At 61.1% G+C, this 118,129-nt stretch overlaps 6 protein-coding genes across 15 annotated transcripts in view; 3 read left to right on the plus strand and 3 right to left on the minus strand.

Annotated features, from left to right (window-relative positions):
• The first annotated feature begins 21,352 nt into the window (after positions 1-21,352).
• VENTX (VENT homeobox) lies at positions 21,353-35,494 on the plus strand. Its single transcript, XM_033842097.2, has 2 exons — positions 21,353-21,927; positions 22,558-35,494. The coding sequence occupies exons 1-2, from the start codon at positions 21,714-21,716 to the stop codon at positions 22,968-22,970; spliced, it is 627 nt and encodes a 208-aa protein (XP_033697988.1). The 5' UTR covers positions 21,353-21,713; the 3' UTR covers positions 22,971-35,494.
• Positions 35,495-36,109: 615 nt separating this feature from the next.
• Positions 36,110-39,729, minus strand: ZNF511 (zinc finger protein 511). 4 transcript variants are annotated; one of them, XM_033842525.2, is made up of 7 exons: positions 39,577-39,729; positions 39,268-39,341; positions 38,780-38,981; positions 38,504-38,628; positions 37,235-37,384; positions 36,786-36,844; positions 36,110-36,415 (listed from the first exon to the last, which is right to left on the minus strand). In XM_033842525.2, exons 1-7 carry the CDS (start codon positions 39,727-39,729, stop codon positions 36,366-36,368), a joined length of 813 nt encoding a protein of 270 aa, XP_033698416.1. In that variant the 3' UTR covers positions 36,110-36,365. The 4 variants fall into 4 exon arrangements, with proteins under 4 accessions (XP_033698416.1, XP_033698415.1, XP_033698417.1 ...); XM_033842524.2 differs by having other exon boundaries at positions 36,110-36,444; XM_033842526.2 differs by lacking the exon at positions 36,786-36,844 and having other exon boundaries at positions 36,110-36,444.
• A 24-nt stretch (positions 39,730-39,753) lies between these two features.
• TUBGCP2 (tubulin gamma complex component 2) lies at positions 39,754-59,350 on the plus strand. 3 transcript variants are annotated; one of them, XM_033842521.2, is made up of 19 exons: positions 39,757-39,885; positions 40,077-40,296; positions 42,471-42,640; positions 43,547-43,675; positions 44,366-44,512; positions 45,388-45,547; positions 48,887-49,094; positions 49,276-49,475; positions 49,726-49,915; positions 50,493-50,638; positions 52,083-52,263; positions 52,649-52,829; positions 55,054-55,226; positions 55,376-55,504; positions 55,777-55,897; positions 56,409-56,552; positions 56,673-56,801; positions 57,463-57,626; positions 59,089-59,350. In XM_033842521.2, the coding sequence occupies exons 3-19, from the start codon at positions 42,491-42,493 to the stop codon at positions 59,222-59,224; spliced, it is 2,688 nt and encodes an 895-aa protein (XP_033698412.1). In that variant the 5' UTR covers positions 39,757-39,885; positions 40,077-40,296; positions 42,471-42,490; the 3' UTR covers positions 59,225-59,350. The 3 variants fall into 3 exon arrangements, with proteins under 3 accessions (XP_033698410.1, XP_033698414.1, XP_033698412.1); XM_033842519.2 differs by lacking the exon at positions 40,077-40,296 and having other exon boundaries at positions 39,754-39,885; XM_033842523.2 differs by lacking the exon at positions 40,077-40,296 and having other exon boundaries at positions 39,754-39,885; positions 43,580-43,675.
• A 598-nt stretch (positions 59,351-59,948) lies between these two features.
• On the plus strand, positions 59,949-74,360 carry ADAM8 (ADAM metallopeptidase domain 8). Of its 5 annotated transcripts, none has more exons than XM_033842517.2 (26): positions 59,949-60,253; positions 61,589-61,654; positions 62,354-62,448; positions 63,604-63,707; positions 64,569-64,645; positions 64,804-64,882; positions 64,978-65,054; positions 65,219-65,402; positions 65,711-65,773; positions 65,851-65,919; positions 66,218-66,387; positions 66,485-66,566; positions 66,874-67,022; positions 67,135-67,312; positions 67,570-67,659; positions 67,747-67,936; positions 68,032-68,113; positions 68,420-68,579; positions 69,016-69,093; positions 69,718-69,802; positions 70,381-70,597; positions 71,122-71,308; positions 71,769-71,834; positions 72,014-72,067; positions 73,342-73,419; positions 73,566-74,360. In XM_033842517.2, exons 1-26 carry the CDS (start codon positions 59,964-59,966, stop codon positions 73,569-73,571), a joined length of 2,976 nt encoding a protein of 991 aa, XP_033698408.1. In that variant the 5' UTR covers positions 59,949-59,963; the 3' UTR covers positions 73,572-74,360. The 5 variants fall into 5 exon arrangements, with proteins under 5 accessions (XP_033698408.1, XP_033698405.1, XP_033698406.1 ...); XM_033842514.1 differs by having other exon boundaries at positions 73,768-74,360; XM_033842515.1 differs by having other exon boundaries at positions 72,017-72,067; positions 73,768-74,360.
• A 31,715-nt stretch (positions 74,361-106,075) lies between these two features.
• Positions 106,076-107,271, minus strand: UTF1 (undifferentiated embryonic cell transcription factor 1). The gene is made up of 2 exons (XM_019939629.2): positions 106,716-107,271; positions 106,076-106,603 (listed from the first exon to the last, which is right to left on the minus strand). The coding sequence occupies exons 1-2, from the start codon at positions 107,269-107,271 to the stop codon at positions 106,116-106,118; spliced, it is 1,044 nt and encodes a 347-aa protein (XP_019795188.1). The 3' UTR covers positions 106,076-106,115.
• Positions 107,272-107,934: 663 nt separating this feature from the next.
• The window catches only part of KNDC1 (kinase non-catalytic C-lobe domain containing 1), a 61,713-nt gene continuing 51,518 nt past the window's right edge, over positions 107,935-118,129 (minus strand). Inside the window, exons 25-30 of the mRNA XM_033842334.2 lie at positions 118,005-118,087; positions 117,640-117,790; positions 114,704-114,826; positions 114,560-114,619; positions 113,714-113,871; positions 107,935-112,694 (exon numbers count right to left, since the gene is read on the minus strand). Of these exons, the coding sequence (XP_033698225.1) occupies positions 112,463-112,694; positions 113,714-113,871; positions 114,560-114,619; positions 114,704-114,826; positions 117,640-117,790; positions 118,005-118,087 (807 nt within the window). The 3' untranslated portion in view covers positions 107,935-112,462. The remainder of the gene's footprint in view (positions 112,695-113,713; positions 113,872-114,559; positions 114,620-114,703; positions 114,827-117,639; positions 117,791-118,004; positions 118,088-118,129) is intronic.

Raw genomic sequence — 118,129 nt, forward strand, 5'->3', positions numbered from 1 at the left:
CACTCAGAACACAGGAACGGGGCCTGCGAGCTCTGGACTCCCTTGGACGGCCCCAGCGGCAGTTCCACGTGACCACGGCTGTGACAAAAAGATGCTGACCACGCAGGGAGGAACTGCTTCCTGCCGGAGCCCAGTGCGCTGGTGCCTGTGGGGCTTGGCGTGTTTCCTTAGAGCAGAGCCCAGAGGGCTTCCGCCTCAACTGGGCTGGGTTCGTTTTCTGCTGTTACCCCAAGCCCTTGATGTGGAAAAACAGAGAGTGAGCTGACACCCCCATCCCCACTCCTGCTCTATCCTGTCCTCGCGCCCTGCTTGACCACACCCCCTGAGGCTGGTCTTTGCTCTCCTGGGACGCGGGAGGGCTGCCCGCCTCTTCCCTCGCATCAAGGCTGGACTGGATGACCTCGGCCCACTGCTGTCTGAGCCTCTGAACAGTGTCTGGACAGCCACGGGTGCTGCCTCGGGGGAGTGGGGCCTGCTGGCCTACGGGGTCCCCAGATCTGCTGTCCCCGAGCTCCCTTGGCCCCTTACCCTCCAAGCCCCTCAGTCCTAGCGCTCCGGCCACACCAAGCCTCCGTCCCCTCTGCCAGTCACGCCTTCCCTCTTTGCTTCCAGACCTCAGGTGGCACCTCTGAGTCAGGCCCCCATGGACTCGCACCCCTCCCCAGCAGCCCCCAGCACAGGCGCTGCGTCTGGACTCACTGGTCCCACCTGGGAGGGCTCCATGAGGTGGACACGGCAGGCATCTCTGTGTCCGGGCTGCCAGGCAGCAGACATATTGGGGAAGGGAGGGAGGGAGGGAGGGAGAACCAAGCTCCACCCATGTCACTCCACACATGACGGGCCCCTCTGCCACGGGTCAGCTGTGTCCACACCTGGACCCCGCCCAGCCCCAGGTGCAGCTCCAGGATCAGGAATCGCCCCCGGCCAGGGCCTGCCCCACGACCCCAGAAGGGGTTCTGGGCTTCAAAGGCCTCGAGGTGGGATGGCAGGAGAGCCCTGGGCCCTGCGAAGCCCACGCCAGGCGAGGGCAGGTGGAGAGGGGCCCCTGACCAGGGTCGGAGATGGTGCTGGGGGCCCGGCTTCCTGCTGAGCTGTGCCTGGAGCGCAGGCCGGGCCCCTCCCAGACCCCAGAGGCAGGGAAGGCCCCCAACTGCGCACAGCAGGCTGCAGGGGGGCACGCGCCCCCACAGGAGGAGCCCTACTCCCACGTTCCAGACCCTGAGAGCCCTCGCTGCGGGCAGGCAGGCAGCCAGGGACTCACTTCTTCTCTGTTTTCAAGGCCACAGCAGGACGCTGGCCTAACCCCTCACCCATCTAGCATTTCCTATTGGGCAGCCAGTGGCCACTTCTCATGGTGTCAGCTTTCTACCAAGTCGGTGTGCTGAGGTCCTTTGGCACCTCGGGCGGGTGACAGGGCAGGAACACCACAGGTCAAGGTGGAGTCTGAATGCGATTTTAGAAAAGCCAAAGACAAAGGGCTAAGGACCCGGTAGCCCTGTCTGGACCGAGCTGCTGGGGGCCGCAGCTCCTCTTGGGCAGAGCAGTTACATGGAGGTGTCCACTGCAGACAGACTGTGAGGCCCAGTGTCCACTGCCCTGTGGTGGACCTGCCCTTCCCCAACGCCACCCACAGGGGACATATCCACTTTCTACGCAGCTGAACTCAGCCTGAGGCAGCACCGCCTTCCCCGGGACAGAACCCCTCAGGGACAGCACCCCCCCAGGGACAGTCCCCTCCAGGGACAGCCCCCCCACAGGGACAGCCCCCCTCAGGGACAGCCCCCTCCAGGGACAGCACTCCCCAGGGACATCCCCCCTCAGGGACAGCAACCCCAGGGACAGCACCCCCCCAGGGACAACACTCCCCCCAGGGACAACAGCCCCCAGAGACAGCCCCCCCCCAGGGACAGCACCCCCCCAGGGACAACACTCCCCCCAGGGACAGCACCCCCTCAGGGACAGCCCCCCCCCAGGGACAGCCACCCCCTCAGGGACAGCACTTCCCAGGGACAGCCCTCCCCAGGGACAGCACTCTCCAGGGACAGCCCCCCCCAGGGACAGCACTCCCCAGGGACAGCACCCCCTCAGGGACAGCACCCCCAGGGACAGCACCCCCAGGGACAGCCTCCTCAACTCCTCAGCCACCCTGCAGAGTTCCACCACACCAGGCCACTGCCTGGCACCCCAGCCCATGTCTGGTCTGACCCCCACCATGTACCTCACTGTAAAGGTTGGGGCAACTCTGAAGTCTGGGGAAGTTGGGCCCTATCCCCACTCTGACTCAGCTGGCCGGCCATGTCCCCACAGGTCAGTGTCTCCGGAAGGGGGCGAGACCCCCGACTCCTGACCTGCAGCAAGACTGAGACCCCCCAGCTGCGTGCCCGCCGTCCCGGCAAGAAAGGGACTGAGCGCGGAGGCCCCTGGACAGCCCAGAGCCGGAGGACCTGCCCCCGGCAGCAGGGTGTGTGGCCTTCCGACGGGGGCAGGATTTGCAGGGGCGCGTCTGCGCACAGACAGGGCTGACCCCAAGCCTGGGGTGGACTCCGAGAGTCCAGCCACGCTGTGCTGTAGGCACTCAGCATTGTAAGCCTCGCGGCCTTTGTAACATTATTAATGTAACAGGCTATTGCCACAGATATTTTAAATAGATGTGCAGTAAATTGACTCTCACTTGAGCGAACGTGGACATTACAGGGTTGTCCACGTGGGCCGGTTGAGGCTGCGTCTACGGGGACATCTGGTAGCACTGGAGTGACCACCAGGCGTTGGGTGATGCCCCCACCCCCAGGCAGGCTCTGCTAGACAGGCATCACTGCACCTTCAGCCCCTCCCAGCAGGCTCTGGAGCCTGGGAGGCTCCCCTAAAATAGCATGTCCAGTCTCTGAGCAGGGAAGGTCTCAGGGCCTGGGCAAGGCACCACAGAGCCCCCAGACCAGCCCTTCCAGGGGCCACTGCCAGCAGAGCCCCCAGTGGGGGAGCGACCCGACCCAGGACCCCAGGAGCCCCTGAGCCCTCCCCGTCTGAGGTCAGGAGGCCTCAGTGATGGTCTGCTGCACTCCAGACCCTGGGCCTGGTGGGAGCAGGCCAGGCCTGGTCACAAAGCCCCCCTCACCCCACTGCTGCCCGGCCCTAACCTGGGGGAGGGGAGACTCCATGGAAGGAAGGGCCTCATGGGGTGGGTCCGGCGGCCGTCAGCGTCAGGAGCATATGGTGAGAAGCAGCCGGGGTGGCCAGGCAGCTGCCACGTGGCCCCCGAGGGAGGACAGAAGAGGGGTGGCGGGGTTGGCCCCCCACCGTACCCCTGAGCACCCACGGAGACAGCTGTCAACCGCCCACCAGCCCAGTGACCACCACAGCGGGCTGGGAGGGGCACGGGGTGTGAAGGGGCTCGGAGCAGGCCACCCCAAAATACGCCAAGGTGGCATATTGACTATTTTGAATTAAAGTTACTTGAGAAACAGTCAGTACGCAAAGGACATTCTGACTCTCCTTTGTCTCCCTGAAAGCAGGAAACAAACTCCCACGAGAAGCATCCCCACAGGCAGGGGGATGGAGGGCATCCTCTGGGCCGGAGACAGGGAACTCAAGGCCAAGTTGCTGCATAATCAAGCTTTGTTACTTCTTCATTCATTTGCCACCCCAGCAAAAATCCCTTTGTTGTGTCAAATCTTCACAAAGAATTGATTCTTTGTCTAAAAAGATATATAAACAGTCTGTTTTGATCACAGACTTAGGTCCACATGGAGCCTCGCACGTACAAAATCAGATTTGTTTGTTTTTCTCCTGTTTATCTGCCTTATGCCTATTTGATTATTAGACCAGCCAGAAGAACCGAGAAGGGTAGAGGAACGTTTCTCTCCCCCAACAGGAGGCAGTGCCCGGGCAACCACCACCTCCAAGAGAGGCTGGGGTGGGGGTGTCCCTGGGGACGGGCGCCTGCATCCTCTACCCCGTGGCTTCCCAGGGGTCTGGACGGAGAGCCCGCACCCCAAGCCCAGCCTGCTCTGGGCGCCCTCGGCCTACAACAAATTCAACAAATTCGTTCACCAACAGATGTTCACGGAGCACTTTCCAGATCCATGTACAGGACTCCCGCTGAGCACAGGAACGTCCCCTGTGGTAGGGCGGTGGGGAAAAGGAGAGGCATCAAACTACTAGTGGTCTTACGGGCTGGGAAGGATGGGTGTGGCCACCAGGGCTGGTGGTCCGGGGAGGCCTCGCTGGGAAGGGGACATGGGGCAGGCCGTGCCCATGACAGGGCCCAGGAGGTATTGTGAGGGCTGTAGGGGACAGGAGAGCCCCTGGTTCTGGGTGTGGGCCTGGCATGTGAGGCAGGGGTGGTCCTGCTTCCCAGGGGTGCTGCCACGGAGGTGGGGGAGCCGGGAACCTGAGAACCACGTCCCAGCTGAGGGGGGCAAGCACCCGTGGGGGGCAAGGGGGACGGTCGGCACTCGGTCTGGCCACGGCTGTCCCGCGCCTTCATCTGGTCAGCCTGAGGTTCAGCCACGGAGGCCTGTGGCCAGATAATGTCTCTGCATTCATGGTCCCAGATTTAGAAGAAGCCCCTCCTGGTCCGGTGCCTGGGACCCCTCACAAGGTAGAGGCTGCCACGCGACCCAAGGGCCACATCCTGAGAGGCACCTCCTGGGAGTCCCGTATGGGGGCCATCAGGCTGAGAGCTCCTACCCTGCACTGCAGGGTCCTCGGGCTCTGGGAGCTGCAGGTGTGCGGGGGGCTCTATGTGTACCTGTGCGTGTGTGTCTCTGTGTGCAAGAGGCTGTGTGGTGTGTGGAGGGGAAGCCATGCCCAAGAGGCCTCCCAGTGACCTGAAACGGTGTCCTGTGACGCTCGGCTGAAGGAGAGGGAGAGGAAGTAGCAAGGCCCGGGGCAGACGGGAGGTGGGAGATGGCGCTCCTGCAGGAGGGGACCGAGGCTTGTGTGTGGGCACCATGGCAGGCGCCAGGCCCAGGGAGAGGGTTCCACCCTGCAGGGCACCTCAGAAGCCCCCCGCCCCCTGCCCAGCTCTGGGAGGAAGGAGCAGGGGTAGCTTGGCCCGGGGCTCAGAGGCTGCAGGGAGGAGAGCAGGAAAGTGGGCAGGGGCGAGGCAGGCAGGGATTCTGGCTGGCCTGGGGGGCACCCTCATTCTCTGAGCTGACAACAGGTGGCCATCCCCTGGGCCGGGAGCAGAGGTGATCCCTGCGGAATTCTGGTGGGCTATAGGTCTGGGGCCCGGACCCCACCCAGTACTGCGTGCACAGCTGGTCCCGGGTGCCGCCCCCCGCAGGGCCACACAGCCTGGATGTGCTCCTGGGCAAGGGACCTGGCCAGCAAGGACAGCATCCCCTGTGCCTGTCTGTGGTCGCCCTGCCCAGGGGAAGGGGAGCAAGGTGGCAGGTGAGGATGGGGCCTCACTAGGCTGAGGCCTGAGTCTGACCCTACCATCCTCTTCTCGCAGCCACACCTGTTAAGTCCTGCCCCACACCTGGGAGCCTCCAGGGACAGCCAGACCAGGCCTGCAGCCATCTCTGCCGGCGGCAGTTCCCACCCCTCCCCTACCCTGAGCCACCAGCCGGCTCCTGTGACAAGCAGGACCCTTGCTCCCTGAGGCCTCAGGGCAGCGGGACCCCTCAGGGTCACCTCCCATCTTGACCCATCTCCTCCCTGCAGGGAAGCCAAACTTCCAGAGTATGAACAAATACATTTATCTTTACATGCAACCTTCGCAGGTGTGGGGTGTAGGGGAATCCAGGGAACCCTCTAAAACACCTTTGCAGTATCCTGTGTATCTAAAACTACCCCCCAAATAAACGGTTTGTAGAAACATCACACTTTGCAGTTTACCAACAAACCAGTGCCATGTTTTGTCTGATACGGGAAGCTCAGGGGATGCACTTCAGACAAGTGGCCGCTGGGCTTCACCTGCCTTCTGAACCGCCCACTCAGGCCTCGACCCGGGCCCGGAGGTGTCCAGTCCCGGGACAGTGGCGCCCGACCTCCAAGAGCCCCCGGGAACTAACTCCCAACCCCACACCCCAAGGCCTGAAAACCCCGTATGCAGTCTGGGGCTGGGGGGAGGCGGGGCGCGACCTGGGGGCGTGGCCTGGGGCTGGGGGCGTGGCCTACGCTGGGGTCAGGGCCCCAAAGGGGTCTTCTCCAGAGTCACTTCCTGCTTCCCAAGGGCCAAGGACGAGTCGGTCCCTCCCAGGGCTGCATTCCAGGGCCCGGCCACACCCGGCAGAAGCCCCGCTGGTGTTTGTTCAGTGAACAGATGAGTGAATAAATGCAGTGATATTACACCACACGTTCTGCGCCCCTGCATGAAGAGCTGATCTGTTCCAGGCGGAGCACAGACTTCCCAGGAACGCGCACAAACAACAGGCGCCCCCCTCCAAGTCCCCACCCCCCATGTCTGCTGGCCAGGCCCTCACCCCTGAGGGCAGAGCTGGGGCTGGGGGGAACAGGGGCTGAACCCCAAGGACACTGCCTCCCAGCTCGAGCTCCCAGGGGCAGGATCGATGGGGGTCCTTCGCACCCACCCGCTCCAGGTAGGCCCAGCACAGTCTCTGAGGCCTGAGGTCCCATGCAGGACGATTGGGGTGGGGGGCTTGGCGGCACTGTGCCCAAAATTCTCCGAATTTTCTCTCCTTCCCCGTCTCACTCTTTCAAAAAACACTAAAAGCAAAACAACCAGGAGGACCAAAGTCCTGGGAGAGTCCCTGGTCACCTTGGGGCCCCAGGACGGCTGGCCACGCAAGGCCCGGCAGAAGCAAGCTGGGCCCCGCCCCCACGCGCTAGCCCCCGAGAGGCGGGGCGGGGTTCCCCCACCCCACCCCCGAGAGCGTAGGCCCCGCCCCCCGCGGCCACGGCCCCGCCCCCACGCGCCGGCCGCCCCGCTGGTTTTAATAAAGTTGAAAAGGAAAGGATGAAAAGAAGCTGAAACCTAGCGGCCGGACGGCAGCTCCGCGCGCGGGGTGGGAGCGCTCAGGGCGCCGCGACGCCGGCGGGGGCTTCAAAGGAGCAATTACCCCGGGCTGGCGGCGGGAGGCCGGGTAGGGGGAGGCGGGGAGGGGGGAAGAGAGGCCGGAGGCGGGGAGGATGGAGCCCCGAGAGGCTGGGCGGCGAGATGGGGAGGGGGCACAGAGCGTGGAGGGGAGGCCAGCGGGAAAACGGGGAGTCTGGGAAGGGGGCGGGGAAGGGGGAGAGCGCCGGAGGACTGGGGGCCCGGCGCCCTCCACCCGGGACTGCCCGGCCTCCCCACGGAAGCGCACGGGCGGGGCGCGCTGAGTGGCGCGGCCTTTGTGCGGGCGCTGCGAGCGCGACCCGCCCCGAGCCCGCTCCGCGGTGACGTCTCAAAGAGCCTTTGACGGGAGCCCCTGGCAGGAGGGCTCACCTGCAGAGACGCTCTATAGCGCCTTTGAAAGCGCAGCAGCTGCCGGGGGCTGTCGGCCGGGCACCTAGGGGGACAAAGAATGGCGGACCGGGCCCTTTGAATGGGAGGCCACTGGGAAACAGCAGGCATGTGCCAAGCCCGCAGACTGGGAAACAAAGTGCTCTTCATCGGTGACTCCGTGTTGATGGGGACCCTTACTCAGCCTCGGCACCCTCATGTGCATGACAAAGGGGCCGCGAGGCCGACTGTCCCTGAGGGCGGCGCGCACTCGAGTGTGGCTGGTCCGACCCGGCCCCTCCGGCGCTTCTCCGGCCCCGACTCCTGGGCGCTTCTGCCGGGAAGCCAGGGGTCGTGGTTCCAGCCCTCCCTTGGGAAACCTGCCACCGACCAGTCCCCTGCCCGGTGCCTGCCCTGGGCTCACCACCCCGATGTTTGCCGAAGCCAGAACTGCCTGTTCCGGAGTCAGGAAGCAGAATTTGAGGCGGGGGTGCCCTCGTGGCCACAGCATCCCTGAGTCAGGGAGCCTGGTTTTCCTTGGCCACTGCAGGAACCAGGGACGAGCAGCCAACCCCAGAGGCCAAAGGGAAGAATTCCCGCTGGTCTGCAACCTGGGGATCCGAGAGGGGCCCCGGGTCACTGCCTCCTCCTCCGGCAAGCTGACAGACTCAGGCGCAGGACCTTCGAGGACCTCCTCCGTCTGACGACAGCTCAGCGCTGGGTCCCTCCAGCCCCCATCTGGTGGAGGAGAAGCAGGACTGCTGTGGGGGGCCCTCTGGGGAGAGGCAGGACGGTGAAAATGCTCCTCGCCACAGCGCCCTCACTGGGGATACTGGAGAGCGCCTCGGGCAGGAGCACGAGCTCCACACCCAGGGACCTGGGAGCCAGCCTCGGCGGGCTGCCTGAGCCTGGCTCTGCCCCTCCTGGTCTGGTGGGCGCTCTTCAGGGTCCTGCGGACATGGTGGTGCAGAAGGCGTGGCTGCCTGCCTACTGGGGCTCAGCCCACCTCACCGCCAAGAACCTGGGAAGCATTATCCTTCCTTGGGTCGTGGGTGCGCACAGGCTGCCCAGCCCTGACCTGGCAGGGTGAGGAGGGCATGCTCGTCTTGGGTGACTGAGGGTCACATGGCAGCAAGGGCCTGGGCCCTACGAGCCTTCAGGCCTGGGACATCCCGCAGCTTTGCCTCAGCCCCTTCTGAGCCCCGGCTGAGGGTCCTGCTGCTGCTCCAGACCCCCAGCAAGTCTCCCCACCCCTCAGAGCACAGGGAGCCCTCAGCCCTACACGGCTCCCCGGCGACCTGGGCTCCTTGCTGCCGGCTCTGGGCTGGGCGAGCGCCTCCAGGATTTCACACGTGCCCCAGAGAAGGTCCAGTGCAGGGCTGAGGGGTGACAGCTTAATAGGCGCACACAGGATGGGAACCGCGCTCGGGCTTCGCAACCAAGGGAGTAAAGAACCATCCAGGTGCTAGTTCCGGTTAAGGCCCCGTCCTCGGCTGGCCCGACACACAGGCCCCGTGACAGCCAGGCACAAGTTGCGTGCAGGTCACACGTGTGAGTCGGGGTCTGAGACCAGGATGGCGGCCTGGGGCCTGGGGCCTGCGCCATCCCAGGGAAGGTGCTGCCCTTCATGCCAGCCTGGCAGTAGAGTGAGCTTCCCCCGCAGTGAGCCTGTCATCTGTCCCATCTGGAGTCTGGGAACACCACGGTGTGCCCGACCCCCATTCCCCCCGACTGAAGCCCAGGGCCTAGACAGCCGCAGTCCTCCAGAGCCCGGCAGCCAGACCCACTGCCGAAGGGTTCGCTCAGCTGCTCAGTCTTAAATGAGCTTTCAGAGCAGGATTAAATTAGATACTCGATTGTTATTTAGCCTCTATAGGCTGTTTTCAAACATAACAAGCCTCGGGCCATGAATCCTCCGCAAATGCACACAGTTCACACTGCCAGCCCTCTCTGATCAAGAGGAGGAATTCCACTGGCTCCCGTCAGGCCCTCATTGCCTGCCCACCCACCCTGCTGGAGGAATCTGTTAGGCGGGAATAGAGAGCTGCTGTGGCCCCTCTGATCTGAGCCTCTGAAGCTTCATGCCTGCCCCTGCCCCCTATGTTGAGAACAAAACCCAGAGTCTCCACACAGGTTTGATGACCCAAGGTCCTCGTTCCCTCTCCCGCAGTGCAGGCTCTCGGCCTCGCCTCTGTCCCCACGGCGCTCCTGGCCTTAGAGTCTCCTCTCAGATCTCACTCTGGGTTTCCTTGACCAGGCCACCTAATCGTCCCTCTCCTGTGTCATGTGGCATCGTGGCTGTAGGGCTGTAGGAGGACGCATTAAGAGTGCCCTGTGTGACCTCCCGGCCCTTCGCTGCCCCTTATTCCCTCCGTCTCCCTGGAGAGGTCCAGGCGCTGCCCAGTGGCCACTGGAGGGTGGACAGGGCCCAAGTGGTCTGAGGCCCCCCTTCCCCTTGAGCGGGCACAGCTGGGGCAGTGGGGGGCGTGCTGGGGGGGATGCCCTTTCTGGGGCTGGCCCCTTTGGTCCTCACCACAAGTTGGCCTCCAACTTGGCCATTTTCAGGAATGGAGGCCATCAGCTCAGAGAAGACTTCCCAAGGCATGTACTTCCCGAGCCAGGGTCCACGTTCAGTGCGAACAAAAACGCCAGAGCACCCTTGAAGGTCCCCAGTAGCTCCCATCCAAGGTGCTGGGGAGGCCCCGGCTCTGGTTTACTTTGGCCCTGGACCTGGACCGGGCTAGTTGCCTCTGCCTTCTGTGCGTGGCCTCGCCCAGGCCGAGGGGAGGCCACAGAGAGGCAGGCGAGGCCGGCACCTCCGCCTTTCAGCTTCTCACCTGTGCACGCAGGTCCTGGACCCAGAACCCGAGGGGAGGGTCTCAGGGCCGGAGGGGGCCACTCCCCCGGCCTGTCCCCAGGACCAGGATCTGCCGAGGCCACTGTGTGTGGCCTTCCTTCTGCCCGCAGGGATCTGAAGCAGGATTAGGTGGGATTACAACCCCAGAAGCCTCCCGCGGAGGCTCAGAGGATGAGCGGCCCACCCGTCCTGGTTGGGAGTGGTCCCTCCTGCACAGGGGTTGGGGAGGGCGGAGGGCATTTTGTCAGGACCCCCACTTCAGTGGACAGCCAGGGGCACCCTCCCACCTCAAGGCCCCGGGCATCTGGAGCGGGCCCCATCAGCCCTGAGGGCCCAGGACAGGACGGCCCCCCTTCCCTCCCCTGAGCAGCAGAACTCAGTAGCCCCTGCTTCTTCCGAAGGACCTGCTGCCCTCTGTTGCTGGCGACCTGCCCTTCCCCAGTGCCTCTGTGCCTGGCTGACCAGAGGGGCTGTAAGGGCAGTGGGTAGGGGCTTTGATGACCATGACTGAGGGAATTCTTTGTAAGTTTGCTTCAGCTTATGTGGGGGAGACTGAACAGGAAACTGAGGCCCAGAGAGCTTAAGACACCAGGTCAGTGGCACGGTCCTTCAGCAGAGCCAAGACTAGAACCGGGCACGCGACTCCCAGCGCCCCTTCACCTCCCCGACCCCCCTTCCCACCCCCTGCAAGGCCCACCTGTAACTGGCACTCAGTACACGCCCCTTGTCCTCTGCCATGGGTCAGCTCCAAGTGCCAGGAGCGTGGGGTGACCGGTGACGGCGCAGCACGGGGCCTGCAGGGTGGAGCTCAGGGTGGGTAGGGGTCTGAGATGTGGGCACCGTCTCCAACTCACGCCCACAGGCCTTGGCAGCTAGAACATTCCACCTAGCCCAAGTGCAAGGGGCTCGGCGGGCAGGTGGGTGGGTGGGCAGCTCTGAGCAGGGCCCCCAGGCCCCACCCCCAACTCCAGGCTTCTTGCCGCATGTGACAACACTGCTATCGCTCATTACTGGGGACAAAGGAGAACTTCCCTTGCTATGGAGGGAGAAGGAAACAGAAACCCTCTAAGGAAAGGAAACGTGCCCAAGTTAGGGCTGCTCTTGTCTTGGAACCACCTGGTTTTGGAAGCCCACGTACGAGCAGGAGACGTCTCAGTCCCGGGCTGAGGGGTTTCTTTTCTCCCCATTTTGAGGGGTTGCACTCTGGTCCGCGTGTCTCACTACACAGGCCCACCCTGCTGACACCGGCGCCCCTCAACACCCCTCACTGTCCTGAGACAGCCCCTGAGACAGGATTTGCAGGCCTTCCTCAAACCACTTCCAGCTTCTCTGGGCTTCTGGAAACCACAGAATCAGGGTCTCGGCTCTGAATTCCAGGCCCAAGTAGAAAATGACCCACAGGTCCTCGACCCGCGTGAAGATCCGAGTCGACTGCTCTTGGTGGCCCGTCTGTGGCGTGGCCCAGCGTCCGGTCGCCCTGAGCATAGCCCGCCACCCACCAGGGCTCAGCCCGGCCCCCTGAGGCCTGCAGCCCCACCCGCGTCATGAGGATAGACTGCGTTCCAGAACATGGTCTTTCAAGGCGTCCACAGAAGCTGGCCTTCAACAACTTCATAAAGATCTAAAGCCGAACACTGGGTCAGCCTGAAAGACGGGAGAAAACGTCATAAAACGTCGGGCGCTCTCGGCAGAGGCTCAGAAATCGGTTACACGTTCGTGACCCTGCATCTCAGAGATGATTCAGATCTTCCCTGCAGTCCCCCCCCCGACATGCCCGCTGTGCCTGGATGTTCAGCCGTGAACGCAGAGCTGGCCAAGAGACAGGCAAGGTCTAGAGTGATCACTGGGGGCCTCTCGGGCAGGGCTGGCCCTGCTGACCTCCTCTGGAAGGAGTGGGGGTGGGGTGGTGTCCGGAGCCCAGTCCCAAGCCCCCAGCATCGTCCTCCTAGCGTGGCGTCTGCTGTGGGGAGGGGTCTGGTACTCAGTCCAAAAGCAGGGGAGAGCTCTGGAAATTGGGGGAGGCAGGAGAAAGGCGTCTGCTGTTTTGTTTTTCAAGCCTTCTCATTCCTGGGGTCCCCAGCTGTATTCAGAGCCCCTCTGAGGCCTGGGCTGCTTGGGGTCTTCTCGGGAGGAGGCCCAGACCCGGCCCGTGGCCTCTGCCGGGATGCACTGGGGCCCTCCTGACAAAGGAAATCAGTTCTGGGTTCTCCCAGCAGTAAGTTGACTCCGCCGCCCCTGAAGCGATTTTCACAGCCGGGGAGGCGCAACTGTGTTTTCCAGCTCATTAACCCACGGTGGCTACAGCACAAAGCACGCCGGCTGCACAGAGCAGAGCGCGGCAGCCGGAGGATTCCACAGGTCCCTGCCGCCTGGAGACTGGAGACCAAGCGCCCGTTGTCCCCCAAATGCCCCACCTGTTCACTCAGGCCCTTTGAGCACTCTTCCGCCTGAGGAGAGCCCAGCCTGGCTGGACAGTGCCAGGCCGTGATTAAAGGGGCCTGGCCAGGCGTTCAGGGCCGGGCAGGGAGAAGGCCTTTGGGAGGGGAGCACGTGGCCCAGCTGAACAGGACCCTCTCTAACTTCCCGGGGGTGGGGCCGGGCCCAGGAGGATCCCTCTGTCTCTCCCTAGGATGGCGTTCGGGTTGGCGGCCTTCCCCACCCATGCTACGAGCTGGCGCCCCTCACCAGCACTTCTGTCCACAGTGCCCACGGCTCGTGAGAGGCCCCTTCCACAGTGGGATGGCTCATGGGGGGAAGAGCAAAAGGCTGCCTAGGGTGGGCCTGGGCAGCCCCCCACCCACCCGCATCACTCCATCCCCACCCAGACCCGGGACCACCTGTCACCCAGGAGAGCAGGGTACGGAGGGGAGGGGCCCCGAGCCAGTTCTTCCTGCAGCACCAAGAAAAGTAGTGAGGCCTTGAACCGGCAGGGCTCGCCATTTGCTTCCCTCCCCTTCCCAGGGGTGGGGGCTGCCTTGGGGGTTCCAGGCTGTCACCATCCCTCGGCCCAGGTGCCACATGAACTTTTCCGTGGACTTCCCAGAGTCCTCGCAGTAGGCGGGCAGGTGACACAGAGACGACATGGGCCCCAGGGTGCCCGCCCCTCCATGCTTCCCGAGTAGGGCCCTGACCCCAGCCACACCCCAGCCCCAGAACCTGCCCTCTCGTCCCAGCGCCCACCTTCCCCTTACTCCCTGCACTCGAGCCACACAGGGCCTCCAGCTGCTCAGGGGCCTTTGCCTTTCCACCAGCCCCTCCTCGGTCAGAGGGTCCTGACAAAGGGTTCTCCCCCCAGAGACTCTGGGTGGGCCGTTTAACTCCCAGGAGAAGCAGTTGCAGACCCACTGCGGTTTCACTGCTCTGAACCCTGGGGCCCCTCCCCCATGAGTCCCATGGCCTCTCAGGCCCCATGGGTCCTGGAGCCCCTCCTCTGAGCGCTGTGGCCCTGGCCTCTGCCCCCAATGTCTCTCTCTGTTCCAGCTTCCCCTTCCCTCCTCCCAAGTCAAGGCCTGTACAAGGCTGCCCACGATGCTTGACCCCCCAGGATGGACCCTCCGCCTGCGCACAGGTGGGAGGGAGCATGTGCCTGGCTGGCCTCTGAGTGGTGCAGGTGAGAGCCAGATGCGGTCCCACCCAAGGAACTCAGCGCACGCACCCCAGGGTGGGGTTTCCCATGACCTCCAGTGACTCTGCGAAGCGGAGATGCTTGTAATAAATCCTTGTGCCAAAAACAAGACACACCAATCAAAGCAAACATAAAATTACATCAAGGCCCGTTATAGCCAAATTGCTCAAAACCAAGGGTAAAGGCAATATCTCCTTTCAGAGAGAGAAGACGTCTTGTGTGCACAGGAGCAAAGATGAGGACGATAGCAGAGCTCTCGTTGGAAACAGTGCACATGAGAAGACAGCGGAGCAATGTCTTCAAATACTAAAACCTGCTAACTTATAGTTGCACTGTAAGAAATATTTTTAAAAGTCCTTCCACAGTAGGAAAGTGATACCAGATGGAAATATGAATGTACCAAAAAAATGAAGAGCACCAATAACAGTAACTACATGGAGGAATAGAAAAGGCTTTTTCTTATTATTTAAATCTCCTTAAAAGGTAACTGACCATTTAATCAGAATGTGGTGTGAGGCTTATAACACGTAGTGGTAAAACGTGTGACAACCATAGCACAAGAGTCAGAAGGGAGAAATGGAGATACCAGACACTACTGTGAAGTTCTTATACTGTACACACAGCAGGATGATTCACTAGAGGTACGTTGCGGTAAACTGAAGATGTATACTGTCAACCCTAGAGTAGCAAAAAAAAATAATAATAATAATAAAAGTTATAGCTAGGGCTTCCCTGGTGGCACAGTGGTTGAGAGTCCACCTGCCGATGCAGGGGACACGGGCTCGTGCCCCGGTCCGGGAAGATCCCACATGCCGCGGAGCGGCTGGGCCCGTGAGCCGTGGTCGCTGGGCCTGTGCATCCGGAGCCTGTGCTCCGCAACAGGAGAGGCCACAACAGTGAGAGGCCCGTGTACCGGAAAAAAAAAAAAAAGTTATAGCTAATAAGCCAACAAAGGAGATATGCTGGAATACTTTTTAAAATATTCAATTGATCAAAAAAAGAAACAGAACAAAGAACAGATGGGAAGTTATAAAATAATTAGTAAGATAATAGATTTAAACCTAACCTACCAGGACTTCCCTGGTGGTGCAGTGGTTAAGAATACGCCTGACAATGCAGGGGACAATGAGTTCAATCCTTGGTCTGGGAAGATCCCACATGCCGTGGACCAACTAACCCTGCGTGCCACAGCTACTGAGCCTGCGCTCTAGAGCCCGCGAGCCACAACTACTGAGCCTATGTGCTGCAGCTACTGAAGCCCATGTGCCTAGAACCCATGCTCCGCAACAGGAGAAGCTACCGTGATGAGAAGCCCACGCACCACAACAAAGAGTATCCCGTGCTCGCCACAACTAGAGAAAAGCCCGCATGCAGCAATGAAGACCCAAAACAGCCCCCCCACAAAAATGTAATTAAGCTATAAAAAAAATTAAAAATAAACCTAACCTATCAATAAGTACACCAAATGTAATTGGTCTAAATATCAAATTAAGAGTCAGAGGCTGTCAGTGTGGATAAAAGAGCGAGACCCACATGCACAGAGCCTACACAAAGTACTCTTTAAAGATAAATACACAACTATGTTGAAAGTAAAAGCATGGAAAAGTGAAAAACATGCTAACACTAGTCAAAAAAAACCTGGAGTCTCTATGCTAACATTAGGCAAAGTTGACTTTAGAGCCAAGAAATTACAGAAATGAAGATCATTTCAAATTGATAAAAGCATCAATTTGTCAAAGGCATGTAACAATCTTAAACATTTGTGGACCTAACAAGACAGCTTCAAAATAGGTGAAAACTGATAGAATCACAAAGAGAAATAGACAAACTCACAATTACCATTGAAGTTTTTGATATCCCTTTCTCTATAATTGACCAAACAAGTAGGCAGAAAATGAGCCTATAACCCTACAGTACCAAACAATAAGTACAGTCGGTAGGTGCTTATCAACCAATTGACTCAATTGATATTTACTGACCACCCCATCCAGCAACAGAAGAATTCATATACTTTTCAGGGACAGCAGAAAATATTGACCAAGATAGACCATATTTGGGGCTGTAACACAAGTCTCAATAAATATAAAAGGACACATGTCAAAGTGTGTTCTACCAAACGAATGTAAAATGAAAACCAATACAGAAACATCCCTAAAAAATCCTGAAATACTTGGAAACTCAGTAACCCGCTGAGTGACCCTGGGTCAAAGAAGAAATCAAAAGGGAATTATTATTTTGAACTAAGATTGAAAACATATCAAAATTGCAGGATGCACCAAAGCAGTACTTAGAGGAAAATTCATAGCACTGAGGGCTATATTAGAAAAGAAGAAAGGTTTAAAAAAATCAATGACAGCTTCTACATTAAGAAACCTGAAAAAGTAGACCAAAGACAACCCAAACTAAGTAGAAGAAAGAAAACAATGAAGATCACAGTAGAAATCAATGAAATAGAAACCAGGAAACAATAAAGGCAATGAATCTGAGAGCTGGTTGCTAGATATCAGGGGCATTGGTAAGCCTCAGGCTGCCCAAAGAGCTGGCACCAGGGGACTCTTGTGGGCTTCTTAGTTCACTTCCGAGCCATGGTCCTACCCTGTCCAGCCTGCCCTAGAGCACAGGCCAGAAGCCCTGGGTCTAATTACTGTCCCGTCTGGGGCCTTGGAGCCGAGGGGCGTCAAGCTTGGAGTGGCTGCTTTGTTCCTCCTGTTTCTAAAACCATCCTACACTCATTCCCGTCTTCTCCTGCATGGTGTCGTTTCTCCCCCCATCCCCCGCCTGTTTTTCAAGCATCTCCAAAGAAAAGTTGTTAACCCTCAAAATAAAACAAATATTTACAACTCAATAATTCCAAAATAGCATCATCTCTGCTTCATGGATTCTTCCAGCTGTCCTACACTCGGGCCCGCACCTGGGGCTGCACGGCGAGCCCTTCCTTAGGGCCCCACTGTTTCTGCACACAGTGGCTTCACTGGCCCACTGCTGTCCTGTGCCCACCGAGGCCCCCAGCTCTGCCTGTTCTCTGCAGTCAGATGCCCAACGGCCAGTTCCCCCAGGAGAGAGCGACACCCCCACCGCACACAGGCAGTCTGACTCTCAGCTCTGCCAGCAGAGGCGACTTGAGCACATCCCACCTGGGGGCTTGGAGATGGGCTGGGCAGGCAGAGCGAGGGAGGCAGCAAGGAGGCTTTAGGATGCTCCGGGGGGCCTGGGCTCTGGGAGAGCTGGTGCCAGAGCAAAGGTCCCAGGTGCCATGGAGCCCTGGCTCCCTGCTGCCTCTGACCCATGGAGAGCGCTAGGCCCACCACCCTAGGCAGAGCACGGACTTGAGAGTCACTCAGGGCTGGGTCCACCCTGCCTGACCCCCACTGCCAAGTCGTCTGTCTCTCTGAGCCTATTTTCTCTCCCACAAAAGCTGGGGTGATAAGAGGTGCCTCAGAGGGGAGACCAGCTCCCTACTGTTGCCGTAACAACTGACTGTACACAGCCCAGATTTACTGCTGCACAGTTCTGGGGCCAGAAGCCCAAGTGGGTCTCCCTGGGCCAAATCAAGTGTCAGCGGCCTGGGCTGGTCCTGCTGGAGGCTCTGGGGGACCCCAGGCCTTAGAGGCCGCCCACCAAAGCCAGCTATGGCTAGCTCATTCCTTCCCACGCTGCCATGTCTCTGGGCCCTCGAGGACCCTGGTGATTAGATTGGGTCTACCTGGATGCGCCAGGATGGTCCATCCCAAGGGCAGTTGATGAACAATCTCGATCCTGCCTTTGCCACGTACACATTGCCAGGTCCCAGGGACTAGGCTGCAGACATCCTGGGGGGGTGGGTCATTCTGTCCCGGACAAAACTATATGCACCTATTGCTCTGGACAGAGAGGTCACTCAGTAAAGATGGGCTTCTCCTCTGATTTCCCCCATCAGGAGGTTTGGCAAAGTTTCAAAGCCCTGGATGTAAAGAGTAAATGTGAAAGTAAATTGGCAGAGAAGATAGAGGTGAACAGGAGAAAAGAAGTGATGTGGGGAGGGACTTCCCTGGCTGTCCAGTGGTTAAGACTCCACGCTTCCACTTCAGGGGGCACGGGTTCAATCCCTTGTCAGGGAAATAAGATCCCACATGCTGCGAGGTGTGGCCAAAAAAAAGACGTGGGGAGACACTATGAAGTGATGGGGTCGCAGGATGAGTCCCAGGGCCTTCTTTCCTCAGCTCCCACTTTCATCTGAGCCTTCCCCATCTCATGGGCCTCATCTGACTGGGAGCAGTTCCTCTCCTGAGCGACTCCAAAGCATCCACCTGGGGAGGTAGATCTCACGTCCCACCTGGGGGACCTCACGTCCCACCTGGAGCACCTCACGTCCCACCTGGGGGACCTCACGTCCCACCTGCCTCTCTTTTAGCACACCCACTAGCTGCTGGAGCTCATGTCACCTAGTTCCCCTCTGGCCAGAGTCATGGGTAAAGTACCACTTGTGTTTGGAGCAATTTTCCAATAAGTTGAGAAGGAAAAATTCAAAGGCTCCAACACAGATGCCTTTGAGGAGGGGAGTGGCCCCAGCCTTTCAGGATGAATAGGAGGCTCTCTGGGGCCTCAGCAATGACAGCAATGACATAGAGGATGAGGCATAAATCGATGGTTTCTAACATGGTTCCCCTGGAGATTACACTGTCTGGGAAGTGTGGCCCTTTGGAAGGGGCCCTGAGGAGTGGGTGGTCCCGCCCTGGAGCAAGACCCAGGAGATGGGCCCGTCATGGTCCTTTGTGTGCAAACTGTGCTACCACCCTGTAGACGGCATCCAGGACGGGATGCCCACCATCCCCATACAAAGGGGACCGTCGCTTTCTTCAGTCACTAACGTGGTATCACCTTCAACCCTGCGGCACCGTCTGGCGTGAGCTCTACGTGACCTCTCCTCCGCAGCATCAAACCCTCCCCTCCACCAGGTTTTAAGAGGAGGGAGAGCACTTGTTTGAGTCCTGCCCAGTACCAAACTTGCCCGGATAAATCCCACAAAACAAAATCCATTCTCAAGAATCATCTCGCTACACTGACTCCACTGAGGAGGCCCCTCAGGGCTTCCAATCCCCCCGTGTCTGTACTCGTCACTCATTTCTGGAAGCTAAGGATGTGTTCATTCCCCATGAATTCAGCACCAAAAGGAGGAAGAGAAACACAGGAAATAAAAGTGTCTGGGCCTTCGCTTGACCTCCTGTCCCCACACAGCTCAGAGCAAACTGCAGGGACAATGCCACTCGAACTGGGGGGACAGTGTCTGCCCCAGGGTGGATTGAGTGGGGCATTCTTTGGGGCTTTGCTGTCATTTCAGGGGCTCACCTGGGATGGGAAGGGTGCTCCTGTCCACACAGCATGCCTGGCTGGCCTGCTCCTGGGCCGCTGGGAAGCCGGGTCCCTGCAGGTGTCTTCATCCCTCCTGGTGGCCAGAGACGGTGCCCAGGCTCCCCTACACACGGGGTCCAGGGTTCTGCACCCAAAGCCCCCACGTTGACAGAAGTGGGATCCCTTCCTTCTCACCGCCACCATCCCCTGCCCCATCTCCCATCCCAGGGCCCAGCGGGGCTGGAGATGACACTGTGCTGGAGGCCTGGTTGTGCTCAGTGTTGGGGTCTGGGTTTTGATATCCAAGCCCAGGGGCTCTCCCCCAGCCCCACATCCTCCCTCCCTCCTTCCTCTATGCCCCTGCTGGAGCCAGTGCCAGTCAGGGGCCTGGTCAGCACTGGCCCAGCCTTGCTGGGAACTAGAGACACCAGTCCAACACCCTCAGGGAGCCGGTCCTGAAGGTCGGCCCCTGCGCCTGGCCCCATGGCCCCATCCCACCCCCAGGCTAGCCAGGCCGCAGCCAGGCCCCCACGTCATCCACCCAGAGGCTACCTCCGGAGTGTCCTGAGTGGACATGGGGCAGGCGGAGGCAGCTGGCTGTCATCCTCATTAAAATTCTTTTTCAAACGCTCCTGTGAGTGGCCTGCTAAAGATAAGCTATCAGGAGAGAGGCCTTCAAAGAAAGTGCTCTAATGGTACAATTATCTTCAATCAACTCAGAACATCTTTATTACATTAGAAAGGGGCAATCCATCTTGGAATGCAGAAAGAACTGATCTAGCCACAGATGCAGGCCTGGCCTGGAGGGGTCTGAGGGCCCCTTTCAGTCATGCTTCTAAGTTTGCACGGAGAGAAACTTTCTAATTGAATTTTTCTAGCTGAACTGGATAAAGTGTCACCCAAAGCTAGATTTCATTAAACAACTTTGAGGGTTTCCCTGGTGGCGCAGTGGTTGAGAGTCCGCCTGCCGATGTAGGGGACGCGGGTTCGTGTCCCGGTCCAAGAAGATCCCACATGCCGCGGAGCGGCTGGGCCCGTGAGCCATGGCCGCTGAGCCTGCGCGTCCGGAGCCTGTGCTCCGCAACGGGAGAGGCCACAGCAGTGAGAGGCCTGAGTACCGCAAAAAAAAAACAAAAAAACAAAAAAAAAAACACTTTGGTTTTTCAAAAATAAACATGTACGGATTTAGGTTGCTGTTTCCGTGTTCTGGGATATTAATCGGACATAAAGGTGTTACCTGCAAAATAATCTCATGATTTATTCTAAAACACAGTCGGGGTTTCTTTCGTTCCGCGAGAGGCTGCAGAGCGGTGCCTCGTCTGCAGCACCCCAGAAGGTTTTAAACCAAAGATTGGTTCAGTTTTGGAAAAATAATCCGAGTGAAGCGTAAATCTCTGTCGGGCCTTGGCTCCACCTTCTACGAGCCGTGTCGGGGATCCCTCTCCGCCTGATCCGCGGGGGCCCCGTTGACAGCCCGGCCCCGTCTGGCCGGGTCAGTCGGAAGCCCGCGCCGCGGGGCTTTTCCCAGGTCCCAGGTCCCGCGACTCCGGACGATTCGGCCAAGCAAGTGAGGAGCGGGAGAGGCTGACGGTGAATCCAACACCCAGCGACTGACCTCGTGGCCCGAGGCGCCCTGCGGCCCAGCGGCCCGAGGCGCCCTGCCTGTGCCCCAAGCCCTGCGTCGCAGGCGGGTGAGAGGTCGGCCCCTCGGCCTTCTCCGCGGCTCCGGGCCCTGCCCGGGGACCTTCGACGTGCCCCGCCGGCCGTTCCTGGAGCCAGGCCGTGGGACGCCACGGAGAGCGTTCGGCAGCTACGGGTGCCCAAAAAGCCATTCAGGGTCAGGGCACCTGAGGCCCGACTACAAGGCGACAGAAGCAGGGTCCTCGGTCCGGGCGCAGGTTCAGTCAAAAGCAGCCCCCAGGGTTCGGAGGGAACGCCTGGGCCACAGCAGGCACGCGCCGAAGGCTCAGGCTCCGGACTGGGCGCAGCGGGAAGAGCAGCCGGCGAGCGACAGAGGGACAACACTACGGGAGGCGCCGGCGCCGCCTCTCTGACGGCGCCGAGCTCTCCGCGTCTCAGGATCCGCGCGCGGTCCCGACCTGTGCCCGGACCGCGGCTCAATCAGGTCGCGTCCACTGTGGGCTCCTGCGCGTGGGGAGGCTGGGGCCAGCGCCTCGTGCTCCCCGGGTGTACCAGCCACCTCCCAGCCGGGCCGCAGCGCTCCGGGAGAGGACAGCCGGGCTCTGGGAAGTCCACAGGGGTGCGCCAGGCAGGCCGGGGCTGGGGCGCTAGAGTCCCAGTCGGCCGTCCCGCCCTCCCGGGTCAGCGAAACCAATGGACGCCTGGGCCCACGCGGCAGCGACAGCGGCGATTGGAGAGCTGGGCATGAAAGGGGCGCCGCCTTTTTATAGGGCTCTGAGGGCGGGGGCGCAGTGGAGCCCCCGGCAGTGTCGCGGCGCGCTGGCCCCACGTCGCGCCTGCTGAGCCCCGCCAGCCCCGCGCCCGCCGGCCAGCGCATGGCCCCGGCGTCGCTCGGCATGAACCCTGTTGGGCTCAGGACGTGCAGCAGGGACCGTGCGGGGTCCGGCCCGTTGCCCTTCAGCGTCAAGTCGCTGCCGCAGGCAGAGCACTGGCTGGGCGCGGAGCCCGCGGAGCCCCGGGAGGAGAGGCCGCGGGGCGCCGCGGAACCCCGGGCCTGGGTCCCGGCGGCCGCCCCCTTGTCCTCCCCACGTAAGTGCCCTGTCGCACGGTTCTGGGCTGCGAGAGGAGCCCGCCCGGCCCGGGCTCGGAGGACTAGGGCGGGAAGGACGCTGTCTCTCGTAACTTTGGAAAGTAACCAGCCACTAACGCGCCGGCCCGGGCGCAGAGAAAGAAACCAGCCCACGCGAGCCCACCCGACCCCTCCCGCGCGCGCGCGCGAACCCCACGGCGGCTCCCCGGCCCCACGCCAAACAGGCTTCTGCTCCACCCTGGGGCGGAGCCCGCAACCCAAGACCCGGGGCTTCTTGTCTCGGAGTCTCTCTGGCCGAGCACCCCTTTTGCTGCCGTCACTCCCCGCGATGGTTGACTTCTGCTTGGCCTCTGCGCTTCCCGCCCAAGTTTTTCGCTTTTCCAAGTGGGCAGAGTTCCTCTCCTCCCGAGGGACGCAAGGCCACCGATCTGGGGAGCAGAACCCGAGTCCACAACGGCCCCCCTCTCCGCGCGCCGTCTCCCCGGTGCCTCGCTTCTATTACCCCGGAGGTTTGGGGGTATCTTGTCTCAACTGAGGTCCGCGGTCTCGGCCGGGACACGCATCCGGAACCGTCCTTGGCGCGCACTGCTGGCGTTTGAGCGTCCGCTTTGTGCTCTCTTTCCCCCTAGGCGCCCCCAGCCCTCCACCCTGCACCCTCAGGAAACACAAGAACAACCGCAAGCCGCGGACGCCCTTCACCACCGCGCAGCTGCTGGCGCTGGAGGGCAAGTTCCGCCAGAAGCAGTACCTGTCCATCGCGGAGCGCGCCGAGTTCTCCAGCAGCCTGAGCCTCTCCGAGACGCAGGTCAAGATCTGGTTTCAGAACCGCCGGGCCAAGGCCAAGCGACTGCAGGAGGCCGAGCTGGAGAAGCTGAAGCTGGCGGCCAAGCCGCTGCTGCCCTCGTTCGCCCTGCCCTTCCCGCTGGGCGTCCACCTTCACGGCTCCCCGGCCGTGTACGGCAGCGCGGCGGGCTCCCTGCCGCAGGTGCCGGGACTCCTCGCCGCGCCCGTGGCCGCCTACGGCATGTATTACCTGTCCTAGGGCTGCAAGGCCGTGGGCCCTGGGGGCCCGCTGGGGAGGAAGGGCACGCACGCAGGGGGTGTAGGGGGCGGGGTGTTGTCTTCCGCCACCGGGGCTACCCCTTCCCAGGGCCGGAGACGGGTCCCCGCGGGCGAGCGGCGCCCCGGCCGGTTCCTTGCTCCTGGTGCGCAGCGGGCGTCTCGGGGTTCTCTTCTTGTCTCGTTTTTCAGGTTTTTGTTTTTGTTGTTGTTAATACTGTGTTAAACTGGATGCCGCAAGACTATCTGTGGGTATCTTACGGTTATTTTAAAAAAATGTTTTTATAAAGTTATGTTAGTGCAAACTTTCCTGAAAGACAGTGAACATAGTTTTATATTGTCCTCGAAATGGACAAAATAGGACTTTCCAATGTATACAAAGCAGCCAATAAAGTATTCTGAGGTTTCCTCTGTGGACCTGTCTCGGTAACCGCGGCGGCTCGGAAGAACTTAGTAGATTGTTTCTGGCTGCAGCGGCAGGAAACTGATTCGGAACAAAGAAACGACAGGAACAGTTTGGTGCCGGAATTGCTAAAGAGAAACTTACCAACTACTTTCGCTAACTAGGTTTCTCAGCGTTGTGTGCGAGTGGAGACTTTCACGCTTATTTTAGGGAATTTTTCCCGCGTTCATTTATGTATTTTACTAGAGAACGTTCGGGAGCCTGAGGCGAAGTGCTGTCTCTGTGGGATCATGTGCGTGAGGGTGCGTGCGGTGAGTGTGCGCGGGGCATCCACGCGTGGGCCCGGCGGCCTCGGAACCTCGGACTCGTGGAGCGCGGACCGCACCGCGGGCTGGCGCGGTCGCTTGGCTTCCGCGGGGACGGAGCTGGAGCGGGACAGCGGTCGGCGTTGTCCGGCGGAAAGAGAAGGAATGGCCGCGCGCCCGCAGCGGGACCGGCGGCGCCAGCGGCCAGCTGCGTCCTGCCGACTCGCCAGGGTGGCCGGTGGCCGGGGACCTGCTGCGCATCCTTCTGCTGCCTCTTGACAACGTGCTGACATAACTTAGGAACCGAGCGCCCAGGCGCCAAGCAAGAGGACGGTCCAACCCTCTCCCCTGTCCGAGCGTCTGCCCTGCCGCCCCCAATGCTCCGACTCAGGGCTGGGGCCGTGGCGGGCGATCTTGGGGTTAGCTCACCTCCCCTCCCTCACCCGCCGGGCCGGAGGGGGCACCTGGGCGGCAGACCGCCTCTGCCGCGTGGGCGTAGGGACACGCAGTGACCACGCGAGAGGCCAATTCCAGGCCCGTCTCTCCCTGTAATGACTGCAGGGCTGGGGTCCTGCCGCCTGCGAAGGCGAAGCACTGACTTTTACTGGGCAGGCAGCGGAGGTGCCGCTCCACGGGAAGCAAGGATAATACTGCATTAATTTACATGTCGTAGCCATCATTCTCTCTCGGTTTCCTGGAAAAATGCAAACTCAGGATGAATTTGAAAGAGAAACTAACGCAGTTCTTGAAGTGCAGCTGCTAAGAATGAAGGCCTGCTGATGGGAAGGGGGAGGAGGCCAGATGCGTCCAGTCCCTCCTGGGGTGTGGGCCAGCGAGTCCTGAACCTGTGCCGCTTAAGCTCAGAACCCAGCTCCAGTCACGATTTGCGAGGGGCCAGACCTGTCCGTGGTCTGGAAAGTGCCAGAGAAGGCAGGTGGGGGCCGCTGCACCAAGGGAGCTGGACGAGGGGCCCAGGGGCCCTGAGAGCGACCACCCGCCTTCTGTGTGCCCAGGCACCTGCAGGACCACATCTGCGGCTTTTTAAGGCCCGTCAATACTTTGATCCTCTTCTCCACACCCCAGAGCGCTGGGCAGCCCGGGGCTGGCAGAGGGATCGGCTGCATCAATTTGCACGGGTCTGCATGACCGGTTCTGACCAAGACACCTCCCCAGGGAGCCTCTCCTCTCAGGACCCCACGGAGCAGCTCGACCATCCTTTGTCTGACTCAGGGCTTGGCACCCAGACCACTGGAGGGTAAGCGAGGCTCTGTGGAGGCCCAGAGCCCACCAGCTGGGTGCCCTTGCTGGGAAAGGCTGAAGCAAACTTATCAAGACCAAGACTTTCCCATTGTTTTAGACCAGGCTCCCGCCCCCGGCAGAGCACTGTGGACTTCTACTGCCTGTCCACCGTCTCATGGACAACTCGGGCCCCTGAATGCCCTGGGCCAGGTCCTGGGGCCAGGGGACACTGCCGGCCGTCTCCTCAGCCACTGTGTCTCCAAGGCCTTGAGGCTGCCCAGCTGGCCGGAGCCAACGCGGGAGGACTCACCCATCAGGACCCTGCACGGAGGGGTCCGAGCTCCAGAGTCCGGCTTCCCCCCCAGCCCCGCTGGTTCCCAGTCACCTGCCTCATGCCCGGCTGCTGGATTTGGAGACAGCAGCCCTGCCCTTGGGAGACCACCTGGACAGGGGGACAGGAGAGCAGTTCAGGGCAGAGCACGCCTCTCTGGAGGTGCAGGGGCCACCTGATCTGGGGACAAGGAGTGGGCCAAGTTATGCAAAGGTGTGGACTGCGGTGACCCCAGTAGTGCCAGAGTGGGGAAGATGGGACTAGGGAGGACGCTAAACAGTGACCCACCCAGCATGCCTGGGTCTCAGGGTCTCAGGAAGACTGCCCTGAGGCTCCCACGTCAGGGTCGCCTCTGGTTCCTGGGTGGGGACCAGGGTCCCTTCCTGGCATCCAGTCAGCTCTATGGTCCCTGCTGGCCCCCGAGCCAACCTGGCCTACTCTGTGCCAGGCGTGGACCCCAGGCCGCAGGTCTTGCGCCTGTGGACCACTCAGAGGGTTGGGCCAGGTCAGTTCTGCTTCAGTACTTCTGGGGGAGGGACTCCCGCAATCTGACCATAGGTCTTGAACGATCTTAAAGAAGCAGTGCCGGGAGGGTAGAGGCCCTCTCATGGGACTCCTAAAAGTAAACACTGGGTACTTCTTAAGCTGGGTTGTGGGGCTGTGGTATCTACTGTCCTTGCCAGGACGTGTGATTTTATTTTTTATTTTTATAAATGTATGTATTTATTTATTTATTATTTTTGGCTGCATTGGGTCCTCGTTGCTGCGCGTGGCTTTCTCTAGTTGTGGCGAGCAGGGGCTACTCTTCGTTGCAGTGCGCAGGCTTCTTATTGCGGTGGCTTCTCTTGTTGTGGAGCACGGGCTCTAGGCGCGCAGGCTTCAGTAGTTGTGGCTCGCGGGCTCAGTAGTTGTGGCTTGCGGGCTCTAGAGCACAGGCTCTGTAGTTGTGGCGCACGGGCTTAGTTGCTCCGCGGCATGTGGGATCTTCCCGGACCAGGGCTCGAACCCGTGTCCCCTGCATTGGCAGGCGGATTCTTAACCACTGCGCCACCAGGGAAGCCCAGACGTGTGATTTTACATTTGCTTTTGTGCGTTTAAAACATTTCATAACAAGAAAACACTACTTAGGCAGTACTTCCTCCCAACAGACTGTAAAGACCTTGCCATGATTGGCATGTTAAGAAAAATGCCATTTCTGCATCGCCAGAGATGCCATGCTTCATGGACACAGCCAGGGGCAGGCAAAGGGCAGGGTTCTCTGCTGGCCTCGCTGGTCCCAAATCTGTGCACGCCCTCAGGAAGTATTTCTGAATCACTGTACTTCACCGTGTTTCCCTGGTGTGATAACGCATAATGCTATCCAGATGGCCTAAAGCTCTGGTACTTTCATTTGACTTTTAAAAAAGTGTTGCCTCATTAGCTAAACATACACAGTTCTTGCTGTTTCTGATATTCCATACATTATGCTGTGTTTCCATTGATTAGACCATTAAGAAAAATACCCATATAGCAAATTAACCAACATGGCCATGATGATAAGATGCTAAATTTCAGAGGCAGTAAAATGTGGGCAGGAAATGTCTCAGCATGTTAAGAAGCACGTGTTTTTAAAAACCACACCAAACAGCTGCATTGTCCTGTGCGCATCCAAGGGGTGTTACCGTTCTTCCAGGTTGACTTTGAAAATCTGCAGAACGAGGAACCATGTGCTCACCCCTACCCTCGGCGAGCCCGTTTCCACAACTTGGGGTGGTGAATGCTGCACTCAGAGGCCCAGAGGCAGCGCCCCTGGACCCTGCAGGAGGCTGGGGAGGCCTCAGGGGCCAGAGAGGATTGCGTTCCTACCCGTGTAAGCAATTGTTTGGGTTTTCTGTTAAATGGAACTGAAACAAAGCACAGTGGTACCCATCTCTTACCTCTTTCTCCTGTCTTACTGGGCCGGCTAGAGCCTGCAGTGTGAGTGTGGCTAGAAGTTTCCAGAAGGGGCATTTTGTCTTATTCTTGCTTTTTAAAGGAAATACTTTTAACATTTCACCATAAGCATGATATGTGCAGGGGGGGGTTTCAAAATACCTTTTCCAGGTGACCTACATTTCCTTCTGCAACTAGTTAATAGGACGTTTTATCATCAGTGAGTGTTGTACTTTATCAAATGCTTTTGCTGCATATATTGAGATGATCAGTTGATTCCCCCATTCAATCTGTTAATGTGGTAAATTATAGTGGAAAGTTCGATTTCTCCATGTTCTTTCCAACACTTGCTATTATCTGGTATTTTGATTCCAGCCAGCCTAGTGGGTGTGAAGTCTCAGGCTTTAATCTGTGTTTCCCCGATGGCTAGAGATACTGACTGTCTTCTCATGTGCTCATTGGCTATTTATGTATCTTCTTCAGAGAAACATCTATTTAAGTCCTTTGCCCATTTTTTAGCTGGGTTGTCTTTTGTGTTGAGTTGTAGGAGTTCTTTATACATTCAGGATATTAAATCCTCATCAGATACAGGATTTGCAAATATTTTCTTCCATTATGTGGGTTGTCTTTCCACTTTCTTGATTGTGTCATTTGAAGCACAAACTATTTTAATTTTGATGAAATACAATTTATCTATTTTCAATTTTGTCGCTCATGCTTTTGGTGTCATACCTAAGAACCCTTTGCCAAATCCAAGATCATTAAGATTCACTCTGTGCTTTTTTCCGAAGTGTTTTATAGTTTCGTCTCGTACATTTAGGTCTTTGATGCATTTTGAGATAATTTTTGAATATTTTGTGAGGTAAGGGTCCAACTTGATTCTTCCCCGCGTGGTTATCCAGTTATCCCACACCACTTGTTGAAAAGACTGCTCTTTCCCCATTGGATGGTCTTCGTATGCTGTCAAATATCACTCGACCATAGGGGTTTGGGTTTATTTCTGGGCCCTCAGTTCTATTCCATTGGTCAATATATCTATCCTCCTGGCAGACACTCCTCCACAGTGTCTTGACTACTGTTGCTTTGTAGTAAGTTTTGAAACCTTCTTTTGTTCTTCTTTCAAGAATGTTTTGGCTCTTCTGGGTTCCTTGCAGTTCCATATTAGAATTAGGTTGTCAGTTTCCACAAAGACGTCCACTGGGATTCTGACAGAGATTTTGCATCGAATCTGTAGATTAGGGACTGTTTCGGGAAATATTGACATTTTAACAATGTTAAGTCTTCCAGTCACGAGCGTGAGATGTTTTTCCAATTATTTAGATCCTCTTTAATTTCTTTGAACAATGTTCTGTAGCTTTCAGGGTATAAGTTTTGCATTTTTTTGGTTAAATTTATTCCTAAGCATTTTATTCTTTTTGATACTATTGCAGTTGGAATTGTTTTCTTAAGTGCATTTTTGGATTGTTCATTGCAAGGGTATAGAGAGATAACTGATTTTGTACACTGATCTTCTATCCTGCCACCCTGCTGAGTTCTTTTATCCGTTCTCATCATTTTTCAGTGAGCTCCTTAGGATTGTCTACATACAACATCATGTCATCTGTGAATAGAACTAGTTTTACTTCTTCCTTTACAATCTGGATGCTCTTCCTTCCTTTCTTTCTTTCTTTCCTTTCTTTCATTCTTTTCTTTTTCTTTTTTGCCTAATTGCTCTGGCCAGAACCTCCAGTACAATGTTGGATAGAAGTGACCAGACAGGTATCCTTGCCTTGTTCCTGAAAGCATCCAGTCTTTCACCATTGAGTATGATGTGAGCTGTGGGGTTACCGTAGATGCCATTATCAGATTAAAGAAGTTCCCTTTTATCCTTAGTTGGATTTTGTCAAATGACTTTTCTGCATCAATTGAGATGATCGTGTGGTTTTTGTTTTTGCGGTACGCGGGCCTCTCACTGCCGTGGCCTCTCCCGCCGCGGAGCACAGGCTCCGGACGCGTAGGCTCAGCGGCCACGGCTAACGGACGCAGCCGCTCCACGGCACGTGGGATCCTCCCGGACCGGGGCACGAACCCGTGCCCCCTGCATCGGCAGGCAGACCCCCAACCACTGTGCCACCAGGGAAGCCCTGTTTTTTATTCTATTGATATGATGTATTACACTAAATGTTTTTCTGATGTTAAACCAACCTAGCATTCCTGGGATAAATCCCACTTAGTCATGGTGTATAATTCTTTTCTTTTTTTAATATTTATTTGGTTGCACCGGGTCTTAGTTGCAGCAGGTGGGCTCCTCTTAGTTGCGGCTCACAGGCTCCTTAGTTTCGGCAAGTGGGCTCCTTAGTTGTGGCATGTGAACTCTTAGTTGCAGCATGTGGGATCTAGTTCCCTGACCAGGGATCGAACCTGGGCCCCCTGCATTGGGAGCATGGAGTCTTAACCACTGCACCACCAGGGAAGTCCCATGGTGTATAATTCTTTTTATATGTTGCTGGATTTGGTTTGTTAAAGTTTGTTGAGGATTTTTGCATCATAGTCACAAGAGATATTGGACTATGCCCTCCTTGTGATGTCTTTGGTTCTGGTAACATACTAATCCTGGACTATAAAAGGAGTTGGAAAGTGTTCCCTCCTCTTCTGTTTTTAGGAAGTTTTTGAAAAATTTGTATTAATTCTTCTTTAACTATTTGGTAGAACTCGTGAACCTATCTGGTCCTAAACTTTTCTTTAGGGGTAGTTTTGTGTGTGTGTGTGTATGTGTGTGTGTGTGTGTGTGTGTGTGTGTGTGTGTGTGTGTGTGTGTGTGTGTGTGTGTGTGTGTGTGTGTTTTAACTAATTTAATGTTTTCAGCTGTTATAGGTCTATTCAGATTGTCTGTTTCTTCTCGAGTCAGTTTTATGACTCTGTGTCTTTCTAGAAATGTGCCCATTTGTTGGGATACAATTGTTTCATAGTGTTGCTTCATAGTCTTTTTTATATCTGTATGGTACGTGGTGATGCCTCCACTTTCATTCTGATTACTGGATGTAGGATTCTTGACAATTTTTTTTTTTTGGCTGCGCCTCAAGGCACGTGGGACCTTAGTTCCCCCACCAGGGGTGACCCATGCTCCCTGCATTGGAAGTGTGGAGTCTTAAGCACAGAACTGCCAGGGAAGTCCCCTTGACAGTTTTTTAATAGCATAAGAGCACTTTGAATATGTTATCTCACTTCTTTCTGGCGCTTGTTATTTCTGAGGAGAAGTCAGCTGCTACTTTTATTGTCTCTGGACTCCCTTTGCATTTATCCTACTTGGAATTCATTGAGATTCCTGGATGTATAGGTTATTTGTTTTTCAATAAATTTGGGAAGCTTTCAGCCATTATTTCTTCAAGTTTTTTTGCTCTTTTCTCTGTCTTCTCCCCCTGGTACTCCCATCACATGCATGTTGGTGTTCTTAATGGTATCTCAAGTTTCACTGAGGCTCTCTTCATTATTTTTTCTCGATGTTTTTTGGCTTACATAATCTCAATCAATCTTCAAGCTCATTATTCTTTCTTCTGCTAGTTCAGCTCTACTGTTGGGTCCCTCTAGTGAGTTTTTAGAATTTTTCAGTGTTTGTACTTTTCAACTCCAGAATTTCCATTTTGTTCTCTTTAAAAAAATAATTTCTCTTTATCGATAGTCTCTATTAGATGAGACATTGTCATCGACCCTTCTTTTCATTCTTTAATCATAGTTTCCTTTAGTCCTGTGAACATGTTTATAACATGCTTATAATGGCTACCTTGGAGTCTTTTCTGATAGATCTGACATCCTGTAATGCTCACAGGCAGTCTCTGTTGCTTTGCTTTTGCAGATATAAGGGTTATACATTCCTGTTTCTTTGCATGCCTCATAATTTTTTGTTGGAGATTGGACATTATAGATAGTATGTTGTAGCAACTCTGGGTACTGGTCCCTCTCCTCTGGGGCTTATTATTATTTGCTTGTGCATTGTTTTTGTGACCGGCTGGGTTATTTGGGTATTTCCGTGAAGAGTATCTGCCGCCCCACGCCCACACCGAGTGTTAAGCCTCTGATGTCCTGAGGGAGATGCGCCTCTGGGTACATGCACAGTCACCTGGGACCACACCCAGCTGTTAAACTCCAGTAATTGCCTGATGATTGCTCTACAGTTTTCAACAAGCCCCTGGGCATAAATTCCTCTACAGAGTAACCCAGTCAAGGTCTCTGACACAGTCTTTTCCAAGTCGGGCCTTTCCTGTTTGTTTCCACCCCACGAGGGCTGCCCCTCCCCACCCCAGTTTTCTTATCACTTGTTTCCCTCCTGTGAACCACCCTCCAACTTAGCCTGTACTCGACACCCCTCCTGAGTGCCCCCCACCACCTCACTGTTCCTGAGAACTTGGGCTTCAACTTCTCCACAGTCTGTTGCAAACAGTCAGCTCCTTTGGGAAGAAATTAGGAGAGATGTTTTTCCGACTTGCTCATCACACCCCCCCATCCCCCCAATCTCTGAGCCATGGCTCTGGAACTGGGGTGAGGACAAGGGCAGACTTCTCTCTGTGTGACGCCCCTGCTCCAGGAGCTCCACGGGAGGGGCACTAGCCTGGTGTCCTCTCAGCCGCCTCTCCTGGTGAGAACCACTGCCCCACAGCCAGGGAAGGTGCCCAGGGCCTCAGCACCCTCAGTGGTGCCAAGGTAGAGCCTCCACTCCAAGAGCTGGGCTGGGCAGGAGGGAGGCCCTGCTCTCAACCGGCCTCACCCACACTTAGCCTCAGCAGCAGGCACTGGGCAGGTACAAACACCTAGGCCTGCAGCTCAGGGAAGGAAGCCCTTCCACGCGGAGCCGGGGGACAGGAAGCCTTCTGTTCTCAGCTGCAGCCTCTGGCGCAGGGTCCCTGCATCCCCGAGCTGAGTGGGGAGGAGGGAGTGGTCTTGGGTCAGATACCCCACTCTCCTTTCTTAGCAAATTTTCATAGATTTTCTTGGATGGATGCTTCTCTATTTGCTGCTTGCCTGCAGGACCATTCCCAGAGGTTGTAGGTATTGTTGTCTTTTTGTTTTTGCTGTTATAGTTCTCACCAGTTTCACTGGGAATGGGTTGTGGAGCGCCTCACACTGCCTTCATGTAAGTTACCCCGCAGGTAGTCTTGGTTTGGTTTTTTCAGTTTGTTTATTTGAACCTGGATCTCACTAAGGTCCACACACTGCCGTTGACTGGTGTGTGTCTTAGGGATTTGGTGTCTGGGTCTTGCTCCCTGCGTCCTGGGTGGGGTTCACGTGTTCTGTGTCTGGAAGCTTGACCAGGGCCCCGGTGCCTCTGTGCCCGCCTCACATCTCTCAGGCCACCTGAGAAATGAGCAACAACTCCTCCCAAGATGCCTGGGCCTGCCGACAGCATCTCCCACCGGCCGCTCCGAGGCTCCCCGCCCTGCGGCTTCTCTGACCACACTGACCCTTCACACCGCAGACTTGGAAGCGTGAGGGAGTGAGTTCATGCCCGTGGGGACGCCGGTGGACAAATCCTCTGCTCTCGGGTCTCCAGTGGGACGGAGCCTCAATTGCCCACAGTGGGGACCACTCCAATAACGCCCCCCTAGGGTGGGCTTTCCCTCTTCCCTTGTTTCACCCTCCCAGCCCCCCACTCTTGTCCCTTAGGATCATCTCTCAAAATAAACCACCTCCATGCAACCCCTTACCTCAGGCTCTGCCTTGATGTTTTGGCAAGACTATGTAATAGGTTGTGTGGTGAACGTCTATCAGGAAACAGCCAGTGTCTGGTTCACCCTTTTTGTCATGTCTGCAGACGCTGACATCAACACCTCGTTACCCAGAGGTGTAGTCCTTTCAGGAAAGGTAGGAGAAGTCCTTGACTTCCCCTTGATTTACCAGTTCTCAGAAGATGTCAATTCCTGACATCCTCCCAACGGTAGTCAGTGAGGTTTTGTTTTTAAAGATGCTGTGAGCTCATGGATTTAAGTGTATTTCATGCGCTCATTCATTGTAGTTCTTGTTCTCGGTGCCACTCAGGCGGTCCTGTTCTTGGCCAGCAGGACCTTCCTGAGGTGGCTCGTGACTCCCAGCTTGGCATTCCTCAGTAACTTCCTTGATTTCAAAAACTAGTCCGGGCTTTCAGTAAAGTTATTGATTTAATAAATATGGTATGTACATTATGGGTTTATAGCAATACTTCTAATTCAAATTCAGGACTATGGGGTTTTAATTAACTTCAGTGATCCTAAACCTGTATCTTCTTTTTCCCAAGCCAAAAATTTTCAGTTCTCAACACTACTCAGATCATTTGGTACTTGGGACATTTGAGCTGTTCTCAGTAATTGGCTATTAAAAATTTCACTGAATAGTGAAATACCTTTAGGGTATTTTGAATTTTTGCCAATGTGAGTTCAGGATATATCCCCAGAAGTAGGACTGCTAGGTCAAAGGGTAACTGCAGAAGTGATCTTGTTAGGCATTGGTAAACTCCACTTCGTAGGTGGCTGCAGCGTTCAGCACCCCACTTACAACGTGTGAGAGCGTAAGCTGCGTGTCCCCCACCCCCTGCAACAGGCTGTGCCGTCAAACCTTTGGGCTTTTGTCAACTGCACGTGTAAGAAAGGGTCTGTGCATTTTTTCTTTTTTTTTTTTTTTTTGCGGTACGCAGGCGTCTCACTGTTGTGGCCTCTCCTGTTGCGGAGCACAGGCTCCGGATGCACAGGCTCAGCGGCCATGGCTCACGGGCCCAGCCGCTCCGCGGCATGTGGGATCTTCCCGGACCGGGACACGAACCTGTGTCCCCTGCATCGGCAGACGGACTCTCAACCACTGCGCCACCAGGGAAGCCGGGTCTGTGTATATTTATTTCTACTTCTCTTGCTATAAGTGAAATGAGGGGTCTGTTTCTGTTACTCAGATGTTCTGCTTTGGCTAAGGTTGTGTCAAGGCAACACAGAAAAGGCATTTGCGGAAAAGTGAACTGGGGGTGAAAACTCATACCTAATAATTTTTTATTTTTATAAATTTATTTTATTTACTTATTTTTGGCTGCATTGGGTCTTCATTGTTGTACGTGGGTTTCCTCTAGTTGCAGCGACTGGGGGCTACTGTGTGTTGCGGTGCGTGGGCTTCTCATTGCGGTGGCTTCTCTTGTTGCGGAGCATGGGCTCTAGGCATGTGGGCTTCAGTAGTTGTGGCACACAGGCTCAGTAGCTGTGGCTCCCGGGCTCTAGAGCGCAGGCTCAGTAGTTGTGGCACATGGGCTTAGCTGCACTGTGGCATGTGGGATCTTCCCAGGCCAGGGCTTGAACCCGTGTCCCCTGCATTGGCAGGCAGATTCTTAACCACTGTGCCACCAGGGAAGCCCATTTTTTGATTTTAAATTTTATTTTATTTTTTGGCTGTGTCGGGTCTTAGCTGCGGCATTTGGGGTCTTCACTGAGGCACGTGGGACCTTTCCGTTGAGGTGCGGAGGCTCTTTGTTGTGATGCGCAGGCTTTTCTCTGGTTGTAGTGTGGGGTTTTTTTTCCTCTCTACTTAAGGCACATGGGCTCCAGGGCGTGTGGGCTCCGTAGTTTGTGGTGCACAAGCTCAGTAGTTGTGGCATGTGGGCTTAGTTGCCCCGCAGCATGTGGGATCTTAGTTCCCCGACCAGGGATTGAACCCACATCCCCTGCATTGGAAGGCGGATTCTTTACCACTGGACCACTAGGGAAGTCCCTCTTTTTTTCCTAATAATTTATTTTAAAGTTAAAGTGGTCCTAGATCATAGCTCCCCAGTCACATGACAGAAGCAAATACTAATTTTTTCAGGGAGAACCCAGACATGTTAGAGAAACTCCAGAGGTAAAATTCCAAGAAATACAAACTCACAGCCAAAAATCACAGAATTCATCAGGAAACAAGGCACCATGAGTGAGTCAACAGAAAAAATTGACAGAAAAATCAGACCCACAGAGTCTTCAAACATTGATATTAGCAATCAGAGAACGTACAATAAGTTTAACATGTTAAAAAAGAAAAGAATGAGTTGAAAACGTGATGAACAAAAGTTATAAAGTCCAGCAAATTAGAAAAACAACATAGAACTTAAAGAATTGAAAATTGTAACTATGGAAATTAAACACTGAATGAGTTCAACAGCACATTTGATACAGCTGATCAGAAAATTAGTGAACTGAAAAGTGGATCTTAAGAAATTATCCAGAATGTAGCAAAGACAGATAAGGAACGGGAAATACGGAAGGGCTGTTAGAAGACGGAGGGCGTCTGACATACATTTGGTTGGGGTTTTAGAAGGAGAAGGAACAGAGATTGGAGTAAAGACAATATTTGAAAAGATAAAATCCAGATTCAAAACATTCAACAATGAGCAGGTAGGGCGATGAGTACCTTCCCCTGACATCTTAGTGGAACCACAACAGACAAAGAGGAGACAAGTAATCTTCCAAAGAACAACTTCAAACTGACACCCACCAGCCCCGACCCGTGTCTGCAGAGCTGTGCGCAGGGCTTGGCGGGGGCGGTCGCAGGCCGGCAACCGCTGCTGCCACCAGACTGGAGCCCAGAGTGGGAGCAGCCAGGTGAGATGGGCCGAGCGGGGCCTCGGGCGGGCACGGCAGCACCGGGCACCGCAGGGGGACAGCTGGCTGGTGCGTCCCCACTCCCCAGGTCCAGCCCGGGGGGCCCTGATGTCATCAAATCGGAGCTAAGCCAGCTGCCGGCCTAGGTCTGCGCTCCGCCCTCCCCGGCCCGGGTCCCTCCCAGCTCCCCAGCCCCACCCGAGGCTTCTGCTCACCTTGCCAAGCGCGGGAGCGAGGACCACAGGCATCTCCCTTGAAGCCCTGATGAGCTGCGCAAGCCAGTCACCCCCTCTGAGAAGCGGCCGCTGGAAACAAAAGTCCTCACCAGTAACTGCTGCTATCTCCCTCCCCCCAACACAGAACGTCGACCAGAGACCGTTAATGATAACCATTTACTCCACGTGTTTCACAAGGACGTTGGGGGGCGGGGGCTGCTCCCCACACCCCAGTCACCGCACGAGGGGGCCCTTCCCGGAATCCGCGGCTCCCCCACAGCTTCCCACATAGCCACCGGCCTCGTTCAGTCGGTCACAGGCCCGCGACATGGAGGGTGGCACGGGCCAGGGTCCTGGGGCCCCCGTGGCGGGGAGGAGAAGCCCGGCAACACCGCCACAGGGCCGCAGAGGAACCGCCGTTACTGGTGCTTATTTCTCTTCTTGGCCCTTTTAAATCCTCGCGAGGCACCTTGACCAAAACAGATGGTAGATGGTATCCTGAAATGAAAGACACCTTCACGCTAAACTGCTACGCTTTTGTTCACAAACAACCCAATTCATGCTGGCAGTCTCGTGGGCTCGTGGGGGTCTGATTCTTGCTCTGGACACTCCCTCTTCCCCCGCGAACCGTGCAGGGTGTCCGCTGGCTCTCACCCGGACTCTCCCCTCCCCGGCTGCAGCAGGCCAGCTGCTCCAAACCTGCTTCCGGTGGGAGACGCTCCCCGCCACTGACTACCTGCCGCCGACCACCTACTGCCAACCACCCACCCCGGAGAATGTGTCCGGGCTCCAGCTCAGGCTCCCTGTGACCCGCCCTCCAGGTGGCACCTGGGACTCACTCTCAGGCCAAATTCTGGGCAACTGTGCGAGGGCAGCTGAAGGACACGAGTTCATCTCCCTGTCGGTTTGAATTTATGGGCGATTTCTTCCATTTCTCCAACATTTACCCCCAAATTAGATTTGAAACCAACTTTATCCCCTATAAAAGCACAGTTAACACTAGAAACACAGCCTCGTAGGTTGTAACTCGAGCAATCACACCCTGGGTCTCTCCATCCCGGCTTAGGCCGTGGTCAAAGGGGCCAGTGCTTTGCAGTCCTGTGCTGCTGGGGCCCCAGGTCGTCCGAGGGCAGCAGGATGGTTAGCTTCCACCTCCCGCTGAAGCCAACGCTCCAACCCAGGGGCGGTTTCTCTCAGCGGGAACTGGGCCGGCCCAGAGTCAAACCCAGAATTCTCCAGGAGAAGCACAGATTCAGAACCTGCTTCAGAAAGGTGCCCGGGTACTGACCTGTGGCTGTAGGCCCGCCTCTCTCCCGCGGGTACTGGTGGGGGCTCCACGTGTTCAGAGCAGACTTCCATGGCGTCGCCTTCCGACGGCACCCCGTCATCCCCCAGGGCTTCTGCCAACACCTGCTCAGCGGCACCGGGCATGACTGGGCTGGGGAAGACAGGTGGTGAGGATGCTCCCGGGTGTCAGTGCCTGCAGCCCCCGCTTCCCCCAGGACTGAATTCGCAAAGCTATTTTATGACTGTTTTATCAGAGAGTAATTTTCAGGCTACCAGAATGTGGAGAAGTGAATGTTCATATGACGTAAGCCATATTCTATGAATTTAGATATGATGGTCACACTCCGTCTTTTAAAAATAGTATTTTTATGGTGTCACACGGTAAATGACTACCAACGGTACCGAACGTCTCTCCATTACAATTACTGAGAAATTTACTAAAAGCAACCATACAATACTGAGCGTCTCCTTCTTAACACCAGTGTCTCAATCCAGCATCGTAGGGTTTTTCTCCTTCAAACGATTCCTTGGAAAGGAAGGAGCTACCTTATACTCAAGGCCTTATAAAAATCTCCCATATTGAAGTCAGTTCTCCAGATTATTCTACTGTCAACAGTAAAGTTCTGTCTGGGGACAACAATTTAGTCTGAAACGACTTCAATCAATGCAACTTTTAGATGGTGATGAAGCTTCACCTGAGGAAATCGGTTAATGAAAAGGCAAAGTAACGTAACACGCACTTACGGGCTACTCCCAGAGGTACTTCCCACAGTGCGTTCTGAACAGTCACATGTAACACGTGGCTGTGCCGTCAAGTTTGTAAACACATACTGACGGGAAAAGGGAAAAACTGACGGCCCCACGTGAGGTGAGGGGCTCACGGCCTGGGACAAATTCCCCAAGGCCCACATGAGGATGGGAGGTGATGAGCGAGGTGGAGATGAAACGTGAATGTAGAGGGGCGCGGTGGTGTTCCTGCACGCCCGGCAGACCCCAAGATGGTACCCCAGCCACTCCCAGCACAGGCCCGGGGAAGGCAGGCTCTCCCCTTCCCGTCCTCCCTGCAGCCGGCGGGGCCACACACAGAACCACCCCATCTGCTTAACCCCTCTCGGTTAAGGACTCCCGATTTGTCAGGGCTTCTGTAACCTGCAGCTAAATGTAACGTTAGCGGCAGGGATGCTGAACGAGGGCATCTGCACCCTCAAAGTCTATGCACGCAAAGGCTTTCTAGGCTCGGGAGGCGGCTCCGCGGTGCACCGCCACGCACCCTCTGCTTTTCCTTGGTTTATCGAAGCGGAAGTCCGCAGGGTAGAGATGACGCATCACCAGGTGCTCCTTCCGGTCTCTGCTGGTTCTGAACTTCTCTGTGCAGCCCTCCACCAGGCACTGATACTGAAATGGAAACAGCATCACCCCACCCTGACCCCAGGGCTGCCCATCTCACCGCGCTCTGACCCCAGGCTCTGGCACCACGAGGCACACGGCTCAGGGACGAGCCCCCGTGATGCCTGCCCTTGGCCTCAGCGGGCGAGCCGTCACCCACCATGTCCTGCCGCTCGGCCAGAATCTGGAAGAGGGAGTCGTGCCACTCCAGGATGTGGGTGTCCAGCAGGTGTCCAGAAGGGAAGGCCCGCTTGCAGAAGGAGCAGACGTTTCTGTGCAGAGTGTGGTAGTGGTGCTCGTAATCCTCCAGGGCGTCGAACACCTGGCAGCAGCCGGCCACCTGACACGTGAACTCGGGTACCCTGGCAGAGGAACGCCTGGTGGGGATGCCATTCCACAGCGGACAGAACGTCGGGCTCCCTGTCACCACTCCCCCTTAAGTGGACTGATAAAGCTTCGGATTTTCTCTTGCAAGCCCAAATCCTACTTTCACAACAATTACATTTTTACAGACAAGCTAGGCGGTGGTGAGGCCAGACACGCAGGCTTCCGTGGTGGTACAGGCAGAGTAGCGGGGCGGGCACCAGGGGCGGGGCGGGCAGAGGGAGGGGCCCGGAGAGGGCAAAAAGGGCCCCTTGCAGCACTAACCTGGGCCTCTCAGGCGCCCCGCCCACCTGCATGAGCACATCCTGGAGGTAGAGGTGCCGCTGCACGTCCCCTTCCTGCGGGAGACAGCGTCCTGGGTTCTGACCCGGCTCCACCCCGGGCCCCGCCCCTAGGACCCCGGCCCCACCCAGAGCCTCAGCCCCGCCCACCGGGAGTCTGCCCCCGCCCCACCCAGGCCCGGCCCACCCAGGCCCCGCCCCAAGCATTTCCCCCGCCCCATCCAAGCCCTGCCCCCAGGGCGCCGGCTCCGCCCCCACCCACAACCGCTCTCTCCTTCCTCGGGTCACGCACCTCAAAGAAGTCGTGCTCCCGTGGGAAGCGCACCGGGCGCGGCGCGAAGCGGAAGGGCGCGGTCCTGGCCGCGGGGTCCCGCTCCACGGGCAGAGGCTCGGCCGACCCGGGTGCCCCCGCCAGGCGTGCGTGCAGCGCGGGTGGCAGCTGCATCGCCCTGAGCGCCAGCGGCGCCACGGCCTGTCGGCCACCGTCCGCCAGCCGGCCGGGGCGGGGCCGGACGTGACGTAGAGCGCCACTTCCGCCGCCGGCGGGGCTGCCCTGCGGGCTTGACGGGCTTGGCGGGCTCGGGCCGGGCGCGCCCCTGCGGTGAGTCCCGGGGCGGCTTCTATGCGGAGCTGGCCTCGCGCGTCCAGCCGATGGTTCGGGTCCCTTTCCCGGCCCCGAGCAGCACAGGCTCCTGGCTGTAGAGGCTCCCTCCCTCCCTCCTCCCTCCCGTCCTCGTTGCGATCACCCTCGGCCCCCCTCCCACACCCCCCCGCCTTGTCTCCCACCTGAAGGGCTACCGCGGCCTCTGGACCATCCTTGTCTCCAGACCAGTTCGCAGACTGGAGCCCGAGTGGTCTTTGGGAAATTCGCGATTTGTTGTGCCGGTCCCGCGGCCCCACGGCAGCTCACCCTCAATCACTGGGGTCTGTGGGCCCGTTGGTGGCGACCAGTAGGGTGAAGCCCAAGGGAGCATTAAAAAGATCAGCTGAGCTGGGGAGGTGCTACCTGCAGGTGAGAGCCACAGATCTTGCAGGAATGGTTCCCCACATCCGCGTGGAACAGCAGGCTCCTTGTAGTATTAATACTTGTGATGTGGAATGTCTGCGCTTGTTTCTACCACAGATGTCAAGGTTCACGAAGATAGTTTCTAAATAAGCATTTACTTAAATGATCTTTCTTCTGAAGAGCCCTGTCCACCCACTTGTGACTGGTGGAGAGATGGCAAATGCAGTGTCCATGCCGCCTAGGTGGCCAAAGTGGTCCTCAGTCCAGCTGTTAGAGAACACCCCGCGGTCCTTGGAAACCTCGTAGAATGTGGGTAAAAGCAGTTGCCCTTGGAATGGAAGAGGCCATCAGTGGGAGAGCTCCGTGCTGTCTTTTCTGTTTGTAGTTCGCAGTGCCTCATTCAGCCGCTCTGTGACTAATTAGAAGGTGATAGTTGAGGATGCTGGCAGTGGTTCAGTTCCAGTTTTCCATTTCTCGGGTAACAGCGGGTGTTTCCAGGTGGTTGGCCACGTGTAGCAATAGCAAAGTTTCTTTCTGCTTTTCTGATAACAACAGTGCAGGCCCTTAGGTGCTATATTTAATCTCCACAACAGCTTCGTGGGCAGGGTCTAGTACTCGCCCCTTTTCAGAGAAAGCTTACAGAGGACAGGCTCCTTGTCCAGGGCCCTACAGCCTGGAAGCACCAAGTCAGGGCTCAGGCTGCCTGGGATCCCGCAGCCCAGGCCCCGTGCCCATGACTGTGGTCACCGTGAGCGCCTCCTGGTGTAAAATGTGTGCATGCTGGCGAGTTCCACACCAGCTCACACTTAACTGTTCTGCTTTCGTGTTTGGAGACACCCTGCCTCTGGCCGGTATTTGACGTTTACGTAGGTGACTGTGATATTTGTATGTGGGGAACTTGTTTTCCATCACTCAGGATTAGAGTCTCTGGATGTAGAGGTACAAATTAATATCCACGTTGTGGGCGTGTGTGCCGAGCCTTCCCCACCTGCTGTTAACTCATGGCTTGTCTTCACTGGAGCTGTTGACACAGCCGTTCTAACCTTTTTAGGGTCACAGCCTTTGAGAATCTGTTGAAAGACCCTTTCCTCAGAAAAATCACATACAGAAATGACTTTGCCTGTAATTTCCAAGTCTTTTGTTGTTCATGATCCCAAATTATGAACCCTGCGTAGCCGTGTTGAAACGTTTATGTGAAGCGTGTAAAGCTTGCTCGTGTTTATTTGTTGAATCTATGACTAATTGCCCGTGTTTGTCTGTCTTACTCTTAATAATAATGGCTAATTGGACCAGTCATCAGTGGGAGAACAGAAGTCTCCCTGCAGGCCACTACTGTCCCTTTGGGGACATCTGCATAGAGGTCCCCTTGCAGGCTACCACTGTCTTCTTGATGGGATCTCATTTATGGTTTTGACCATAAATGAGATCCAGTGGGGAGACCCTAGAACATCTGATGGACAGGGCAGATTGAGCTGAAGGGGAAGCCCACCCAGCTCAAGTACATAGGAGATGTGTAGCAGTCTTAGCAAAGCCCAGCCTGGGCGAGAAAAGGCAGCATCCTGGTTACCAGAGTGCACAGAGAACACACAGCTGGAGGCAACTGGAGCTGTAGGTGTGGGCCTCACAGGGGGAGCCGCGAGGGGCGGTGGCTTAGGCCTGTGCAGAGCTCCCTGTATAGATCAGGGTCCCTGGAGGGCTGGGATCACTGTATCTGCACAGCTGGGACTAGAAAGTGCTGTCTGCCACCTGAGGGGAGCAGCTCCCTGCTGGCCCAGGGCCACGTGTGGTTGGGGTCACCCAGGAGGAATGGGGGCCCGGGCCTTAGGGCCACGTCCACTCTGTATGCACGTGCCAGCCCCCCCGAGCTGAGGAGTGAGCCTGGAACCTGGCTGGAGCTGCTGGGGCTCAGCACTGATTCCCATGGGAGCTGCCCACTGAGACAGCGCCCAGTGAGAATGACAGACCCCAGCAGCGGGTGAGGAGGGCGAGTCTCCCCAGGAAGGGGCCCCACATGCCGGTCGGAGCAGGCTGTGGTGGTGTCTTCATGGGGAACCTTCAGGCCAGGATGGGCTCTGTGACAATTTGGCTTCTCAAAGACCTGACGTTGGCCAATTCAATTGCTTTAAAACTTTTTAATTTATAGCCTCTTGATTTATAAAGGGCTCTCCTCTTACCTTTAGGAGAACACAGAGCCAAAATCATGAGTGAATTTCGAATTCACCACGACGTCAATGAGCTGCTCAGCCTGCTGCGAGTGCACGGAGGGGACGGGGCCGAGGTCTACATCGACCTGCTGCAGAAGAATAGGACCCCGTACGTCACAACCACTGTGTCTGCACACAGCGCCAAAGTGAGTGCCTGTCCCCGGTGCTGCACTGGGCACAAAGTCCACCTTCTGACGAGCAGCCACAGCGGTGCCGGTACGCTGGCAGACAACACTGTCAGATGCTTTTCATGGGCCACGTTCTCTGCTCCGCTCTGCTTCCGTTGGTTTCTCCCCATCACCCGTTGCACAGATGAGTAAATGAAGGCTCGGGGAGAGTGTTGGACTGGCAGCCTGACCTGGGAACCCAGACTCCCAGCCACGCCCTCCCTGTGCCCCATAAGGAGGGAGGCCCAGATGGTCCTGATTTCGGTTCACATCGTGACACAGATTCTCCTATGGGTGAAAAAGGAAGCTCCTGGCGTTAGCCACAGTGAAATCCCTTCAAAGTGGATTTTTAAAAATTCAAATAATGTAAAATTCAAAGTTATAGGTTTTCAGTAAAAGACAATTTAGAAGTCTATTTTAAAAACACATTATGAGGCTTCATTTATTTTAACAGCTTAATGATGGCACAAGGATAATTCAGAAAACTTACTGAGCAGAATAGAGAGTTTAGGATACGTAGTTATGTCCAATTTATTTTAAGGGGAGCATTTTAATCAGTGAGAAAACGTAGCCCCGGAACGTGTGTGTAATAATGATTCCAGAGGGAAAAGAGTTAAGTGCATGGAAAGAATGCATATACACTATTAGGAAAAACATAGGTGGTTATGGTCTGACCTAAGGCTTAGGAAGTGTAACGTGGAAGAAACCACAGAAGAGAATATGGGTGAGTTTAACAAAGCATCCTGATGAGTTTTCTTCGTTTTAGTTTAGAGACACGTGACTATTCCATCTGCCTAACTTCACTCTTCTTTTGGGTTTAGTTTTTGCAAGGCTTTTTAAAGTTCCTAGTTATCGTCTCTAAATCATTCTGTCTGTGCTTTTGAGGTTAAAATAGCAGAATTTTCTCGTACTCCTGAGGACTTTCTGAAGAAATATGATGAGCTGAAATCTAAGAACACGAGGAACCTTGACCCCCTGGTGTACCTGCTGTCGAAGCTCACAGAGGACAGGGAGGTGGGTGCCGGGCTCGGGGGTGGCTGTGTGAGGAGGAGAGCCTCTCTGCGTCTGCGGGGATGATGGACGGCTGTCCCGCCTGGCGGCCCCCCGTTAACCACCCCGGCTTCACACCTGTAGCACTGAGGTGCGCGCCCCCGAACAGAAGCAACATGGTGGAGATGAGCACAGCGCTAGCAGCGGCCTCTGGGGCAGAGGGCCTTTGACCTTCATTGTCCAGGCCGTGCTCTTGTCTGTGCTAAACTGAGCCTGTGTTACCTGTGATACTGAGGGAAGTGCGTGCTATCTGAGGAGCCCCGGCCCAGGGCATCCAGGGCTGGTTGGCGCTTCCTTTTGCATCACGAGGCCCAGGGTCCGTTCAGCGGGGAAGCATGTGGCCGGGCGCGTGGTGGCCACCGCCCCGGGACAGATAAAGGGGCGTGGTCTCGAGCAGCAAGGGAGGCCGGTCTCGTGGAGAAAAGGCTGAGCCACTGGGAACAGGGTCTGGGATCCCGACCTGCCGTGATCTGGGGGCATGGCGCCTCGTGGCGGGCAGCGTCGGGAGAGCAGGCTGCCGCTCCAGGACGAGCGGGGCCCCTGCTCTCGGCCTCCGCGTGGAGGCTGCAGCTGGGGTCAGTGGGGCGGGGCGGCAGTGCCCGGCGGAGGGCCCGAGCGTGAGGCCCGCGTGACGCCGGGGCCGTGTGCTTCCAGACCCTGCAGTATTTACAGCAGAACGCCAAGGACAGAGCGGAACTCGTGGCCGGCGCCCCCGCCGCAGCCTCCAGGATCTCCGTGCAGGAGCTGGAGGAGCTGAGGAAGCAACTGGGCAGCGTGGCCACGGGCCCCACGTGGCAGCAGGTACCGTGTGGCAGAGGCGTCTGGGTGTGGATTCTGGCCCGGCAGGGGCCTGACTCTGGGACACGAGCTCCGGGCGCCGGGCGGGCGGTTCTGACTCACCGGGGGTCAGCGCCTGCTGCCCGCCCATTCTGTAGGCTTGGCCAGTGCAATCCCGGCTCCCCTCACTGACGCCGGGCAATTGGTTTGGGGTGATACTTTATCTCCCTCACCTGCCACTCTTCTTGCCTTTGACTTTGTGTCCAGCCCTGGTCTCCTGCCGTCCTTCTGTGTTCCCACGGTCTTGCCTCTGGCTCTCGAGCCACTCAGAGCTGCCTCCTGAGGTCTGAGCTGCAGGCCGGTGTGGGTTGGGCATGTCCTGTGTCCCCACCTCATGTGGTCCTCCCACCACTGCCCCCTCCTCGACGCCCCCTCGCCCCCTGCCAGTGCTCTGAAAGCTGGGCACCCGTGGGGACCACGGCTCCCTGCCCGACCCAGAGTGGCCATCTCCCTCTGTCCCTCAGCCCCGAGGGGCTCGGGTAGGGGCGCCCCTTATCCGGCCAACTCTCACTGGGCCTTCCTTTCACCTGGCAGCTCGGGCCTAGACCTCGTGCCACCGGGAAAAGCGGTGAGCTGTGCCCGGAGGTCCCGGGAGTGGGCCTGCTCCGTGCGAGAGCGCCAGCTTTACCTGTGGGCCCCGTGCAGTCCAGACCCTGATGAGGGGCTGGGCCCCGTCTGCCTTGTCCCCGGCCCCTTGCACTGCGATGGGCTCAGACACGTGTGTTTCTGTTCACACGTGTGCTCAGGGATCTGCTTTTTCGTACCGCGGATGTGTCGGTTTTAAGTGTTTGTACTGAAGGCGTATCTTTCTTTTTTGTTTCTAAAAACCTCCCCACCAGTCTCTGGAACTCACGAGAAAGATGCTTCGAGACAAGCAGAACAAAAAAAACTTGGGCCAGCGCCTCCCTGTCTTCCCAGCGTGGGTGTACGAGAGGCCCATGCTGCTCGGGGACTTCCTGACGGGCTCAGGCGCGAGCATGGACGCGGCTGTGCCCATCGGTAGGTGGCGCACCGACTTCTGGCCGCAGGGGCCTCGCCGCGGCAGGGAGGGCTGAGCCCTGTGGAGACGGCGGGCCGGTGTTGTGCCATCGCCCGGGCCCTCTGCTGCCCTTGGCCACGCGGCAAGGAGCAGTGCCCGCCGGACGTCGTTCTTCATGTTCCCGTCCCCGGTCAGCAGGGGGTGGTGGTGTGCCAACGTCTGGGCTGGCTCTTGCCCGGCTTTCAGGAGCGCCTGCGTCCCGGGGCTCGGGCAGCCCTGGGACAGCAGGATCACCGGGTCGGCCTTCCCAGCAGTGAGTCATGCCGCTGTAAATTCTGCTACACGGGTGACACGGCCTTGGCCACACCGGCCTATGTGTGTCGCATTCAGATGGACTGTGGGGCATCTGGGGACGTGGGTTTGACCACCGTCTTGCCTTCTGGCTCCCGGGGCACACGGGAAGCAGGGGCAGCAGGGAACACTCGGTGCTCACAGAGAGGCACCTGCAGAGCCCGCCTGGGGAGGGGAGTGTGGCCGCGCCCGCTCTGTGGCCATCAGAGGAGCTTGGGCCACGTCCAAGGGCGAGAAGCAGGGCAGGCGGGGGCCCCGGTCTGCAGGCCTGGGGCCTGGCATTCCCAGGGTCTGGCTGGGCAGGCAGATGAGACGCCTCGGGCTCCGCTGCACATGCGGCAGAATCTGGAGGACTTTGGAGTCTATTCCCCGCGGTCGTGGCGTCTCCGTGTTGCGCGTGCAGGCTTGGACCAGTTAGAAGCCGCGGAGGCTCCAGGCCCGCATGAGGCGCCTTCGGGGGAGGCTCGGCCAGAGCGGAGGCGGCCAGGCGCTGGCTCTCCAGGGCAGGACGCGCTTACGGTTTGGACGTGCAAGGTTTCCCGTGTAGGTTTCCTGTGTGGCTGCTCGCACACGGCAGCCACAGCGGGCGGGCCTCGCATGGGGGTGGCTCCGAGGCTGCCTTGAGTGACACCATTCCCGGGGAGAACTCTGTACGGATGGGCAGCCTGGCCCATGTCCCTTCTGCAGCCGCACCCCGTGGGCTCCGGAGGCGGGATTGACGCCCATCCCACAGGCCTCTTGTCACCCTACTGCCCTCTGTCACCCCCGGCCCAGTGCCTCAGGCCCTGATGCAGCCTCCACGGCCCCCTGGCCCCGTCTATGCTCAGGTGCCTTGGCCTCCCCCGGCAGAGCCTCACCCAGGAGGGACCTGCCTCCTCAGGTGATGTGCAGCGGCCCTGTGGGACACCCCCACCACCCGCGCGGTGTCCCCCCCACCAGCCGTCCCTAGTCGTCTTGCCGTCTGAGTCCCTGTTGAGGCAGTCCCCCCCAACCCACTTGCCCGCCACCCACCCACAGCTGGGCTGACCCTCCTCGCGCCGGCCTGCAGCTCCGTGTGCCCGCCTGGGCCAGCCCATCCACGGCCACACGGCGTGGCGCCTCCCGCCCTCACGGGCCCTGCCCTGACCCAGGGCCTCGTCCCCAAGGTCACGAGCGCGGGCGTCTTCTAACCGCGCGTGCAGCTCCCGTGCAGCAGCCTCTGATGGGGCCCCGAGCCTCGGGCTCAGGTCTTGCGGACGCAGTCGCTTTTCTGGACGTTTGGGCAGCACAGGTGCTGTCCTGAGCCGCAGACCCCCGGCCCCCAGGGACCCCTCCCCCCACCTCGTCTCGCATCCTCAGGCCGTGCTCCTGGCTCTCGCCAAATGTCCCCTTCCCGGGTGACCACATCAGTTTGAAGGAATCCGGCGTCCCCAGTGTGACCCCAGCTCTGTCCCTGGCGCCGCTCTCCTGAAGTCCGGGAGAATCTGTGTGTTGAGCGTGTCTACAACGGGCTCCAACCTTCCCCAGCGTCTCTTGCTCGCTGTGTGGTGTTTGCGTCCCTCCCGCTGCGCCAGCCTGGCCCCAGCCCCACCTCCACCTGCCCTTTCAGCCCGAGGGCATTTGTCCATTCCCAACAGCTGGGGTCTCAGCATGTCCCACAGAACTTTCTGTCTCGTCCAGTGCATATACCGGCCACATGCAGCTGGTGGGCATTGGATGGCTGGCGTGGCTGAGAATTGGATTTTTGGTTTTCTTTAACTTGACCTTGGTGGCCAGTGGCCCTACACGAGGGTACAGACCTGAGCCCTGCCCTGCCCGGCCCCAGTGCTCGTCTCCGTCGTCCCAGAGCCGGCTTCGCGTGTCCGGCCTGTGCCCTGCACCCCAGTGAGTTGCGGAGACCCTGGCGGCTTGTGCAGCCTCCCATCCCAGCCCCTGCACTGTGTCCCTCAGAGCTAGGCCTCAAGCTGGCCGTGCCTCCCGAAGGTCCTGTACATAGTCTCTTGGTCTGCCTCACAATAACGCAGCCTGCGACACTCTGCTCTACCCGCTGGCGGGGAGAGGGGTTGGGGCCTGGGTGGCGTCTGCCCCGGGGCCTGCAGCCCGAGAGCCTCAGCCGGGCCTTGGCCAGGGAGATGCCAAGGTTGGCGGTAAGCAGTGCAGAGGTCAGCAGCCCTGCACTTGGGGGTCAGGCAGCCGGACCTGCCTCCCTCAGGGGTCCTGAGGTCGTAGTCGGACCTGCCAGAGCCGTGGAGGAAAACCACCTGAAGTTCAGGGGCGGCTCTGAGTCCAGAGTGATCCGTGTGCCTGGACAGGGGGCCACTGGCTCAGACCCATCCTGCTTCCACCGGCAGGTGTGCACCCGCGGATGTGCAAGGCCAGCGGGGCTTCTGTAAGCGTGGGCGTGTGGTGCGCCCCATCCCAAGCTGCCAGGCCCCGGTTCTGGGTGCCCTGGGGCTGACACAGGCGCCCAGAGGGCGCCAGCAGTCTCTTGGACGCCTCTTTCCTGGTTCTGCCTCTGGCCTAGCAGTGTCGGGAGGGTGCCGAGGGCCATCTGGGCTGAGAACCAAGAAGTGGGGAGCCGCTGGGGCTGTGAGGCATTTGGGGGGCAGCCCTGGTCTGTGGCCTGTGACTGTCCTGAGTCCATCGGGGTCAAAGGGAACCATCTCGCACTGCGAGAGAGAAATCATCAGCGTTTTAGAGCTTCAGAGGAAACCTTTTTCTCCCTGAGTGACGCAGGCTCACCCAGCTGTAGTGAGTGTCACGAGCGCGACACATGTCAGAAGCTCTGTCGTTCCCGACTTCATCCTTTTGAGTGCACGCAGGTTATGTCCGTGTGGAGGGTTTTACTTGCTTTAAGGCTCCAATAGGCCGGTCCGGGCTGTGTAATCTCAGCCTGTGGTGCCCCGACGGGATCAGCTAAGCCGAGGGATCGCCTTGGCTTTCAGGTCCACCAGCGCTGGAGGGAGTCACCAAGGGGCGGCCGAGGGGGGTCTGGGGGAGGCGAGGCCAGCTGGCGTCTGTGCCCACAGGCACACTGCCCCTGGCCGCCCAGGAGGCAGCCGTCGTGGAGGACCTGCTGTACGTGCTGGTGGGTGTGGACGGCAGGTACGTCACCGCCCAGCCCCTCACGGGGAGGCAGAGCCGCACCTTCCTCGTGGACCCCAGCCTGGACCTGTCCATCCGGGAGCTGGTGAGCAGGGTCCTCCCGGCAGCCTCCAGCTACTCCACCGTGACCAGGTAGGCACCCAGCAAAGCGCACTCAGCCCCTTGCGGGGACAGTTGCAGCCTCACTCCTGGGCCTGGAAGAGGGAGGGAGGCGTTGCCCACGGTGCCCTCTGGGGTTGGGGAAGAGGCTCCGACCATCCCTCCTGAGACACAGCTCTCACCCGCCCGGTGCTCTGGGCTGCTTTCCTTGCAGGTTCGTCGAGGAAAAGTCCTCCTTCGAGTACGGGCAGGTGAACCACGCCTTGGCGGCCGCCATGAGAACACTGGTAAAAGAGTACCTGATCCTGGTCACGCAGCTGGAGCAGCTGCAGAGGCAGGGCCTCCTGTCCCTGCAGAAGCTCTGGTTCCACATCCAGCCGGCCATGCGTACCGTGGACATCCTGGCTTCCCTGGGTGCGCGGGCCTGGCGGGAGGGACACCCTGGGCCAGGGCACTCGTCCTCCGATTCTTACTTTGTGAGGCGAAAGCCGCGCAGCTTTGTGTTTTATTAGTTTGCGGGAGGAAGACTCCGGGAGCGTCCAAAAACCACAGCTTTATAGTTGGAGTTTATCCCAAAAGGAAGGCCTGTCCCCTGAGGAGGGGCTCTAGCCCGTGGTGGCCCAGTGGCCCTCTCAGCACTGAGCGCCGTCCTCTCCCCCGGCAGCCACCTCGGTGGACAAAGGCGAGTGTGTCGGGGGGTCGACCCTGAGCCTCCTGCACGACCGCAGCTTCAGCTACACGGGCGACAGCCAGGCTCAGGAGCTGTGTCTGTACCTCACCACGGCCGCCAGCGTGCCCTACTTCGAGATCCTGGAGAAGTGGATCTACAGGGGCATCATCGACGACCCATACAGGTAGGGGCCGCGGAGGCAGCGGGGTGAGGTGGGGGCCTGCGGGCCCTTCTCAGCTGGCGCCACGCTCAGCGCACAACGTGAAGCGCATCAGCTCACGGAGGGTTCTATGCTGACGTGTATCTGTTGTACACGTCGGAACATTAAAAAAATGAGCCTGTTGTCTAGACATAATTTACTAACGACCCAGATGACAAAATCTAGCATGAGGGCCTGGCAAGGAAGCCCTTCCACGGTAAGCGTAGGTGGCGTCAGGGTGTCTGGCTCTGCTGGTGACAGGAACATGGGCCCCGATGGGAGTGTCGTCTTGTTGCCCGTGTTCGAGATGGAAGAACACGCGAGGTTCCCGTGGGGGGGGCGGGTGGAGTAAAGTGGAGTCAGCGTCCTGTCCAGCTCTGCAGACCTCAGTCCCCTCTGCACCCGGTAATGAGCACCTCGCCCCATGGGCGTCAGTGGGTGTATCTTCACTCGTGGCTGAGAATGAAGGGCGGCGAGGCTGTCCGTGGCCCCCGTGGACTCCCGTTGTTTGCGGCGGCCTGTGTGGCGAGATCTGCCCGTCACCAGCGCCCATGCCTTTCAGCGAGTTCATGGTGGAGGAGCGAGAGCTGCGCAAGGAGAAGATCCAGGAGGACTACAACGACAGGTACTGGGAGCAGCGCTACACCGTGGTGCAGCGGCAGATCCCGTCCTTCCTGCAGAAGATGGCGGGCAAGGTGCTCAGCACAGGTGACCGTGGGGGCGGGGCCTGGCGGGCTGTCTCGTGTCCCCACCTGCCCAGGGTAGGCGCCCGCAGTGCCGGCGGCGCCCGGTGGACTCACTCTGTCCCCCACCCGAGCTGGACTTGCCGTCCTTTTGTGATTCTTAAAGCTCTGTGGCCACTGAAAGGAAGACTGTTTTCTGCTCCCAGCACTTCTGACTGCACGTGTGTGGGTTTCCGCACAACAGCCAGTTCTCCGCTCCCCGTGGACACCAGCTGGGTGACTCCCCATTTAACTCAGTTCTGGCACTATGTGCCATGGTCAGTGCAGGCCCCACAGGGTCAGGGCTCCGTCCCTCGAGGCTGCCCCCACCAGGCGCCGGTCACAAGTGTCGGGTCCCCAGGCCACTGCACTCCATGCAGTGTGGCCATGAATCGGGTTCCCACCACCCCCTCCTCAGGTTTGATGTTTGCCATGACAGCTCCCAGACTCAGGAAAACGCTTGACTTAACTAGATCGCTGGTCTGTTACAGAGGATGTTGTAAAGGATGCAGATGAGCAGCCCAATGAGGGGGTCCATGGGGCAGGTGTGGAAGGGTCCCGAGCACGGGAGAGTCTGTCCCCGTGGAGCTGGGGTGTGCCAGGCACCACCCTCCTGGCAGGTGGACACGTTCACCAGCCCAGAAGCTCTCCAAACCCCTTCCCGCAGGGTTTCCCTGCAGGTTCCGGGACAGGGCACGGCTGATCGGCTCGCGGGCTGTTGGGAATTAACTCAGCCTCCAGCCCCTCCCCCCGCCCCAGATGTCGGGACGGGGCTGAGGGTTCCACTCTCCCATCATGTGGTTGGTTCCTCCGACCGCCAGCCCCCATCCTGAAGCTCTGTAGGGATGGCCAGGAGTCACCTTGCGAGTGTAAACTCAGGTGTGGGTGAAAGGGGCTTGTGAACCACCAAATCCCAAGGGTTGTAGGAGCTCAGTGCCAGGAACCAAGAACAAAGACCAGAGGTAAGTGTCTTATTTCTCAGTATCACAGGCTAGCACAGGAAAAGCAGTAAAGGACACGTGCCCCGCTGGGCTGGCAGGGTTTTTAGTCATCTCCTTGCGGTCAGGAACGTGACTGAGAGACACATGTGGGATGAGTTACCTGGAGACATGCTCCAGCCAGGGCCTCACACTTTGGTTCTGAGATCGGGGCGGGAGGTGGTGTAGCGTCTGGTTCCCGTGAGGCTCTCTGAGGTTATTCCTGTGCCCTTGATGAGGCAAGTGCAGGTATGAAGTCACAGGAGGTTGCAGCCCTTTGTGGCGACAGCTGTGCTGCTCTGCTCTGGGCGAGGGGTTAGGGACTGTGCTCAGCTGGTTGGTTCTCTTGCCTGCCTCTGGCCGGCACTGGGGCTGCGATGTCTGGGGTTCAGGCCTGTGAGTTATCACGTATACAGCAAGCATGGTAATCTGACTGTTTCCATCCCTTTCCAGGAAAATATCTGAATGTGGTCAGAGAGTGTGGCCGTGACGTCACCTGCCCTGTGGCCAAAGAGGTCATCTACACGCTGAAGGAGCGCGCGTACGTGGAGCAGATCGAGAAGGCCTTCAGCTACGCCAGCAAGGTGCTGCTGGACTTCCTCACGGAGGAGAAGGAGCTCGTGGCCCGTCTGAGGTGCGCCCGCCCCCAGGGGCCGACAGAGGGCCGTGTGTGCCCACGTCCCCTCGTCTGCGGTGGCACAGCTCCCTCCTTGTGGCCGCCAGCCCCCTCCTTGGCCCCCTGCCCTCCCAGGGACCTGTCTGCGGTCCCCAGTGCCTTTCTGGCAGCATGTCCTGCACAGTGCTGTGACCCCGCCGTTCATTTCAGCACATTTGGAGCTGACCCCTGCTCCCCCCGTAAATGTATTTCTTGGCGTGGGCACCCGTGGACTCGGGGCACCTGTGGGCATGGGAACCTCCTCCCAGTCTCCGCCCAGCTCCCCCCATCACCCCTCGTAGGGAGCACTCTGCGGGTCTGGGCCATCCTCGTGTCCACGGCCTCTCACCTCTCCTGCCCGCAGGTCCATCAAGCGCTACTTCCTGATGGACCAGGGCGACTTTTTCGTGCACTTCATGGACCTCACGGAGGAGGAGCTGAAGAAGCCGGTGGACGACATCACGCCCACCCGTCTGGAGGCGCTGCTGGAGCTGGCCCTGCGCATGAGCACCGCCAACACCGACCCCTTCAAAGACGACCTCAAGGTGAGCAGGCACCCCCCAGGGACCTTGGAGAGAGAAACAGCAGAAGCCAGCCCTTGAGGAGTGCTTTTCCTGCCTCGGTTGAAATGCTCACAGGGTTTTCCTTGGCTCTGTTAGGGACACGTCTCGGGGTCGTGGTATGTGAGCCTCTCCATGGGCTGCTGAACTGGGGGGTCGGGGTCTCTGGGGGACTCTGCATCCGTTTCTGGCAGGGATGTTGGCTTTAGTCTTCTGTAGCATCTCTGGCCTCGTACACTGATCTGGAAGGGTTCCCGCTTCCGGATTTCTGGAAGAGTTTCGAGAGGGTTGGTATCAGCTCTTCCTGGAGTGTTTGGTAGAATTCACCAGTGAAGCTTTCTTTGTTGTGAAGGTTTCGTTGTTTTTTCCGTCTCCTCTCCAGTTACAGGTCTGTTCCAATTTTCTGTTTCTTCTTGAGTCAGTTTTGGTAGTTTGTGTGTGCTTAGGAATTTGTGTAGGAATTAGTTCTCATAATCCTGTTTATTTCTGTAAGGTTGACGGTAATGTCCCCACTTCCATTTCTGATTTTAGTAATATGAGTCTTCTCTGTTTTTTTTAGTCAAACGTAACTAAAAGCTTATCAAGTTTGCTGATCTTTCAGAGAGCTAACTTGGTTTCATCCATTTTCTCTGTTGTTTCTCTGTTCTGTGTTTTGTTTATTTCGTCTCTAATCTTCGTTATCTTCCTCTTTCTGCTGACTTCGGGTTTAGTTTTCTGTTTTTCTAGTTTCTTAAGTTGTAAAGTTAGATTGTTGACTTGAGATTGTTCTCTTTTTCTTTGCGGTGCGCGGGCCTCTCACTGTTGTGGCCTCTCCCATTGTGGAGCACAGGCTCCGGGCGCAGGCTCAGCGGCCATGGCTCACGGGCCCAGCCGCTCCGCGGCATGTGGGATCCTCCCAGACCGGGGCACGAACCCGTGTCCCCTGCCTCGGCAGGCAGACTCTCAACCACTGCGCCACCAGGGAAGCCCTAGATTGTTCTTTTTTAACGTGGGCATCTGCTGCTGTGAGTTTCTTTCTGAGCTCTGCTTTTACTGCATCCCATCAGTTTTGGTTATAGTGTTTTCATTTCCCTTGGTATCAAGATGTTTTTGAATTTCTCTTGTGATTCTTCCTTGACCCATTTGTTTTTAAGAGCATATTTTATTTTCACTATTTGTGAATTTTCTCACTTTATTCTCTTACTGATTTCTAACTTCATCCTGTTGTAATCAGAGGGCGTGTCATGATATCAGTTTTGTTAACCTTACTGAGTCTTGCTTTGTGGCCTCACACGTGGTCTGTCCTGGGGAGTGTTCTGTGTGCACTAGCTGTTTGGGGCCGTGTCCCATGAGGGGCAGTCAGCTCACTGTGCTCACGTTCCGTCTCTGACTTGCCTGGTTGTCTCTGTTGTTGACAGCAGGGTGTCAGGCCTCCCACTGTCATCGTAGACCCTTCTCAGTTCTGGCAGCTCGCTCTTCATGTGTTTTGGGGTCTCTTGTGAGGTATAGGAGTGTTCTTGTAGGATAAGATCCGGGAAGTCAGATTCTTGGGTCAAAGCACACGGCCAGCGCTCCACTGGACTGACATCTCTGATGCTCAGTCCCCGGGCCTGGGCTGCCCGCTGAGTCGGCCGCGGCCCTGGTGGGAGGGAGCACAGCCATTCAGGGTCCACTTCTGCAGCAGGTGACGTGAGTTCTCATCTGTGGATTTCTGTTCATTCCTTCATCCTTCCTTGTTTGTCTTTCATTGTGGTTCTGTCATTCTCTATCCTCCCAGTTTCTTATCAGTTTACAGGAATTGTCCCACGTCTCTGGCACATAGGTGGCACCGTGTAAGGGTGTGAATGAGGCAGTGTGTGGACCACATTCCCTGCCCAGAACCGCTGTGCCGTCCTCACCATGTGCTCCCTCCGCCTGGCCTGTGCAGGTGGTGGAGAAGGGCTGAGTCTCGCAGGATTCAGGGTTTCTCACTTGCCCTTGTTTCTCCTTGATACCATCAGGGATGCTTTTAAAGTAATTTCTCTGTACCCTTCTTTTTCTGTTTTGACTCAAAGCAGTTTTGTTTTTTAATTAAGGTGTATCAGTAGATGTTTGGTGTTTTAAGCCAGCCTCCCAGACTTAGAATCCATGTCTGGAGGAGATTCCTCGGCCCTGGACTCGCTTTTCCATTTCGTGATGTAGGGGCGGGGTGGGGTTGGGACCTGATGCTTTTTTGTTTCTCTTTCCCCAGATCGACCTGATGCCTCACGACCTCATCACCCAGCTTCTGCGTGTCCTCGCCATCGAGACCAAGCAGGAGAAGGCGATGGTCCACGCTGACCCCACCGAACTCACGCTGAGCGGCCTGGAGGCCTTCTCCTTCGACTACGTGGTGAAGTGGCCCCTGTCTCTGATCATTAACAGGTAAGCATCAGGCTCTCGCGCCTGCTTAGGCCACTGGGGGTTACTGGCTGCTCAGGTCACGCTCCACCCCGTGAGCCTCGCCTTTGACGTCTGGTGCCGGCAACAACCCCCAGGCGTCCGTCGGAATCCGCTTTGTTCCTTCTTCGCAGGAAAGCCCTGACCCGCTATCAGATGCTCTTCAGACACATGTTCTACTGCAAGCACGTGGAACGGCAGCTCTGCAACGTCTGGATCAGCAACAAGACTGCCAAGCAGTACTCCCTGCACTCGGCCAAGTGGTACGTCCTCCGGGGCTCCTGTGCAGCAGGGTGGTTCCTCTCCACACCCCGAAAACGGAGACCCAGGAGCTGGCCTGTGCAGCCTCCACGTCTCTGATGTTCCATGCTACCGTTAGACTGTGGGATGGTGGGGCGTGTCTGAGCCAGAGCCCTTCGTGGACCTCCGGCTCCTCCAGGGTTGGGAGCGCCTGCAGGCCCAGAGGTGCTCGGCACTTCGCGAGTGCTGGGGGCCCGCGGGCGCCCTGTGTATCTGACGCCTTCGCCTGGCGCAGGTTCGCGGGCGCTTTCACCCTGCGGCAGCGGATGCTCAACTTCGTCCAGAACATCCAGTACTACATGATGTTTGAGGTGCTGGAGCCGACCTGGCACGTCCTGGAGAAGAGCCTGAGATCTGTGAGTTTAGCCCGGCTGGTCACGACGCCTGGTCAGAGGTCAGGGAGGCGGAGGTGGGGCACGGACCCGACAGCTCCCCCGATGGCTCCCCCGACGCCGCCAGAGCCGTGTTAGCAGTGGAGGGCAGGGCACGCAGGACCGCGTGGCCCAGGCTCAGGCTGCCAGAAGAGTGTGCAGTTCCTTCGGAGCCTCGGCTCTGGGTCAGCGCCCCATCCAGGCCCATCCCAGGGCCCCTGGGGGCCGTCAGCCAAAAAGTTCATGTCACCAAATTCCAGGAGCGGAAAGTGCAAGCGGGCAGTGTTTCCTCCTTGTTTTCTGTCTTTAAGAACGAAAGCCTTGGACCTTTTGGGGCACATTCAGTGTGTCCTTTTAGCGATATTTTGAAGTTTTCCCCCAAAAGACCACAGGATTGTTTAAAACATGGAAACAACACAGAGCGTACAAAGCAGCCCAGTCAGGGCCTTGGTGCGGTCGTCTCAGCAGAGCGGCTCTGACAGTGTCTCCCGCCCAGGCCTCCAACATCGATGACGTGCTGGGACACCACACCAGCTTCCTGGACAGCTGCCTGAAGGACTGCATGCTGACCAACCCCGAACTGCTGCGTGTCTTCTCCAAGCTCATGTCCGTGTGCGTCATGTTCACCAACTGCATGCAGGTGCGCCCCCGGGGCTCTGGGCGGCGGGCGCCAGTCCTGCAGACCGTCCCAGCCACGCGGGGGCTGCGCTTCCTCGAGTGGGCTGCTCGTGGCTGATGCGCATTTCCTCCCGACCCCCAGAGGTTCACGCAGAGCATGAAACTGGATAGCGAGCTGGGCCACCTGACACTGGAGCACGGCACGATGCGGGGGCCGCCCACGGAGGCCGAGCGGGCCGAGGAGCGTGCCCGCAAGGAGCTTGCCCGCAAGGTGGGTGGGTGGCCAAGCGGGCGTCCCCGAGGCCCTCCTCTGTCCCGCTGGGATTGGACACAGCATTAGGGTCACAGCGCTGCTACAGCCCGCCATTCCTGTCTTCCCTTTGGTTGATAAAAAGGCTCTTAAATGTATGTTCCAAATACAAGCCGCGGAGAATCTCCCTTCCCGACTTCCCGCAGTGAGGCTGCGTCGTTCAGGGGGTGTGTGGTAAGCCCGAGCCATGGGGATACCCCGCAGGGGCCTGCGGTCACTGTGATTAAAGTCTGTCCATAACCGGAAGGGCCAGGTGGTTCGGCGGGTGCAGGTGTGTGTCCTGTAGGGTGGGGTGCGGCGGGGCAGGGTGAGCCCGGGCAGGCACTCCCAGGTCCCCCACTTGCTGAGCGGCGGTCAAGAGAAAACAGTGTCAGCTGGAAGATCTGAGCCACATGCGGAAACCCTGAGGTTCACGTCCTTCCTGGCTCCGTGTGGTGGGGCCGCAGGGCCGGCTGCCTGGAGCGTCTCTAGGTCCTGCCGTCTCAGGGGTTTTCACAGTGCCTAACGTTTTACCTTTCTTCACGTGAAGAATTGCCGAGACACATTTTTCTATTTAAAAAAGAAGAGAGAAGGGGGTTGAGCTGCTGGCGGGCGGCCGAGTCACTACAGCCATGTCTTGCAGTGCCTGGCCGAGCACGTGGACGCTCCGCAGCTGGCCTCCAGCTTCGAGGCCACCATCAGTAAGTTCGATAAGAATTTCTCAGCCCACCTGCTCGACCTCCTGGCCCGGCTGAGCATCTACAGCACCAGCGACTGCGAGCACGGCATGGCCAGCGTCATCTCCAGGTGGGTGCACCGGCCCCCGCCGGCGCCCTGCCCCGCCATGCCCTCCCACTGGCGCACGCGCCCTCCCGCCACTCGGCGCAGGTGTGACTGAAGCCGCGTGTGTTCAGCCGAGGCTCCCTTGGCCTCCGTGTGCCGCCGCTGGCCACTTGCTGGAGGAGTGGCCTCTGGGCGTTCACGTGTGCGGGTGTTCGTGTGCATGCTCACCTGCGTGCCCGTGTTGACTGGTATACGTCAGGCCGCCCCATCAGCCCTCTCCCCGTTTCTCTGTGTTCCGAGGGCCAGGCCTGGGTCAGCTGCACTGGCCGCTGTGCCCCAAGCCAGGACCCAGGACACTGGAAGGGCCCTTTGGCCCCAGCCACGGGCCGTCGCACTGTCTCCAGGTGAGCAGTGAGGAGGCGCTGCCTTCCTGCTGGCGGCTGGTCAGGAGACCCCGGGGAACGCATGGAAGGTCAGGGCCGCGCTCGCCCAGCCTGCCGCGCCTCGAGGGCCACGTTGGTGCCCCCCTGGGGTCCACCTCCCGTGACCCCGGGAGCGGCGAGTGTGCAGGGCTGACGCGAGCAGGAGTCCGCGGAATCTGGGGGGCCGTGGGGAGGACCGTGCAGCAGCGAGGACGGGTGCGCGGGGCCCGAGGGCCGGTCGGTGGGGCCTGCAGACCTGGGGCTGGCGGTTTCCTGCTCCTCAGAGGGGGCGTGGCGGGCCTGCTCCCTTTGGGGGCGAGTTCAGGTGAGGAGGGGGCTGTCCCTGCCCTGGGAAGCCTCCTGTTGGGTAGCCTCCGGCTCAGCCAAACATTGGGCTGCCCTGTTCTGCCCACAGGCATTCCAATGTCCTGGGCTCCGGGGTTCAGAGAGCCCCAGTGTCCAGGGGCTGGAGACGTTTGTCTCACTTCACCTGTGTCTTTTTTTTTTTTGTGGCTGCGTTGGGTCCTCGTTGCTACGTGCGGGCTTTTTCTAGTTGCGGCGAGCAGGGGCTACTCTTCATTGCGGTGCGCGGGCTTCTCATCGCAGTGGCTTCTCTTGTTGTGGAGCACGGGCTCTAGGCACGCGGGCTTCAGTAGTTGTGGCACACGGGCTTCAGTAGTTGTGGCTTGCGGGCTCTAGACCGCAGGCTCAGTAGTTGTGGTGCACGGGCTCAGTAGTTGTGGCTCGCGGGCTCTAGAGCACAGGCTCAGTAGTTATGGCGCACGGGCTTAGTTGCTCCACGGCATGTGGGATCTTCCCAGGCCAGGGCTCAAACCCATGTCCCCTGCATTGGCAGGCGGATTCTTAACCACTGTGCCACCAGGGAAGCCCTCACCTGTGTCTTTAAGCTTTATTCTCAGTATCGCCTGGGTCCTGTATGTGTGTCCGAGTGCGCGTGTGCTGGAGACTTGAGTGCCTCCCATGCCCTTCACCGTGGGGTGGTAAGGGGATCGCCAGTGTGGCCACGGAGGCATCTGCAGGGACCCTGCCCACTTCCCTTGCAGGCTCGACTTCAACGGCTTCTACACAGAGCGGCTGGAGCGCCTGTCTGCAGAGAGGAGCCAGAAGGCAGCCCCCCCAGTGCCCAACCCGCGGGGGCCCCCAGCTCCAGCGCCCAGGGTCGCTGTCACTGCGCAGTGAGGCCAGCCGCTCCTGCCACAGCTGAAGCCTCAGGTGGATGAGTTCAGAGGTTTCTCACCACATGTTTCCAGAACGCTTGTGCTGTGTGTGTCCTGTTTAAACATAAAGTTGAATTGTCTGCACTCAGCTCCTCTCGTTTCTTGGGGCTCGTGCACTCAGACCAGAGAGGGTCTGCTTGTCTGCGCGCTTTCCTGAAGCGAGCAGAGTCCCTTTAAAGAGTTTTTTGGTTTCAAGTCAGACAAAGTGAGAACACATGGCCTCTGAACAACATCAGGACAGTCACCAAGGTGCCAGGTGGGGGCGAGGTCTGGGCCTGATGTCCACACCTGTCCCTGTGAAGTGGGGCTGGGCTCCCTGAGGTCAGCAGGAACCCCTCACGGCAGGCAGGGCGTTGCTCCAGGCAGCAGGGGGCAGCACAGCCCCTTGTCCCGAGGCTGGAGCAGCTTGGGGGGTGAGTCACCGACACGCCCACTGAGGATGGAAGAGCTGCCTGGGGCGGCGGCTGAAGCTGTGGCCTCTGTCCTGTTAGGCCCAGCCTTGTCCGGCCCCTCCCGATGGGCAGTGGGTGGCTCGGCCAGCCCCAGGTGTGGCCTGCGGTGAATACCTTTGTGCTGCTCTGCCCCCCTCCCAGCCACCCTACCCTTTCCCTGCAGAATTCCCTTGGGTCGTTTTCAAAATTCAGTTCGGACCGCCTGCTCCAGGTGTTCCCCGCCCACCCACCCCCACCCCGCTCTGGCAGATGAGGAACGACAGGGTTCCCCTAGGGGCAGGGGTCGGGCAGCTCCCAACCCCGCTGTTGCCCTGCGGAGGGGGCACCCTGAGCTGGGGGCCTGGACTCAAGCCACAAACTGCTTCCTCTTCTAAGCTGCAGTGCGTGCGGGTGCACCCAAAATGCCACAGTCCGGGCTTCTGCAGCACAGGCTCTGAGCAGAGGCGCCCGCTGGCCCTCCCACCTGGCCCGAGGCCCAGAAGCCCTGCGTCCTGTCCTGGGCTCTGGGCATTGGGCTTTCCTGAAGGAGACACCTCCAGGTTGCAGGCGTTGACAGCGGGAGGGGAGCGCCCTGTGGGCTTGGGGAGGGGTTCTCTGTGGTGGGGGGCTCTGTGGGCCCACGTTGGTCCTGTAGGTGGGGTGGGGGAGGGGTTCTCTGTGGCAGGGGGGCTCTGCGGGCCCACGTTGGTCCTGTAGGTGGGGGGGAGGGGTTCTCTGGGGTAGGGGGCTCTGCGGGCCCACGTTGGTCCTGTAGGTGGGGTGGGGGAGGGGTTCTCTGTGGCAGGGGGGCTCTGCGGGCCCACGTTGGTCCTGTAGGTGGGGGGGGAGGGGTTCTCTGGGGTAGGGGGCTCTGCGGGCCCACGTTGGTCCTGTAGGTGGGGTGGGGGAGGGGTTCTCTGTGGCAGGGGCTCTGCGGGCCCACGTTGGTCCTGTAGGTGGGGGGGAGGGGTTCTCTGTGGCGGGGGGCTCTGCGGGCCCACGTTGGTCCTGTAGGTGGGGGGGAGGGGTTCTCTGTGGCGGGGGGCTCTGCGGGCCCACGTTGGTCCTGTAGGTGGGGTGGGGGAGGGGTTCTCTGTGGCAGGGGGGCTCTGCGGGCCCACGTTGGTCCTGTAGGTGGGGGGGAGGGGTTCTCTGTGGCGGGGGGCTCTGCGGGCCCACGTTGGTCCTGTAGGTGGGGGGGCGGGGTTCTCTGTGGCGGGGGGCTCTGCGGGCCCACGTTGGTCCTGTAGGTGGGGTGGGGGAGGGGTTCTCTGTGGCAGGGGGGCTCTGCGGGCCCACGTTGGTCCTGTAGGTGGGGGGGAGGGGTTCTCTGGGGTAGGGGGCTCTGCGGGCCCACGTTGGTCCTGTAGGTGGGGTGGGGGAGGGGTTCTCTGGAGTAGGGGACTCTGCGGGCCCACGTTGGTCCTGTAGGTGGGGTGGGGGTGCCGGTGCTGAGCCCCTGCTGCCGAGTTCCCTGTTGAGGTCTGGGCAGCAGAGCGTGTAGTCCCGGCAGCTGGGGTTTTTGCCCAAATAGGGACACGTAGCCTTTGAACTTCTGCTATCAGATAACATGCAATATCAAAAAAGAGAAGTAAAATGGCCAGGAGGATTTGGGGTGGTTCACACGCATCGTTGTGTGAAACACGGTCACGTATGGGCTCAGGGACACAAGCTGCCTGTGCCCCTTGCTCACTGTGGCCCTGGGGGCTTCTGTCACCCACGCCCGAGATACCCCAAAGTGTGTGCAAAGCCCTCCTGCCTTGTTTTCCTTTTTCTGCTGTTCACTTCGGGGGAAATCATGGTCCTTTGAACTTTGATCTCTGGTCTGGACCCACTGTGGGCACCACACCCTTTCACCTGAGGCCTTGACACGCTCTGATGTCCTGCCTTCCCAGGGGCACGTTCAGAGTGAGGCTGGGGTGCCACCGGCCAGCTCAGCTGCAAGAAGCCTGGATCCCCAGGTACCAGGCCAGAGTGGAGTGGTCCCAGCCTGCAGGGCAGGGCAGGGCGGGCAGAAACTGGGGGCTGGGGGCAGCAGCGGGCAGGCAGCTGCAGACTTTGGCCCATAGCGACCGCATCCCAGGGCTGTCCACTGGGCCTCCACATCCGCCCTCTCCACAGAGCAGGGTCTGCTCCCTGAGCCAGGTGGCTGCCCGGCACCTGGCCAGCGGCCCCACCTGTGTGCTCCCCTTGCCCAGTCTCCCCAGTGAGGCCTCGGGAGCCTGGGAGCAGGGCTGCTGGAGCTTGCGCACGCCTCACACGCAGCAGGGCCTCCACTCCCACCCCCACCCCCGGCGGGGCCCCCCCGGGCAGCCCCAGCCTGTTTCCTCACCTGCATGGGGGATGCAATTGCAGGAGTGGCCCAGGTTAGTCTGTCCACCTGCCCTGCTTAATTCAGTCCACGTTGACAAAACTGTGTGCTGAACACTGGATACGGGACACTGTCCAGGAGCCCCAGGGGACCAGAAGGAGACCGGGGAGGCGGGGTGGGGGCGGGACCGCGCCCTCAGGTGCCCAGGCCCGGCCCTTCCCGGCCCCGAGGGGCTGATTGGCCACGGGCAGGGGGCTGGTCGCTGGGGCAGGGCGGGGCGCGAGGGCAAGAGCCTCAGAGGCGAGGGCAGGACCAGAGCCAGCCTGAGCACGGAGCACCTTCTCCCCAGCCCCCCGGAACCGTGGGTTCGGATCCGGACCCCGCCCGCACCGCCCACCATGCACGGCCTCGGGCTCCTGCTGCTTGCTGCGCTGTGGCTACAGGGTGAGTGCTGGGCGTCTGGCTCTGGCTGGTCCGGTCGCCTGGCCCCCTGCTCCCTGCGCGGGGCTCTGGGCTGGTCTCTGGGATTCGGCGGCGCACAGGTGGCCAGTCGGTGGGGAGGCCCTGGGCGGTGCACACACGGAAACTTCAAAAGGGAAGTGCGTGGGGAAACGGCCACCTGGGCGTTTTCTGCGTTGGAGGTGGGGACCGGCTGGGACAGAACAGGGTGGAGGACCTGGCTGCTTCGGCCCCATTCCGGGGCTTCGGGAGGATTGCCCACCTCCACGGGGAGCCCCCAGCTTGGCAGGGAGGGGAGGACCGAGGAGCAGTGGCCTGGAGCCGAGGGGTTGGGGGCACCCCAGGGGGTTGTTTTGCCCCATGGGGACCTGCCTCTCCTCTGGGGGAACTGACTGTGCTGCTGGCCTTGGCCCCCACCCTAGCTCCTGAGAGCCTCCTGGGGTTCGGGGGGGAGGGCACTTACGGGGCAGGCCCTCTGCACGGCCTTCACTCCGGGAGGTTTGCCAGATAGCCGTTACGGAGACACAACCATTAACACCTTGAAAGAAGGAGAAAAGAGTCACCTGGGGAGTAGGTCTCCATCTCTGGGCCTGGGCTGGGTCCCTGCTGTCTGTTGCTGGATACGGGGCAGCTTCTAGATCTGGGCTGGGTGAACCCTGCGGAACAGGGCTGCCAGTTCCCTGTTAGACGCGGTCACGTGATTAGTTGGGATGAAAAATGTCAGCTCTAAGCGCTGGACGGGCAGACCGGCCCCCCGCCCCGCACCCTCCACCCCTCCCCCCGCGTCCCCCACCCCTCCCCCCGCCCAGGGCCTGTGTGTGTCCTCGTTCTGAGGGGGAGGGGGCATCCGGGTCACCCCAGGGTCTGGGAGGCAGCCTGGTGGGCTCCTGGAAGGGCAGGCGCTGGGTGGGGTCTCCGTGCACTGCCAGGCGCAAGTCTGCCCGACCCCACCCAGGGCAGGGGTCCTGCGGCCTCTTTCACGCAGAACCCCACTTGGGCTGGGCAGCCAGGGCTCAGAGTCTGCGGTCCCCACGCTGTCGGGCGATTCCCCAAGAGGAGGTGCCGGCGCACAGCAGGCTGGGAAGGGACCCCCAGGGCGGGAGGGTGCCCTGTGCGCCTGCTGACCCCCCTCTCCTGCAGAGGTTGCCCCCAGGGCCACCCTGCCCCACGTGGAGCAGTACGAGGTGGTGAGGCCCCGGCGCCTGCCAGCACCCCGCACCCGCCGAGCCCTGCCCTTCCACTTGGTAAGCCTGGGCGGGAGGCTGGCCTGGGGGTCCCTCCCTGGCCCCTCAGAGCCCGTTTCTGTCTGTGAGCAGGGTGATAGCTCCCCGTGTGCCCAGCGAGCTGTGAGGGGCCGCCTTCCTCCCTCCCCCCCCCCCCCCCCCCGGGCCTCACCTTCTTCTTCCATCCTGCCCACCCTTGGGCAGGGCCACAGCCGCCCCGCCTCGGGGTGGGGGGTGCCGGCCGGGCCGCCCTGTCTTCCTTTCAGGAGCTCCGCCGGCCGCGGCCACTCCCCAGTTTCACTCCAGCGATTAGTCAGACTCCTCCAAGACTGGAGGGGATGGCTCAGCAGGGCGCTAGCTTACGCCTCTCAGGCATTTGGGGCTGGGCTGGGACTCCCCGGGGCGCCTGGGGGCACTTCTGAGACCTGAAGCGTGTGCGCCTGCAGGTGCCCAAGTGTGTGTTGAGGACAGCCCCGTCCTGACCTCAGGGTGCGGGCACAGCGCACGGTGTCCTAGGGGTCAGCTGCGGCTGGGGGCGCCCCGCCAGTCGGGCCCTGGGCTGGAAGGGGCGGGGCCTCGCAGGGGCGGGTCACCTCTGCCGCCTGGGTTCTAAGGCTGCCTGTCAGGGGCTGTGTCCCCCCTCCCCTTGCTTCCCGGTAAGGGGCATTCTTCTTCTCCCCGTGTGGACTTGTGAGGAAACCACCGAGGCCTGAGGCACCCGAGGCGGTTCTGGGTGGAGCTCCCCACCTGCCCACTGCCTCCGGTTCGACCCGAGGCCCCACCTCCCCCTACTGGCCCTGTGCTACCCACCCCCAGGTTTGAGGTGGGCGTGGCTGGGGCAGGGCCCCTCTCTCTGGACCCCTCCCTTTTCTCCCGGCTCAGGGCCTGTACCCGGAGAGTGTGAGCTACGTCCTGGGGGCCCGAGGGCACACCTTCACCCTGCACCTTCGGAAGAACAGGTGAGCAGGGGCCTAAGCCTGCAGCCTGCTCCCATCCCTGCCCCCGACACACCTGTGTCCTGGGCATACAGCTCCCTGGCCCAGCCTCTCCTCCACACCAAAGGTGGCTTCTGGGGCAGGCAGGCGGGGCCCAGAGCATCACGGGGGCTCTTTTCCAGGGACCTGGTGGGCTCGGGCTACGTGGAGACCTACACGGCCGCCGATGGCTCCCAGGTGACAGAGCGGCTACTGAGGCAGGTGTGGCCCCCGAGTGACCCCCCCCCCAAGGCTGGCCGTGGCGGTGTGGGGAGCACGGGCACTGGCGGCGGAGCCCTCACACCCTCCTCCCACAGGACCACTGCTTCTACCAGGGCAACGTGGAGGGGCACCAGGGATCCGCTGCCAGCCTCAGCACCTGTGCCGGCCTCAGGTGGGTGCTGCCGACCAGGCGGGGTGCATCAGGACATCAGGGCCCAGCACTGTCTCACTCTCCAGCGAAGTGAACTGAGGCCAAGAAGGGAGGGATGGGCCGGGGGCACCTGCTGCCCTGGGGTCCCTCGCTAACTCAGAGCCATGGGCTTCCCTCTGCCTCAGGGGCTTCTTCCAGGCCGGCTCCACCATCCACCTGATCGAGCCCCTGGATGGAGGCGGGGAAGAGGGGCAACACGCACTGTACCAGGCACAGCACCTGCAGCAGAAGGCCGGCACCTGCGGGGTCAACGACAGCAGCCTGGAGACCATCCTGGGGCCGCGGGTCTCGGCGGCCCTCAGGCCCCGGGTGAGGGGAGGCCCTGCCCGCTGCTTCCGCGTCCGCTTGGCCCCATGCATCCCCAGACTCCTGAATGCCCTGCGAAGCGGGGGTGCTGCCTGCCGCCCCCGTGGCTGGGGTGGGCCTGGGCCTGGCTGCGCGCTGGCCGCAGAGCCAGCTCCTTAGTCTGTGCCAGAGCCCCCCCCAGCTCCCACCAAGGCTCCCCCAGCGCTGTGGGGCCAGCTCCGGGGCCTGGAGATGCTCCGTGTGCGCAGACGGGCTGAGGACAGGCGGGCTGTGGCTGGGTGGTTGACCGGCTTCTTGTCCCTACTCCTCAGAACTGGCCAGTGCCCCGAGAGACCCGCTACGTGGAGCTGTTCGTGGTCACGGACAGCACAGAGGTGCCGGGGGCAGGGGCGGGGGTGGGGTGGGTGCAGGTGGGCCGACAGGCTGCAGCTGAGGGTCTACTGTCCTCCAGTTCCAGCGGTTGGGGAGCAGAGAGGCTGTGCGCCAGCGGATGCTGGAGGTGGTCAACCACGTGGACAAGGTGGGGGCCGCTCCGCTCTGGGGGCTTCCTCTCAGCAGGGGCTGCTGGGACCCCGCGGCAGCACACACCCAGCCCAACAGAAACCCTGGTTGTAGAGGCCTGTTGGGGCACCTGGAGAGGAGGAGAGGGCTGGCCATGGGGGCGCCCAGCTGCCAGTAGAACCATCTGCCAGGTGATGGGGGGGCTAGGACTCTGCCCTCGTGACCTGTCCCATCGCAGCGGATGCTGGGGGGACCTCTGGCCCTTGGCTGGCCTCACCGTTGGAACCTGACCCTCGGGGCTCCCTGCCCTCTGGCAGCTTTATCAGGAGCTCAATTTCCGCGTGGTGCTCGTGGGCCTGGAGATGTGGAACGGTGGGGACAAGATTCACGTCAGCACCCAGGCCGACACCACACTGAACAACTTCCTGTCCTGGCGGGTGCGAGACCTGGCGGGGCGGCACCTGCACGACAACGCGCAGCTCATCACGTGAGTGGGCGGAGGGCCACGCTGTCGCCAGGACGAGGGAGCCCCCAGGGGAGGCGGGTTCCGAGTGTCCACGTGCAGACACTGCTCTCTTTCCCAGCGGGGTCGACTTCGCAGGGACCACCGTGGGACTGGCCAGGGTGTCCGCCATGTGCTCCCAGGACTCGGGGGCTGTGAACCAGGTGCGGGGGATCCAGCTGGGTTTGCTGGACAGAGGCTGGAGCTGGCCACTGGGGGTGGGGGGGAAGGGAGTGGGGATCAGAGCTTGAGCTGGGGCCTGCGAGGGGGGGCCTCAGGACTCAGGTCCACCTGCTGGTCCCTACGCTGCCCCTGGACACCTGAGCAGCTGCCTCTTCCGAAGGATGCACTGACGCTTTAGGTTTGAAGAAGTGATGCTGGCAGGAGGGACCGCCGAGCCCCTCAGCCTGCTGGGGGCGGGCGGGGGACTGGCCACCAGAGTGACCCCAGCCAGCATGGCCCCTCCTGTAGGACCACAGCCCGAACCCCGTCGGCGTGGCGAGCACCATGGCCCACGAGATGGGCCACAACCTGGGCATGGACCACGACGAGAACATCCAGGACTGCTACTGCGCAGTGCCACGGAACGGCGGCGGCTGCGTGATGGCGGCCAGCATCGGGTGAGGCTTGGCCCCAGCCAGCCCGCCCGAGGGCCTCCCGCCCAGCAGGGGTGTCCCAGGGCACGGGCGGCTGCCCCCCCCATTCTGATGACAGGGACTCCCCTCCCCGCAGCTCCAGCTTCCCCAGAAAGTTCAGCCACTGCAGCCGGGCTGACCTGGAGACGTTCGTGGAGAAGCCCCAGACGGCCTGCCTGGTAGACGCCCCGGACCCCGACCGGCTGGTGGGCGGCCCCGTGTGTGGGAACCGGTTCCTGGAGCGTGGGGAGCAGTGCGACTGCGGCGCCCCCCAGGTACAGGGCCGGGCCCCGCCACCACCCTCTGCTTTCTGCCCGCTGCCCACATGGGGGGCCGGTCCCCATCCACAGGCTGGGGCGACCGTTCCTGACCCCCGGGCGCCCTGCGCACGCACAGCGACACCTCCTGTCCTCTGGTACCAAAACGACTGGCAGGGCTCGTGGCGGGGAGTGACCAGACCACCCGAGGGAAGGGCCTGGGGCCAGCCCAGCGTGCAGCCCGCTTAGACCTTCGCTGTTGCCCCCGCCCCCAGGACTGTCAGAACCGCTGCTGCAATGCCAGCACCTGCCTGCTGGCCAAGGGGGCTGAGTGTGCCCACGGCAGCTGCTGCCACGAGTGCAGGGTGAGCCTGGGGTTCTGGGGCACAGCAGCAGGCGTGGGTGTTCGGGCGCCTCCTGTTCCCTGGGTGAGCTCGGCTCTGCTGAACCAGGTGAAGCCGGCCGGAGAGCCGTGCCGCCCTGCAAAGGACCAGTGTGACCTCGGGGAGTACTGCGACGGCCGGCAGCCCATGTGTCCCGAGGACGCCTTCTGGGAGAACGGCACGCCCTGCCCGGGGGGCTACTGCTACAACGGGGCCTGCCCCACGGTGGCCCAGAGGTGCCGGGACTTGTGGGGGCCAGGTGAGGCGGGCATGGGCCCTGGTCATGGGCCCCTCAGGACTGCCAGGGTGGCTGCTGGTCCTGAGTCGGAGCGCTGACCTGCTCCTGCCCCGCAGGCGCTCGGGTTGCCACGGAGACGTGCTACAGCTACAGCATCTCCACAGGCTGCAAGGGCAGTATCCCCCTGGACTTTGGCAGGTGAGCGTCCTCCCGTGGCCCGACTTCCCTGGGTCCAGGGCACGGAATGTTTCCACCAAGAGAGTCCTCTGCACAAAGGAGTCCGGGAGCTGAGTCAGGAGCCTCTCCGGGGGCCTACCTGGCCCTGCAGGACCCCCAGGCCAGAGCATGCTGCCCTTTGGGAGAGTGGGTCACTGTGGCTGGGCCGTGGACCCCTGCGGGTGGACCCAGGGCCTCACCCACAGCTCCTGGTGCGCTGAGCACGGTTGTGAGCACCGCGCAGGGGTCCCCGCGGAGCTGGCTCCACGCACGTCCCTCTGTCCTCAGGGTCAACAGGTGTGGCACTCTGTTCTGTGAGGGGGGGCAGCCCCCGGAGCGGAGTTCCTGCACCCTCACCACCTCCTCGGGTGCTTGCCAGGCTCTCGTCCAGGACAGCAGCAGCGCGTACGAGCCAGTGCCGGAAGGCACCAAGTGTGGCGAGGAGCAGGTGGGCCGGACGCGCCTCGGTTGGGCTGCTGGACCCCAGGGCGAGCTGCTGGGGCCCAGAGCAGGGCGGTGGCGGCTGGAGGAGGGCTCTGTTCTGGGGAGAAACTCGGAAGGCGCATGGGGGGGTGCGGGAGAAGACCCTTCTCAGTTAATGGGTTTGAAGACTATTTGTCCTGCTAGCCCTCTGGGGATGGGCGGGGCCAGTCCTCTGTGGCCCTGGTGGCAGCAGAAGGCTGGCCGGGCAGTGCCTCTCCCCGTGGCCAAGGCCGGCCAGTAGATGGGCTGCGCGCGAGGCCACCGGGGGTGTGAAGGCTGTGGCCTGCCCCTCCGAAGCCCAGACACAGGTTTTGGGTCTGCTCTGGTTGATGGTGGAGAGCTGGGGTGCTTCAAGCAGGGGTCTAGACTGGCTGCCTACAGAGACCCCCACTGCCCTCCAGGTTTGCTGGAAAGGCTTCTGCCAGGACCTCCATGTCTACAGATCCAGAAACTGCTCTGCCCGGTGTAGCAACCATGGGGTACGTGGGTCCAGGGGATGGCCTGCCACCAGCCCTTTGGGCTTGAAAGACGCTCAGGCTGTGCTGAGGATAGCCCAGACAAACAGAGGGCAGAGGCTGGTGCCCTGGGGCTGTGCCAGGAGCCTGCTGAGGCCTCCTGAGGCTGGAACTGACAGGGATCTGGGCGTCCCGTGTAGACACGGAAGCCCAGGTTAGTCACAGTGCTGGTGGACACGTGGGCCAGGCCGGTCTGATGTGAAGTGTCCTATTCTGAGCTCTTAGTAACCTGTGCTGTGACGCTGGGGAGGTCAGAGCTCTGAGGGCTTGAAACCGGGGGGCCTGGGGCAGTGCCCTCCCGTGTCCCCGTCTCAGGAGGACAGCCTGCCCCAGAGTTGTCCTGCCCGTCCTGCGGCGATGCCTGCTTTGCTCAGGAAGTCCACAGCGTCCCGTCAGAGCCATCCTCCCTCACCCGGGGAGGGGCTGCTGCCGTCAGCACATCTGACGAAACCTGGGTGGTGGCAGTCCCGGACCCCTAGCTTGTCCTCTGTCAGTAGGGGCCCCAGCAGAGCAGACGGCGCCTCAGTGGGCACTGGGCGGTGCGGCAGGTGGGGGTCTGGAGACCCTGATGCCTTGGTCGTCCCCCAGGTGTGCAACCACAAGGACCAGTGCCACTGCCACCCGGGCTGGGCCCCGCCCTACTGCGCAGAGCTGCTGTCTACCGTGCGCACAGGTAGGCAGGGCCCGCCCCGCCCTGCGCCTTCACACACCTTCGCAAGCCCAGGGGATCTGGCTGCGGGTCCTGCCTTTTCTCAGGCCACCTGGGAGGGGCCGAGAAGGAGGCCGTGTGCCCCTAAACCGTGAGGGGCATGTTGAAGATGTGGCCTTGCAGCCCCCGGCATCTGGACCCCAGGACCCCGAGTCCCCACCTCGGCCCTACAGGAGAAGGGGGGCCCGTCCCAGAGGGAGGGCTGCAGGGGCAACGAGGGACAGCACCAGCTCCTTGCTGGGTGCTCAGCCCCGTCCTGGGCCCGGGAACCTCGGGGCCTCCCACCCCCACAAGTGTCTTCCTCCCCAGCGGTCAGGCCTACAGGGCCTGGCCTGGCCGCACCCACATCACTGAGGGCCTGGGGCTGCCCACCACCAAGCCCTCCAGCTGGTCCCCTGAGAGCCCAGAGTGCTGGCGTCATGTACCGGTTCTCAGGGCCAAGGATCCTCAGGTGGCCCTGGCCTTCGCAGGGGGCCCAGGGCTCAGGGCTGTTGGCGTGGCCAAGGAGGGGGCGCCTTCCTCAGGCCCCTCCTTGGCCCCAGGCTGGCCTGGACATGCGCTAAGCTGCCCGCGGGCCCTCCCAGCCCCTGCTGCCTCGAGGCACATCTGGCCCTGGTGGCACCTGGCCTCCTGTGTCCCCACAGCGTCCCGGAGACGCCTGGTGGGCGTGCTGGTGCCTGTGGCGCTCCTGGTGCCTGTGGCGCTGACCCTGGCAGGCGTGGTCATCTACCGCAAAGCCCGGCGCCCCGTCCGAAGGAGGTGAGTGAGCTCTGGGCTTGCAGGGCGTCAGCGTGTGTGCACAGAGCGAGTCGCCTGCTCGCACTGCTGGAGGGGGGAGAACGCGCTCTGGGCCCCCTGCCTTCGCTGACACGGGAGCAGGTGTGGGTCATGGTGACAGGTTGGTGATATGGAAACTCAGAGAGGACCCCGTCTCCCCCTTGCACCCCACCGCCCTCGGTGGACAGTGCGCTCTGAGTCTGCCCTGGGCTCTGGGTGTCCCCGGTGCCCACTCTGGGGGGACCTCGACCCCCACGCTGGCCGCAGCAGGACACACTTGCCCAGTGGCCTCCAAGTACCTCCTGCGGGCCCACCTGGACCCCAGAGTCAATGGGGACACGTGAGGCTGCCTCTCCCTCTGCGCGCGGCTGTCACTGGCGCACCCCGACGGGCAGCTGCAGCTGAGTGGGCCTCTGGCCAGGCCAGGGTTCCCACGCCCAGGAGCCCCAAGTCCCTGGGCTGAATCCTGAGGCCAGGAAGCACTGACCCATCTTATTTCTCCCCAGGAATGTGGCGCCCAAGACGGCCATGGGGCTCTCCAACCCCCTGTTCCACGAGGGGCACAGGACACCGGTGAAGGGCAGGGCCCCGGCTCCCACCAGGGGGCCCCCAGAGCCGGGCCTTTCCTCCCACCCCAGCCAGCCACCCAAACCCACGGCTTCCGCGGTGACCCCTAAGTGGCCACCTCCTGCTGTAAGCACTAGGCATCCCCAACGGGTTCCCCAGGCCACCCCCAAAGCTCAGGCCAGGATGCAGTACCCAGTGGCTTAGAGTGGCCACCACGCCCGCCATTTAGAGGCAGAACGAGGCTTTAGGACGAGTGGTCTGAGGACCCGCAGGAGCTGGTGACAGAATTGAATCTGAGGCTCGAGGCCTCTGCAAAGTCCACCTCGGGGCGGTTTTGAGGCCCAGACGCCCTTGCTGCCATGCAGCACCTCTGTGCGTCCCCAGGGCTGTGGGAAGGGAGCATAACTCAGGGCCCTGCCCAGTGGTGGGGCAGGATGGCGCCCCCTGTGCACACACGGGCCTGTGTTCTTCCCACTCTGGGAGGGGCCGGAACCTTGGGTCCTCATCTGGGTGGGGGCAGCTCCGAAGCCAGGGCTCCCTGGAGGTGGCTGCCCTGAGACCCAGGCTCACGGCCGGCTTCCTGCAGCCTCCAGCCGCTATGTCCAGCCCACCGTCCCCAGTTCCTGTGTATACCCAGCAGGTCCCAGGCCAGGTGAGTGGGGGGCTGGCAGAGGGGCCGTCGAGGTGGCATAGAGCAGATCCTGGGAGGTGGAGGGTCTGGGGCTGGCTTTGGTGGGCCAGGGACCCTCGGGTGGTGGCCACTGCACCCTCAGGGGCCGACATGAACTGAACCCAGGGAAACTGGGGTCCTGACCTCTCCTCCCCTCCCAGCAGCTCAGACCTGCTCCTCCCACCAAGCCCCTCCCGGGGCTGAAGGCCAAGCAGGTGAGAGGACCCCCGGGGGAGGGGCACAGGGGTGTGTGGGGCTGTGGGCTCCATCGTTGTGCTCCCTTTGGTTTGAGGCTTCAGGGGTTTGGGAAGGGTCTCTCCCAAATGTGAGTCATGCCGCCCCAGCAAGCCCCCTGCCTTTGGGCTCACTCGGGAGGCCCTCCCGCCTGTCCTGAGGTCTGGCCCTGGTGGGTCCCGTTCTTTGCTGGGAGCCCCGCGGGTACTGCCGAGGGTCCTGCGCACCTCTGGACAGGCACACGCACCGCCCGGCAGGCGGGGAGGTCACCTGCTCTGGCGAATTGTGAGGCAGGGAGACCCAGGCTCCTCTCTCCACCCGCCAGGAGCCTGGGGGGCCCGAGGCAGCCTGTCCGCCGCCGGTGTGGAGTCATCACTGGGTTGCATGGTGTCCGCAGGGCTCTAAATCTCAGTAGGGCCCGTCTTCCCTTAGCGGTTAATGTCGTGGGGGTGCATGGAGCAACGCCCGGCTGGTCACTTCCTAAACGGACCCGCGGTGCCTCTGTGAGTGGATCTCACCTGCCACAGCCATTACTGTGGCGTTTGCTTAACGGAGATCCTCTACTTTTTGCTTTTTATTTTGAATTAATTTTAGAGTTACAACGAAGTTACAAAAATAGTCCGTAAAAAAGTCTTAGGAGGGGTTTTGACAGGCCAGACAGGGAAGGGGGTGGGCAGAGAGATTTCTGGCCACGGAACTGGTGGCAGCCAGGGAATTGTGCTGGGGGAGAAAAGTGCAGGCGACTTCTGCCCCTCTGCTCAGCAGGGACCTTCTCGGTGTGCTGGGCCCACCCTGTCCCTCTGGCGCTGGAATGAGCTGCCTGGGCTGAGCAGGGCCTCTGCTGGAGGCCTTCCGTCTCCACTCCAGCCCTGGCCCCGGGAAAGCTGAGATGCAAACCAATGCAAATTCTAGTAGTGGATCCTTTGCTTTAGAGCTTCCGAAGACACCCACTCTGGCAATTTAAGAGCTTTTCCTGGGTCATGTTGGGGGAGGGGGGAGTTGAGGGAAGAGGGCAGGGCAGTGAGATAAGCCGATGGGCCCAGGAATGGGGGCCTGCCACATCTGGGTTTCATTCGGGGCAGTGGCAGCTGTGGGTGGGGAGGGGGTTGGGGGCACTTTTCTGTAGCGAGCTCAGCGAAGAGAAACATGCAGGCCGGTCTGGAGCAGAGCAGAGCACCCAGGGAACTTTCTAGAAGGAGCTGGGAAGCTGGCGCCCTGGCCCAGCTGGCTATCAGCTGTGTCTGCCTCCTTCCAGGTCGTCAAGCCAACCTGCACTCCACCGATGCCACCCATCAAGCCCAGGGCCGGAGTGGCCCAGCCTGGACCCACTAAGGTGAGGCCCTCACACACAGGGCAGTGCCCAGCTGGCTGCCTGGGGCACAGCCCTGAGAGGGTGTAACATCCGCCCTCTACTCTGTCAGAGGACTTTTCAGTGCTTGCCGCTTCTTCCAGCTGTTACTGTGTCTTTTTCTCCACTAGTGTTAAGTACAGAAGTCTATTCTTGATAAAGCATCAGCTGTTAATACCCGGGCTGTCTCCACTCGGCTCTGAGCTCTGAGCACAGTCATATCGTTGGATGAACTGAGGATCCAAATTTTAAGAAAAGTAAATGGAAATTAGATTCAGTTGTGCTCTTCGTAGCAGATGGTTTTTAATGTCAGTTCTTTCTTCCTTTTCCAAGGGAGTTGTTGCCCCAAAGGTTGCTCTGAAACCCCCCGTCCAGAGGAGGTGATGGGGCCCGAGCTCAAAGCACCCTGGGGGGCATCTGTGCACCTGTCTGGACGTTACCTGTGATCATGTGACCTCGCCACCAGCACCGACAGACCAGCTGCCTGGCCCCAGGCCCTCCGTCCCCCTCCCTGAGGGCTGGGTCCACTGTGAAAAGTCCTAGCGGAAGAGCCAACTCCTCATGGCAAAGGTCACTCTTCAGCACCCCACGGTCACAGCCCAGGCCCTCTCCGCCCAGGACTCCGTGGTCGGGCCCTCGGCTGCTGTCCTGACCTCAGGAACGGGGGCCAGGCCAGTGCCTCCTCACCCACGTGTGTCTCCCTACTGCCCCTGGTGTCTTGTCTGGGTCTCTGGAAACCTCAGATGCACATTCAGTAGGGCTGAAAACTTTAATGAAGTTTTTGTGTTCTACGATTAAATTATTGATCAAATTCTAAATGACGGGAGATGGGTGGAAAATGTTGCATGCGAAACAATGTGGAATTTATAAGATTTAAGAGTCCAATGCTTGTTAAAATAAAACTTTCCCCTTCTTTTCTTCTGAGACTTTATCGTAAGCCCTCCTCTGCTTAAACTAAGCAGCTCGGTCCGCCCGCGCGGAGCGGGCCGCCAGCACCCAAGGTGGCCGGCGCCCCTCCCCTTCCGACCCCGCTCCGGTCTCCCGGCAACGGCCCCGCCCTTCCGCCGCCGTCTCCCGGCTCCACGGTGGGCACCGGCACGCTGGGCGCCGCCAGGCCGAGCCACCCCGGCCGCCGCTGCTGCCCGGCGCCCTCCGTGGCCTCAGAGACGCCTGGCTGGACGCACTGCCGCTCAGCCGCCGCAAAGCGCCACCTGGCCCGGGACTTCAGCGACGGCGGTGAGGGCGGGGCGGCGGCCACGACGGGGCCGGGGGCCGGGGTGACCGCCGGTTGTCCAGGCCGCAGGGCCGCCGCCCGTCAGGCGGTTCCTGGCGCTCTCTGCTCAGGGGAAGAGCGCAGCGGTCATCCCTCCCGGCCAGCAGGAGCCCCGAAGGAGATGTGCCGCTAGTCGGGACGGCCAGGCAAGGGCCGCGGCCCCGGAAGGGTCCCCGCTCTCCGGACTCCCTGCAAAATGCAGACGACCCCAGAGGCAGGGCGTGAGGGACCTCTGGAAGGAGTGGGCAGGACGTGGGAGGGGCGCTGCCTCGATGGCCCCAGAAGGAGGAGGAATGCGGCAAAGCTAGCGGCCAGTTCTGTGTTCAACCTGGCCACGGGAATTCTTCCTGTCCCCGGACCCCGCGTTCCCCGGGGGAGGATGCAGCAGACTGGGGTCCTACTAGCAGCTCCTCTGACACCACGGGCTCTCACAGCCCCCTCCCCTGGGGCGCCCACACCCTGCGGGTGCTCCCCGGAACTTCTCTCCGTCCTCATCCACCTCGGAGGCCCTGGATGACTGATGATTTAAGGAATCCAAGGGCTCTTAGCTCACCTCGCGCCCCTGCCCGCTCCACCCCAGTGATGCTGGCCGAGATTGTGAAGCTCTTCCACCCCCGGCTTGTGGACCTGCACAACTATATCCCCACCTGCAACGCGAACCAGAAGCTCGGCAGCTGGAGCATTCTCAACAGGCGGGGCTTCGCGGCAGGATTTCCGCCCCCGCCTTTTCTGCTGGGGCCCCACTCCTCACTCTCCAAGGCCGTCCTGGACGGCAGCCTCCCCACAGCCCCTCCCAGCCCCTGGGACAACTTTTCAGGCTGTGTCCCTGCTGTGGGTCTCCCTGACACTGTCCAGTCCAACCGGGGGCTCCTGGGGGCCCCCCGCCAAGAGGACAGCACTGGTCAGCTCGACACCCGCTTACGGGGCACCAGCCTTGCCCTCTGACTGCGTGACCACAGCTCTCGCTCAGCCGCCCACCCGCCAACAGTTCTGGGTGACAGGCTCTGCTCAGGCCCAGCAGACACAGCAGTACGTGGGCCCCTGCCTTCGTGGGGCTGTACGTCTGTGGGGAAGACAGATAAATGAAGAGATGGGACCAGTGTCAGCTGTGACAAGTCACATGAGGGACAACAAGGCAGAACCCATGAGGCAGTGACAGTGAACAGAGTGGGGTTGCAGTGGGGAGGGGATGTCACCAAGGGTCCTCGGAGCACACTGCCTGTGGGGGGGGGACTTATTCTGAGGAGAGAGGGGACTTTGCGGGAGGGGGAGGAGGGGTGGGCTGCCCCCGCCCCCAGAGGCGAGAGGACGGCAGCTGCAGGCGGACGTGGGGAGAGGCCAGGCTCTGAGCACTTTGGAGGTGAGCTAGGAGGACTTCCGCCCAGAACAGAGGAGACTCGGGCAAGAGGATGCGTCCTCCGCAGAGTCTCTGGGACACTTATCGGGGAGGTGGTGGCCCAGGCTGGGGCTCACCTGGCCTGAAGGCACAGGGCACCATGTGTCCTGTGACCCCTGATGGGGTGGCCGGGAACGAGACGGCCACGGTCTCTGTGGGTCCCGGGCCCTCTGCACGGAGGCGAGCCAGCCCTGCCGCCCGGCTCTGCAGGGCGGTCTGCTCTGAGGGCTGTACCCTGCTTCCTCTGTGGGAAAGTCCTCCACAAGCTGGGTTTCTGTGTCTTGGAGGAGGAGATCCGCAAGGTGGTGGCCACCACGCCTGGGGCCATCGAGCCAGTCTTGTGTGCAGTGAGGGGTAAGGTGGAGGCGGGTGAGGACCCGCCCGGCAGGGCTGGACGTGTGGGTGCCGTCCTACAGCCTTGGAACTGGCTGAGAGTAAAACCAGGAAATAGGTGGGGATGAAGCCGCGGGTCCCCACGGCCCCGGGGCCCAGGCTGCAGTGAAGTCTGGGTCCCCACGGCCCCTTCCAGCCTGACCTGTCTGCTTCCCTTTTCAGAAGCGCTCAGGCCCAGCGTCCCCCAGTGAGCCCCTCCGTGCTCCCTGTCTGTGACTGGGAGACCCAGGCAGGCCTCTTGTCGGCGACAGGAGCAGAGTCAGCCCCTCCTGCCGGTCTCCCTGCACAACGTTTGAACCCTCTGCCAGGGTTCAAACCCTTGGACCCAGGAGCCTCCAGTGGCGACACTGACAGACCACGGGTGGGGCTCACCGCCTCTGCACACGCTGGTAATGGCCAACCGCCCCCCCCACAACAAGTGGGCACCCCCGGGCCCTGTCCACTGGCCGTGCGGGGTGGCCGTCGTTCAATGGTCACCTCTCCAAACGGGGAAGCCGTTCAGAGGCACCGAGGGCTGCGCCTGGGCACCACGTTAGGCCTGACTGTGCCCCCGTGGCGCTGTGTGGGCTGAGCCCACCACCCCACCACGCCCCTGTGTGCCCCTCTCCCAGCCGGAGGCCCTGAGCTGGCGGTCAGCTTATCTCGCAGGCCTGCCGAGCCCCTCAGCGCCCTCCGGGGCGGAGACCCTTGGGAGTCAGAGGGCTCCAGAGGAGATGGGCTGCTGGGCACACAGAGGGTGGGCCCCATCTCGAGCCCTCTGTGCCCCCAGCCCCACCTCCGCTGGCCCGCGGGCCGAAGGCCCCGGGTTTGCCTTTCAGTCGGGGCCCAGCTGGCGAGCCCTGGCAGCTCCTGGACCCTGGGCTGCAGCAGCTGCTGGAGGAGGAGCAGCAGGTGCTGGGCGTGCTGCAGGAGGCAGTCAAGGTACAGGCCTGGGCGCCCCCAAGCAGCCCGGACTGGTGTGCGGCGAGGTGGTGGGGGGCAGGCGGGGCCCCTGACTGGGACCCACGTTTAGGTGGGTTATTTAAATACAGGACATTCCGAAGATACCTAGAAGCCCCCATCCCCACGGACTGACCACCCAGCTTCACCAGTTATCAAAGCCTGGGGCCCACGAGCCAGGGGCTGCAGACTCACAGGCGATGCCACCGGATGTGCTGGACAGCAGCCCAGGGGCCATGGGGCCAGGTCAGGGAGCAGAGGCACATCCCTAAGGTGCACACCTGGTTCTGGGACGCAGCCTGGCTCTGGGGGCGCAGCCTCTTCCCCTCTCTCTCACCAAGGGTCTCCAGCATTCCTGGGTTCAGGAGGTACTCAGGTCCCTTCACTGCCGCACAGCGACCACTGCGTGCTCCCCCAGCACCCTGGGAGCACAGGCTGCATCTTTGGGCCCAAGACAGTGGGGGGTGGGGTGGCTGTGCAGGCTGAACATGTCGGGCCTCAGGGTCCGAGGGGTTGTCAGGAATTGTGATGACAGCACGGTTCCCGAGGGCTGCGCGGATCTCCACTCAGTTTTCTTAAGGAAGCAGGAAAGTGGTGTCATCGCGTGGTTTGCGTGTGTTGGAGAGCAGAGAGGAAGCCATGGTAGGGACGAAGCTGCTCTCTCGCGCCCATGGCCGTGGCTCTGGCCCCTGGGCTAACACAGGGGGCCCTGGCCTCCGTGGGCCCTTGAATAACATGGGTTTGAATGGCGTGTGTGTTTTTCAGTAGATATGCACCACGGCGCTGCGCTGTGTGTGCTGCAGACCCAGGGGGCGGGACTGAACGTAAAGCTGTAGGCGGGTTATTGGCTGTGCGGGGGGTGCTGTTTGGCACCTCTAACATCCCGCTGCCACTCCTCGCCGCGTTGTTCAGCTGCCAACTGTGTTTTATTTTATGAAACCCAGAGGGGAAAACCGTTCACCTGCCACTTAAGATAGTGACACAGTTAAGTGCCCTTCCCGTGACTGTCACTGATGTAAGACAAAGCAGGCGGGGGGAGGGCCGTGGAGGGGCCTGGATGTGCCAGGCCGGAGCCTCCCGCGTGGACTGAAATTAGAACTGGACACGCTCAATCGGCGTGCTGCCTCGGGACGCCCCTGGCCTTCGCAGCTTGTCACTGGGGAGAGGTGTGGCCAGGCCGCATGGGCCGGTGGCACACTGGGCCTGCTGGTGCACCCTGTCCAGGGTCCTCGGAGGGGTCTGTCTGCTGAGAGGCCGACGCCCTGCCTCGGCCAGCTGGAGCCATCTGTCCTTGGACACAGCATCGAGGGGGCAGATGAGCTTTTCGAAATATTCTTTTTCACCTGCTTGAGGGAGGCGGGCTCTGTGTTCCCAGCAAGGGAGGCTTGCGCCGTGGCCTCCCTTGGAAGGAGGCTCAGCAGGGCCAGCGGCTGCACTGGAGGCAGGACCGCTGAGCAGGGGCGCTGAGTAGGGGCGACCGTCGGTCTTCACGGGAGCGTCTTCTTGGCTGTTTCCCTTCAGAAGTGAGCCCTGCACATGGCGCTGCACCATCAGCAGGCGTGCTCCAAGGACCTGCCCGGGGCCGGGCAGGGGCTGCAGAGCGGATAGGCCGGGAGGCTCCCAGTCTCAGCCCGTGGCTGGCAGGACCCAGGAGTAGGCTGGACGGGATGGGGGAGGGAAGCCAGCCCGTCCCTCTCGTGTCCTGCCCTCCATCACCCTGGGTCCCTCAGGCTCATTTCGGGGACCCACATCGTCTCCGTCCAGGGTGCCCCACTCGAGGGCCTTTGGTCTGACCACTGGCTGTGTGGCCTTGTAGCCCAGGGCTGAAGCTGCGCAGCTCCAGAGGGTGGACACGTGTCCCTCAGGGACGTGTGTTTTCCTGCAGGTCCTGCAGATGAAGGCGGCCAGACTGGAGCACCTGCTGAAGCTGAAGGACCAGCGAATTGGAGCTCGTGCAAGAGACCAGCCCTGGTGACGGAGGGACTCCCAGGGCCAGGGGGGCCACGCTCCCCGTCCACCAGACTCGGACTTTGAACCCACACGGAATCCCCCCAGACCAGGTGCTTCCGGGTGTGGCCGCACACCGTCCAGCAGGCTCAGAGCGCCGCGGGGGCCCGAGCGAGTGTGTCCACAAGCATGAGGCCTGGACCCGTCCCGGCTGCGCGTCTCAGGGCTCCCGGCCGGTGTGGCTCCCCTGCGCCCGAGACTGGTTTGGACGTGAAGACTTGGGTCCGATTCCCCGGAGGCCCTAAGCTGTCCCGTCATCACTGTGTCTGTGAATGTGGAGGGTCTGCGGTGTGCTGTGTGCCGTGGGGGCCCGGGGGCGGCAACGTTGCTTGTCAGCTCACCTGAAGTCCCCGAGGACCCCGGAGAAAAAGCTCGCTGGGAGGTCGTGTGCCCTGAAGAGAGCCTGTGGGGACCGGCAGAGCCTCGTGGTAATCGCCACGTCTGCTCTGGAGGCCGGGGGGTCAGAGCGGAGCCAGGACCTGTGCGACGGGCCTCACCCAGGCCACGTGGGGCCCCTGGCCCTGGACGGGGACTTCAGGGCGGTGGGTGGGTGTGGCTAGGGGGGGCTGGGGGTGGGGACAGGGGCTGCATCCTGCTGGCTTCCGTGTCCTGGCATCCAGGCTGGGGGCTGGGGGGCACCCCAGGGCCTTGCTTCTGCTTCCCGCCCACTGACTCACATCCTGGGCCCCTGCAGGGTTTCAGGAAGTGGCGTCAGAGCTGAAAACCTCTGTCAGGGTTTCAGGGCTGCTTCCAGCTCTGAGTCAGCCTGCATCCTCCCTGAGTCAGACTGCGCGGCCGCGGCCCCATGGCCCAGGTCAGGGCCGTGGCGCTCCGAGGGCGGGCTCCGAGGCCCTTGCGGCGAGAATCAGGGCTTGAGCTCCCTAGAAGCACAGCTGAGGCCGAGGACCTGCTCCCTCCGGGAGGGGCCCTGCCTCCGGGAGAGCCTGGACGGGGCCATCTCTGAGGGTTGCCCTGGACACAGCCTCAGGGGGCAGCACGTTGCGGTGGGGGTAGCAGCCCTGCCTGTGGAGCCAGGACCGCAGGATCCGTGTGCTGGGTCTTCCAGACTGCCAGCCGCGGGGTTCCGGGCCACAAGCAGCCCCTACTGATTCCTAGTGTCAGGAGCTGGCAGGCCGACGGAGATGAGCTCCTGCAGCCCGGAGCTCACAGTGTCTTGCCAGCTGGGCAGGAGTCTGGGTGTGGTGCGGGCTCCTGCAGCCTCCCTCCACCTCAGGGTACAGCAAGGGGCTGCCACTGTGTTCCAGGGCCAGACACCCAGACGCGCACACGCAGGAGGCTGGCTGGCCCTTTGTTGAAGCAGGAGCCTGCAGTGGGCATCGCACATGTGCCTGTGTCAAGGAGTGCCCATGTGCTCGCTCACCAGCGGAGGTGGCCATGGGGCTGGCCCGGAGGCTGGGCTTTGGAGACAGAGGGTGGAGCTTGGGAAACATAGCCCAGGGCACAGGGCTGCCCTGACAGGGACCCTGGGAGCAGGTGCTGAGCTGCAGGGGCCAGAGGTGGGCCCCGGATCGCTGGCCTGCAGACGAGCCCACAGGTGGCCCCTGCAGGGGTCCCAGCCAGGGCCCCCGCCCTACTCCAGCTTCGCGGGGCCTTAAGCCCAGGGCTGGGGCTGGGAGCAGGCAGGGGACTCACCGTGGGGCACGAGGCGGGGAGACCTCAGAAGGGGCTGGGCCACCAGCAGGGGCAGGAATGCAGAGGAGCAGCCCAAGTAGGGTCGGGCTCGGGGCGCATCGGCAGGGCCTGATTCGGGGGCCCTGGAGGGAGGCCCCTGACCTGGCTGGTGGGCCTGGGGGACGTGTGACGGGCAGTGGATCTGAGTCCTGCTGGGTCACAGGCAGAGCTGGCTCAGGCCTGGGTCCCGGGGGAGAAGCAGAGGCGGGGCTCTCTCTGGAAGAACACGAGAAGGCCGCCCGCTGGTCTATCCCTTGGGCGCCGCCGTTGTGCTCTCACCGTTGCTGGCTGTGGACTCAAGGCAGCTCTCTGGTTCGGTCACTCCAGCTTTCTCCGGCTGTGAACTGTGCGGCGCAGAGACTGCCGGGCAGTTAGCAGGGAGGTAAGGCCAGGCTGCCCTCCCCCAGCCCAGGAAGCAGACCCCAAGCCCTGGTAAGTGTCTCCGTGGCGCAAGGTGGACGCTTGGGCACTTGGTGTGTCATCTGACAGAGCTTTCTGCACGTGTTAAGTACTTCATAATTTAAAAAGCATTTTTAAGGGGAAAACCTTAGGAGGCACAGAGGTGTAAATGAGGTCCTGAGGGCCCAGCAGTGACACTATCCGCCCAGGGTGGGTCGAGGTCAGTGGGCAGCCCGGGCTTCCCCAACCTTTGTGAAATGGGAAAGTGGAGGTGCCCGGGGCAGCCGCGCCCACACTGCCCAGGAGCGGCGCCGGGCTGGCCCGAGGGCGACTCCGCGTGGCCGGGACAGAAATTGCGCCTTCCCGACCCTCCTTCAAAAGCGGTAACACGCCGAGTCCTGCAAGGAACCACCACCCTCTCCTGTGCGCGCTGTCTAGCGGCCGAGAGCCAGAGAGCGGGATGGAGCAGGGAAATGTGAGGCCTGGGGTGGGGGCGGGGTGCGCCCCCCAGAAATAGAGCCGGGTGGGGAGATGAAAACAGAGCCTGACGTGTGGGAGCGGGGGCCACGGAAGCCCACCACACCTGACTCCCGAGTAAAGGCGTGAAGAAAATGAGGGGCTGGCGGCTCAGGCAGAGGAGCAGCCAGTACTAGGGCATCTCGAGCAGGGCTCCGTGCTGGGGCTGCGGGGCGGGGAGGGCAGAGGGCCTGAGGCTGAGAGGCGGAGGCTGGCGCTGTTCAGGCAGGGCCACCGTGGCCACCGTGGCCACCGGGCAGCAGGAGGCACCTGACAGCCCTGGGGGGCAAAGCCCTGAGAAGTCAGGTTCCGGGGGGAGCCTGGGAGGCAGAGCTGGTGGGCCCGACGTCGCAGGCGTCACTAACGCGGCACGTTTAGAGAGTTCCAGAAGATGGGAGGGCGGGTGCTCAACCAAAGGGCCCCGGAGCCATCACGCGGGGTTGGTGGGGGCCGAACCCCGGGCTCTCGGCTCCCCCGGGGCATCAAGGCTGAGCGAGCTCGCCAGGCAGTGTTTCCGAGCTGTGAGGTAGGGCAGCCGGCCTGACGTTGCGCGTGCATTAAACATGCTGTGACGCCTAGAAAACACCTTTCAGGGAAAAACACCCTAGACGCGCAAAACGTACGAGAAGTGAACCGGTGACGGGGAGCTTCCAGAAAACTGACTTAGAGGTTCAGCCAGAACACGGTTTGTTTAGCTCAAGGTTGTGATTGAATTCAGGTAGTAAATTAAGCAGAGCGGAGTGCAATCGACTGAGATTAGAAATGAAGGCGCGGAGAAGACGCAGGAAAGGACGCGTGAGCATGTTGGGACAATGGCCGCTGCCCTGAGGGCCACCAGGCCCTCAGCACCCACAGGCCTGGGGCTCCAGGCCCCTCTGGCGCCCCCGCCGCTGCCACGGGATTGCGGGGGGAGGTGGGGGAAGCTGCCCTGGAAGGGACGTGGCTCACGTGTAGAAAGTGATAAAAAGATGCCCAGAGAGCAGGCTGGCGGAAACCCGCACGATTCACAGCGATGGCCCCCGGGGGGGCAGAATGGTCGCTTCTGTATTGTCGACAGTCATAGCAACATGTTGTTCTGTAATGGGAAAAAAATGAGAATAATGGCTCTAACAAGCTCGCCTGAGAGAGACAGGCCTGCTGCTGCGCCCCACGTACGCTTGACATCCATCCCCTCATAAACCCTGAAAAGGACACACTTGTTAAGAGAGAGAAGCTCCCTCAGAACCAGCCAGCGGGGTGGCCGAGGGCCTGGTCCGTCTCTTGGCCTTCAGCCCTGCTGGGCCTCACCCACCAGCGAAAATGGGACCGTCCAGGAGAGGGTTGTTGGGAGTCCAGGGGCCAGAGCAGCCCTGGCCTCACCCCAGGGGAGGCGTGAGGACCCCGGGCTCTGATCCCACCGCCGCCCCCCAGGTGTTCTGGGGGGGGTGTCTTTGTTCCCGCAGTGTAACAGGCCACATGGTGCGATGAAGTGGTACCTGCCCTCTGTGGCCCCCACTCCACCCGTCAAGTCAGCTGAGTGGCCATCCAGGCAGAGGGCATGCCCACAGGGCAAGGAGGGTGGGCAGGGGCCGTGCAGGGCTGGGTGGGGGTGTGGCATGTCTGGACACCTTCACTGCCAGTCACCTGGGCTGCCACCGCCCCCCCCCAGACCCCTGGCCCCGGATGACAGCATGCCGCCCACCCTGCTCGCTGGGTGCAGCCACACACGGGCAGCTGGCCGGTGGGTGTCGAGCCCTCTCTGGGCTCCCAGAGGAAGCCCAGCCTCACAGGCCAGGCCCCGGGAGAGACCAAGCATTCCTCGCCGGCCCCCGCAGCCCCTTCACCACTGCGAGGTCACAGCCCCAAACCCACAGGCCCTCACACATGTGCTCACACGTGTGCGTGCACACTCGGCCCCCGGGGCCCCCCCTCTATTCCCACCGCCTGTGGCCCTGGCTCTGACCTTCCGGGCTGGGCGCTCCTCTGTGACCCACGGCTGCCCGAAGCAGGGGGTCTCGGGACGCCCCCCCAAGTGTGGCCCTTAGCCTGGCAGCTAGGATAGGTCAGCCCCAGCCCAGCCCCCTCCCAGGTCAGGGGCAGCGAGTCCACGGGGGCGGCTCAGCTGGGGGCTCCCACCCGCCCGGCCCAGCCCAGCAGCTTCTCCATCCAGGATTGTGGGAAGGGGCCCCTGGAGCCGAGAGGATGTTGGTTCCAGCTTAGGCTGCCCTTGTCCTTGGGAAGCGAGGCTCCCCCGCTGGCCTGGGCCTCAGTTTCCTCCTCAGCCGCGGGGGCCAGCGCTGAGGGAAGCAGGAGGTGCCCAGTCTCAGGCTGTGCCCTCACCCGCAGCGCTCCCCACCCCTCACTGACCCCCAGGCCTCTACTAAGGGGCCCTCGGTACCTGCGGGGACCCAGAGGGGCCTTGGGTCAGGGACGCTGAGCTGGCCTGAGGAGCGCTGTCTGCCTGTGGGTCAGCCAGCTGGGGGCCCAGGAGACTGCCACGGGCAGCAGCCGCCACTGAAGTTGACAGGTCCCTCCCCAAACCTGGAGCCCAGCCCCTTGAGAAAGAGACCCCCGGCCCCTGGGTCATGGACAGCAGTGACCGTGCGGGGGCCGGGGGCTGGGGACCTGGGCCGAGCCTGGGGTCCAGGCCCAGGGCCGGTGGGCAGGGCTGAGTGTGCGTGCGAGCCTGTGTGACAAGCCCAGCGGCCCAGGCTCTGGGCCGGTGGCCGGGGGTGGGGCTGTCAGGTCAGCAGTCTGGAAAAGGCGGCCCCAGTCCTCCCTCGGGTTGGGGGTCCTGGGAAGGCCAAGGGTGCCCTGGGAAGGGCCGTCTATGCCGCGGCCTTGAAGGGCGGAGGGCAGTTCCCATGGCCGGGCAAGTGTTCCGGATCCGCCCCGGAGAGGGGAGAGAAAATAACCAGAAGCCGAGATTATCTCCCCAGCAAGGGAGCTGCTCAGACACAACCTTGAAACCCCGACAGGAGGCTGGGGGGGGGGCCCGGGTCCAGGCTTAACTCCTTGTCTTCCGTCCCGGCCCTTCCTCAGAGCCTCCAGGCCCAGCCTGGCCCACGCATGGGTCCCGCCTGGGGACCCAGCGCCCACAGGGGCTTCCCACAGGTGCCCAGGGCCACTGGGGCCTCTGACCGCGGTCATGCTGGCTGCACGGCCCTCCCAACCGGGCCGGGCTCAGGCTCTCGGCGCCAGAAGCCCCGAGCCCAGGAGGCCCCAGAAGCCACAGGAGTCTCGGCCCGGACCTGGTTTCCCGTCCCCCCCACCTCTCCAGGCCCACGTCCTCTCCACAAACAGGGTGTCGGGACACCAGATTGAGCAAATAAAAATCCAGGGCACCCAGTTAAAGTCCAGTTTCAGACCAACAACGCGTAATTCTCCCTGTGGCCACGCTCCCCATGTTACCACATGTTCTCCACCACGAGGACCTCAGGCCGCCGGGATTTGCACCCCCTGCTCTTCGAGGGGCCTTGGAGAGGTTTCCAGTCTGAGGACACTGCCGTTCCAGTCCGTCTGGGGCAGTCCCTCTTGGGTGGACAGACACCGGGGAGTGGAATTGCCACGTCACAGGGCGGACACCGCTTCAACCTGCTGTCTCCGGACGGGTTGGCCATTTTCAGAGCCTCCTTTGATGGGTGGGGAAACTGAGGCCAGGAGAGGCGGCCTGCACAGCACGCGTGAGCTGCCACCAGGCCTCAGCCGCGCCCTGGGGAGGGGCTGCTGACCTTGCCTTGCCTGCCCCTTGGGGTGGGGAGCGCCAGTGGATAATAACCCAGGGAATGCAGGTCAGGTTGGGGCACAGGGCAGGATTGGGGCGCAGGACAGCTTGGGGTACAGGGCAGAGGCCAAGGTCTCTGTTCCGCAGGCCACCCTCTCTGGGAGCCCACCAAGGGTTAATGTCGGCTGCCTCCTGGTGGCTGGGAACTTTGGCTTGAGCTGGCGGACAGCTGTGGGGACCCCCCCCCCCAGGAATGGAGCAACGGGAGGGAGTGAGCAGTCCTGAAGGACACCCCTTATCACCAGTCAATTCCATGCCAAGCACGTCCTCCAGGGCCGGCAAGGATACTTTCTGTCTTGTGGGCAAACGGCGGGCCGGGCCCAGCATGTTTTGTGTTCCAGGGGCCGCTCGTGGTGCCTCTGCACCCAGGGTTTGGCTGGACCCAGCAGGGGGGCCCTGCCCCAGGGGACAGGGACCACGACGCAGCGCCCGGGGTTGTGTGGACGCCAGAGCGGGCAAACAGGAAGGCTTCCCGCAGTGGGGTCCGGCCAGCAGCTGCAGAAGTGAGGGGCAGGACCCTGTGTCCCTTGTCCAGCCGCCCTGGAATCCAGCTGCTGTGTCTGCCCAGGGGGGACCGTCCTCACCCCTTAGGGAGGGGGCTGGACCTGGCAGGCATTGCTCCACTCGGCTCCTACAAAAATCTGACGTGGGCGGGGGGGTGGTCCCTGGACGGGTCTGCGGCCAGAGCGCAGGAAGGGGCAGCCCGGGGGCCTGGGTTCCTGCTCTGGGCTCAGGTCCCACTGAAAGCCCTGAGGGGCCGCACAGCGCCTTGAGGCAGGGCGAGCACTTGGGATGCACCCGCTGGGCAGCGAGCCGGCCTCAGCGCCCTCTGGCTGGGGCCTTCCTGCCCTCGGCCGTGCAGGAAGCTGGCCCTGAGTCCCCTCCTTCACCTTCAGAGCCACAGAGCAAGCCCTCCAGGGGCTGAGACCCCAAGGGTCTGGGCCCTCCAGGGGTCCAGGTGGGCTGGATGGGACTGAAACCTGCTGTGGAAGGCAGGCCCAGCCCCTCAGCTGCCCCCTCCCTCTGCCTAGCTCTACGTGGCAGCCTGAGGGGGGCTCCTGGACACACAGTCTACTCCCTGCCACCCTTGGGGAAACACAGACAGTGGGTCCAGCCCCCTCACCCCAGCTGGCCTCCCACCCGAGCCCCCCAGGCTCCCGCTGGTAGAGGGGCAGCTACCCCCACTGCCGGAGAGAAAGTGGAAGTAGGGGCCTAAGGGGGTGACGGGAGCAGGGCCAGCGGCACAGCGGCAGACGGCTCGGGGTCCACGCCCCGGAGACGCTGGGCAGGGGCCACAAGACTCAGGCTGCTGTCCCCGCCCCGCTTCTCTTTGCCTTTGTGGATGCAAACAATGGTTTGTAATTAGCAGCCACTAATTTTACAATCAGGACCCTAAGATTAAGACAAGGGAAGGCCTCCGAGGTGCTTCAGCGCAGCAGGGCCTCCCGCACCCATCCCTCCTCCAACTCCCTGTCTCTGTCTCTATCAATCTGCCTCTCACTTCCTCTCCTGCAGGCCCATCGCCCACCCACCTGAGGAGCCCAAGGTCAAGGGTGCAAGTGTTTCCCAAGAGCCGAGGGAGGCAGCTTCGAGGGGGGAGGGTCAAGGGCGATGGAGGCTCCGGACGATGGAGGCCCCGGGGTGGGGGAGCAGGACCCCAAGTGGTTCTGCAGAGAACAGGGGCCTGAGCAGATGGTCCCAGAGCCACCACTCGAGGTGGGGCTTCACCCATCAGCCTGAGACTCAGCAGACGGCCCCCATCGGGCCTCTGAGCTCCTGGAGCCGGGGTGGGGGGGGTCTTCCTCTACCAAGGGCCCCTCCCCTGCCCAGCAGAGGTCGGGGTCTGACACCCACTTTGTGGCCCCATACAGCCCAGAGGTCGGCCCGGCCCCTCCCGCCCGCCCAGGAGAGCCGTGAGCAACTGCTCACTGGCGTCTTCTGACCCTGCGCCCACTGGCAGGCTGCACGGCCCCCAGAGGCCCTGGACTGCGGACAGTCTCCCAGCAGCGGTACCCGCCGCTTCCACGCAGCCCAGGGTCTGCAGATTCTCAGCCACACTGCTCGGCCAGGACGGGTCCAGGCCACGGTGGGCATGTGTCAGGAGGGACTGGCACGTCCACGGGCGTGGGTGGCTGCTCTCCCACCTGGCTCCCCTCACACGCCCACCTGTGCCCTCCGCCTGCCTGTGCCACCCAGGAGCCCCTCAGCTGGGGTCTGGTGCAACAGTCCCGAGGCTCCACTGGTCGGCTGAGAGCCCGAGGGGCTGCTGCACACACACCACACATGCATGCAGACACACACACACCACACATGCATGCAGACACACACACACCAGAGCTGGTCTGGGGCAAAGTGAGGGCAGGGGGGTCCTGTCCGGACCCTTAGGCAGGGAGGGGGACTGTCCCTGGTCCTGGAGGCGCGGACCACCCCAGGGGCGGAGGGGGAGTAGAGGCTGGGTGCTGCAAAGGAGGGGCCCCTGGGACCCAGGGGACAGGTGGGGGACGTGATGGCCAATCAGTTTCAGACTCAGGCCACCACTTCTGCTGTTCCCCGCAGGTCAGGAATGTTCGTGAGCAGAGTGGGGACGCTTGCCCGTGTGGAGCCAGCTGCCCCCCGCCGCAGGTACTGACTGCGCCCACGCCCACACACAGTGGGAGGCTGAGCTGCCCTCCTGGGGCCCCTGGGCCTGGGAAAGGGGTGGCGCACCTGTGTGTGTCTCTGGGTGAGAAGCCCTGGATCTTCAATCAGCTGTCCCCTGGGTGCCGCTCCCTCGCCTGTCCCTACAGTGTCCCCCCAAGACTGCAGAGCCCCTGCCCTTTTCCAGACAGCCTGGGGCCCTGGGGCAGAGCTGAGCACACGGCGGGCAGGTGTGCGGCCAGGCAGAGCTCCCCCACCGGATCCTCTGGACTCCGGGCAGCCCCAGTCCCAGGCAGCCTCCTGAGGCAGGGGTCCTGGGGCTCCGTGGCCAGGGCAGGAGGCTGGGAGGCCGGGAGGGGAGGGGAGAGGTGCCACCTCCCTGGAGGCTCTCTCTCCCCTGTGTGTTCTGGGCCGTGACGCAAGCAGAGGCTCGTGGGGAGATAAGGTCCGGAGGAGGCTGCCGGCCAGGGCTGGCCCGGTCCCAGGTCCTGGCCAGCAGCCCCCGGCTCCGTGGGCCTCACCGCCCGCATGCCGAGGCTGGGCGCTCTGCTCAGAGCGGGTCTTTGTGCCCCAATCTCGCAGGTGCGGGGGCGGGCGGGGTCCTTGGCACAGAGCAGCCCGTGACCGCACGTGATGGCCGCTGCTCCGGGTGCTGCCCGCCAAGGTCTCCGCCTCGCATAAAGGGGCGCCCGGCGGCCGCAGTGGCAGAGCCCGCAATCAGCAAGCGGCTCTCCTCCTCGCTCCCGGCCCCGCTCGCCCGCAGAGACCGCGGACCCGAGGCTGACCAGGTAAGGCCCAGCCGGCCTCCCTGCCTCCGCCTCAGCCCACCAGCCCATCCCGCTCACTCGCACCCACAGGACGCCTGCAGCCGCCCAGCCGAGCCCGCAGCTCGTCCCCGCGCCTCACCTGACCCAGGTCGGACCCTCCTGGACCCGCGTCCGTGCCGGCCACGCTGCTCGCTGTTCCTTTTTCCTATGCATATACTTCTTTGAGGGTCTGGCCTAAAGAGGTGTAGGGCATGGGAAAATGGGGCGCCGAGGTCCTGCCGCGCTGCAGAGCCCATTCCCCGCCACGCACCTGCCTCTGGACCTGCTTCCACGTCCTGCACGCTGGATCGGGGATGGCTCCGGATGACGGGGCCAGGGGGTCCTTGCCCTGCTCCATCAGGACGATGTATGGGGGGCGGTGGGGGCAGGGAGAGGGAGGGGTCGCCCGTCCTAGGACAAGAAGATCGGGTAATCTTCGCTTCTGTGCGTGCCCTAGAGCTGCGGACGGCGTGGTCCAGGCCCTGCCCCTGCAGGCGCGTGGGAGAGGGGCTGAGCAGGCCCCTGCTCCACGGTGACTGTCACTGGGGCTGCCCTGAAAAGTTATAGAAGGTGCCGGAACAGGAGCGGGGGCAGCCCGTTTGGGACCACTGCGGGGTCTGGGTCTGGGACCAGGGGGCTCGGATGTGCAGAGAAGCGGGGCGGGGGGAGGGCGTCAGCGGGGGCTGCCGCAGGGATGCTGTCTCCACCTTCATCACACTTGTAACGAGTGTGAGTGTATTTTCCCTTCGGAAAGGTCAATAAAGGTGACTTCTTGTAAAGTTCAGTGTGGAAAAGCTTTGACCGTTGAAGCGCTGAAAGCAAAGCTCCCTCCGTCGTGTTTCTTCTCGTCCATGCTGGTGGGGGCAGGGGGGCACATCAGTAAGAATGAGTGGTCTTGAGGGAACCTGATAAAAAAATACGTCAACATGAGGGAATGAAACGACTCCCAGACACATCAGCTGGGGGGGGGGGCAGTGGGGTGGGGGGCTTTCTGATAACCAGGGTCACGGGGGCAGGACACTCCCCGGGCCTGGAGGCACCAGGTGGGCGGGCCAGGGCTCCCAGGGATGGAGTGTGCACAGCCTGCCCCCCAGCACTGCCTGGGGCGCCGGCTCGCTGGTCCAGGTGGGAACTCCCTGGCTCTGGAGCCTGTTGGCCTTAACATCCTGCGGCAGGAAAAGGGACAGAGGGAGCCCAGTGAACTGAGAGCTTCAACAGTGACGCTCAGGCTTATCTTATCGGCTGATCAGCCCAGCGAACGGAGCTCCCTGCCACCACAGTGCCACTCTCCATCTGGCCCATCGTCACCAGGGGGCTGGGGGCTGGCTCTGCTGGTGAGGCTCCCCCTGGACCACTGAGAGTATCGAAGGGAAGCAGGTATATACAATACCCTGAGTGCACGAGGAACAGTGACCGGATCCAGACACCTGTTTCCTGTGATGGGGAGAGAGGTGGGTTGCAGGCACGGCTGGATCCAGGCAGCCAGTGGCTCTGCCTTGCTCTCTACCATTATCCTCCTGTCAGCAGCTGCAGGGTATGGCTCCTGGGCCCAGGGAGGGAAACCCTTCAGAGTCACTGCAGCTGGCCGCGCATACCCTCCCCTTGGGCCCTGACTTGCCCCAGCTGCAGGGTGGGGTCCCTTGTGGGCGGCTCCCTCGGCAGGGAGATGGGCCAGGAGTCCCCACCAGGAGGTCGAGCAGAGCAGGCCAGTGTGTCCTGTATCAGCTCTGGTTCAGCTGGGGAGCACACAGAACAGCCTGGGGCCAGGCAGCCCTCGGAAAAGCCAGGTGACGCCCCTACAGGCCGCCAGTCGCAGGGGCCCCTGCCCCGTAAATGGTGGGGTGGGGCTCACAGAGGCACTGGGTGAATGATCCTACCCCACAAAGCTCAGCATGGCTTCCCTGGGGAGGGGTTTGCCTCCACCTGTCCCCTTGTCTCTTGCAATCACCACCACAGCTGGGAATGAGGATCTTACCGGCCTGGGAAGGGGGCAACACGGAGCCCTCCAGCTGCAGAGGCCTAGCTGGTCCTGCCGCCCCGCCGTGCGGCCCGGGTGGTCCTGACCCCTGGACAGCAATGGTCTCTGATGTGGCAGGTCCTCTGCCACCAGGGGCCACTGAAGCGGGAGGAGGACCGAGAATCTGTGCGGTCATGGGGGGGAGATGCTCCCACACCCTTAAGGGGGCTTGGCAGTGCCGCGTCTGTTCTGCAAGCCCCTCTGCTATGGGGCCTGTGCGGGTGGCCTGGCTGAGAGGACCCATTCTTGATCCACAACCAGGCGTCACTGCCTGGGCGCCAAGAACTGGGTGGCTCAGAACTGGGTGGGGGAGGGCAGAGGGATGTGCCTGGCCCTAGGAAGGGGAGGGGCTGACACCCAAGCAGCCCCGCCCAGCACCTCCTATGACAACCGCAGACAGAAAAGTTTAGAGCAAGACAGACAGCCCGTGGACCCCGCCAGCTGGTTCCGCTCTATGTACCTTATCGTGTGGGTTTGGCACCTTCTGTATGTAAGTTTCAGGCATGAGGCCCTGCAGACTGTCACCAGGTCTGGCTCCCAAACCAGAGGAGGTGGACCTGGCAGAGCCGTGGGCTCTCCCGTTTCCACCCGGTTCCTGCTCAAGGCCGGCTGCCCCCGCCAGTGTCCACTGCAAAGTCCCCGTTTCCCTAAACTGGGATTTAGACTGTTCTGCCCAGTCCCTGCCAGCGGGTGGGGCTCTAACGCGCCTGTCTGAGCAGCAGGACGGAAGCAGGGCTTGGGAAGCCTGGTCCCACCAGTCACTGCTGGTCATGACAACCGTGGGCTAGAGAGCACCAGGTAAGGGGGCACCGCTGCCCAGAAGTGGGTGGAGGTTGCAGACAAGTGACACCCAAAGCCCTGGGAGCGGGGGCGACAGCACTCAGGCAAAAGACACACAGACACAGGGACATACGCAGACACAGAGACACACACACATCACGGGACACACACACAGAGGCGCACACACAGAGGCGCACACACACACATCACGGGACACAGACGTTGAGGATCGCTCAGCTTCCCCTGAACCACTGGGTAGCTTGGAAGGAACGAGACAAGCTAGACTCTGGCTAAGATTTTAGGGTCGAGAGAGAATCCAGGCAGAGGCTTAGGCTCTTCTGAACCAAAGGTTAGAACAGCTGAAACCACACGGACCTGTACCTGTTTAAGCGAATCCCGACCCACAGGAAACCCTGAACAAGCGGCTCCACACAGCTGTAAAAGGCCCACCTCTGGAAAGAAAGCCACAACCGCAGTGCGGTACCAGGGCCCACACCGCGCTACTGCGGAACTCGGCCAAATCCCAAAGGCTCCAAGCGGCCTTCGGCAGCCGCCCCCACACTGGCCCGGCTCTATCCTCCGACACCCAGGCTTCTGCTTCTCGCACGGCGGCTTTCTGCTCGGAACCCACCCTCCACAGCGAGCAGGAGGTCTCAGGGTATCTGCCCCTCGTTGCCTTCCTGCCTGGCAGGCCCCAGGGCGCACCTTCACCCACCCAGCTGTGCCTCGCTGCCCTTCCCCGATCACCTGCCTCTTCCTCAATCCCTCCTACTCTCCCCCAAAGCACTCCTGTACTGAATACCCAGGTCCTCTCTGAACTGGCCCTTCACTGCGGTATCCGGGCATCACCCCCACGCCCCGGCTCGCCCACTGTCACCCATGCGGCGCAGACACCCTTTGAGTGCCGTGTCAGAACCCTCCGGAAAGTTTGCACCCCCGGCTCTTTCCTCCAGTGGTGAGGCGGCTTCCAGGCGCGCCTCGGGCAGGGAGGGGCCCTCTCTCTCCTGCTGCGGGGCACAGCCCTGCAGGCGAGGACAGAGGACAGCTCGGGGGGCGCAGGCCAGACGCTGCGTGGGTCCTTCCTCAGCAAAGGGAGGCGCAGGGCAGCGCAGGGGGCAGCCCCTGGCTCACACGCGCTCACCGTCAGTTCCTTTCCTGTTTCCAGCTTTGGGGTCGTGGTTAACGTGGAATTCAAACGCCAAAAGGTGAGAATCACGTTCACTTCCTCCCAATCCTGCCGGTTTCCATTTTCATGCACAAAGTCTGGAAGCACATAGCATAAGAATTCGACTTCATTTACCCTAACTGGAAACCTTCTATTGAATAAGTTACCCTCAACGAAGGGTAACGTTACCCCCGTGTGTGAGGGCGTCAGAGCCCGGCGCAACACAGTCCACTTTGGCCTTTGACTGTTTGCTGACCCATCACTTCCTAGACCAACCCTTTGGCAACTTTCAGGTATGAAGTGGCTCTGAAACGCCTTCGACTGTAAACCCTCCACAGTCCTAAGGCCGGAAGGTTCCAGGTGCCACCGGTCTCAGGCCCACACAGGGGATCCCCGCGTCTCTGCAGGTAGATGCCAGACACAGCTCTGCACGGAGGCCCAGTGTCTGACAGGCCTCAGCTGCGGGCTTCTGGGCAGCCACACATCCTTAAAAGACATCCCGGGTCTCCGGCAGGGCGCACACGTGCCAGGCTCCCCAGGGCAAAGCTGGGCTCAGCGTGTGCACCGGGCTCCCGGCGTCTGGGGGGCTGCCTGCCGCACGAGGCCCACGCGGAAGCCAGGGAGGCTGGTTCCGCTCGGCAGGGACCCCAGAAGGAGCCCAGAGGCTGGGCCAGAGCTGGGGGCCCAGGCAAGGATGCCCATGGGCACAGCAGTTGCAGGCCGCACACAGCCCAGGGCAGAGGGTGGGGGGGTCAGAGCGCCAGGTGCGCACGGAGTGCTGTGGGGAAGGGCGCGCTCAGCTGCAAGTCCTGCAGATGGCGTTTGTGTTTCACGCGGCGATTCTAAAACCGGGTGAGCAGGGCAACGACGGGCCACCCCCCTCACCTGCACTTCGGAGAGCTGCATCTCCCGGGCCAGCAGTGGGCCCCGGTAGCGGCGGTGCCGGAAGGAGCACACCAGGGCGCTGACCTGCTCCGCCGTGGAGGCTGTGCGCACACGGGGAGTCCGAGCGCCCTCTGCCTCCTGGCTCAGCCCTGAGGGAGGACGGGAGGGCACCCAGTCCGTGTGGCTGAAAGTGCTGCCTGGGGGGGACAGGGCCCCCCACCCCGGGAGGTGCCACCAGCTGTGACCGCAGACGGTGCCGGCGGCGGGGCCTCAGGAGAGCAGCCCGCCCTCCAGCCTCCCGCTGGGCCAAGGCGACACCCCTCCTCGCCTTCAGCTTGAGTGTGGAGGGGGTCCAGAGGCGTGGATGTCGAAGAGGACGATGGAGTGGACAGCAATCCTGGCACCGGCCCCTCACCGCTGCCCAATGCTCCCTTCCAGAAACCAGTTTCTTTCACCCGCAGACAAGGAACTCTGACTCACGGGGCGGGGGGTGCAATGGGGGCTGGCGGAGCCCACCCTCGGCAAAGGCCTGCGGTCTGGGGAAGCCCTCCCGTGGACTCCCCGTGTACCCAGGCTCTGTCTCCTGCACGTCTGTTCTCTGATTTCTAATTATGAGATAGGGCAGCACTAAGAACCCCCATGAGGTGAAGATGTGTCCATGGTCATTATTAAAACTTTTTAAAAAATGCAAACTTACAGATAATACCAGCCCCACTTTTGGCCACGTAGGACTTGACACCTAAGAGCAGTGATTAAGTCACAAAGACTAAAAGACAGACGAAGAAAGCCCCCTCCGCCAACGACAAAGCGTTCCGTCAAGTCTGGAAACCACGGGAAGCTCACAAGGACAGAAGCACGGTGGGCTCCGGGCCGTGCTGTCCCTAAGCAGCCCTGCAGGACTCCAGGTGGCCGGCGAACAGGCCGCAGTCCGGATGCCGAACGAAGGCACCCGGCTTCGCAGGAGGAGCCATGGTGGGCCCTCCGAACTGAGCAGTTTCGTGACCTGCGAGACGCACTTACCTGTGACCCTCTTGCAGAAGTGGGCCCCAAGGACTTAGAGCTTGAAGGCCATGTGTACCGAGTGTAAGGTGGGCATCCTGACTCAGAGAGGGTGGGGGCAGCCCCTCCAGGGCGGGGTGGGGGGGGGGGAGAGAAGTTCCAAGGGGTCTGAGCAGGGAAGACCGCCACTGTGGTTTCTGCTTCCGAGAAGGGTTCACCGGCTGGAGGGGTCCGGCACAACCCGCAAGCCCCAGCCCTGCAAAGAATGCCCCACCTGTGGCCGGAGTACACAGATGTGTGACCCTGCTCCAGAAACCTCCCCGGCTCCCTTCCCAGCCTGGGAAGGGAGGCCCCCCAATCCCCACACCTACCAGGTGTGGGCGTCCCTGGCGCACACTCCTGAGGACTTCACCTCCTCCTTGCCCACGGTCTGGGGGTGGTCCCCTCTGCTGCACACCTGGGCTGGGACAGACAGGCTCCCCTGGGAGACTTTGGCGGGCCTGGCGGTGTGCGCTGGCCCCGCACAGCTTCTCTGGGAGACCCGGTCCCCTGAGCCAAAGCTGGAGGCTGGCTCGCAGGCACCAGGAAAGGCGGAGGAGGGAGGCTTTGTTGGGTGGTGCGGCCACACTCAGGATCCGCCTCTGGACAGATGGTGGGGGCTGGGACCGGGGTGCCCCGGCCGCGCAGGAGGGCCAGGAGGAGCACAGGGTCCGCCTCAGTCTTGGCAGGGCTGGGCTGCACTTATAAGCTCAGGAGGAGCGGGGTAGGTGGGAGGTGGGTTTGCAAAGAGGACCCAAATGCCCCCCACAGATAAGTAGCACCTAATTGCCTTCAATTCAGAGGCACAAAGGAGGCCATTCACACCTCCCCCGGCTTCAAGATGTCTGGGGGAGGGGCGGGTCTGTGTCCCCGGTGAAGGGAGAGGTGGTAACTGAGGACCTGTTACAGCCTTTCATCTCCCCCCACCCCCACCCGGCTGGCCTGGGCTGCCGGAAGGCGAGGACGGCCCCTTCCCACCCAGCACCCCGGCTGGGAGCCTGTCCTGTGGAGTGCCGAGCTATCTCCTCTGTCCAACTTGCCCCCGAGGGTCTGCAGTGCCAGAGGTGACAGGTGTGCACACCGAGGGGGTCAGGGGTCCACATCACTACTCCCAGCAACAGGGTGGGCTTGGACAGGGTGTCTGCTGCAGCCTGCTGTCCTGCTTGGTAGGAATGTGGGCGGGCAACTAGCCAGACAGGGTGGGGAGGGGCTGGTCAGAGAGGGTCCCTCGGGCTCCGCTGGCCCTTCTCTCTCTCCACCCCCCAGCCCCTGCCCAGACCCTCTGCTGGGTTTCACTCTGGTGCCACAGGAGCTGTCTCCAGATTCGGGTGACAGGAAGAAAGGGGGTCTGCTGGCTCAGGACGTGGATGACTCCACGTCTGGCTCCCACGAGGAACCGAGCAGGAAGGACAGGCGAGCCACCGTGCTCCGCTGTGGGTCCCCGACCGCTTCGGGCTCCGCTGTGCTGCTGCCTGGCTCCATCCCGTGGTGGCCAGGAGGGCGCAGGGTTCCTGCGGACTGAGAAGCCCAGGCCGCACGGGCTAGCCTAGGGACAGTCACCCTGTCCGAGTCCCCTGTGCCGCCAGCGCCTCACTACTCACTGGCCCCGTCCGTGCCCCTGGCCCCAAGCTGGCCTCGGGGAAGGGGGCGGCGAGTTCTGGGGCGCCCGTGCTCCGTGGGGTGGCGGCGGGGTCAGCGGGACCTCTCCTCTAACCTTGGCCGGACCGCGTCTGTCTCCTTCACGCCACCAGGCAGACGAACACGTGGCGCGCTGTAGACGACCGCAGGGCGCCGCTGCGGGGACCCGCCGGCGGGAGCTGCGACCCCCGGAGCGCGGGCTCTGAGTCGGCGCGGCGCCCCCGGCGGCCGAACTCGGCCCCCAGCCCGCCGCAGGGCTTCAGAGCGGTCGGGTCGAGCCCGCAGCCTGGACTCCCAGGGGCGCCGGCGCCAGTTTGGGTGGGGCATCGAGGCCGCCCCCGAGCCCGCCCCGCGGACATCAAAGGCCCCACGGGCTTCGCCTTGGGATTAACACCCCAACCCCGCCCTCGAGCCCCTCCGTCTGGGGAGGGGTCGGTGAGGTGTGAGCCGGGCACACCGGGGAGGAGCCGGGCACACCGGGGAGGAGCCGGGGTCGCGGACCCCGCGTCTTCCTCCCGCCCCCGGGCCAGCCCAGTTCGGTCACCGGACCCTGAGGGGTGAGGCTGGGGATTTAACTCACTCGCCGTGTGTCGCGCGGGGTGTCTTGTGAGATTACTGCACGGTGTCCTGGAAATCGCGTGTCCCCAGGGCTGCTCCAAGGACGCCCGGGGGCAGGCTTCTAAGTGCCGCCGCGACAGTGTCTGCTCCCCTACCAGCGACAGCGGCCAAGCTGGGGGGGCTGGGGGGCGGGTACGCGGAGCCCCTCCGGGTGGAGGCGGGGCGGTGCCTGCCCAGCGCGGCAAAGAGAAGTAAACCCCCGCCCCACGACTGCTGCAGCTGCACAGAACGCGCGGGACAGGCGCCCTCTAGGGAACAGGGAACACTTGTTGGGAATTACTGCATTTTGTGCTCAAAAGCGGTGATTTATGAAATGTCAGGCATTAACAGGTACCACGCCTTTTAAACCCCAGTTTTAGCATCTCTTCCTTTCTAATCTTTCAGGGCCGGCGGCCACTCGGTCTTTTGTCCCCACACGAGCACCATCCTCCGCGCCCACCACCCAGTTCTGCTGGGCGACCCCCTCCCTAATCCGGGACCCTCCTCTAATGGCCCTGCCACCTCGACTTTCCCAGCCCCTACCTGAAGCTCCCCTTCCTGAGTCCTAAGGTGACCTCACCTCCGCAGGTCAGACGGCCCCCCGCCCCGAGTCCCCCGCCAGCTCCCGGCTACTGCCTGGGGTGGCCCCTCTCTTCCTTCAGCACTGCCGCGGGCACAGGCCCGCTCTCTCCCGACCTGGCTGCCTCGTGTTCCCTGGGGTCTCCCCTCCCTCTAACCCTGGCTGCTCCAGTGACAGCTGTGTCACCCACGTCTGGCCTCAGCTTCCTCCCTCGGCTTGGGAGCAGCGTCCGGGGGTGCTAGGCCCTGCCCCTCTCCTGGCTCTGGGACCCACCTCCCGGGTTTGCTGCCCCTCTGCAACCCCGCTGCTGCCTTCTTCGGAGACCCGGTGATTAGGCGGAGGCGTGGCCTTGGCTCCAGGCAGCCGGCCTCGCACCGAATCCCGCGCATGCGCGCCACGGAGAGTCGCGTCCCTGCTGCGCCAGGTAGTGCGGGCTGGTGGAGGCGAGCGGTGAGCGGCGGCCCAACGTTCTCGAGTCCCGTCTACACTCGGAGGCCCTGCGGCCCGACCCAACCCGCGACCAAAGTCAACTCCCCCCCTTGCAAACGGGCTCTTCCAGCAGCCCCAGCCCTGCGTCCTGGCACCTGGTCCTGGGGGTTCAGTTGCCTAAATCCTTAGACCCGCCGAGTTCTCGCCATCACGGCCTCGACTAGTCCAGGCCACCACCACCGACAGCGGGGACGACCACGCCGAGGGAGGCCCCGCCCCTCCCAAGACCCCTTGTCCACGCCCACCCCCACCAAGAGGTGAGGCTGGTCCTGTGTGACCGCATCACTGCACCTCTGTCCCATCTCTCTCCAACGCCCCGTGGTCTCGCGAGGATCTCAGAGAGCCAGGGCCTCGGCTGTCCCCCCTCCCCCTCCCTCGCAGGTGGGCCCCTCCCCCGTCGCCACGCCCCTCCCCTAACCTCCCTCGTTGAAGCCCAGAGGGCGAGTTTGTGCTTCTGGTGGCGAGAACAGAGGTGTGAGTGTGGGGACGTGGTGGGCATGACCCTACCCCAGCTGGACGGTGGTCTGGGAGAGCACCCGGTGGGTGGGTGGTATCCGATCCCCAGGTTGCAGGTGTGATGAGGTAGAGCTCCGCACGCCCTCCCCTAGTTTGGGAAGGGGCTGCTCATGGGACCCCATCACATCTGTCTGGGTCTCCCTGTCGGGCGGGTGGGCGCCTCCCCTATGCCCCTTCCTTCCTAGGGGGCCAGGTAGAAGAGCTTCCTGCTGCTGCCCAAGGAACCTCAGCCCTGGACCTTGCCTCCCCCTGCCCCCCTCCATCCTGCCCTCAGAGGCTGCAGCAGGGCAGGCCGAGTGGACAGGCAAAGGCAGGGTGCACCTCCCACCCCCCAGCCCTCACCTCCCGTCCTCAAAACCACCGCCCTGAGGCTGGTGCTGTAGAGAGCATGGGGGCTGCAGCCCCCTCTGCTCACACCCTCCCCTCTGCAGCCCCCTCTGCTCACCGCCCCCCACCCCTCGCCAGGCCTCACCTTCCCTGCTCTGGTCAGCTGCCTCAGAAGCGATCCCAGCACCGGCTGATTCCCATCATGTCTCCCTTGGCAGGTGGGGGCTCCGCCATCCTCTGGTCCCGGGAAGGCCTCTGGCAGGAGGCGCTGGGCCACGCTGGGGTGTGGCCTCGTGCGGGCAAGGTCCTCCGAAAGAAGACAGACTGAATGTCACTGCCCGCAGCCAGGGCCTGTGGTCTTGCATCTGTCCCCCAGAGACACGGGTCCGAGTGGTAAGGGGGCGGGTTCAGGCTGCATTTGGTAAGTCCGCCGTAAGTCTGAGACTCAGAAGGGGGCCTGCGGTGACCCTGTTGACTCCAGGGCTTTGTCTTTGGTGAAAGGAATGGGATTTTGCTGCTGATAAATGTAAATTTCAAGGTGAGATTCTGAAGATAGGAAGCTGAAACCAGTGGCACTAGAATAAAACAGAATTTTACATAAGGACTGAATGTGGAACTCTGAGGCATATGTGGCGACATAAATTAATTTAGATTAAAAAATTAAGTTCCAGGACTTCCCTGGTGGTCCAGTGGGTAAGACTCTGTGCTCCCAATGCAGGGGCCCGGGTTCGATCCCTGGCCGGAGAACTTGATCCCACATGCATGCTGCAGCTAAGACCTGGCGCAGCCAAAATAAAGAAAAATAAATAAACACCTATTAAAAAATTCAGTTCCTCTGCTGCACTGGCCGTGTTTCAGGAGCTCAGTGACCACATGTGGCTGGTGGCTGTCGAATTGGACAGTGTTGTTCTAGAACATTCCCAGCACCCCAGAGAGTTCTTTTGCTTGGTGCTGTTATTCGAAACAGCAATGAACCAAGACAAGTCAGACAGGCACCTGCTCATACACATGACGAGGCACTGACCCCGGGGGTCTTCAGGAAAGGACCCCCTTACGGGAGATTCTGGTGACAAAGATGACAGGCATTGCAGACGGCGGCAACCACGGTGACTAACGCCATCTGTGATGACACGAAATGGGACAGGCTGCTCCACAGAGCTGCGCGTGAGCAGGGCTGAGTCACGTGGGGTCAGGGGTCACAGACAGGATGGGGAGAAGTGGTGCAGCGCTCTAAAAGCTGTGGTGACTCCGACACGGTGGGGAGGGCAGGTGGCAGCCTGGCGAGGGACATGGGACCTTCTGCTCTGTTGACAAAGGCGGGCTTTTGGGAGAGAATGGTGTGGGTGTGGTGACAAACGTTAGTGAAACATCTGGTAGAAGACAGAACCATAAAATGCAGGCGGATTAATCATGGCCCAGTTGACACAGTGAAGAGTAAGACTTACCACCCATCAGCCAGGAATCTGACCTTTCTTGGAGGCCAGGAGGGCCCTTGAAGGAACGGATCAGAGCCAAGCACTCAGAAAATGAAGGCAGGAAGGGGATGCCCATGGGGGTCGTGAAGGGAAAGGAACTGGGTTAGACCCACGATGGGCAGAGAAACTGGACCAGAAAGGACAGTGGCTCTCACATGGAGAAACGGCCAACAGAGATGGGCCCCAGAGACTCCCCACTGACCGCTGATGGAGGCTGGGCAGGGGCTGCATCCCACTGTGAGGCCCGGCAAGAGGACCAGGACGGGTCACACACAGGGTCCATGCCGGGGACGCCGCAGGGCCTGGATCTGGGCCAGGTGAGGGGGAGGAAAGCCCCACCTGGAGTAGCCATTGTCTGTTTAAAAACTGCAGATTGTAAGTGAGGACAGTTCTGGGAGAGGCCAACCAGCACGTGGGCAGGAGGGCTGGGCAGATTGCAGCATGTTGGAACAGACGCAGCACTGAACCCGGAATGCACGTGTGTAGACTGGCAGTGGTGTCCCGTCTGCTCTTGCTGCTGTGACAGAGCACCACAGACTGGGGGCTTCAGCAGCAAATGCTGGCTGCTTGCTTGCTGTGGCCTCGCCCGGCAGGGAGCAGGACCGAAAGCAAGCTCTCTCATTTCATTTCTTACAAAGGCACTAATTCCAACTATGGGGCCCCACCCTCATGACATAATCACCTCCCAACACCCCCACCGCGCCCCCCACCCCACCAACACCTCCACACTGGGGGTTGATTTCAACATAGGAATTTGGGGACACATTCAGTCCATAACACAGAGCAGTGTGGTTTTTGGCAGACAAATAAGTTTAGCAGCAGAACCAGGATGAGAGGGAAACATTGCTATTGTGCCTGTTGGCACAGTTGCCCAGGGGGCACAAAAGTGGGGAAGAAATCACAGACAGGGTCGATGTCCTGTAAGAGAAGGGGGTAATTAGGCAGACCAAAAGCATGGAGGAGGGCTTCCCTGGTGGCGCAGTGGTTGAGAGTCTGCCTGCCGATGCAGGGGACACAGGTTCGTGCCCCGGTCCGGGAAGATCCCACATGCCACGGAGCAGCTGGGCCCGTGAGCCATGGCCGCTGAGCCTGCACGTCTGGAGCCTGTGCTCCACAACGGGAGAGGCCACAATAGTGAGGCCTGCATACCGCAAAAAAAAGAAAAAAAAAAAAAAGCATGGAGGAAATACTAGAGGGAGCCATGCTTGTCTCACTATAAATCACAGAAACGTACATTTACCAAATCTTAGGGATTTTCTTCTTTGCAAAAACAGTAGATCGATATCCTCAGGGCCCATCTGCACTGACTTGAAAAATGATGCGGATTCAGAGCCTGCCCCCGAGTCCAAGCACCGCACAGACTCCCCGGTTTGAGACTGTTCCGAATACTAAGCTCTCTGACAGTGGAGCGTTGTATAGATGGTGTGATTAGAGGAACAGGTACAGAAGAGACTAATTTGGAAGACGAACAACAAGAATCAAGAAGCCGGGCAATTCTGAAACATGAGGTTGTACAGGAAACTTACTTCAGTTAAATTTTTAGGGACAGGGCTTCCCTGGTGGCGCAGTGGTTGAGAATCTGCCTGCCAAGGGGACACGGGTTCGAGCCCTTATCTGGGAAGATGCCACATAACGCGGAGCAACTGGGCCCGTGAGCCACAATTACTGAGCCTGCGCGTCTGCAGCCTGTGCTCCGCAACAAGAGAGGCCGCGATAGTGAGAGGCCCGCGCACCGCGATGAAGAGTGGCCCCCGCTTGCCACAGCTAGAGAAAGCCCTCACACAGAAACGAAGACCCAACACAGCCATAAATAAATAAGTAAGTAAATAAATAAATAAAGTTCATTCTGCAAGTATTAAAAAAAAAAATTTAGGGACAGTCTGGACATGGGAGGGAGCACAGGTAGCAGAACTAATTAGAGATAAAGAGTGTAGCCCTATCCGGGGGTAAAGAAGCCCCCAAGCTGACAGGGTTAAATGCCTCTTTGGGGAAAATACATCTAACATTACGGGTTCCCTTATAACCAGTGTATCGCTCATTGGAAATAGCTGCTTTTCTAGGTCCCTACAGCACTGATCCTTGACGGATGAACATGCTGTGAAAACGAATTCTCTCTGGCCCCAGCCTGGGAGGAAACGGAATTTGGGTGGAAGGACGAGGGCGCTGAATGAGGCGGGAGCTGGATTCCAGCCTACTGGCTGCCCACACGGAAACAAAACCGGCCCCAGGAGCGAGCCTTGGCTACCACCCTGAGTTATGGGGGCCGACAGGATGAGGGCCCAGGGCTGGTCCTGCACACACAACAGGGCAGCGCTAAGAGGACGTGAGGTAAAGGGAAAAAGCAAAGCCAGCCCCAGGGCCCTGAAGCTGTGGCGGGCAGGGCCCCATGGCAGGGAGCGGAGGACCCACGGTCACTGCTGAGGTCATCCGAGCTAGTGGGGGCACAGGCACCCTCTTCACGGGGCTCAGTGCACCGCAGGACAGAACGGGCGTGCAGTTGAATTCACGTGCTACGAACGCAGGGAACAGCTGGTGGAAATACCAGCTAGATGGGTCCACCAAGCAGCTGGACAGGCGAGCATCAGCTGGTCACCTGCAGCACTGCTATGATTCCACATGCTGTGACACACTCGCTAGGATGGCCGAGATAAAAAAACAAAATCAAAACAGAACATAAGTGTGGACGAGGATGTGGAGAAATTGGAACACTTGTGCACTGTTGGTGGGAATGTACAATGGGGCAGCGGCTGGAAAACAGCATGGAGGCTTCCCCTCAGAACTGAAGATGGAACTACCATGTGATCCATTAATTCCACTTCTGGATATAAACCCAAAAGAACTGAAAGCAGGGTCTTGAAGAGATATTTGCACACCCCTATTCATGGCAGCGTTATTCACAATAGCTAAAACGTGGAAGCAACCTAAGTGTCCACCAACAGATCAATGGAGAAGCAAACTGTGGTCCATGCAGACAATGGAAGATCATTCAGTCTTAAAAAGGAAGGAAATTCTGCAATATGCTGTGACTTGGATGAACCTGGTGGACATTATTCTAGGTGAAATAAGCCAGACACAGAGAGACAAATAATGTCTGATCCCACTTACATGAGGTCCCTACAGCAGTTTAATCCACAGAGACAGAAAGTAGGTGCTGGGTGCCAGGGGCTGGGAGAGGGGGCTGCAGAGTTAGTGTTTAATGATTCAGTTTGGGAAGATGAAGTTCTGGAGCTGACGGTGGTGACAGCTGCACAAAAAATGTGAATATACCTAATGTCATTGAGCTGCACTCTTGAAATGGGTAAGATGGTAAACTTAATGTGTATCTACCACAATAAAATCAAAAGGGTGAATCTGCTGGCCAAGGGGCCACTGATGAGACGAGATGGGCACTAACCTGAGGACTGGTCCTAGGAGACCCTGCTGGGTCGCTGCCCTGCACTTGGGGTCTGGCACAAGGAAAGATGTTCTCATGGCCGGGACACCATCCCACTGGGGTGTGTCCACCGCACAGGTGCAGAGCCAAACCAGGATGCCCGGCTTAAGACACACGTGTCACAGAGCGGGACAGGGACACACCTCACCCCACAGGCCCACGAGAGAGCCACAGCCAAAGGGAGTCACGGCAGGGCCAGAAGAAGGGATTTGAGAATTTCCTCGCATCAGGAATGGCTGAAGGTTAAAACTAAAGCCGCTAGCCAAGGAGTTGGGGTGAGACACGCTCTCTCCCCTCACCAGGCCGGAAGACGTTAGCGATGCCCGGGGTAGGGGTGTTCAGAGTCACTACTGCAACATAGAGCCCCAAGGAGAAAGCCATGGGATGTGGCGTCCGGGGCCCCAGGCAACGTGGGCAGTAAGGCAGATGGGTTCTCCTTGGTGCCCCCAAATATCTCAGACTCGGAGACTTACACGGATTTCAAGCCCCCGAACAGGAACAGCCTTTCTCCAGAGCAGAGGGTCGGCTGACGTCGTCCCCACCCCTGGGGGACTGGCATATTTGCTGGGATGTGTCCCAAGGCTCAGACCCCGCCAGCCCGTGGCTCTTGCCTTCCGGGGGCGTGTGGGGGTGGGGAGGGGTGTTTACAAGCTCGAATCAGCCCACCCCAGGTTTTTGGTGGCTTCCGGACTCACAGGGACCAGGGCACAAACAGCCTCGTGGAGCAGAGGCCAGTGTGTCTTAAATGAAGATCTGGGATTTTCACACGGAGCCCCCAGGCCCTGCCATCAGTGCGCGGCTGAAGGATAGGCGCAGCCTTGGTCTGCCCGGGGTCCCTGCAGGCAGAGGGCCCTCCTGGGGCCTCCTGGAAGACGGCTCCAGGAAAGGGCTGGGGGAGGGGCTGATGCCAGAGGGCAAGGACCGTAGGGCCCGTGGGGACACCCTTCCCTCTTTTACCTTTGTGGCCCAGAGCGATCACTTAAGTCTCTGAATGAGCCCCTAGTCGCCGAGAAGCTGCCCCGCATTCAGCCGGAGCCTGCATTGTTATGCTGGCCAGCCCCTCGGGCCACTTCCTCCTTCCCACCGGCTGTGAGCACCTCCGGCCCCGCCCTGTCCCCACTGGGTCTGATCCACCGGCCCGGGGTGGGGCCCTCAGGTACTATTTGGAAAATGCTCCTGGGGCGATTTTGATAAAGTCCTCTTGAAACTGCAGGGACCCGGGCCTCAGCCAAGGTCGAAGATCTCAGACCCCCAGCTCCAGCTGCCCCCCACCCAGTCACCTCCTTGGCGACGAAAGGAGCGCCTTCCCTGGGCGTGCGTTAGCTCTCCTGCCCCCTCTGCCCCGCACCTCTTTCCCTGACCCAACCCAGCCAAGAGCCTCAGACGCTTCCCTGGGCGGTCGGCGGTGAGCGCTGGAGACCGATCATACCTCCCCCCACCGCCTCCGCCGAGCCCGGCCGTCGCCATTTCCCTGGACCCTCCCTCCTCCTCCTCCCCGCCCGGCCGCGCTCACCCACCATGGCTGGTCTGCCTGGTGGGAAGTCCCGGGGGCAGGGGCAGGAGACCTGGAGAAGCTGGCGTGCAGTGAGGGCCCCGACCTCGGGTTCCACGTGCCCACAGCCCCCTCCCCACTGGAGACTGGCCTGCCAGGGTAGGTAGGACCGGGCAGCATCCCAAGGGGGCCCCAGCCCACCCCAGCCCTCCTGGCCCCTCCCCGGGATCCCGAGGCCATTTTAACCTCGCCCTGACCTCCAGCCCTACATTCTCCTACCCAGTGCGGGGCCCGCACACACTCACAGGATTAAGTCGGAAAAAGCAATCTTTTTATTTAACCCATACCTAGGTTAGCGGTGGGGGAGGGCCGCAGGAAGGGTCAGGGCCGAGGGGCGGCCCTGCAGAGAGGACCGAGGCGGCCGGGCCTCACTGGCGCGGGTCGGCCAGGACGCCTCGCTCGGCGGCGGCGCTGCCCAGGATGAAGCCCACGGCCAGGGACACGGTCTGGTCGAAGGAGCCGCGCAGCTGCTCCACGTGCTGGTTCAGGGTCAGCAGCTGGTCACGCAACGGGCCCAGGATGGACACGATGTCGCCCAGGTGCCCCAGGGTCTGCAGAAGGGCGGCGTTCAGCGACGGCGGCGTGGGCTGCGGGGGCACGTGGGCCTCCGGGCGACCAGGCGGCGAGTCGGGATCTTCCCGGGTGGGGCCGGGGGACGACGGCGGCGGCGGCGAGGCGGGGGCGCGGAAGGGCTCGGGGTCCTCGGGGCGGCCGGGCGCGGGGGTGAATGTGGAAACGGCCGTCGGGGAGCCGGGGGCGCGGGGCGCGTCCGCAGACTTGGGCGGGGACGGGCTGAACCTGAGCGTCCAGGCGGGGTCCGCGTCGGGTTCTCGGGCGGCGGGCAGCGGTGGGGCGCCTGGAACGCAGAGCGGGTGGTCGCGTGAGGCGCGCCCGCCCCTCCCCCCGGCCCGCAGTCCACTTCCCCCGGTCCGAGGCGCCCCGCCCCTCCCCCACCCCAGCCCACCTACCCGGCTCAGCGGGCGCGGCGGGGGCTGGCCGGCGGCCGCGCGGGGGGCGCCCGGGCCCGGGGGAGCGGCGGCGGCCGCGTCTGCGCCCGCTGTCGCCCAGCAGCCCCATGAGCTGCCGGATCTGCGCGTCGAAGGGCCCGGGCGGCTGACCGTGCGCGTCGCGGACCTTGTCCTTGAGGAACTTGTAGCGGCGGCGGCACTGCGCGGGCGTGCGCCGCACCTGCTGGCGGGCCAGCGCGGCCGACACGCGGCGGTAGGTGGGCAGCGCCTGGCGGCGGTCTAGCAACAGCGCTCGCCACACGGCCGGCTGCAGCAGCGTGCCTAGCAGCAGCTCCGTCTCGCGCGCGCTCCAGGGCGTGCGCTGCGCCGAGCCCGGGGATACGGGCGACCCGGGGGATGCGGGCGACCCGGGGGGCGCGGGCGCCGCCAGCGCGCCGGGCGAGGCGGGCCTCCCGGGCGGGGTCCCGGGGACGCCCCCCGCCAGCCGCTGCTCGGAGTCCGGGCTGGCGGGGGACGGCGGGGCGGGCGGGGGCGGCCGCCGGGGCCGGAGCAGCATCCCGGGGCCGGCGGGCGCGCGGGGGTCGGGGCCGAGGCCCGGGAGAAGCCGCCCACACGCGCTCGGTGGGCCCTGCGCGTCCGCCTTCGGTAGGAGCGGGCGCCGGAGCCCAGCCGGGTCTAGGCGGCCCTCCCACCGCTCCGCCCCGCCCCGCCCCGCCTCTGCGCGCGCTAAGTTCAACTTGCCTGCTCCGGCGCCTGGGTCTCCCGGCCAGTCTTTGGGCCTCTAGGCCTTGAGCGCCTGGAGCAAAGTTCTGCCCCCGCCCGCCCAGCGGGGAAGAACCTTCCCAACCGCCGTTTGTACTTCTTAACCTTCTCAGTTGAGGTACAAACAAATATGGCTACGTGCATTGGGTGCGCAATGTTTGATTCGTCATTACGCATGTGCCATGACCTTTCACCACTGCGCGAATGAAGCCATGGAACATTCCAGTTCCAGAGGCTCCCTCGCACCTTCTCCTTTTTCCTCTGGTGCACCCTAGATGTTGTTTGTAACCGTAATTGTGTTACGGGTCTGCGCCCCGCCCCTCTTCCTCGTGTGCTCTTAGTCTGTGCGGGAGGTAGCGTTCATCACTGCCCGCTGGCAGCTTTCTGCTGGATCTGATAAAGAGCCAGGCCAGTGGGCAGACGTAGTGTCATAACTCACACGCACACTTCACAGAAAGAAACTTCTTTATTCTGGTAAAGAATGGCTACAGTTACCATTGTGGTTAATACAGAGTACTGAGCCTCTACCCCCCTGAGAGATTGGGAATGAGACAAGGATGCCCAGCGTTATGGCTTCTGCTCAACCTTATTCTGTAAGCCCTAGCCAGAGCAATAAGACAAGAAAAAGGAGTAGGAAGTATAGAGATAGCAAAGGAAGAAGGCAAGCAGCTGCCACTTGCAAGTGAGCTGTTTGTATATGTGGAAAGTACAAAACCTACAAGCACATTACTAGAATTAATAAATGAGCTTAGCAAGGTCATTGAATACAAAAATAAGCAAAAGTCAATTGTATTTCTGTATACTAGCTACAGTAGTTTTATAAAACTCCTTAGTTTGGGATAATTCTGTGTCCGAGTGGCCAGACAGCACAGAGTCCCTAACATCTTACTTGTCCGTGGAACTTTGGCAGAGCTAAGAAGTTAGCGTTGACGAAACCGCAGACTTACTGGGTTGTGCCAGGTTTTCTGCTGATGCCCCTTTTCTGTCCCAGGATCCCACCCCTGTGCTGAGCTGCATTTAGTCATGCTGTCCCTTCAGTCTCCCCTGGGCCGTGGCTGTTTCTAAGCCTTGTTTTCCGCGTCCTTGACAGTTTGAGGAGACGGGTAGGTGTTTTGTGGTGTGTCCCTCAGTTTGGGTTTGTCTGCTGTCTTCTCAGGGTTAGAGTGGGGCTCTGGGTTCTGGGACGAGACCCGAGAGGTGATGTGTCATCTTATTAGTTCGTGTTAGGATGCGTGACGTCGGCAGACTTGGGGCCACGATGCTGAGCCCCACCCGGTTAATCTGGTGCCTGCCTCTCCCCACCGTCAGGTCACCCTCTTCCTGTCCTGCCCTGCAGTGGGGGCCGGTCACCAGGTCCCCTGCCGCCCACACTCGAGGGGGTAACAAGCCTCACCTGCCGGGGCATCCACTTGTACTGTTGGGTATCTCCCAGTTCCTCCCGTTTATTTATTCTTTCAGTTGTCCGTTTACGCCAGTGTGGACTCATGGACGCTTGTCCTGTTCCTGGGTCACTGCCCATCACTGTCGTACGCGGGGGCTCAGACAGCCCAGCTCTGGCTGCGGGGAGTCTTCACAGCCCTTTCCCTTTTGTCCCGTCCTTTGATGCGATCTGCCCTCCCACCCCCAAGCCCGCTTTTAGCACTTCCCAGCTCCTGGCTCCTCTGGTACTTTCCCCACTCAAGCCCTGGGGCCGGCCATTTCCTTTTCTCGGAGACTTGAATGGCATCTGGAAACCAAGATTTGGGCACAGGATGCAGCTGCTGCTATTGGGGCGTCACTGCTTCTGGGCCCGTGGCTCTGGGGGCAGTTTTGCTCCCCAGGGGACATTTGGCGATGCCTGGACAGTTGTTGGTTGTCACAGCTGGGGGCAGGGGGCGGTGCTGCTGGCATCTAGAGGGTAGAGATCAGAGATGCCACGAAACATCCTGCAGGCTCAGGAGAGCCCCACCGCAGAGAGCCATCCCCCGACACGTCAGCGAAGCTGCGCCAGATCGTGCGGTGGCAGCTGGGAAGTGGATTGCGCGCAACCTGTCTCTCGGGTCCCTGACCGCCTCGCACCTTGGGCTCCATGAGATCCTGTCTTGGATGGTAGGAGGCCTGGTGCCCTCGTCTCCAACTGTCTACTCGCGTCCCACCCCACAGCGAGTGCGCAGAGGAGCCTCGGAAGGCTGGCCTGGTGCCTGAGAAGCTGCTCCCAACCGGGGTGCGGTCCTCACTGCAGTTCTTTTGTCTTCAGCGCAGTCTCCCTTCAGAACAGCGTTTCCCACGGTCACTGAGGTCCACCCCCTGGGGAGCGGGAGAGGCAGTGAGGAGATGCGGCTGCAGGAAAGTGGCAGCTCAAGACGTCCCGTCCCAGGAGAAGTCCCGCCGTCCTTGCAGCGGGTGTCGGACAGCAGGCGGAAGGACACAAGCCGCAGGGAGGGGTGTGGCCGGCGCCCAGCCAGCCCCTCGGCCACTTACCCCAGCACCACCGGCCACTCCGAGCCCGTGTCCCAGGCGATAGCCTGGCTGCCGGGGTCCCACCGGCCTTCTCCGGGTGGCGGGTGCTGGTGCCGGCCCGGGGGCTGCCTCGGGCTTGATCACAGCCTGCTGGGCGCGGGGGAGTGGGACCCCGTTTGTGGAGGGGGCTTCCCCAGAGCCTGGGTGCACAGGGCTGGGCTCCATTCAGCGTAGGAGGGGCTGCATGGGGTTGGGGGTTGCTGGCTGGGGTGCTGGCTGGCAGTTCTCAGAAAAACGTGTTGATGTGATAAGAGCCGATGTAGCGAAGGGAGAGCCGGGCTTCCTGGTGCTTTAGTCGTGTCTCGGGAGGAAGAGGGACCAGGGTCTGGTGGTTCTAAGGTGGCTGAGGACACCCCGCCCCGGCCCAGACTCCAGAGCCACGTGACCACGGCAGCTCCTGTCCACAGTAACACGACCCCACCATCTCCCCGTCTTTGTTGGTGTCCACCAACCCTCCGCTCTTCCACTGGGACCCTTCGGTGGTGACCAAGCCCTGGGAACGCCCCAGCCTGCCCCCGGTGACAATGAGCCTGTTGCTTGGCCTGTGGGCTGCAGACGAGGCCTGCGTGGCCGGACGCCAGGATGGGCAGGGCTTGTGGCAGACAGGCGCGGGCCGTGGTGCCCGGAGGCCTTGGCAGGTCAGCGACTGTGGGAGGTTGGCTGTCTCCTCCTCCAGCGGCAGGTACGTCCCGGGCAGCGGGGTGTCTGCCTGCTCACGGGCCCCGGGTGGTGGGGTTTGGCCCTCTGCGCACCATCGGAGGACATCGCGGTGGCCTGAGCCTCCTCGGTCCCTCGTCCCCTCCCGCCTTCACGAGCAGCCCTGGAGACGTCTTCGTCTGGCTCGAAGAAGCCACGCTGACCCACGAAGCAGGTAAACACCAGGAACCCGCGAAGGCCGTCTTGGTAGAAACGACTTTATTTAGAAACGTAAACCGCGCGTGAGGGCGACATGCAGACAGTCGTGCTGGAGCCGAAGCCTGGCTGCGCCCCCAGATGAACCGTTACAGTTGGAATGTTTACTTTCACTGGACGCTCACTTCATTTCAGGCTTTGTGGCGCTTTGTTGAATTCAAATCCTGAAAATGTAGGAGCTGATCTGCAGAACCAAATTCTCATATAAAAGCCACGTTTGCAGGGCCCGGAGTGCCTCTCACGAAAGCGGGACGTAGATATTGCAAATGAATATATGTGGGAAAACACATCTTGACAACAGTGTTTGATCACAGGTAGTGGTTTTCCTAGAAATAGCATGAGCTGGCTGCGCTGAAGAGTCACTAATTCTAAAACTGAAAAGAACAGTCTTGGGTCTTGCAGCGATTGGCGACGTAAAAACGCTGGTGCCTGGGGTGGTGCCAGGGCTCTGGCCTCCTGCTGTGGAGGTGTGCCGTGCTGTCCTGGTCCCATGCCCCTGGCCGAGCACAGTTTGGAAACAGCCCTGGGGAAGAGCTTGGTACCACCGAGGCAGCAGGCTTCATTTCCTCGTCAGAAAGCGCTGGTGACGGCCAGCCTCGGGAGCTAGGCGTGGGTGTTTGCATCACATGCATGGCTGCTGAAGAAGGGGGGGACCCGGCCACGGCCCTACAGCCCCCAGGCCTCCAGGTAGGGCAGAGGGAAGCTCTCAGGGCCCCTGAGGCTGTGTCTCTGCTTTGGAGCGGCTGTCTGAGTCCTGCATGCTTTGGAAGCAGAGCCTCGGCCCAGGTGTACCTGCCCCACCAGGAAGTGCTCTCGGTGGTGGGGCGGTGGGCACAGGGGCCACGGGGCACTTGGGAGCTGCCAGTGTGGAGCATGAGGCGCTCTCCGGCAGCAGGAGGCCGGGCTGGGACGGAGGCAAGGCCGGGCCTCTTGGCGGGAAGGGCTGCGAGGCTCTGGCACCCGCACCTGGGCCTGGGTGAGCAGCCAGGGGTTGGGGCTGGAGGAGGGGGAGGTCCGGCAGGGAGGAAGCCCAGGGTGGGGCTTGGGCCCCCGGGGAGCCTCAGGGCCCCTGGGATCTGTGGCTGGCAGGGGGTCAGAGGTCAGTCCTGGAATCTGTGGCTGGCAGGGGGTCAGAGGTCAGTCCTGGAACCTGTGGCTGGCAGGGGGTCAGAGGGCAGTCTTGGCCCTTCGTTGTTGGGCAGACGCACACCAGACCCGTGGGAACACCGCTCAGTGGGCGCCTGGGTTTAAAGCCTGAGCTGGGTGCTGGGGTGCGGGGTTTCTGGGGCTGAACGGCCAGAGAACTGGGTGAAAGCTGTTTATCTTTGAGAAATATAAATGGGTACCGGCTCCTGGGAGCTTACCTATCCTATTTTGGTTTAAGTTTTAAAATTCCCTTAGAAACCCCCCTCAGCCTCTCCTGGCACCATCTCTCGGGTCTGGGTCTGAGCCCGTGCTCCCGCCCCGGTGCCCCTCCTGGGCCGTGGGGGTCCCTGTCTGACACAGCAGGCACGGCCCCTTCCACCCCAGGCCTGTCCTCGGTGTGGACTGCACACCCAGCCCGCTGTCCTGCGCTACTGGAACGTGGCTTTCATTCTCCGCAGCTTGTCCTGAATCTTCTTGGAGTGCTTCTCGCTGGCCACCTGGTGGGCGCCAGCCCTGCTGTCCTCGGCCAGGATGGAGATGTCCGCCCCGCTGAACCGGGCGATCCTCTGCTTGAGGTGGGACTGCAGCTTGGGGTCGGGGGCGAACGTGTAGGGGTTCTCCTGGAATGCGTGGACCTGGCTCGCCACCTTGGCGATGTTTCTTTGTTGGGGGAAGAAACGAAACGTGATTTTGCACAAGTCACGGGGGCAGCGTCTGCAGCTGGTGGGTTCCCAGCCTGCTGTCAGGCACTGTCCCAACCAGGCCGCATCAAAGTCCAGACTCAGAGGGACCAGTCCGCCCTGGACCCTGAGGAGGCCTGACCGGTCTCCACCTGACTGCCGTGTGGCTGACGAAGTGGGGGGAGAGGATAGAGTGGGGTGAAAGGTCGTGGGGGGAGGGTCTTCCTGGAGACAGGGCGGCACTGTCCTGAAGGGCAGTGCGGGCCTGGAGCTCCTAAGGAGCGGCCGGCCCCAGGGTGGGCTTCCGAGGCCAAAAGGAGCCGCGATCGCCTTTGGCTGGGAGTGTCTGAGTCCCTGGCAGGGCCGTGGTGGTGGTCGCCACCAACAGCCCCCCAGTCTGCTCCTCCCAGGTGGGTCCGCAGGTGTGCCGGGCAGTTGAACGGTGGGGACTGACTGAATCCTCCGGACAGCTTTACGGAGGGGCCCCGAGGGGGACAGCAGAGGCAGGGAGAGAGGGCAGATGTGGCTCGGGGGGTCAGGGAGGGTGGTCGCACAGAGGTGGCGTTCTGGATGCACCTGGATCTCCCAGGAGGAAGGGAGGTCACGGCAACCTTGGGGCCGCGTTTGGGGCCGTGGACGCTGGACTGTGCGAATTGTGTACCCCTTGTCTGTGGAGAAGGAGGCGGCTGGAAGTCACCCGGGGAGAGGGTGTGGAGGCCTGGGCTGGGTGAGGGCTGCGTGAGGGGCAAGGCGGCCCAGGTCTCAGAGGAACAGGAGAGATGGGGGCGGCCCCTCACCTGGCTTGCTCACCTGTGGGCCCCTCACCTGGTTCGTTTCACCTGTGGGCCCCCTTACCTGGCTCGCTCACCTGTGGGCCCCTTACCTGGCTTGTTCTAGCTGTTGGGTCCCCCACCTGGCTTGTTGCAACTGTGGGCCCTTCACCTGGCTTATTCACCTGTGGATCTCTCACCTGGTTTGTTTTACCTGTGGGCCCCTCACCTGAGCTTGCTCCACCTGTGGGCCCCGTTGGTCATGGTGAAGCCCCCTGTCTCCAGCTGCTGGATGTGCATGGCCAGGAGGTGGGCTGAGGGCAGGGTGGGCTGGGCCCTGAAGCGCCGTCCTTCCATCAGACACAGGCTGTCGCTCTTCAGGAAGACCTGGGGCCCAGCCAGGGGCGTGGGCGGGGGGTGGGGGGACGGACAAGTGAGAGGTCAGCCCAGGTGCCCAGCAGTGCTGCACGGGGGCTACGGCACCCCGGTTTATCAGCCAGTCCAAAGTGTGCCTTGGCTCTGGGGCTGGGGAGACTGCAGGTGTCTAAAGCTTGCGGACACAGAAGGAACACTGACCCCCACCAGAAAGCCGTGCGCTTCCTGCTGCTGGTGGCAAATTCCTCTCCAGAAAAGAGCCAGGTGACCCCACTGCCTAAGTTAGACTGGGAGCCTGGCTGGCCGGCCGCAGAGACCCCTGGGTGTGGTGGCAACCGAGGATACACAACAGTCCCCCCACCGGCGCGCGCTGTGTCTGGGGCCGGCTGCAGGCCGCCCCTGCCTCCTCAGTCTGGGAAACGCCCCTCATCCCGAGGGCGTGTCCTCGTTTAGGATCTCATGAGGGGCGGCCAGGAGGCAGGTAGGTTGGCCAAACTCAGGCAGGGCCTCAGGGCACCTGCACCCCAGGCTGGAATCACGGCCCTGGAGCAACCCTGCCACCTCTGCCCAGGTGAGCGGCTGAGGCCCCAGGGGAGATGATGGGGGGGGCCGTGAGGAGGGCGCCACGATGCAGGATCTGCCGGGCGATCCCCCCCTCCCCCGGGACGTGAGCTGCCGAGGACCTCACGCAAAGGGGTACCTCCACGGCTTTCAGCTCCTCCATGACCTCTGCTATCTTTGCGGGTAGAATTCTCCAGGCCTAAAATAAAAGCACAGGTGAAACTCCTACAGCCCTGTCTGTGCCCACTGCGTGGCTGCAGCCAGGCCCCCCCGGGTGACTCACAGGGGACTGTCGCACGGCCGGGTGCTCCAGGCCGCCCAGGATCTGCATGGCTGTTGCGAAGTTCCTCTGCTCGTAGCAAGACTTCGCGATCAGCAGAAATTTGGAGAGCAGGTTCACCTGCAGCTGAAACCAGAGAACAAGACGCTCAGCGTCCTCCGTCTCAGATGAGGGACGGGGCACAGGGGCCAGCGTCAGGGTGCAGGGCGGTGCGCCCACCTCCGTGCAGGGCAGGGTGTCGGGGGCCCAGAAAACCAAGGCACAAAGGTGTGCCAAGTCCATCTCACTTCTCTCCCGGGACAAATCTCTGCTCAGGGACAATGGGGGGAGCGGGAAGGGCACCCCCGCTCGGGGAGATGGAGCTGAGGTGTCCAGAGGCAAATGGGGAGCCGGTTTCAGCTTGTCGTCCGCCCAGCCGAGTCCACGGTGGGACAGGGTTGCAGCGCCTCAGGGGCCGCTGGTCGGCAGGGCAGATTCACCGGATTTGATGGGAACACCCCAAGGCAGCCCCTGCTACCCCAGTGGGATTCTCCTCTCCGAGCAGACCTGAGGGGCCTGGCTCACGGCCCCACAGTTAGCGTGTGGATTTTACACAGTTCCAGCAACTTCCAGAAGATTCTGGAGGATTCAGCTGACCCCTCATTTCAGAGCTGCCTCACCCTGTGGACTGTCGCCACGGCCAGGGACATCCTTCAGGTGGGAACATCGCCTGCGGGTCCCAACCAGACACCCTTCTCCTGGGCTTGACCCTTGTCTGGGTCACAGGACGGGCCCTGGGGTCACTCAGCACCGTTGCCTCCCAGCTGTCTGGCTCGAGTGCCTCTTAAAGGATCTTGAAAAACATCTACCCACTCCTGCTTCTTACGTTGACACCTCATCATTTTCCTCACAGGTTCAGATGGATGCGAAGTAGGCGATTTCCAGCCCGTCCAGGCAGAGCTGTCCGCTCACTGCTGAGCCTCGTACCGGTCGGGTCAGGTCACACGGTGGGTCTGCTCTTGTGACCGGCGTCCCGCCCTCCGGGCTCAGCCGTCGTGGCCTGTGTCCCCATCTGGTTCCCTCGTGGGGCTGAATGTTTTCACAGGGTGGGTGATGCCCCACATTGTTCATCCGTTCGTGCGTCGACGGATATGAGGTTGCCTCCTGCTCTTGGCTGTCGTGTTCCGTCACTTTCACACCTGTCTGATGAAGCCAGGTCCCACCATTATTCATCTACAAAAAGGGAAGCTTTTCTTGAAGGTGAGAAACTTCACACTGTTTCCTTTTCTCCTTGACCTTGTGTTTGCACTGTCTCGCCCCACCCCGCCACCCCGGGATGTGATCTGGAAGGAATGCACTGTTACCACTGAGGGCTTTTACTAGTCTTCCGTTACATTCTCCGGCTCAAAATTTGAGTTTTGACAAATTTTTCTGAGAGCAGAGTTTACAAATGTAGAAGTCAGCCTCCGGGTTGTGCCGGCAGCGTGGTGAGGGGCCCAATGCGTGGGACAGCGCGTCAGAACTTGATCAGCGTGTTCGCCGGAGGTGCCCGCGTGGCTTCCTGAGAACTTCTGGCGCTGTCTCCGCTCGGCCCCTGCGCTGTCCTGTCCCTGCTGAGGCGGAACTGCCCCGTGAACAGTCCTCCCTCCGACCTCTGCTCGCAGGGACGGGGGAGCCGCTCACGCAATGGGGAGAGTTTGGTCACTGCAACAGTGGTTCCTTCCCGCCAGGCGCTGACCCCGGGTGCATCCCAGGTGGGTCTGAAGACCGTTCCGTCCTGTGGCCTGGGGACGCTGGCGCCCCTTCGTGGTGACCTGTGGGTGGGGCAGCTGCAGAGGCTCTGGGGTGAGGACTCCCTGGCAGCCGAGGTCCCCTGGGAAGCCCGAGCACCCAGGCCTCGTGTGATACCCCTGATCGGAAGCTGCACTTTGATGTCTCTCATGATAACGTCGTGGATCGGAACAAACCGGGTCGGGGAGGGGGCCAGGCCACATCCTGGCAGAAGTGAGGACGGGTCAGTCTGTCAGCTGCTAAACCCTTAAAGAAAATTCTCCCGAAAAGGGGAAAGAGTGGAAAACTCGGCATTTGTTCATGGGCCTTGGGGTTGCCCCTAGGGGCTTGGGGGACACAGAGGAAACTAGAAAAGGAAAGAGAGTGCAGAGGCTCCTAATGCCAGAACGGGCACGTCCGGGCTTCACCGTCTCTCGGGGAGTTGGTGGCCACGGTGGGCTCTGGGGCAGCTCCTGGGACAGAACAGGGTCCCCCACCCCGAGCTCCCCCTTCGTGCTCAGCCCACTCCAGCGGCTCCTGCCCGGGGAGCTGATGCTTTGGGTCTGGGAGGCAGTGGGCGTGCACCCGCGGGAAGGGGCCGGGTGACACAGCAGGAGCCCTGTGGTTCCCACCGGTTCTTCCACGTGGCCACGCCCTACAGGCAGGACCCTGTGACCCCCGCCTGCGTCTGGCCTCCGGCGGAAGGACGTCCGAGGCCCTGGCGGCAGTGTGCTCGCTGGGTGCACTCTGGGGCGCTAGGCCCACCTGCTGCCCCTCCTGCCTGGGTGGGACCTGAGGGAGGTGTTGGCCCTGAAGCAGGGGCATCGGTCCAGGCCGAGGCCTGTGGGACCCAGAGGAACCTCCCCTTGATGGGACCACTGACCAGTGTTTCATTTGTTCCACAAACTGGCCGAGGACACACATGCACCCGTGCTGTTGTGACAGTGGCCACGAGAGCTCAGGCCAGCGGGCCAGTTCCCGGCGCTGGGTCGCGACCGAGGCAGGAGTGTGGGAGCACGCGGGGGCCGCGTTAGTGTGTGTGTGACGCCGCGTCCAGCTGTGAGCGGGGGTGTGCCTGCGTGAGGTCTGCGTGTCCGCGCCGCGGGGACAGGCCTGCGGGGGTCTCCCAGGGAGGCGCCCTTGCTGCCAGCAGCCCCGACTCTGCTGGGGCCAGAGCTGAGGGCACCGACCTTGGAGGTGTGGCTGGTCACGATTTCGGCGGCCACCCAGGTGCTGACGTCGTCTGCGCTTCTCAGAAGCTGTAACAGGTACGTGTCCTGGACGTAGCTGGGCAGAAATAAGCTGCAGGTTTCGGCCGACAGAGACCCGGAGGAGCTGGCTCTGCAAGAGACGCAGGCGCACGTCCCAGCCAGGCCCCGGGTGGCGCCCGGCCCAGGAGGCTGGCGGGACGGGCCCTGCGAGGCGGGGGTCCAGCCGAGCACCGCAGGCGTCGCCCTTGCGCTGGGCGTGTCCAGGAGACGCTTGGGTGAGGCCCCAAGACCCTCCGGCCAGCCCTGCATCCCAGGCTTCTCTGACAGCCACGCCGGACACTCACTTGGGGACGGCCACACTTTTGTCCGTGACGCCCAGGGCCCGAGAGTTTAAGAAGTGGACGGGGTGGCACTTGTGAAACAGTTCCTGCCGGGGACAAGGACGCAGAGGTCAGGCAGAGCTGGGGCC

Source organism: Tursiops truncatus, chromosome 16 (assembly GCF_011762595.2).
Source record: "Tursiops truncatus isolate mTurTru1 chromosome 16, mTurTru1.mat.Y, whole genome shotgun sequence".
Lineage (NCBI taxonomy): Eukaryota > Metazoa > Chordata > Mammalia > Artiodactyla > Delphinidae > Tursiops > Tursiops truncatus.

Coding starts and splice junctions, on each gene's coding strand:
- ADAM8 (XM_033842514.1), top strand. CDS start 59,964: ATGAGGAACGACAGGGTTCCCCTAGGGGCAGGGGTCGGGCAGCTCCCA. Junction 62,449..63,603: donor TGCTGCGCTGTGGCTACAGG/GTGAGTGCTGGG, acceptor CCTCTCCTGCAG/AGGTTGCCCCCAGGGCCACC. Junction 72,068..73,341: donor CGGGGCTGAAGGCCAAGCAG/GTGAGAGGACCC, acceptor GCCTCCTTCCAG/GTCGTCAAGCCAACCTGCAC.
- VENTX (XM_033842097.2), top strand. CDS start 21,714: ATGGCCCCGGCGTCGCTCGGCATGAACCCTGTTGGGCTCAGGACGTGC. Junction 21,928..22,557: donor CGCCCCCTTGTCCTCCCCAC/GTAAGTGCCCTG, acceptor CTTTCCCCCTAG/GCGCCCCCAGCCCTCCACCC.
- ZNF511 (XM_033842524.2), bottom strand. CDS start 39,729: ATGCAGCTGCCACCCGCGCTGCACGCACGCCTGGCGGGGGCACCCGGG. Junction 37,385..38,503: donor AAACCAAGGAAAAGCAGAGG/GTGCGTGGCGGT, acceptor TGTCTTCCCCAG/CCCAGTCATGCCCGGTGCCG. Junction 36,445..36,785: donor GCCCAGAATTTGGCCTGAGA/GTGAGTCCCAGG, acceptor CTTTCATTTCAG/GATACCATCTACCATCTGTT.
- TUBGCP2 (XM_033842519.2), top strand. CDS start 42,491: ATGAGTGAATTTCGAATTCACCACGACGTCAATGAGCTGCTCAGCCTG. Junction 56,802..57,462: donor GCAAGGAGCTTGCCCGCAAG/GTGGGTGGGTGG, acceptor CATGTCTTGCAG/TGCCTGGCCGAGCACGTGGA. Junction 57,627..59,088: donor ATGGCCAGCGTCATCTCCAG/GTGGGTGCACCG, acceptor CTTCCCTTGCAG/GCTCGACTTCAACGGCTTCT.
- UTF1 (XM_019939629.2), bottom strand. CDS start 107,271: ATGCTGCTCCGGCCCCGGCGGCCGCCCCCGCCCGCCCCGCCGTCCCCC. Junction 106,604..106,715: donor CGCCGCGCCCGCTGAGCCGG/GTAGGTGGGCTG, acceptor TCTGCGTTCCAG/GCGCCCCACCGCTGCCCGCC.